Source organism: Notolabrus celidotus, chromosome 2 (assembly GCF_009762535.1).
Source record: "Notolabrus celidotus isolate fNotCel1 chromosome 2, fNotCel1.pri, whole genome shotgun sequence".
Classification (NCBI taxonomy): Eukaryota; Metazoa; Chordata; class Actinopteri; order Labriformes; family Labridae; genus Notolabrus; species Notolabrus celidotus.
Window position 1 is genome coordinate 23,133,475 of NC_048273.1, and position 128,594 is coordinate 23,262,068.

General features: G+C 41.3%; 4 protein-coding genes across 6 annotated transcripts; 3 read left to right on the forward strand and 1 right to left on the reverse strand.

Moving 5' to 3' along the window:
- The first annotated feature begins 441 nt into the window (after window positions 1–441).
- On the forward strand, window positions 442–19,061 carry niban1a (niban apoptosis regulator 1a). Its single transcript, XM_034706335.1, has 14 exons — window positions 442–451; window positions 987–1,117; window positions 3,361–3,489; window positions 3,621–3,735; window positions 4,457–4,621; window positions 5,395–5,510; window positions 11,544–11,648; window positions 11,864–12,026; window positions 12,184–12,365; window positions 12,709–12,855; window positions 14,507–14,617; window positions 15,378–15,485; window positions 15,570–15,681; window positions 15,771–19,061. Exons 1-14 carry the CDS (start codon window positions 442–444, stop codon window positions 17,069–17,071), a joined length of 2,895 nt encoding a protein of 964 aa, XP_034562226.1. The 3' UTR covers window positions 17,072–19,061.
- A 72-nt stretch (window positions 19,062–19,133) lies between these two features.
- Window positions 19,134–55,468, reverse strand: kifap3a (kinesin-associated protein 3a). 2 transcript variants are annotated; one of them, XM_034700383.1, is made up of 20 exons: window positions 55,286–55,464; window positions 53,588–53,719; window positions 52,163–52,308; window positions 52,000–52,058; window positions 51,761–51,902; window positions 50,292–50,391; window positions 48,448–48,572; window positions 48,188–48,286; window positions 47,657–47,835; window positions 44,512–44,674; window positions 39,578–39,678; window positions 34,707–34,812; window positions 34,504–34,616; window positions 34,102–34,267; window positions 32,573–32,698; window positions 31,287–31,385; window positions 31,056–31,141; window positions 28,533–28,722; window positions 28,314–28,404; window positions 19,134–21,001 (listed from the first exon to the last, which is right to left on the reverse strand). In XM_034700383.1, the coding sequence occupies exons 1-20, from the start codon at window positions 55,324–55,326 to the stop codon at window positions 20,902–20,904; spliced, it is 2,364 nt and encodes a 787-aa protein (XP_034556274.1). In that variant the 5' UTR covers window positions 55,327–55,464; the 3' UTR covers window positions 19,134–20,901. The 2 variants fall into 2 exon arrangements, with proteins under 2 accessions (XP_034556274.1, XP_034556284.1); XM_034700393.1 differs by lacking the exons at window positions 19,134–21,001; window positions 28,314–28,404; window positions 28,533–28,722; window positions 31,056–31,141; window positions 31,287–31,385 and adding an exon at window positions 31,606–31,775 and having other exon boundaries at window positions 55,286–55,468.
- Window positions 55,469–61,946: 6,478 nt separating this feature from the next.
- mettl11b (methyltransferase like 11B) lies at window positions 61,947–75,771 on the forward strand. Its single transcript, XM_034700403.1, has 4 exons — window positions 61,947–62,550; window positions 68,143–68,315; window positions 72,446–72,698; window positions 73,289–75,771. The coding sequence occupies exons 1-4, from the start codon at window positions 62,352–62,354 to the stop codon at window positions 73,543–73,545; spliced, it is 882 nt and encodes a 293-aa protein (XP_034556294.1). The 5' UTR covers window positions 61,947–62,351; the 3' UTR covers window positions 73,546–75,771.
- Window positions 75,772–114,520: 38,749 nt separating this feature from the next.
- Window positions 114,521–124,440, forward strand: gorab (golgin, rab6-interacting). 2 transcript variants are annotated; one of them, XM_034712033.1, is made up of 6 exons: window positions 114,521–114,582; window positions 114,669–114,746; window positions 114,894–115,218; window positions 116,795–116,896; window positions 117,018–117,158; window positions 121,619–124,440. In XM_034712033.1, the coding sequence occupies exons 2-6, from the start codon at window positions 114,692–114,694 to the stop codon at window positions 122,046–122,048; spliced, it is 1,053 nt and encodes a 350-aa protein (XP_034567924.1). In that variant the 5' UTR covers window positions 114,521–114,582; window positions 114,669–114,691; the 3' UTR covers window positions 122,049–124,440. The 2 variants fall into 2 exon arrangements, with proteins under 2 accessions (XP_034567924.1, XP_034567919.1); XM_034712028.1 differs by having other exon boundaries at window positions 114,543–114,746.
- The last annotated feature ends 4,154 nt before the right edge of the window (window positions 124,441–128,594 follow it).

Here is a 128,594-nt window from a genome sequence, read left to right on the forward strand (position 1 = left end):
GACAGAGTGAGCACGAGGAGAGACAGGCTGCAGCAGTATAGGGCTAACTTCCTCTGTCTTCCATAACAACGTGTCATTTTTGGTTGTCTTCTTGGCACCTTGACTTAGATATCCTAACATCAGACCTTCAGATCTGCAAAAGCACAAAAGAAAGAGAAACAGGCTCGACAGGAAATGTAACGGGAAAACCAGATTAGTGGGATTAAGTAAGATGTCTGGGCAGGGTGTAAAATGAACTTTTTACCTCACCTGCCATTGGCTAGTGACCTCCAAAAATATTTTTCACCGGCCGAATAATGGCACTGTGGCATTTGACTTTTCATGGTCGCTAATACTTTCCAATTTAATTTTGTTGTGCAAACAACAAATGTGTTTTGCTTGTGTTTATCCTTCGTGTGTTTGCGTCAAAGGCTGCAGCTCATGGCCTGAAAGTTGGCAGAAATGGGGGAAAGTATGAAAACAAAACCTCACATGCAATCCAAAATTTTCCATCGGCCACTGGCAGGTGTGTGTTTTCATTTTACATGCCAAACAAATTTTTTATCCGCCATTGGCGCTTGGCGGGTGTTAATTACGCCCTGTGTCTGGGTGCATGTCTGCTTAGAGTTTTTAAACAAGATAAATGCTGTATGAACTATTTTTTTAATGGAGTGAAATAAATGAGCATACATGCAGACTAGGCCTCATTTTGGGTCAGTCACACCTACATTCTCCACACTGGTGCATGTAACTAAGAGTATATTTGTCCAGGTATATGTGCTATTGTGCTGAAGAACCTTCAAACTGAGCTTCCTGGCTCATATTTCAGGCTGTACCTGTAACAACACGCTCCTACAGCAGAGCAGCTTCTCTCTCATTGTCTGACTGAAATCTGACCATGAGACCCAACCTGAATGCACACACCAGGACTCACTAATCAACACCCATCCTCCAGTGTGATCGTAAAACCAGCTTGTGTGACTCTTTTCCTCTGTGTGTTTCTGCAGGTCAGGCCGAGGCCGAGCTGAAGGAGTTCAGTCCATACTACAGGAAGCAGTTCTCGTTGGCTCGATTCTCTCAGGTGGAAGATGATCTGGAGCAGCAGAAAGAGAAGATCACACAGCTGCTCAAACACAGGGTGAGGATGTTTAGTCTGGCTCCAGCATCTCTTTAAAAACGGGTAAAATAAACAAGAGGTTTGGTCACAGGTTGGCAGTATAATGGCACCCATCAGCACATTTTGCAGGTGTGTTAAAAACCTGTAACACTACCCAGCCATTTCAGAGTGAGGCAAAGAAGCTTTAGTTGTCAGTTTTTCTAATTATTTATAAAGGCTGTATCAGGACAACAGGTGACAGCTGCAGTCAGGTTTGTTATTTTTAGTGGGTTTTGTCGTGTCATAAAAGGGATAAAAGACTAGATCCAGTATTTTGGGGTCAAGTGACTTATAGGTGCAAAAACTGCCTCAGGAGATTGATTCAGCTGGCAGCCAACAGGCTGTAATGAGTGCAACGTAATCCTTGGAGGCAGATACCTGGTTATCGTCCGTCCACTAAAAGTTCTATTTTTTGTCCCTGACAGGCTCAGGTTGTTATACTAAGTGTCTGACAACATTATAGAAAGGATCCTACAGAAAGAGAGTTTTCAGTTAAAGAGGAAGATGCTTTTTCTAAATCCAGATATGAAGTGTTCTTCGAAGACACCAGACTCCATTGACAAAGTAGTAATTTTTGCTCGTAGCACAAAGAAATAGGTTGTTTGCATATGACGTCATTTCCGTTGCGTGGCAGTGGCGCGAAATGCAGATGGGGGTCAGGAAGTGATTTGCAGCAGTCTGCGCAGACCCATAAACACAAGAAAAATGCCTCTGGTTTGCAGTTTTTTAAGGTTTCCCTAACCGATAAAAACAGAGAGAAGTCGGCAAGTGTTTATCGTGTCCTAAAGGTCGTGGTTCTCAAGGGGGAAAATGCAAAAAATGAGGAAACGGTGGATAGCAAACCTTTGTTTATGGTCAGGAGTAGCGGAGTTGGATCATGCCCGTGTGTGCGGTGACCACTGTGTCCATGGTAAGTTAAAGTAATGTATGTATGCTGTATATATGTCTATGTTTAAGTAGCGTACTCCTTCCATACTTTGTAATGTTACATTTTTCCGATCTTTGCTCTGCTGGAGTTTTTAACCATTAACCACAAACAATAGGTTGTGATTGGTAATGCTAGCCAGCTAGCTGATTTAAGTTATTATTTTACTTGCTGCAAACTCCCGTTGACTGGAGCGTTTAGAGTGGTTAACCTGCGGTAAGTAAACTAACCTTTGTGTTTGATAGCATTGTGGCGAGGAGCACAATTCACATGGAAATTAATTAAAAAATACTCACCATTCCAAAAACCTAACGACAATCGTTGTTGAGCACCTTGATACCCAGGTCGTGGACCCAACCACTCAAGAAGATGTGAGCCTGGAGGCTTTTGAATGCCTTCAATTGCTCAGTGGTGTAAAATGAAGTCTGGTGGACGAGGTAGTTAGTGATGTCAATGGCAGACACATTCAGAAATAAGCTCCGGTCAGTTAAAAAATCAGAAGTCCTCATAAGAGGAGGATCTCTTCCAAAATAATCCAGAATTTTTTCCGGTGTCGCTGTCTTATTACGGTGTCTAGAGCAGCACAGTACTGGCTTTCCTCGGTTGCGGCCATTCTGAAATTTACTTCCTGACCCCCATTTGAATCCCACATGTCACTGGCATGACATTATTGCAAACAACTTATTGCCGGCCTATGACTATCTGGATTCTTCATTAAATGGTGGATTTTGTTGATTCAAATGGTTAGTTTGGCTCCCAACCAATATTTGTGTGACACACAAAAACACTGACACAAACTCATTGGTCAAGGAAACTGTAGACCAGAACCTGCAAAGTTCTGCAAAGTAAAACGATGATTTTTGGGAATGGAGTTTGGTCGCTTTAAAAAGAGACAGGTATTCACTGTTTCTGGCTCCTTAAGAGGTCACTCTCCGTAGGGATCCATTCTGTAATGTTGTGAGACACTTAGCATAACAACCTGAGCCTGTCAGGGAAAAAAACAAGAACTTTTTGTGTGTATTTTGATTGAACATTTTTTACATTGCATCCATTCTAACCTGTTTCACTGCTGCAGGCTGAAGGAATCAAGGAGAGCAACTCCAGAATGTTTTGAACCTGTTTGCCATTTAGACATAAAATATATTTGAAAATAAATAGTCCGTCTAAAAGTATCTGATGTAACACTTTTTTTAAAGGAAAGAGACTCTCTCTGCAGAGTCATTCCAGATGACTTAATCAAATACATGTCATAGTTTTACCGTGAGTTCATGAAGGGTGTGTTTGTGTGTGTGTCGACCAGGACGTCCCTGAGGCGGGCGCTGTGCTGTATGAAGAACTCATCCTTTTCTTTGACGAAACCAGAAAGTGGAAGGAGAGGTACGTTGTGGTGAGAGCCAACTACTGCCTGGAATGTCACGACAGCCTGGAGGTGAGCAAGAAAACCCTCGCTGCAAGCTGATTTGATAAACTATCCCAAACAAAAAGATCATTTCAATCACATCGTTTTTTTGTTGTTGTTCTTCACTAAGTATCTTTTTCTGTTCTGTCGTCTTTCATCAGAATTTTGTCAAAGGTGTTCCTCCGCGGCAGACGCTGCTGCCTACAGGGGGCACTGTTCTGACCACAGAGGAGAAGTACATGGCCATGGTGGACAAGTGCTTTCCTGATGACACCAGTGAGTAAACCCTCTCTCACATTCGCACTCGATTGAAAATGTAAGGACCTGCTGCCCCTGTTTTCACGTCTCCCAAAGTTCCCTGACAGAAACCAGGCAGGTGGAAAGGAGAGTGAACACGCTGTGTAAAGCGGAAATCATGATGTCATGCTTAAAACATTGACTCATGCACCTTTTACACAAACTTTATGATAACTGCCCCTACAGAGATGATTTCAGCTTCAGTCTCGGATGTTTTGGAAACATTGATGTGTCCCCTGATGAGACAGTGACCTCTGCAAACAACAAGCTCTTTACATAACGCTTTCTTTGTCTGTTTGCAGACAAACATGAAGAGATGATTGTATAAACTTCCTCTCATAAATCTAATGCATTCATATAATTTGTGTGGATTACCCTGCATTGGTTCTGAATCCTGTCACATACATTGTTTGCAAAGAAATCCAGGTCTTGTTTGTTTACACCTTCATGAATCTTTAATCCAAGAGAGGAGAAACTTCAAATGTTTCCCACTGTGATTATGAACCTCCACCCACAGGTGTTAAATGAAGCTAAAAGCAGCTCAGGTGGGAGTTTTTGTGACAACGAGGACTTAAGAACGAACACACACACATGGCAGGATTTTCTTACTCACCGCCCCACACTACTGATACTTTTAAAACATGTATACACCCACACTGCAGAACTTTATCAAACAGAAAATGTCTTTTTCATGTTTCAGATGTGAAGGAGGACTTCGCTCCTCCTCTGACGGGGATGCCGGGTCAGTTTCCGGTCTACCTGCGTCTGCCCTACAGGAGAGACTCGTACTTCTGCTTCAGGCAGCAGGCCAAACAGGCGACCTTCCTCGCTATCCTGTCCGACTGCATCAGACACCAGAACCAAGGTAGGACCCAAACACAGAGGGGAAGAAACAGTAGACGTGAATACAGCAGGGTTCTCTTCTTTTGAAAAACTGAGTCTCTAAAATATACAACCCCCTTTTTTTGTTCCAGGACTCTTCATTATTCGATCTAAAATATATTCTTCTACCTAGTCCTTATAGATGAAATGCCTCCTGTGAAGAAAAGCAGCCGTGTTCCATCTTTATTGCTTAAAAAAAGTCTAAAAAAGTCTGATATTAGTCAACAATAAGGATAATTTGACCACAAAGTCAGCAGTATCTGTCAGTGCTGTACACTTTTTGAAACTTAATCAATCAAACTAATAAAAAAAGGCTCAGCATCCAGTCATTTCCTTTTTGCTTTGAGTCATTATTGTAAACAATGAATACGACTCCTCCATCACTGAGGCTTCAAACTTTAAAGACTGCTGCATGGGAGCTTGCGTTTGATCCTCAAAGGAAATATTTTAGTTCATGTGGCATCAATTGATTCACCTTTTTCCGTTTCCATGGCAACAGCATCACCACACCAGCTCTGAGAAGCAGTGAAGACGTTTAATCGTGTTAAAGCAGAACACTGGCTGGAGGTTCAGAGGGATCTCATTCAGCTCAGAGCAGCAGATACCTGACTTATGATCAGTGAACACACACTGCAGGTTGACGAGGCATGACGAGGGTAGTTTACACACAGTTAGTTTAGTTATTTCGTCGTTTACGCATGGTTAACCTGGTTTATTTTGATGTTTACACACTTTTGTCTGTGTCTCATGTCTCAGACTTCCTGAAGAAGAAGACGTGTGAGGTGCAGGCGTTCCTCAAAGCCATCCAGCATTACAGGCAGGACAAAGGACGATTCGAGGCCTGGGACATGCTGATAGGAAGTGATGTCAGGGTGCGTCTCTCTCTCTATCTCTTGATGTGCATTTTTTTTACCCCTGTTAGATGTTGATACTTTTGAATGCAATTTAAATAGCTTAAATCAGTTCAGCCGCTGCAGAGATATCACTGTTTAAAGTGGAGAAATCTGCCTCACCACTAATTCAAGGCCAGTTTACAAAGAGTCCCACATCAGTGGGCTGTAAGACGTTGGTGAGAACACAACACTCTCGGAAATGTCTGCTGAGTGGGTAATAACAGGAAGACGTAGAGCTTCAGGCCCTAAATGAATCGTTAACATTAACCACTGAGTGCTAAAAATCATTTATTCCCCCTGACGTTTCATCTTCAACATGGTTCATAATTTCATTTATTAGTAACTGAGAGAGGAAAAAAGCTCATTACTTCTCTCATATCAGCTCTCATCTGTGTGCTGTCTGTGGATCAGTCCTCTTTAGTGAAGCTGAATCAAACAAGGCCTGATTATGGTCCAAAAATCTGCTTATCTCTACAAAATGACGACATCACCCCTCAACTCCCTGAAACAGACCCAACACAGTGAGGGAAATGCTGTCACTGATATTTCAGTCGTCGCTAGGATCGATCTATATGACAGACGAGGTTCATCAGTGCAGAGAGGACACAAAGCAGATGAAAATTTAAACTGGGAGTAAGGACTAGGTAACATTTCCAGTTTTTAATAATGTCCTCATTAATATTTCAACAAAAAACCTGTCTAAAGATCTTTTGTTACTGTTGAGTTGTTTGGACTGGATGTTATTTTGTCTGGTTATAGTTGGAGCGCAATACATTTAGGGTTTTAAGATGAAGAAGTTTTTAGAGTGAAAAATTCACAGAATACACCCCAAAAAAAGGATGAATTTTTCTCCATGATCTCCATAAAAAATAAACAAATAACTTAATTAACGATTAAAATAGTTAAATAGAAGAGAAAGCATTTAAAAATGTTACTCAAGTGTAGTGTCAGCAGTGCAAATAGGGAATGCTTATATTTTGGAGTGAAAGGCTGTCAGAGTTAGACACAGTCAGCTGGGACATTATACCAGGTATGTGCTGCATTATAATAAAAGGTTATCATGCAGAACTCAAGAGGTCAAGACCTCTCAATGTCTGTCTTTGACATCATACCTCTGACTCCAGCAATATTTTTTTAAACAGTAAAAACCAGAAGAAGTGACTGATTTGATGTGGCTTTGGAAATGTAATGTCCAGGATGGGTCCAAGATTTCTCACTTGGCTCTGAGAGCATTTTCACACCTGTTCCAAAACAACCATTGGGCTCAGGTCATGTGCACATATGTAAAAGCATATGTAAACGCAGCAAACGCTCTCTGCAGCAGAACGAAACAAGCAAGCGATAGGTGTGAAACCAGCCTTCAGATACAAGAGAGAGAGAGAGAGATCAGAGACAACAACGTTGGTTTTATCTCTTATGTTTGTTGCATACAGTCCAAGCGGCATCCTCCGGTCTAAAAATATGAGTCAATGCGGAAGTGTTAAAAGCTGCAGTTCATCGAGGATCCGCTTGAGGCTGGCTCCGGAAGTACCGGAAATCACATACACATGAATGGGGAAAAGACGATCTTTGCAGCATTAATAAACATGTTTACAGCCTGGTACAAAAGATGAGTGTAGTCTGAATAGCTCATTTCTGGATGTGCTCTCACTGTGAGGGGGGTGAATTTTTTTCTAATTCGGCAATTTCAAAGATATTGAGATTACCAGTCTTCCAATGAGAGGCACAGCTGCCTGCAGGAACACTGCAGCTGTTGGCTAGGAGGCTCAAAGCCCACCTCTTTACGTCACACTGGCTCGACAGAAGCAATATGGCTGCCGCAGCCGATTGGTCTCAAAACAGCTCTTCAGAAACAGATGGGTGACGTCACGGATACTACGTCCATATTTTTACAGTCTATGATCCAGACACTGATTTGCTGACTGGCGTGACGCAGAGATTTGACATAATGTTTCTTTGTGTATAATCTTCATAACTATGATAGGCTACTTTATTATTTTTTTCCGATTTGGCCCAGTGAAAGAATAAACAGTAGTGGTCCCAAACTGCTCAGACATCTTCAACTACTGTTATCCATTTTGCACCCTCTGCTCTGATCTACTGTTTCTTCTATTGTAAACTGTGGAGTCAGATTATGCTCTCCTCCTTCCCCACAAGCAGATCTGAAGTTATGTCCCTCGTATTTAGCTTGAAAACCAACAAATATAAGTTAATACCTTCTGCTGAAATAAGAAAGTCTCCTAAATGTAGCAGTAGTTTGATTTCTTTGCATCTTTAAACTAAAACATGGTTGTTTTATTCTGAATCTTTTCTCTGCCGGTGTTAAGAGACGAAAGAACAAGAAGAGCTCTCCCTCCGGTTCACAGCCTGCACTGTATTTGCATGAAGGGTGTGTGTGTGTGTGTGTGTGTGTGTGTGTGTGTGTGTGTGTGTGTGTGTGTGTGTGTGTGTGTGTGTGTGTGTGTGTGTGTGTGTGTTTGAGTCACAGCTCGTTGGCATCCTCTCTCTCTGTTTGCTCTGATCTCTGGTTTCCAGCAGCAGCACAGGAACACTCTGAGCATGCTCACAGAGGAGAGGACTGTCCTCTTTACTCTCTACCTTCATCATGACGTTTCCCTCTCTGCCCTCTCGCTGTGCTTCCTGCTCTCTTCCTCTCTGCTCTCTTTAAAGCGCCTCATTGTGTTGTTGTTCGCTCACATTGTGTTTGCTCAGAGTTGGTCGGAGGTGAAAGGAAGTTTGAGTCGCTGCAGGAAAAGCACACACACACAATTTAGAGCATTCTGGTTTAGTAACAGGTCGGACATTTCCTGTTTTTTTTTCTGCCGTTCACACGCGCAGTAAAAAAAAAAAAAAAGCCACCAGGGCAACACACTCACACTCACCAACCTGCTTTTTTTTCTTCTTGCACATAGCTCTCTTGTGACACACACACTCAAACATACACACACACCCACGAGTCAGAGCTGAGAAATGAGAGGAATGAATGAAATGCGGGCTGCAGGAACAACACAGAGAGTTTCACGACTTTTAGAGCCACGGCTGCAAAACTATAAATCTGTCAGGTTGTGAGGATGTTAGAAGAAAATGTGTGTGTGGCTCTGTGTGCAGAGTGTTAAAAGGCTTAAACGGTAACTTAAAAAAGGAACTCCAGTGTTTTTTTTAAAGGGGCAACAACTTCAAAGTGAGGACCACCCCCCTCTTTTATTCGTTGTTGGATAAGAGCTGTTGGATTATTTGATTTTCAGACACATTCTCATTGGAGAAAGGACTTAGACTGTTATATTTATTTGATGTTATTAAAAATCTGAGGATGAATAAACATACATGTATTAACCCTCCTGTTATGTTGCAGGTCAAAGTGACCCTTTAAAAGTCTATTTTAGGAAATATATGCCGTCCAAACCAGTTAAATTCAGCATAAAAATCTGGGCAGCATGTGACAGAAGAGGTGTCGAGTTAATTTATCAACATCACTTCATAAGAAATTCAATATGTAAAAAAAAATAAACAAAAAAATCTGTCATGTAAAACTATTGTATTTATATTTAGGGATTTCCAATGTACATTAAAACAAGTTTTAACATTACTTTTAATGAAAAATGAGTTATCCTCATTAAACCATGATCTGTGAGAATTAAAGAACACCAATGGACTAAATCTTGATTTAAATGGTTAGTAATGGAGTTAGAAATTAGATTAGAAAAAAATTGTATTGGGATTTTTTGGGGCTCTGACACTTTTGGATAATTGAATATGCCCTGGTTCAAATTGACCGAGGAACATTATTGCTGTTCCAGAGAACTGAATATAACAGGAGGGTTAACAAGCAGGCCACAACCTTAAAATAACAGGTATAACTCTCTATGAGATTAAACGCAAAAGCAAGGAGTTACCTTTATTTTCAGTCCAGCCCGATGGCAGAAGGAATGAGAGATTTAGGGAAGTGGTTAGTCTTCTGCAAAGCGGCGGTCTGAGTGCATTAGTGTGACCTCACAGAGCAGGATGTGGTCATGTTGGGAAATGATTCCTTCAGCTCTTTGGACCACCTGCCTCTTCAGCAAAGAGCACAAGCGTCTCTGCTGGACTTCACTTATTTCTGAGCCGATCTTGTTTTTTTTTTTACAGACAGAGCATCAAACAATTAAAATAAATAGTTGCGTCATGAGTTATCTTGTTTGGTTTTGGACTTTTTCCTCATGTTTTATCTGTTTTTGTTTCCTGTTTCGTTTTGTAGATTTCTCTGGTGTTTCATGCTTTGGTTCCTCCCTGTGTGTCTTCTGTGTTACAAGTTATCCTATGTCTTCCTCTTGTGTTATTAGTGATCAATGTCTCGTGTTGTAGTCCTTTGTGTATTTTAATGTGTTTCTTAGTGTATTGTATTTTTATTTTGTAGTTCTTTATCCCTGTGGTTCCAGTTTAGTTTTACTTCCTGCCCTTGTGTGTTTCCCTCCTTTTTTGATCAACCTAATTAGTTGCAGCTGTGTCCTACCCTGTGCACACCTGTGTTAATTACTGTGTATTTAGTTCCTCTGTCTCCCCTGTCCTGTGTTGGATCATTCAAAATCTTCCTTGTGTTCACTGTGCGTTTCTTTTATCCCAGTGTCTTTTTTAGAATTTAGTTTCCTCAACATTTTAGTACGTTTTCTTTCGTACCTTGTAGCGTGACATAAATCCTGTGTGTATATTGTCACTTGAAATTGTCTGGGGAGTTTAATTGGACGCCAGACTGTCCAACATGTTCGTCTTTGGAGAAAACCTCAGGTAAGGACAGTCAATAAAACAGGACAAAAACCATGCTACAAAAGGAAGTTAATTTATAATTAATCAGTATTAACTTAAATTCAGGACAAAAAAAGTCAAATCAGGATTTCAATGTCCCACAACAGTCATAAATCAAAATGAAACCAGCTGAAAATCACTGTTATGTAAGCTTGTTGGTGTATTGGTGTAGGGGTTTGAAAAGAGAGAGCAGAGGGAGCAAGTGAGCAGGACTTGTGGTTTCAGAAGAAGTAGTGAAAACCTCCAGGAGGTGGACCACCTGTTCCTTTGGTGAGAGTATGGAGTTTGAGTTCAGGAGGATTGTTGCTGATGAAAGGGATGAATGGGGATGGTAGTGCCAGAAATCAAAAAGTGTTCTTCTAAGTGAAGTCCCAAATCAGGTGAGGAGTTTTCCAGAACAAAAGAAGGCAGCCTTAATATCAGCCCGCTCCAGTTGAATTCTCCAAACTTCCTTATTTCTTTCTTTTTATCCACACACAGACCACAGGTGTCAATAATCATCTGATCACCTTTTTTTTCACTCCCCCCCCCCCCCCCCCTCACCTCCAAAAAAACAGCACTACTCTGCTGCAGAGAAAGGAGCATTCAGCCTCTCCTCTGGCGGATCTTTATGTTTTCTGCACATTGGTCCTTCAATGAGAGTTATGGAATTTCCTGTCTTCATTAAATGTGTGTATTCGTTTATGTCTGTGCGTGCATCACTTGATTTGAGTGTCAATGTTAATTTTGTTTTAGCAGTACAATAACAATAAAGGCTTCTGATTCTGATTCTGAGTAATCAGATCTAAAAGCTGACGTAAAATCACTTCAAATACTTTTATTTTGTAACACTTAACTCTTAATTCACCTGGCTTTAAAAGATCTTAGCCAGGATTAAAGTTTGGAAATTGAGTGTTAGTCATTTATGTAACTTTCTCTAAGTTGCTGCACGTTTGAATTAGGACAGTCTGGAACATAAATCCAGTCACTGTCAGTTATTACTAGTTTCTGTCATTTGGCCAAATCAAGCAGCAACATGATTTCAACAACTCAGTGTTAAAAGTGGAGAGAGAGTCTGGTTCAGATTCAGCAGTCACAGAGGTGTCCTCAGAGTGAAGATCATGCCAAGCTTTCGTGCAGGAAATATTATACATTTTAATGTATTTTTTAGCACACAGGTTTTTGATTGTCGCCAGGATAGAGAGCAGGGTTTAAGGTACAATCAGTGACTGAGTCGTGTTTGTGTGTTTTTAGGTGATGGCCAACTTGGTGATGGAGAAGCTGCTGCCGTCTCTTGAGAAAGACATGCTGCCTCGACTCAAAGCCAAGAAGACAGAGAAGAAGAGAGTTTGGTTTGCTGTGAGTCCACATAAGAGGTTTTATCTTTTGCAGAACAGCTTCCTAATTCACATGCTGACTGGTGATCTGATGAGTGCTAGGGTCATAAATTGTACACATTTAAATCAGTAATAAAAGATGATGCATGCGCTTTGTCAGCTCAAACTCTGCGTGTGAATCTGTATTTCTCATATGTAAAGATTTCATAATAAACTTACTTCAATGATTGCACCCAGACGTTGGAAGCAGCCTACATCTTGATCCAGGAGCATCTTCTCGAGGGACTTACTGCACTGAAGGAGGAGTGTCGAAAGTCGGTCCGGCAGCAGGAGGTCCTGATCCACTCCGACATGGACCAGATCCTGGAGTCCAGGCGGCAGCTGGAGGAAAAAGTCCGAGGTAACATTTTTCATTCTTTTGACTCAGTCAAACACAGGAGGAGCAGCATTCCTCTGTTTAAAACGATACTGGGTGTGCAGATGAAAGTGCAGGATCATGTCACTTTTACCCAATCTTTTGAGTTTGTTTCCCTGAATCTTTTCATTCCTTTCTTCAGCCAAAGTATCAGAGCCAGCAGAGAAACTGAGCTTGGAGTCAGTGCAGCCATACCTGGGCTCTGTCCTGGAGGAGCTGATGGAGCCGATCAGCTCCGGTTTCCAGGAGGGACGTCAACTGAGTGAGAACATGATGAACCAGGTGTGTCAGGAGGTGGATGGAGACAGCGAGCAGCTGAAAAAGGTTTGTCCCCAAAAAACGTCCTCATTTGTGCTTAGTCTCTGCACTTGAGTCATTAGAATACAGCCTGAAAAGTTTGCTTACACTCTCAAATGTTGGGAATTAGAACACATCAAACATTCAGATAAAAAAATCTGAACTATCTCCGTCTAAAAACAGAGATGCAGAGCCTTGAGTGTGTTCCCATTTTTTTCGCTCCATGAACAGAACATTGATTAGCAACTGTTTTTAGCAACATGTTTTAAAGAATAAGTTAATTGTTGTCTGGCTTATGATGCACTTATCACCTTTGTTCTGTCTCACAGTGAATTAGATAACAGTGAAATATTTCCTTCTCCTGTCACAGTCTCTGGCCGTCATGGCGAGACCGAACCTGCTGAGCTGCTACCAGAAGATCGGCTCCCTGCAGGAGAAACTGAAGCACCTGCAGGAGAGATTTGGTTTCCAAAACATCACCGGAGTGATCCACAGCGCTCAGATCGACCTGCAACAGGTACAGCTGCACACATTCTTGTCTATGATGTCAACCGGGCACTAGCACTCTAAATGGACCAAATGGCGACCTCTGTTTTTTTTTTTTTAATCTTTATTAGATACACAACTTGCACAAAAATACATTTTAACAAAGATTGTTAACAAAAATGTATTTTAAAAGTCTCAGCAAAAACATTCTTCAACTTCCAAAGGGGGACTTCAATCTGTGAGGAAGGATGTGAAGATACTCTCAACTTATGTGATGAAAACTTATGTGATGGATGGATCGTGATGCTGGGTTCATGTTAGGATATTTTAATGGTTTCAATAACCCATATTATTTTCAAACTTTAGAGAAGAGACTTCTCCTACAGCTGTTATTTGTTTTTTGTAAAGACTGCTCCCAACATGTATTTGAGGATTAAAGAACTCCTACGCTTGATAAAATCCCAAGTGATAAGTTAAAAAAACAACAAACAATCCGTTAAGTATGTAAAAAAAAACTGTTTTTGTAAGCTGTAACCATTTTTAATTTTCATGTAAAAATTAGCGTTTTAATACGTGACCTTAAAGCTAGGGTTGGTAGTCACTGAAAACTAGCATGAATTTCAATGTAGCATTTCCTCAGGACACCGTCTAACCCCCTCCCCCTCTCCCCTCAGAGCTCCAAAACGACGCCCCCGCTGACATGCATGAGTCCTGCTGATTCGCGACCATATGATCGTGACTGATACAATACCAGTCCTCATTATATCGTTTGTGTTTTGCACTACGTCAACTCATGTCTCACTCAGCACTAAGAAAAGACCAAAACATTATCATAGTGAAAGTTAAAAACACAAACAAACATGAAATGTATGCGCAGGAGGTGGGCAGAACAGCAGGACAGGATTTGATTGGTTTCATAATTTGGCTCCTGATGGCAGGGATTGGTTGGTGTTTTCCCAGGTTTACTCTGGCTGTAGATAGCAGATTTTTTTCGGTCTTTTTTAAGAACACATTATGTATTGATTGCCATCGGGACAGAAAGATCATTATAACCAGTATGACAAAAAGTGTATCTAAATCTGACTACCAACCCCAGCTTTAAGGCCTATCCTTAGCTTTTGCAGACAGCCTCAACTGGACACTGTATGAACTGCAGCTTTATGCACTTCTGCATTGGCTTCATTCTTCCGGACTGTAGGTTGCTACTTGTCCTCTATTCATTCAGCTACAGATTTTTAATTGTACAACATACACATACACATACACACACACACACACACACACACACACACACACACACACACACACACACACACACACACACACACACACACACACACACACACACACACACACACACACACACACACACACACAGGGTGCAGGTGTTTTTTATTCAGTTGCTCCCTCAGACGGTGGGCGGAGGATGTTTCTGACTGACTTGTTTTACTACCCGACATTTATGACACACTTGTGATTGTAACGTATGTTCCTATAATATATCGACTCAGCGTTTCAGAGCTGAAACAAAGGCAGACTCAGCTCAGATGTGGGCTGCTGCTGATTTTATTTCACACTGACACGATTTCCAGATGTTTGCTCCATGCTATTTTTCTGCTCTGAATTTGGAGCAGCTGTCTTATGTGATCTCATCCTGTGTGTGTGTTTGTGTGTTTTTTTAGCTAATGGAGAATGCAGCATGTACATTTGAGCAGCTGTTCCACAAAGCTGTCCAGGACAACCCCGACAACGCCGGCTCTGCCATCGAAAAGGCCAAACACAGAGTGCTGAAGGTCAGATTGTCATTACAGCTAGGAACATGAGAACATGTCAATGTTAAACTTCATCAACAGTGGTTTAAATGGTTTTAAAAGTTCCTTAAATGAGGCAGATGCTTCATTGAAAAGGTATTCATTTTAACATGATTTTGGATCTTAAGGACCGAAAGGTGAAGACATCTTTGGAACAAATTCAGGAGATTCTTATTGTAACACCTGCAATTAAATCTTTGGGGGAAATGTACTTCCACTGAAACACTCATGTTGTTAATCTAAATCTCTGACGTGAAAGAAAGGATCCCTACAGACTGACACACATTGTTTTAAGAGAGTTGTATTTTTCTATAAAACCTAAAACAGGGTGCATTGCTTTCATCAATGCCACCAGACTCCATTGACAAAAACAGTGAATTTACACAAGACTGGGAGTTGCTGGTCTACTGCTGCTTTGAATCAGTTGTTAAAATGCTCACTTTGTATCAAACACAATATTTGTGTCATGCATAATAACACAGAAGCACTTGCTTATCAAGGCAGTGGTAGATCAGCGACTCCCAGGGTCTGCAGCTTTAAACCATTGTTCTTCTGAATGGGGTTTACTGACTCTTAAAAGATCGTGTACGAGGTGATAGTAGTTGATGCAAGAAATACTTTTACACTACATGGATTATTTCAATGTACAATCTTCTCTTGAAACTGGTGTTAAAGTTTGATCACACCTGAGTCCAATAATGGACAAAGATAAAAAAGTATACCTCCTCTGTGTCTCCTGCAGCAATATGATTACGACAGCAGCACAGTGAGGAAGAGGATCTCCAGAGAGGCTCTCGTCTCCATCACTCTGCCCTTCCTCAAGAAGAACCTGGCCCCCAACTGCAAAGCTGTAAGCCAGCTTGATTTTAAGCTTCATTTGAGGATTTTTGAATAACAGCAGACAAAAAAGAATGACATATCTGTCTTTTCTCAGGAGCTTAAGGGTCTCGAACAGACCGTCTACATGGACTTCTCCAACTTCATCCATGTAGAGAACGTGTACGAGGGCTTCCTCCTGCAGATCCTGGACAAAGAGGTCACCAAAGGTATGAAAAAACTGGGAATACACTCTGATACTCCTCCTTAGTCACAGACACAGCCCTCTAACCTTTACTCTTCTCTCCTCCTCCTGTAGTGGTGAAGGAGGCAGCCAGTCTAAAGAAGTACAACCTGTTCAATGACAGCAGAGACCTGCTGAGTCAGTCGAGCCGCTCCAGCCTCTCCTCCCAGTCCACCTCCACTCCGGGCAGCCCTTCAATGTCTCTCGCCTCCCCTGCTAAAACCTCCTCAGAGCCCCTGCCCCCATCTCCTCTGGCCGTTAACGGAGTGTCCTCCAGCCCTGAGAAGGAGAAGGAGGAGCAGGAAGTGGAAGACGTGCTGCGACAGAACGAAGCCTCTTCTGCAGACGTGACGGTCATTGAGACACCTTTGGGGAAGGTAGAACAGAAAGAAGAGGCTCCGAGTGTCCCTGTCAGCCAGGTAGAGGCTGTAGTAATCGCACCTGAAGTAGACGATGTCTTCAAAAAAGAAAAAGAGGAAGCAGACATCCCATCTTTACCAGACGCAAACAAGCAGAGTGAGACAAATGAAGAAAACACAGCAGCAGCTCCAGAGACTGTCATACAAGAGGTGATTTCTGTCATCGCAGAGAATGCTGAGGTGGCTGCTGAGCCTCTAACACAGAGCACAGATGCTCCAGCAGAAGCAGAAACTACTCTGTCAGAAATCCCTGTGGTCATAGAAAGTATAAAAACAGATGTAGAAGTAGCAGAAGCACAGGTAGAAGCTCCTGCAACAAGTCCCGATCCTACGAATGAACCAGCAAACACTCCAGAAGAAAGTTCTGGTACACACACTGCAACTGGTGAGGAGGAGAGTCAATGTGCAAGCTCAGACATCAAGTTAGAGGCTCCCTCTAGTGGTGAAACACCTGCAATCACACCTAAAGACATCAGCAAGGACCTGGAGAAACAGGAGGCAGAACCAGCTGCTGTGTCAGACCCAAAGTCTGTGGAAGTGTCTGTGGGAGCTGAGTCGTCTCCGTCAGATATGGAGTCGACAGAGGAGATGAAAGTGACGCAGAGCAGCGAGGACGAAGTGTCGACAACGTCTGACATCCTGGACGACGAGGCCAACCTGAGTAAATCACCTGTGAGCTCAGACGAGCCCACTGAGGAGAAATCCACAAGCGCTGAGCTATCTCCTCAGGCGCAGACAGAAACTGTGAGCGTCAATGTCGGTGGGGACATCGAGGCAGGAGCGAGCGTTAGCGTGGAGCCATCTGTGGAGGCTGAAGGTGTGAAAGAGGAGGCACCCTCCAGCCTTGACGCCCCGCCCCCAGACTCAATCAAGGCGATCCGGGACCTGGTTGTGGAGGTGATCGAGGTAGAGGAGCTGTTGCAGCGTTACCCAAGTGGAGTGCCAATGGATGAATGAAGACGAGGGACAAAATAATTCAGGATGTTTTATTGTTGAAGGGGACTAGAATTTCTTTTTTATCAGAATCTGACAGTAGCTGTAATTTCAGCCTCAAGTCATCCTCCAGTTCAGGCGCAAACATGAACCAAAAACTCCTGAGAGGCTTCCATGAACTTTAAAACACATATGCATGAATTTGTGGTAAAATATTTATATTAATTATTGACAGAATCAATATATCAGCTGTGTCAGGTGCTTTAAATCAACAGGTCGGTATCATCAGGAGCTTTTGAACACTAAAATTATTTTAAATCCAAATTGTTTTAGAAAATCTAGATTAGGACACTATTTTATTAAGACTTTAAAGAAGTGTCATTATTCTTTAGCAGAATATTAAATATACTATTATAGAAAATTATCCTTTTGGAGATTATTTCTGAGAGTGGGATGTGAAGCTTGGATCAGGGTGTGGTGAGACTGGCTCGGTAGAGGGAAGTCACTTGCCTGCTTCGTGATTTTCTTAATCTGCACACAAACAGAATTTAAAAACATTAAATTATACAGTTTAAAGGGAATAAATGAGTCATAGCTTTGAACATTGTTGTTTTTATCACTCTCTCTTATGGTTTAAGTGACTTAGGAGAGATCAGCGGTTCAGAGATGCTCTCCCCAGCTCTTCAATCTGCCTGGATTGAAGGGCAGGATGTTGTGCTCCACTTTCCCCTATCAGATGGCAGTAGCTCTTTAGGCTGCTCTCACATCTGTGCCTGCTAACTGTTATTATTTCCCCGATCTCAAGACCAGCCTGAGACGACACTAATGAATACATATTCAACTATAACCAGCAGGTTTGATCTATTAGATTATAAATTGTTAGTCGTCTTTAACAGAGAAAACAAATTGATGCTGTCCTAAACTGATCTGAGTGCATCATCTTTTATAAACTTAAAGGTGCACTGTGCTGTATGTAGCAGTATTTGGCAGAACAGACTTAGTAGTGAGTGGCTGCACAAAATGTTAGAAGAAGAAGAGAGTTATTGTTGTGCATAAAATTTGCATTGATAGACGTTTTTATTGGTGAAAAGTTGACAATTAGAGCATCATATTTATCAGGCATCACAGGAGGCCACCATCGCCACACCTTTAATATCTGACAAATTAATCATAACCTTAAGTCTGATCTCCAAACTGTGATTTTGATAACCTGGGAAGTAGCCAAAATAGTTAACACACTTTATCTACTAGTTACATTTATCACTAGTTCAATGTGTTTAACCTTTTCTAGTTGCAGCCCATGACTCTCCCTGAAACCATACCTCCTGTTTTCACATCTTTGTTTGTGTGCAGATGAAAAGAATCAAACTGAAGATGTTAATAAGTTGGTTTAAGAGGCTCTGGAAGGTGTACTTCTTATTGAGCCATGCCAGCTGCTTCCTCCTGCTTCCAGTCTTAAAGCTAAGCTAAGCTAAGCTAACTGTGTCCTGACAGAGATCGGATCTTCACCCATCAGATCATCAAAAGTGTGATGATGAATTTATCCTCCATGCTAAATCATTCTTATGAACAGGTGACGTGAGGTTGCCTCTTTGTTCGTGTCAGTTATCATATTTGTATTATTGATTGATCAGTAAGCTCCTCCAGCAGATGATTAGATAAATCACAGCATGCATGACTAAAACTGAAGTTTGGATATATTTCCTCTTGAATGTGATTTTTTTTGACCTACTGAAGGATTTATTTTTTGAACTGAAGACGTAGCTCATCATCGGAGTGCCTTTGAAGTACCTCCTTGTTCCCTCCTCGTGCCTTAGACGTCATAGTGATGAAAACAGACCTCTGTGAAGGTCGTCACACCCGCACTCCAGCATCAAACGTGCCTTTCACCTGTGCAGAGCATCTCATTTAGACGTGGTTAGTAACACAGATATATATTTGACCATAAACTGTCTAACAGCTGATGGAAACAAAGTGTGGAAAAATTAAAAATAAATAAGAGTCTATAAACAAACTGTTTCTGTGACTCTGTGGGAGAACAACAAACGATAAAGGGTTTTTCTTCGCCAATAAAACAAACACAGCGTGACTCTTTGATTATTTATTCATGGTGCACAACATTTTCATAAATAAAGACACAGACACACTGTACTGAGAAATATCAAAAACCTGCAGTGAAGCCAACATCTGCGTCTGATTGAACACAGTCAGACTACAGTGACATCCTTTAGTGTGTGTGAGGCATCGCACCACAGAGAGGGAGCTTACATGTCAGCGGGCGAGCAGCGCAGCAGGCACATCAGACGAGATCCAGTTCAGATTAAAAAACAAGAGTCTTCAAACACATTTCACAACAAAGGCCGTCAACATTTCTTCTTAAGTTACATTCACACCAAGAAAGATGGATGACAGTTTAATCTAGACTACTGCAGTGCTTCCAGTGACTGTGAGAGAGAGAGAGAGAGAGAGTGTGTGTGTGTGTGTGTGTGTGTGTGTGTGTGTGTGTGTGTGTGTGTGTGTGTGTGTGTGTGTGTTTGTGTTAAGGCAAAACAAGAAAATAAAAAGCACTGTGGTCCTGAATTTTCAGATACGTTTTCTGGAAAGAGCGTAGTGATGTGTTTAAAGAGAGTTTTAAACCTCAACCCTTTTTACTTATTTCAGGGTGTAAATGTTTTAACGGTAAAAAGAGTCTGGGAACTTCTGCAGTAGACACGCCCAGCCTGCAGCAGGGAAACACAGTAACGACTGAAAACAATCTTCGGGTAAAAAACTAGTGATGGGTGGATGAAGCCTCATGAAGCTTTTTTTTTGTCAGTGAAGAAAAATATCTGTATTTTAACATCAAACACAACAAACAGCGACACCTAGTGGCTTTATAACTTACCACTTGTAACAACTGCCTGAGGCATCACTGCAGCTTCATTACTACTCACATTATTCATAGTGTCATGTTATTCATATCTCATATCTAAATCTGCATCCTTTATTCTGATGCAATTGTCATCAAAATGCTGTAATATTTAGTATTTTTGGCCAACATTATATATCCATGAATCTTTTCAGAGTACTTTTTGAGGCTTACCTTCGAGTTTTATGATAAATATATGTGTGTAACAGCTCACAGTCACAGTCGTTACTAAAGACTGAGTCTATTCTTCAGCTGATTACGTCCGTGACATTCTTACTGGTATCAGGTTAAGTCAAGTAACACAAGCTTCAGTGTTTCAGCATCATCCACCCATCTCTAGTAAAAATGTCTCTGATCAAAGTGTGTCCAATAACAGTTCTTAGTTTTTATCCCTCACAGGCTCAGGTTGTTAATCTGATATTCTGGTGTCTGACAACATCACAGAGAGGTCCCTACAGATATCAAGCTTTATATTCAAGAGGAAGATTTTTTTAACCACAAAGAGCTTATTTTGTTGTCTTATTTTGTTGAAATAATCTTCAAAAGTCACAAAAGAGGATAAAAAGAAACATTCGATGTCAAACAGGAAGAGTGAAATCAGAAAACTGAGTTCAGTCCAGAGTAAAATCAACAGCTGCCGAGTTTATCACGATAAGACACTGTAATGCAGTCCTCTCTTCAATCACTTAAAATGAGTCCATGTGTATATATTACATTAATAAAAGTTGAATGAGATAAGACTATAAAAAGAGCTGGAATGTCATATCATTCAAATAAAGACATCTGTGACATGAGTTTTAGACTCAGCAAGAGACGAGTAAATGGTACATTCAGTGCAGTGAAGACTTGTACAGATGTATAAATAAAGACACGTCGTAGATATCAGCACTGAGTGAACGTTTGTACAGTGTTTGATGTGTGATGCAGAGTGTGAGACGCTCCAGGTTTACCGAGAGGAGTTGTTGTAGTTTAAGAAAAACTGTTCATCAGGGCGGAAGCCGTAAGCACTGACGGGTCGATCTGCAGGGACGAACTGCTCCCCGACACTGAGGAGAGGAGACAAGGAGAGAGGGAGAGTTAATACAGACGGAAAGACCTGGAGGAGGAACATAAGTCGACACGTAAGGTGTGCAATCACAACAAAGACATGAAACAGGAAAACAAAGGTGCCTCCGAACTGGACTTCAGGTTGTTAAACTATAAATAAAATGACACTCCTTTGAAGTGGCTTTTCGTCAACGAAAGTTTCCCCAGAACTTTGAAGTCTGACGTAACAGTCTGTATATCTCTCTTTATTGCTTCGTCAGAATTTCTGCAGAATTTCCTCCAGGGTCAAAATAAGTTATCGTCTCGTGTATCTTAATGGGAGCAATTCCCTGCAGCAGGTCCAACATGTGGATGAAAGACTTGAACCAGCAGAGTGAAGGCTTTTAGAGAAGCACGATTCTATAGAAGTAAAGAGATGTACCAATGTTTAGGTTTAAACGAGCCTTGATGCATGTAAATTCTTGCTCTCAGTCACTGCTCTTGAATCTCAATCTGGAACATGTCTCACAAACTGCATGTGGACCTGACCATGAAAGCCAAGCAGAGTTTGTGCAACACAGAAAACATCAGATACTAACAACAGCAGATACCGACGCTCAACTGTTGGATCGATGCATAATCTCGCTGCATCCTGTTTTAACAGATTTAATAAAAACTAGTTATATATATATGCAGAATACATCCATGTACCACTTCAGCGACTTGGTGTGATCTTCCAGAGAAAGCTCACATTTAGGCACAGTTTAACAGTTTGACACCAATCCACCAGGCGGAGCTCTAACACCAGTCAACTCTGAGAACCCCCCCCCCCCCCCCCCCCCATCCCGAGCCAGACCATCAGTGAGTCAGAGAGCTGCGTGAAAAAGAAATCCCCTCATAAAAAGTTAATGTAATTTTCATCTGCCCTGCTGCAGGTGTTGGACATCCACAAAGAGTGTGTGAGTTACAGACAGCTCATGGCTGGAGGGGTAAACAGCGGAGCGGCCAACCTATAAAAACCAGAGAGATGTCAAAACACGACGGCGTGACGAGGACTGGGGGGGGGGGGGGGGGGGGGGGGGGGGTGACTGCCAAACCTGGAGGACCTGGCTGCCCTCAGCCCGGCAAACAGGGGCCTGTTGAAGGGGGACTGATAAAAGGCCTGTATCTACAGGGTATAAATCAGTTACTATGGGGATGTGGATTCAGAAGTGGAGGCTGATTTCACGCTCCATCTTCTGACCAGCTGCTGGGAGTCGGAGTTTGATGCTGGGGTCACAGCAATGGGCAGAGCCGCCTTGTCAGGACGGAGCAGATGATGGGTAAACTGGGCTCTGATGGATGACAACATATCTCACACGGATCTGAACTTTCTTTTAGGGGGCGTTCACTGCCTGATCCCCTCCCCGCCCCAAACCTCCTAAAATACGAGCTGTTTGCTTTGCCCCTGCAAGCGCCTATAATGACGTGTTGTTTTTAGCCAAATCACTTCCAGCGATCAGTTACACAGCTTGCAGCATACCCCCCTCCACCACCCATCTCTTCCTCTGTTTTGCCTTTGCCCCCCCCCCCCAAAAAAAACCCCACCATTCCCCCCCTCCTCCTCCTCCCTGGGCAGAAATATGTCTTTTCCCTCTCCGCACGCTACGGCTGTCAGGGGGGATTTGAGAGCCGGGCTAAAGGAGGCTGGAGGAACACTGGAGCTCTGAGTCACACCGTCCACCCCCTGCCTGCCTGCCTGTTTGCCTTTTTCTGTGGCTGGCTGACTGGTTACACCCAGCCTGCAGTGCCAGGATCTGTACCAGACCTGATGCTCAGTCACTGTCCTGAGACACAAACCTCAGAAAACACAGCCCTGAAGGTAAACACTTGAAACACTGGAGTCTAATAAACATCTGCTCACTGCTGTGTCTCTATTTGAGCTCTCACATACGTGCACTTTCTATATACAGTGTTTAAATGTGATCAATCAAATGGCCCAGAAGATATCTTAGCCCCCCCCCACAAAAAAAAACGTTATGGGTGTACAGTCTGATTCTTAGTTATTGGCTGACAGAAGAAGTGGACATGTTTGCATAGATTGAGGACGAACGTCCCCAACAGATATCAAGTTGGCAGACGATCATCTCAGCCAAATGTTGACTATAACCTGCTTTAGGTTGGAGGATGAGGTCACTGCCGTCTCTCTGGTCATTTGCTATCACTGGCTTGTAACTCAGCATGAGACTGATGGAGATTCGGAAATGTTCCTGTGGCACCTGTCCATCTAGTCCCTCAATCACAAACAGCGGGCTTCAGCATGATGCTCTGGTTCAAGAACGGGGGCAATGCTACATCGCTTCCATCGCTTCCATCTACACATTTTAGTTGATTCTCGTACAACTTTTAATGCTTTTAAGGATCATGTAACCTCTGTAATTTTTATGTTGCCTCTCGGTTTTATCTTTCTTCCTGCATGTCTTGTCGTTGTAAAGCATTTTGTGACTTTGTTGTCTGTGAAAAGCGCTATATAAATAAAGTTTATTTACTTACTTACTTACATTGAGGCATCGTATTATTTGTGAAATTCACATTAGAATAAAAAACAGGTTAGACCATACCCTACATTTAACTGAAGGACTCCAGAGATACCACCCACCGGTCAATCAGGAGGCGTCACCAAGCCCAATGATAGCAGTCGCCGTATTAGAAATACTGACTCAACCTTTGCCTTAATATATAAAATGAGATATAAAACCAATCAGCTCGTGCTGTTGTCATGAATAGAGCAATGATCTACAGAGACCCAAGCTGTTTTTGTACCAGGCTGTAAACATGTTTATTTCTGCTGTAACATTTTTACATGGCACTCTATTGGGACTGACTCACTGCATGAGACACACTCTAGTGGAATTGCATGGAACTGCAGTTTTTTTTCACTCCATCATTGGCTTCATCTTTTCTTGCTGTTTGATGATGGACCACTAAAATAAGCACCCCAATGTAAATCTTATCTTTGTGGTCAAACAAAAAGCTCTTGTCACATCATAACAGGATGTTTAAATACTGTATTGTTTGAGATAAAATCCATCTGATCCCAGCAGGCAAGGTTTTCTTTGGACACGTTTTGAGCCCAGCAGGTCTGGGTCCAGGTAGAGATGCCTGACACAGTCAGCTGTGATGGTTCTCATTATGAAACATGCAAATCGACCTGTCTGCCACCTTTTTCTCCTCACGTGTGTGTCAGTGAGTGTTGTGACATGCCAACAAAACGAGCAGAGGGTGGTTCAGGGCCACTGAGACAAGGGGCCCAGTGTTCCCATGAATGCCAGTTTGGCCCCAGAGAAGCTGCTGCAGGAGGCGGCTGGCCGAACAGCGGGGACACGTCCCGTCCCGCAGAGAACATTCCTCGGTTCTGAACAGGAAAAGGAATCAGGCTCCCTTCCTCCTTTGGCGTGACCCTTCGCCCCGTCTGCGTCTGACTCTTAGAGGGCCCCACTTTGATCTCTCCCCGCTGTCACTGCTCAGGTTACAACACGCAGGCCCCGGTAAGGAGCCAGGTCTCGCCCTCGCCATCCCTCCCTTTCTCTCCTCATATCTCCATGTCTCACCTGATCGTGACTTCTCTTCCTTTATTTTCAACTCACATCACTCCTGACGCCTCAGCACATCCTGACAACCTCTTAAAGCATTCATTGATTCTCCTGCTGGCGTGTTCACAGTCCTGCAGCCACACACTGACTCTGCACACCTCTTTCTGTTACACACCTCTCTTAACCTGACAAAAGCACCTTCACCTCCTCTGAAATGTCTACTTCTATCCTCACAGCACATAACTCTGTACCTTTGATGAGAGCAGGGCTTAATGGTTTACAGAACAAAAACAAGGCAAAAACAGACATTTGGGATAAGGTCACGTGAAATTCGTCTGATTAATTATCTTATTATTTTACAGATTTAAAAAAATGAATCACTTCTACTACAAACACTGTAAGTACTTTAGATACATAAGCAGCAGGAAAGTGGGTTTCTTCATGATGTTTTAAGGGTGTAAGTAGCTCAGTTTTAAGTTTTAACATTGCAGGCCCCGCCCCCCACAGTTCCTGGACCTTTGGAGAGTACTACCCTTGAGCACGGGTATTTCAGGAAGAGATTAACTACGCAGGAACTAAATTTAGACTCGGGTTCCTGCTGTTCAAATAGGCAGAGTTCCTCGAAAGGTGCATTTCGACCCAGAGTTCTGGGGTGTTTTAGCCCTCAGAACTACTTTTCTTGGAACTAAAAGGTTCCTGTGCCCCCATTGTCTATCTGTGTTTCGACCACGGGCTGAAGTCCCGGGTAGATTGTGCCAATCAGGCCAGTGATGTATGGAGAATAAAAAATTATGTTAAATAATATTTTGAAATCTTAATAAAAAAAAAACTAGTGTGCATTCCCAGGAGCTCCCTCTGTGTTTCAACAACTGTGTAAACTCCACAAACACTGTTTCGTTCAACCGAAAGACCCAGGATCTTTTAAAAAGTACTACCCCCCGAGCAGGGGCTCTTCAGGGGAAATTATCTACCCCTAAACTAAATTTAGACCCTGGTTCCTCCGGTCGAAACGTACGTAGTTCAGGGGTAAAGTTCCTGCAGTTGAAAACGCCTAAAGGGTCCCTAGTTCCTGGAGAAAGTTCCTGCAGTTGAAAAGTACCTTAAAGTTCTCTCAGCTGTCTTGTTCTAAGTTTTGCAGAAAAGATGAAAAATGCCCTCCAAAAAATAGAGAAATGAAAACAGAGCAGAGCTTTTTCTATCAAATAAATCTGAGAGTCTGTGTCTATTTTTATATTTTTATTAAATCTTTCTCTTATTTTTTCAGAGTTCTCTGTTTAATAATTCCTGCTCTTTTACTGATTTCACACCTCATGATTGTGATTTATTTGGTGTTTCATTTTACTCTCTGTGAAGCCCTGGGTGCTCTGGTTTAAAATATACTCAATAAATAAAGTTTAAGTATTATTATAATGTATCATCCAGGCTATTTATTCTCCATAGCTTGTATATATGCCCATTCAGCTTTTTATACATTGAGTGTGCAGTGTAAAGCGTGTTTTCAAAGGCCCCATTCACACCATGTTTCACACATGGTTTAAAATAAGCTCTGGAGCTGGCTTTGATTATTATGTTAACCTGGATCACTCAGAGTAAAGCGGCCAAATTAAAACAGTCTCACAGACGCCGATTCCCCCAGCGCTCTCCATATATTCAGACGCTATCGGTTACAAAGCTGAGAGAGAGGAGAGAGAGAGACAATAAAGAAATGAAAGAAGGGACACAGATTGAGATTTTTCTCCTGTTGTTCAATTTAGACGGTAAAAATGGGCCTTTAAACTTCAGCCAAACTAAACTCAACAAGCGGGGGTCCATCACCAGGAGCTTTATCTCATGCAAGTAAGAGACTGATCATAAATAAGACATACTGTCCTCAATAAAATTTCTATTTCCTCCACTATTCATCATCTCAGCAGCGTATCCAATGAGCTGCTGCTGAGGAAACTTGCAGGATTGATCTTTAATTCCCTGGGTTCGGTTTCATATTACTCTGAGGAATGTCGGCGGTATATCGGGACTCGAATAGTTGATATACCAGAGCCATTGAGGAATGAGAGTGAGAGAAACATGGAGGACAGAGAGACAGCAGCCGAGTGTTTGTTCTCAAGGCTGGAGTATTGCTGTTGAGGGTGGGGCGATGCCTTCTGGGATCAGCGAGGCCTTGTTGACTCAGAGCTGGTCTGGTTCAAATACACACATCAGCGAATAGTGATTAGGAAAAACAATACGAGAGGGCAGATTGAACGAGCCGAAGGTAAACACTCACAGGTTAGTGTTTCCTCTCTGACACAGCCGCAGTTTGTGGACGAGGACAACCTGCCCTGCTGACTGCCTCCTTCAAACACTCACATCCACGACTATGCCGCATACACACTGATTTTCAGGGGGATTATGTGTGTGAGTGTGGGTGCAGGGTTAGGCTAGGGTCATTCACATAACTCTAATTCTGGACATTTATCCAAGGTCAGGTCTAGGTGGCATCAGGCTGAACTGAGTCTACCCAGCAGTGTTTTCAGACTCTCCCTGATAGAGCCACATGCCTTCTCGAGCCAGATTAAATACAGTATGTAATTGCTCTGTGAGTTCTGGGTCACTTCTTCCAGTCAGACATCCCTGGAAAACCTCCACAAGAGCTAAGCAGGCATCCTCCTCAGATGTCAAAACCACCCCCAATGGCAACTTTACTTTGAGAAGTTCCCTCTTATCTGTGGGAAGGCGGAAAAAAAAGGCCTTGCATTTCTCTTTCCAAGACAATCTGATCCAGATATTGATACAAAGGCTACAAAAAGACTTGATTCAAGAAGGATTAAGAAACAGGGTTTGGACATGCTGCCGCTTACCAAGCATAGCATCGTAGCACAAGATTCACCCAAGTGGTGACCTCTGATGTTGACAAATGAAGCCAATGTGGAAGTGCAAAAAACTGCTGTTCCTCTTTGGCTTCAAAAGCCAAAGAGGTCCCATAAATACTCAGAGCATAATATGCTTTTGCACCAGGTTTTAAACATGTTGAATTTTTTGTATGAGTAATTAATTTCTTCTCTTGTACACACTGTGCAGGTAGTGTTGTTAATTTGCATAAATCGGGGCGTGGTTGAGTTGACTGGCAGGTGGGTGTGTTGTAGTTATTTGCCAGGCAGACTGTTTTCAGGTTGACTGAGTGCCAGGTTGAGACAATGTTTCAATATGGCGTCTGCTCCAGCACCCTAAAATGTCCTTTAAGACCAATAAGACTCCTCCCATGTTCGATACAATCTATAGATTTACCTTTCCTCTTCGTATTAAGTCCACATGACTTTATTTATTATTTATATATTTTTATTTTATTGATAGGACAGCTGACAAGAGACAGGACGAGAGACAGGACACGTAGGAGTAGAGAGCAAACGGCTGAGGCCTGGACTCAAACCAGTGCCTGCTGGGACGAGGACCATGCCTTCTGTACATGGGACCCACGCTTTAACCACCAAGCCAAACAGAAACTTCATTACTTGATTTGTGAGACGGAGACTGAACATTGTTTGGCCATTTCAGACATTTTTTCTCCTTGAAAGTGATCTAAAGCTGACAGGGAATGAACCTTGAGATAACATTACTCTCATAAAAGTAAAGGGGTCAAACTCAGAGTCTTGTACGTAGCAAAACCTCAGCCATCTGATTAATAACTCAGCCAGCTCATACTTCATTTCTACTGATCCAGGCCTCTGTAAGATAAAGCATGATGGGATACCTGGTGACTCACAGTGCAACTACAGCTCCATACCTGCTCATGTACCCGGTCTGTCCCAGCTCCCCGCTCTGGAAGTTGCGGTAAAACTCAGGACTCATGGCCCCGTCTGCTGAGATGATCCCATCTGCATTACACAATAAGGTCAAGATCAAGGTGAATCTACATGTTTAGGTTAAACTCTCCAACTCTAAGATATAAAAGGCAAAGAAGCTAGTGATAAAACAGTGAACTATCCCTTTAAACCATCAGTACCAGCACTATAGAAGAGGTCAGGTCTCTCCAGGATGTCTTCGTTCCCGATGAAGGATTCTCCATCGTCTCCGTACATGAAGGGCTCTCCTACTTCATCCATCTGACGGTTCTCCACCATCTCCAGCCACTGACCGTTATACCAGCGGAACTTCTCCGTCTGGATCTTCTTCCCCCAGTCCTCGTCATACTCCTGGAGGGATTAGAGGGAATGAGGGAGAGAGAAAATCAGGGAAGTCTTTACACCAATCAAGATCTGCAGAGTCTAGTCTCAGTTTAAACTCCTGGAATTTCCTTTTAAAAGAGAAGGAAGTGTGTGTGCAGTTCATCTTCACAACAGCTAATAAACTCCTCCATCCATCCGGCCGGCTGGCTCAGCTGTTTGCCTCGTGTGTTCCTCTGCAGAGGGCGACCGCAGAGCTCTGTTTTCTTTTCTCTGCAGGCGCTGAAGGGTGAGCGATAAAGGCGGCCTTTGAGACCGGCGATGCCCCGGCCTGAAAGATTAATCATCCAGACGCAGAGCAGAGCGCAGCGGGCACTGACAGCTGGCCGGAACCCAGGACTCAAACGGGCCTTTTGACCGTCAGCGCAGAGACATGAGCGCTATCTGCTGATTCATCAAAGAGCTTCATGAGTCAGGTTTTGACTCAGCCATTATCTTCTTGCAACTTATTAAATAAGACTCCAAGTTATTAGCAGCTGAGCTCAGGCGGGATGAGCTCATCACAGCAGGGGGAGGAACTGCAGAACACTTTTTCATCCTATTCCTGTGGAAATATATCCACGCTAAAAATATCACCATGAATCAGGCCTCTGTCCCAGTTGGAAGATCTACAAAGCTTCTTGTGAGGCTGTACGTGTGTGTGTGTGTTTGTACATGAGCAGGACCACGGTGATCAAAGGCAGAGGTTTTTAGGACTGCATAGCTATAGTGTTTGCTGCCAAAGGACTGCACACCACCAAGCAGTAATGATCCTGTGTGTGTGTGTGTGTGTGTGTGTGTGTGTGTGTGTGTGTGTGTGTGTGTGTGTGTGTGTGTGTGTGTGTGTGTGTGTGTGTATGTGTGTGTGTGTGTGTGTGTGTGTCCCTAGCTCTGTTTTCTCTCTCACCTCTGCTGTCCAGCCGCTGACACACTCCAGAGCCTCCCTGCCCGCCTTTCATGTGGTTCACAGTTTAATAGGTCTCACTGATAATTTCAATGAAACACTTCCTCTGCCCCGGCTCGCTGCCTGGCTGTAATCTACAGCTAATTATGCTGATCTGAGGCCTGGCAGCAATCACACACCGTCCGGGAGCTGACCACGCCTGTCAGTCACGAGCTGATTCAGGAATCCATCGGTTAGTTAATCGCTGATGTCAAATGTGTCTCTGGGACGTCAAACAAAGCTGAAAATGCTGCTGAGGAGTTTTATGTTTGTGTTAAATAGAAATGAGCAGCAGGAATCTTTAAAAATCTGTCAAAAGGTTGTATGTCGTTTGAACTCAATATTTATCTCATGAGATTTTACATCTTGACCTTGCAGGCTGTGTGCAAACAAACACCGTCCTGTTAAGGGTTTCAGAGCCACCTTAAACAGTGCCGGAAAACCGAGCAACAAATAATTGACTCAGTTTGTGTCTGAATATCCATGACCAACACTGACCATAATTCTTTTATATTTCATCATAAAGATCTCCATTTTTTAAGATGAAGATAGAGAAGATAAACTGTTATGATCCCTTAAGAGAAATTCAGTTTCTTCACTCTGATGCTGAATCATGCTGCTCAAACATGGGCTGAAATTAAAAAAAACATACCCCCCCACACACACACACACACACACACACACACACACACACACACACACACACACACACACACACACACACACACACACACACACACACACACACACACACACACACACATGCACAAACAGGATCCTGTGTGCATGCATTAAAGAGAGGTGTCATAGTGACAGAGCTGCACACATACTGGCCAATTGGGGGTTCTGTGCCTTGCTCAAAGGCACCAGGAAGGGATTTGGCACCTCTCCAGCTTCCAGCTCAAACTTCAGACTTGGTCCATAATGAGACTTGAACCAGAGTCCCTCCAGTTCCCAAGCAATGTCTCTACTCGATCAAATACCTACACAACAGCCTGGGTTATGCAATCCTGCACCCAGAGGAAGGAATAAGCCCATAAAATGCCCTTAAAGTCCCACAGGAGCCAAACCGTTGCACGTCTAGCATACAGTCCTTATTTTAACATGCTGTCCTCTGTTTTTTGCATGTCATTTTTATTTCCTCTTTAATTGCACAACTTTGAAGATTTAAAACTGAGGTTATATATAAACAGTCTGTTTGTTGTAAAGTCCAAGATGAAGGAGGAGCATGTGGGGGTGGAAGGACACAGGAGTCTTGCAGACCCTTGGCGAGTAAATCCATGCTTTAGTTGTTATACAAAGCTAAAAGTACCCCTGTGTCAGAAACTCCAACAGGTGAGTCAGTGTTGAAGCTGTGCTTTAGAGGCATTTAGATACTCACAGCAATGATATCCAGCGTGTTGTTGCACACTTTGCGGATCTCTGCGTTGTTATCGTGCATCAGGTCGATGAGGTACGCCGGGGCCTCTGAGATCAGGGCTTAAGGAAAGAAAACATCAAAGTGTCTCTGGGACATTAGCTACACTGAGAGATGTGAAGGAACCCGAGAAAAAGAACAACTGATCTAAAAGTTTGATCTAAGGAGACAGAATTTTCAGAAGTTTGAGGATACGAGTGTCTTTGACGATGACGTCCCTGGTCGCTTTGTGAAAGACCATCTGATAAAAGACGTAGACAATCTGACACACAAACTCGTCATCCTCTTGTTGGGCTACAAAAGAAACAAGCAGAGAGAAAAAAAACATCAAAAAGTCATCCTCAAAGTGAGTTATGATGATTTGAATTCAATTCTACTTCTTCACCCTGTGCTGTTTCATGGGTTTTGTCATTCACTGTCATTAACGGCAGCAGTCTCGTAGTCAGTGATTTTATAACTCTCTGTGGAAGGTTTGGCCTGATAGAAATGCACCCACTTAAATCGGTCAGTCAGTCAACTCACGCTGTATTCAGCAGCAGACAGTGTTTGACGTCGAGGCTCCGAACCTCATCACTCCTTGCAGATTCACTGTGCATGCAGAGATTAAGGAGTGATGACGTGATACCTTAAACGCCCTACAGTCGATGTTGGGATGTAGATGGGCTTGCAGCTTAAATAGGCCGCCTGATTGGGAGGATCATTTGTGAAGTGATTGTTAGAATGACACTCTGCAAATGTGAAAAGTTATGCATTTTGAGTTGACTGCCTGAACTCGCTCGCAGGCGTCACTGCCGCTGAAATGCTTAAATTGTTAATGCAAGTGTCTGATGATATAAATAAAACATTACCAGTCCCATTGTTGTAGTCATTTAGACCTCAAAATATAACAACAGCAGGGCTCTCCTGTTAAAATGAGCAAAACAGGGTCAAATACCCTGACTTCACTCCCTGATATGGTTCAAATAAAAAGATCAAATTTATTATGGTGCTCATTGGTTCTTAAATTGTTGGAATTTGAAATTAAACTGAAACACATGATGCAAAAGCTGCTCTAGAACCATAAAAAAAGGTCAACACTACTCCTTTAAGGTTTTTACTTAATCTATCTAGAACTACTAAACACATCAGACTTCAGGCTCCGTACGAGGGCGAACAAAGACAATGTATGTGTGAAAAAAAGAGCGCTTTGGTTTAAGAAATACAACAGCTCCCCTTCAATAGGTCAAAGGTTAGTGTGTTAGAATAAAAAGTGCGAGTAGGTGTTTTCTACCTTTCTAGCATCATTCAGTTTATCATAAAGACAGACAACCAGAAGAAGACCGTGATCACTACTGCTGACATGCTCCTGAAATGTGTACATGTATTGTCTATCAATAATAAAACATAAAAAAGAAACAGCCAAAATCCCTTCTTCGTATCTATCTTCATGTTTCTTCCTGGAATCACTGTTGTCACAGAGATGAGTGTTTTTGGTACTTTACCGTTGAGCAGCTCGATGAGAGCAGGAATGATGCCGGACTTGGCCAACATGGCTGCACAGGAGTCATCCATGGACACGGTGCCGATCATGATCACCACCTCCAGGATGAGGTCGTCCTCAGCAGCGCCTGGCATCAGAGAGATGGATGATTGGCACAGAAACCTCAGTGGTCCTTTAAAAGATGCGTCCGTCAAACATGAGCCGAACCACACAGCTGAAAGAGTTCAGACTTCTGACAGAAAAGTATGAAGGGGTTTGTCCTTTTGGGTCTAAAGGATTTTATTTAGTATTATTCTTTCTTTTTGTGGCTCTTTTTAAGATTGTTGACTGACTTATCAACTCATTTTATGAGGAGCCGGTCTTGATGGAAGCAGAAGTGGAGGATGACATTTGGCCGGGAGAAGAACTGTTCAGATATCTGTTTGGACCAAATGTAGACAGGTGGGAATTTTGCTTGGACAACAATAATCATTTAAGTACCATGGATTGTTTTGTAAAAGATAAAAAGGTTCACTGGTCTTCTCCTCTCCTAAAATTTTAAATTCTGATTTAATAAAGATAAAAGAGGGAAACTGAGGGTCAGGGGTCAGAGGTCATGAAACATAAAGACAGATCCAGACTCTAATGAGCGTTCTGTGTCCTCATATCATCATCGACTGACTCACCTCACTGATAGTGTGATTTAGGGAGAGTGGTCAGAGGTTAAGACAGGGCACAAGAGAGACCTGACCTCTGCTTTAAAAGGGAGATACATGAGAGAACTGCAGCAGAATCACCCTCAATATGCATGGACATATTACTTTGGGTTTTTCTGTAGATTTTAAACATAATGTAAAAATGCATTGATAGAATAAGAACAAATTTAGATGTTGCAGCAGATTAGGACTATAAAAGCTCTAAATCTATATTTTACTGTGGCCCTGAAGGATAAAACAAATTTACAAAAGATGAAACACTTTTACAAAGTTGGAGACAAATTTTACATTTTGGAAAACATTTTTACATTTTATAAAACAAAATCAGCAAAAAACTTTAACCAAGGCCAAAACAAATTTACGTTTAAGAAAGCAAATTTACAAACCATTAAACACTTTAACAAAGCTTGAGACAATTTTACAAATGACGGAACACTTTTACTGTTTAGCCTGACTCCTTTTAGCCTGACTCCGTTTATCCTTTTTGGTACATTCCCTTTCCGTAAAAATGAAATGTTAATTGGTTTCAGAAATGGTAAAAGTGTTCCGTCGTTTGTAAAATTGTCTCCAACTTTGTAAAAGTGTTTCATCTTTTGTAAATTTGTTTCCTTAAATTTAAATCTGTTTTCTTAAATGTAAATCTGTTTCCTTAAATGTAAATTTGTTTTGGCCTTGGTAAAAATGTTTTGCTAATGTAATTTTGTTTTATAAAATGTAAAAATGTTTTCCAAAATGTAAATTTGTCTCCAACTTTGTAGAAGTGTTTCATCTTTTGTAAATTAGTTTTGTCCTTCCGGTCCACCGTAATATTTAGTTTTGGTTTTATTTCATCCACCTGGTTTGAGTCTGTCCTTCAGGTAGGGCACCATGTTGTACTCCTTGAGGACAAGAGCCCAGTCCAGGTCTGGGATGGTCAGATTGGCCAGTGTGCCAAGACACTCGATGACAAACTCCTCTGCTTCCTCCTCACTGATCAGAGCGGCGAGGTCCCCCACATGGTCCTACAGACAGAGGAGCATGACTAGTATCATATATTACTGAGAACAGTTTTCATTACACAGTACACCTTTCTGCACGAACACACAGCAGGTAGTGTCATTAAACCCTGGATGTAAAAAACAAGGTAGCTGGACTTTCTGATTGTTAGCGCAGTCAAAAGATGAACTTTCCATCACAACAGTTTTCCTTCAGTTGCTTTAAATGATGCAACTTTAAATTTAAAAGACCATGTGCTGACCAGGAAGAGGCTCTTTGTGGGTCCGCTGTGCTGAGAAAGGTTCCTGATCATCTTCATCACTAGAACGTCCTTCATCTTCACAGCACGCTTCATCAGCATCTTCAGGCCGTTACCTGAGGCCACAGGGACACAGGAAGTTAACGACACAGAGAGGGATTACATGTCTCCCTGTGCAGTGTTCATTGCTTCTGAGGAGCTCAGACCTTCACAGATGAGCTGGGCGTTACTCTTGTTGGCCGCCAGGTTGATGCAGAGTGAGATGAGCTCCACATCCATCTTCTCTCCACAGTCAAACACCATCTTCATCAGCTGTGAAACACGGGTTTGTAATGTGAGTTAAACACAGAATTCATCACTGAGATGTCAACTGAACCAACAATCCACAGTCCCAAGTATCCTGAAAACCAAACCATGTCATGTCTGGGTCACAACATCACCCAGAGGTAGTGTTGTAGAACTGGTCTCAAGACCAGTCTTGAGAACACTTATTTAAGGTCTCCGTCTCGTCTCGGAATCGAAAGCATTTTTACTCGGTCTTGTCTCGGATTGGGGAACTCCGTATTTTATATCAAGACCGGTCGAGACCACCACTGATGCACTCCGTGTCAACACCTATAACCCATCAGATAAAAACACTACATATATTATCTAAAGAAAATAAAAAATGCACACAACTAATAGAACGGAAAGGCTTAACAAAACAATCCTGCACATTTTCACTCTCATCAATAGTGAAAGTTTAACTAACGATGACAAAAACAAAGCTTATGGAGTCAAAAGACTCTCAGCGCGTCAAAAGAAAGGCAGCAAAGACAAAACCAAACCTTGTTCATTGCTTACAATTGTATTCAAAGCAAACTTAAATGAAATAAACAGAAGTCTTTTATTATGATAACTCTTATGATGATTTTTCATTGATATATATGGTCTTTGTCTTGACTTGGTCTCGATCCCTAAATTTCTTGGTCTTGTCTTAGTCTCGAAGCACTCTGGTCTCTGACATGTCTTGGTCTCGGTTGATGTGGTCTTGACTACAACACTACCCAGAGGCACTCTCAGCTGGGTGAATCTCCCCTCCCCTTCTCCTCCTCCTCCGTCAAATGTAGGCTGAACTAGACAACTTTTAAATTCTTGTATTTTTAAAAGAGTTTTGACCAAACATATTGAATGCAAACCCCAGGACATCAGGAGAATGTCAACCCTGGAAAGTTTTTAAAGCTAAAAGCCTGCTTGCTCAGCATTGTGCTAGTTTCTCTTGAGAGCTGAAATATTCATCTTTTACAAATAACGCACATTTAAGTCTACTTGGGTCTCTTTGTTTTCCTGTATTGTTTTGGCGAAAGAGGGGAACACTTCTTCTTCACTAAAAAACTCTATTAAAACTTTATTTCCAAAAAATGGAGTGTCAGAGATTAAGGGAAAGCAAGCATCATTCCCACATATCCCACCGTCCTCCCCCTCACCCCTCCTCTGCGTGTTCATCCCTCTCTCCTGCACTGATTTAACATTAAACAGGAAAAGCTTGGAGCTGAGTGGGGTGATGGGGGGCCAGAGGTGCACTGCTTCCCTGTGAGGAATCAGAGGGAGAGGAGGAGGAGGAGGAGGAGGAGGAGGAGGAGGAGGAGGAGGAGGAGGAGGAGGAGGAGGAGGAGGAGGAGGAGGGGGAAGAGGCTGGACCATGCCTGGGTAAGGTATCACATACCAGGGGCCCTGGACCCCAAAATCAGCCCCGTCTAGACTCTCTGGCACCTGACTCTGCTTATTTACCACAGACAGCCACCGGGGGCCTCCGCACTGCAGCCCAACCAACACAGCCACCTCCACCCCTTACCCCACACCTCCACCTCTGTTCCTCTCTCTCTCACTCCTGACATCCACATCCAGCAGCAAACCCTGACCCCATTAAAGCAGGAGAAGGGGAGAGGGCAGGTCAGTCCCTGGCCTGGGAAAGTGATAAAAGAGAGAGGGAGGTCTTAAAAGTGTAGAATAGGTGAGAGAGGATGAAAGGTGGGGGTGAGGGGTGAAGCAGTTCGTTAAAGATGTTTCTTTTTACAGAACTTAAACTAATAGAGGTCAATTTAGATATTACATGAGGCTGGAATAAGCCTTCAGGTAACATATATGGGACAAGAATCAGCACCAGTGGACTTAAGTGTCTCAAAATAACATCTACTTGTTTGTCTAGAAACACTTAAGTTTGGTCTAACATGATCACACCAGCCATAATAACATATTCAGTGTGTGTAAGATCATACATGTAGCTTATTTCTGCAAATATTCAAGAGTAACTAAATGGATTAGGGGTTTCAATCACGCACAAGCAGAAAGTCGCCTCCCTGGTTTCACACAAATCCTCCGAGCATCATTAAGCATCTACAATAACTCTCTGAAGGCTTCCTCTTCCTTAGCAACCCCCAAACACAACACCAGCACCCGGATTCTTTCAGTTTAGTTCAAACGAACTTCACATTCATCTTAGTGTGGACAAACTCAGAGTGAGAGACAGATGGACATGGTAAGAGAAATGAAGGTAGAAGAGAGGAGTGAGTGGGAGAGTAAGCAAGCCTCAGGGCAGGGTCAGAGGTCACATCCTGGTCATGCTGCTAGCCAGCCTCCTTTCCACCGCTCAGAGGAGGGGGGACCCCAGGGTTCAAATCTGCTGCTGACGTGACCTTCTGAACAAACAGTCAACTCTCCCAGCCACATCTGGCCGGCATTTACACCCAATCTCAACAAACAAACACAACGCACATTTGGCTAATCGCCAGTGATGAGAGGAGCGACTGACCGGGTCAACTCAATCAGGAGGGAGCGATGCTCACCAAAAATGTTACGATCGAAAGTTGAAAGAAATCAGCCTGAGGGGCTTTGAGCTTTCGCAATAATCTTCAAGGATATTTCAGTTTTTATAAACCTGGGCCATATTTGTACATATTTCTGGGTCTGTATGAATAACAGGTACCAAACGTTTGGACATGCTCCAGGACATCACTCCAGCTTGCAGCTTTTAAACAGCTTGTAATGTCTGCAACTACATATTGGGAACAACACACTACGTCCTCTCAAAGTTCTTGTTTTTGTCCCTGACAGGCTCAAATTCTTATTCTGAGAGTCTGACAACGTTACAGAAGGGATCCCTGCAGAGAAAGCATTTTGTCCAGATAAAAACTGAGTTTTAACTTGCTGGATTCAAGAGTTGCTCTGGATTGTTTGTTTTTGTGTTACTCTGGTGTTTTATATAGTTCGGTTAGATCAACAAAATATTAGTGCAGTACTTCAAACACAAAAAGCAACCTGAACAAGGAGGCAGGAGACCAGCACCAAGAGAAAGACCTTTTTTTTATCCATAAACAGGCGTTAGGTCGCTCTCCTCAAAGCCACCAGGCTCCATTACTAAAATCATTTATTTCACATGGGCGTTGCTGCTCTTCTGTTTCTTTTTTTTACACTGTGTGTATCTTAAAATGGTTTACAAATACTTTGTCTACTCTGACCTAACTCCAAACACCAAAGTCACAATAACCAATTAAAACACAAGGCTGCAGCAGACACAGAGTTCAGTATTCTGTTGTACAAAAATGTAGCTTTTTTTATCAGTGTAGTCTGGTGGCTTTCAAAAAGGACCCCTACAGAGATGGTTTTTTGAATCCAGAAATAGCTTTGACATCATTCTCTTTAAAGCAACCAGACTTTGAATTTAATTTCACCACACACATAATTGAAAGGTCTGCCACTGCCTTATTCATTGAGTTTGTTAGTGTTGTGTTGAAACATTGGTGAGTTTGAACCATAGACTGTATAAATAATGGACGTAGTACCCGTGACATCACCCATCTGTTCCTGAGCGCTGTGTGAAGCCAATCGGCGGTGGCAGCCATATTTGAAATCAGGCATAGTGTGACGTAAAGAGGCGGGCTTTGAGCCTCCTAGCCAACAGCTATGTGTTCCCGTCCGGGAGTCAAGTCAGTCATGTCCTTATATGGGAAAAAAAATGCAATCTTAATATCTGCTGGGCTGTCGCGTTAGAAAAAAAGTTCACCCCCGTGCAGTGTGTGCCGATAGAGAAATGAGCTACGTAGAGCCAAGCCGTTTTTTGAACCAGGCTGTAAACATGTTTATTAATGCTGCAAAGATCGTCTTTTTTTAATTGGCGTCTATGTGGTGTCCGGTGTTTCTGCAGCCAGCCTCAAACGGATTATCGATGAACTGCAGTTTAAAACACTTCCGCATGGGCTTCATATTTTTCAGGCCTGAGGTTGCCGCTTGGTTTGATCCAACTTCATAAATGTGTGACACAAACTTAAAAAACTTACTGACCAAGGTAGTAGTAGAGCAGCAACTCCACTAATCCCTCCACTAATGTTTCTGTTAATTGAGTCTGGTGGTTTTTAAGAAAGAGTCAAAGTGAAATAACCTTTAAGACAGAAGCTCTCTCTCTGGAGGGATACGTTCTGTAAAGTTGTCAGACACCTAGAGTAACAATCTGAGCCTGTCAGGGACAAAGAAAGAAGAACTTTTAGTGGACACTCTTTGAAAACATTGCAGCCTGTTTTGTTGCTGCAGGTTGAAGCAATGTTCTGAAGCAATTGCAGAACTTCTTTTACTTTTTATTCATTTGAAATCCCCCCAAAAGTAAAAACAGGGATTTTGGATTACAAAAACTACCCAGTGCTGAAGATAAAACTCCTTCAAGTTGATGTCTTTCAATCATAATTTGTTTTGTTGAGCATCGTTCCCTCCTTATTGAGTTTATTTCTAATCAATAATTGGTAATAAAGTTGACATTGTGATTTAGTAACAGCATTTCAGAGTCTTCTCTGCAAGAAGAAAAGGATGAAATGGCTGAGCGATCCTTCAGGACTCAGTGGAGAGAGAACAGGGAAAAAACCGAGTTGTCATCACAGTGGGAGTGAAGACTGAGCAGCAGTCCTCTGGTGGTTTTTGGCTCCAGATGTGGCGTGCGTCCCCTCCCTCTCTCTCTGTTTCTCATGCACTAATTCCCCCGGTGCCGTTAGCTGCTGATGCTAATGTGTCTGTCTTGGTCTGCTGGATTTTGTACATTAGCCAGTCTTACCTGCGGTATGCAGTCTGTGTCGGCAAACATGGACTTGAATCTGTCGTCCATGCTGATGTGGTACAGAATGCACATGCTGAGCTGTCTCTGGCCCTCGTCAGCTGCAACATAAACAGAGGAGGAGGAGGAAAGTCAATGCATGAATGAGTGGTTGTGCCGTAGCGCTCTGCGGGATGCCAATGACCACATCTAGGAGGGCTATGTGTTTTCTGAAAGTATTAATGGGCTGAATGGCCTTTTTAACAGCGATTCCTGTTGGAGGTCAGGAGGCATTCAGAGCAGAATCAGAACCAGGCGGCTGCTGTGTCTCAGTTTGTCATCTCTCACAGGCAGCTTACCAGAGGAAAAACAAGGCTGCTGAATGAAGAAGAAGATCTTTTCATGCTGCTTCAAAAGGCACCAAATTACAAAAACATATCTCACTATTTGCCAAAGTGCTGAGATATAATGGAAGTAAGTGTAGATGAATATGAATACAGGAATAAATCTGCCAGGGGAAACAGTCCCAAATAAATTCAGCCAACAGACAACAATACATCTGAAAGGATCCTGTGGCTTTGCAGCAGGGCGTCATGGTGTTAGGATCTGCATGAAGGCTTTGTTGACAGTAAGAAACATTAGATACAGCAGCTTTATGATATTAACAAACTTATTTTCTTCTGCCAGGAACAGTGATACAGTCACTCTTGGGGGAAAACCCCACTCTGTGGGGTTTTCAGACCGTTTCTCCAGCAGTAAACAGGTCCAATGAAAACTGGGACAGTGAGTTCTGAGGGAGCGGGACACTGTTTGTTTGTGGAAAGACACACTCACTTTGAACGTTTCAGAGCTGCATTAATTCTCTTCTTCCTGCTAAACTGTAGGACAACTTCATGTTTGGGCAAAGCTGTAAGAAATCAACAGACAAGCTGATGATGGGGAACACAATCAGACATATAATAATATAGGTAAAACAGTTATGAGATATTCCCATTCAGCTGATGGGAAATGTGCAGTAGAACCAAAACTGGGTGCTCAAACTCTCCTGAAAGCCCTCTACACTGCAAACAAGGAGATTTAAGGGAGACATACACTCAATCATGTCAATATTTGATGTAATTTTAGTCAGAGTACAAAAGATTTAGGATTTAATTGCATCAATATATATATCAACTTCAGGGGAAGTGATAGTTTCTCATTTTAAAAAATTATAATTTTGCTTCTTTTCAGTAATAATTCTCTTTGTTGGGTTTATCTTGCTTTTGAGAAACTATTCTTTGCAGGGAGCTGAGATAGAGAGCCTTTGGTGGTAAGAGACTGAATTTGTCACTCGAAATGACACATTTTGCACTCTATAGAAAGATCAATTGATTAATACGTTGGTGGTAATTGCACCGCAAACTAAACCCTATTAACCTGAGTGTGGCGTGACAATAAAAGGCAACTTTCTGCATGGTGAGAAACAGAGAGAGAGGAAAGAAAAATAATCCCTGTTTTGATATTTGGGTGAACCGACCCTCTAATATTTCTCCATAAAATGCATAAATTTACACTCCACTTCTGCTAGCTTATCAGGTCTCTTCAGCAGCTCGGCGGAGATAAAGATAAAATGGATTGAGTGTTAGACTGTCAGGGAGACCAGGACCTTTATGAGTTTGACCTCTAACAGGAGCATGGGGGGGGGGGGGGGGGGGGGGGGGTCCAGAGCCAGCCTCTGAGAACTAATAGAGTTCAGTCCAGAGTTTGACCCGGGAACTTTTCATTAAGAAAAGTGTTAAGAGAGAGGCTCTTCACTGGACCAGAACAACTGACAGACCTCCAGTGACGCCCCAACCAGGTCCAGTTAAATCTGGTCCCAGCCGTGTTCGGTCACTGGCCATACAGGGAGCCTTATCGCGGAGTATTGGATCCAGATGTGCTCAGTGAACCCCTGGAATCACAGGCTGGAGAGCGGGTCGACGAGAGACGGCTTCTAGCTTTAATTGGGAAAACAGGAGGAAGCATCAATTTTACTGCCTTTAATAAGTTTAAGCTCCGCTGCTCGCTGCTCTGGCCCTTCCAGCACAGCCAGCGATTGGTTGCAACATGTGCTTCTCATTAGCGATCCTTTACCTCAACCAATACCTTTGAATGCTCATGAAAACAACCCTGCACACGCACGCACACGCACACGCACACACACACACACACACACACACACACACACACACACACACACACACACACACACACACACACACACACTGAGGCAATAAGCTCCTCCAGGCTGGGCGGACTCCCTTATTCTGCTGGTAGGAACATGGAGGATCCTTTACGAGCGAAGAGAGAAATCCCATTAAATGTTCAAAACACTGGTAGGGTTGGGGAAAAATAGGGAGAAAAAAAGGTGAAGGGGGAGCTGTTAAGAATTAACTAGACTGTTCATGGGCAGTTAGTGGGAGAGCTAAACTCCAATTACACCCCAGCCTGATTTAAAACCGCCTAACCTTCGTAAAATTACAGCCGCACACATTAGGAGGCGTCTGGGGCTGGGTCTGCGGACAGCAGCGCTCACTTGTTATTGTTATTTTCTGGATAAATAAGCAAGCTAGGCTTGGCCTTCTGAGACGTCACAGACCACATAACAGAGAGAAATGCTCGTAAAGACGTCCCCACCCCCACCTAGAGTCTCCTAATTTGTTTATGCAACGTAATGACAGGCAACATGCTGCATTACAGAAAAATGAAGACGGGCTGAGGCGCAATGAGGGAAATAAAACTGAACATAATAAATGTTATCCCTCACTTCTTAATCTGGGAGTTATTTTTGGACTGTGTGTGTGTTAATAAAACATCAGGAAACATTTTATACATTGATCATGACTTCTAAAGTCACATGATAGTTGGTTTTGTTGCACCAGCAGTCCAAACCCAAAGAGTTTATAGAGGTAAGAAACAGACAAGCAGTCATCTGATTGTTCAGCTAGAGCTGAGACAAAGATTCAACACTAATATACAAACAATTCCCTAATAAATGCTTTTTATATTTGTTTTGTTTTATGTGTAACGGGACTATTTGCAATATTGAAGATACGTGTTACCAAGGTTTGCATTGTACCAAAGCCACCAGACTCCATCAACATAAACAAAACTTTTACCTCACAGAGCACAGAGGCTGCTGATCGGACCAAACACATAACTGAGCAGCAGAAATAATTATATTGATACAAGAATAAATACGAAAAAAGGGTTTCAGTTTTGAATACTGATTTACAAAGGAAGCAATGTGAAGCTGCTGTTTCAGGCATAATTGGAAAATAGTTACTGCTCATTTTTAAATGCATTTATATTGAATAAATGTATCATCATATTTTATGCGACAAAAAACAACCACAGATATCTGAGGACACTGCAAAAAGTGCAGATCAGGATTGTAGTTTTGGTTACATTATTTACAGAGACGACAAAAATCCACCTTAACATCCAAAAAAACCTCAACATTAATCTTAAAACAAATCTGCATATTTATAGATAGCAAAATAGTTTTTAGTTGAGGTCCTGTATTTGTCTGACACATAACAACACAATCAAAACAGCAGAGCAGTAACTTGTGTGTACTTTGAGGTTAAATTAATGCTTTTGTCAAAAGAGCTGCTTTGAAAGAGACACATCACACCTCTTTCTGGTTTGAAAAGACATCTTCCTCTTGAACATAAAGCTCTCTCTCTGTTGGGATCCTTTCTGTAATGTTGCCAGACACTTAGAATAACAACCTGAGCCTGTCAGGGACAAAAACAAGAACTTTGAGAGGACACAATTTGATCCATTAAGAATTATGTTGCAGACATTACAGCCGTCTTACGGCTGCAGGATAAGGAAAGCTCCCAGAGCAAATGTATAATATTAATATAATATTGTTCATTTAGACCCAGAAGTATGTAAAAAATACGAGATTAACCTTTAAACTAGGATAAGATTTATTTTCTGCTGATTTTAAACTCGACCAACGTTCCGCACCAGCTGCAGGATGTAACTTAAAAACTGCGGATGAGCTGGCAGAGAGGAATCTGTTTCTATCTCTGAGTTCAGGTGGTGTTGGCATGGATCAAGTGGGAGGTGATGATGACAAGTGAGACTGTCTCTCTACCTTCATCTTATCATCAGGGGTCATGACCTCGGGTCAGGTCTGGATGGAGAGAGTAGAGGCTGACAGACACCTCTCCTCCCGCTCTGTCTCTTTTCTCTTTGGAGATAAGGCTTTGGTCCTCATGCAGAGTGTGTCAGTTAAAAGAAGACAGTCGGCAGTGAAAGCCCATGATTAATGACACCGCAGCAAACTACACACACGTACAATTCCACAAACACACACAACCTCAGCAGTGTCAGAGCTGTGAGGGGGCGTAATATTTCAGTGTTAAGTTATATTATGTGTGTGCCACGCTTCCTGAACGAGACCCCCACCCTCCACTTCCCAAAAAAACAGCCCTCCCTAAATCTCTGCAGACCTCTCCACCTCTCTGGCCCGCTCCTGCAAAAACAACATTTGTGCAGAGGCTCTGGCATGTTATTCTAACAAATATATTATATTAATTATGCGCCGTTACCCGAGCCTCCCCCTGAGAGGCTTCAAAAGGTCTGTCAGAGATGCTTCTGACCGTGTCACATGCCCCACGGATGAGTCAGCGCACCAATCGCACGCTCCGGAGCTTCCAGGAGCTCACTGCTCTAATGGTCAACAGAGACAGAGTGCTGTGTAAAAGCTGCACCTGCACATACGCCTCAGTAAAAACAAATTAGAGGCACTGCTACCAGCTCAGGTTAGATGAGTGTTTCTAAAGATGTGAAGACCTGACGTAGAAAGGCACATAAATACAGACCAGGCACACACATAAAAATATAAGTACAAACACAAAGAACCAGGACAGAAATTAGATTTACACAAACACATAAAAACAGTAAAAATTAAGCCTGGTTACCGAGCAGGGAGGACAGTTTGGGGATGAGTCCTGCCTGCACCATCTGGCTGCGCAGCGTTGTGTCAAAGGAGAGATTGAGCAGGAGGCGTACGGAGGCGCTCAGGAGCTCCTCGTGTTTGCAGGGGACAAGTCGAGCCAGCCTCTCGACTGCAGATGTTTCAGCCTGCAGACAACGGAACGAAGAAGTTAAATCAAAACTGACATCGGCTATACCACAGATGACTTAAAACCCAGCTTTGAATTTTAAGCATAAACAGTATGCTCTTTCTGTACTTTAATACACACTGCAGGGACGGTGCTTTTCAATTTTAACTGATTGTTGTTGTTTTAGGGTTTATATCTAGGTTTACAGCAGCCTGTTTGAAAAACAATTGTATATAACTTGTAATGAAGGTGCTGTTTTAGATTGATTTGACTTGTTATAAATCAAAATAGAACAGACTCTGGGTGCTCTTTAGGCTCAAGCCTCGGCCCTACGTGCCTCAGCAGACGCTGGTTCGACTCCCAACCCCCTCTCCTCCTCACGTTTCCTCTCTCTCCTCAGACGTCCCTTCATCATTGTTTTGTATTTTTTCCAAAGTCAACCATAAGCACACTTTTTCACAGCTGGCTCTAAGTTCAGAACGTGAAACGGATAATCTGGGAGGTCTAGTAGTTTTACAATTCATAACCAAAAAATCTTTGAATACACATATTTTACAATCTTAGTAGAAGAATACAGTAGAAATAAATACATTCAATGTGTAATGCTATTTGTAAAGGTACATGTAGACTTTAGTTTGTATGTGTTGCTGCTAGAGTGAGCTTTATAACGTATCACATATAGAAGACAGACAATTCTCCAGTAGTCAAATAAATTAACACTGTACAAAAACACCTATACACAGTGACAGCAACGTATAAATATGCACAAATCAAATCCCCTCATCTATTTCTATTTTCTCTAATGTGAAGTTGCTTTCTTCTCTTTTTATTGTCCTTAAATGTTATTTTTGACTTCTACATTAAAAATGATTTCTCGCCCTACTGCTGTTGAAAAACCTTCAGTTTCATCTCTTTATTCTGTTTATTTTTATTTATTCTACTTGACCTTTAACGTTGCATTTTTCTTCTTGCATTGTTTGAATTTGAACATGTCTTCTCTGCATGGTTCAGTGTTTATTTTGCTATCCTCCCGAGTTTCTGGCAAGCTCTGTCAAAGCAGTCGGTAATCTTTTTTTTTTTATTATTGCAATACAGCTATCATTATTATTTTTTAATTATTGTTATAATTATTATTTTTAATGATTGTTACTATTATCTTACTTTTATTGTTATTATAACAGAAAAAAATAAGTTAAAGGAATAATTTTCAAACACTTTTTTATGATATCATTGTTTTCTCAATTTTAAACTTGAACACTGAGGTTTTAAAAAAAGATTTCAAATGAAAACAAACCTTAAATTCTTACCCAGCTTTTATTGTTAGTTTCAATGCTTCTACTTTTAAGCAAATTCTTTATTTCTACACATCTATTATCATCATCTCATATTTTGTATATTCTGATTCTGATCTTTGATCTTGCTTGTATTATACTTTCTGAGGATGTAGCGGTTTTATTGTTTCTTAAAATAGTCTTGTTATCCATCCTGTTACTGCTGAGTTTATTTTTCTTTGTTTTTATCCTCTCTACTTTAGTTTATTTAAACTAACAGTGTGAACTGATGACGTTCCAGTCCCTTTTTTTAAACCTGGTGTCCTGTTGGGGAAGGTTCACATGACTTGCAGACAGGTGGAGGTGTTGAGCTTCAGACATCGCAGACACAGACTCTTTCAGGATCACAGCTGAGTAGAAACATGTTCAGCCTCCATCCACACGCCGTCTGTGTGACAGTCAGTGTGACACGGCCGTGCTCGTGTCGGTCCTGAGCTGCTTGTTAACGTGTCTGCCTCCCTCTCCTGTGGTCTCCCCACACAGCCAGATATCGCAGTGACACAACCTGCTCCCAGTTAAAACGCACTCACTGCTACTGTGTGCAAAACCAGCTCCAGTCGCACCATCACAAACCAGACCTCGAGCTGCATAATCAACTACAGCCTGTGTCAATTACATCTGACATCCCCCGTCCATTAGTGATAGCAGCAGGAAAATAACTGATCAGATTGAGTTATCTGATTAGGAGAAAGTCACAGCATGAGTCAATAAAAACTGATGGCACACATTACTGAATAATCTCTGTCTTTGAGTCAATTAAATAACCATGTCCTTATAAGGAAACCTTTTCCCTTGTGTAAACTGATTTACCCTGCGTCCAAGTCTTGAAAATACACTGGACACATGCTGGAGTGAGTCCACACCCCCTGAAGGGTCCTTTAATCTGAATCAAAGATACACTGAGGGGGAAACACGGAGATAAAACCAGTTCCTAACCAGGTCTGGCTTTGATAAAGACCCACAAACTGAGCCAGATTGGAACCAGGTGGAGCTGGATTAGAGAGAGTCGGAGCGGAGAGATTCCTGAACGAGCACTGAGGGACACGTGGCCAAAAGTGGACCATCTGAGTATTTATTAGACTGAAATCTGATCACCGTGGTTTCAACTGGCGGTTCTACAGGGAAACAGCTATTTGTCAAAATGACCTTGAGAGTTTTACAGAACAAACAGAGACAGATGGTTTAATCTACATTTGAGTAATTGAGTTTAAATGTGACAAAACAAAGTCATCAAAGAACACATTCATTAGGGTTTTTTAAAACCTGTCCTCAACTGTTATGTGGTTTGATTACTACTTGATACAGTCTTTTACAGCTAATGCTCAGGGTGCACATTCCAACTTACAGTAGCTCAACACTTTCAAACAATGTCAACACAACCTGAACATCATGAGCTTTGTAGAGATTGATGTTGTGCCAGGAACACTGGATTTGGATTAAGTTGATTGTAAATGTGTGACACACAAATGACTGATGAGTGTGTGATAGTGCTCTAAACTTGGAAATGCAGGAGAGTGAATAAGAATCAAATCATGTTCATTCAAAAGTTTGGTCATTTCATATTTTGGTGAACATTGAACGAAAAAGAATGTGAATTAGTTAATTTTTTTTAGCCAACTAGTTCTCTAACCCCACATGGTTCTCCCCGTCCCGCTCACTTCCCCTCTCACCATATCGTTTTTGTTCTCCAGGAAGATGGAGAGCTTCTTGAGGAAGGAGACCACCACCAGCAGCAACTCCTGGTCTTCGCGGTCCAGGATCTTCACCAGCATATGGACAATGTTTTTGTTCCTCATCTTCAGCTCAGTGCGGGTGTCTTCAGCCAGGTTCAGGAGCAGACACAGAGCGACTACAGAATCACATACAAGAGGGATAGCGAGGTCAATGCTGGACACAGAGTCAGAGCTTCTTGTCTTTTAGCGTCCTCTTACTTTTGCTTTAGCATCTTTGTGTTAATGGGATTTAACACTGATTTATTCTGCCTAATTCTTTATAAACACTTGTAGTTCTTAAACTCTTTAGAAATACTTTTAACATCCATCACCCTGTCCATGAATCAGATAATCTGAGACTGATAACTCATTCTGCACACACCTGTGGCATCAGAGCTTTAAAGAAGTTTCTCTATTGCATCCAAAAGAAATGAAAGTTTCTAAGTGTTGCTTTGACGGTGATATAAAGTAAAAATGTTGGACATGTACCTCTGAGAAGCTGCTCCTGCTTGTTCAGAAGGCTCTGATACTTCCTGAAAGACTTCTCGTGCTCTTTCTTCAGATTCTGGTTTTCGGGGGATTCCTCATGTGAAGTTAGTCAAGGAGCTCAGACCAACCCAGGAAACATTAAACACAGTAGAGATGTTACTTGTATGACACTCATAGAGTCGAGGACAAACATTATATCCTGAAAAATCTGTCCCTCAGTTTAAAGGTTCATCAAATGAATGACTCTTAGGAAAGGATATAGGCCTTCTTCTTCTTCTGCAGTTCATCCTGCCAGAGGTCATACCTCTTCAGCTCATGCTCGATTATGTTCATACACAGGGCCCCGATCTTGAAGTGTGTGACCATGCCGTGGAACTGGGAGAAACTGAAGGAGAGGGAAGAGAAAAATGCTTCCATTTATCCAAAAGTGGATTTCAAAACAGAGGAACCACTTTTTTTTTTTTACAGATGGGATTCCAGCTGTCAGTATATGACCCCGCCTGTCACCCCTGAAGTAGTTTACAAAGTAAACTGTCAAACTCAAAACACATTCAGTCAAACAGTATGTCCTGGTCCGACTTATAATCAGGCTGTGTTGAACCGTTTCGCAATCCAAACAGCATAACACGGAGATGGACCCAAGCCAAGAGTGACGATCAGTTTTCAGACGTCGGCTCGCAGCCTTAATCAGCTCTGACAGACGTTTATGTATTATTGTAGCCACGGCTAATTTTAGTGTTTCCTAACCCCATGATGGAGAGAGAAACTTCAGGGCTAGATCTACTGCCAGAGGTAGAGGACTACTGGAGGAGAGCAGGGAGGACAGGAGAAGCAGCTGATGAATAGGGTCAGTGCTTTGTCTGAACTTTTGAGGAACACGCTGTGTTTCAACAGTAAGAACCAGGGTCTAAATTTAGTTCCAGGGTTAATCTCTCCCTGAAAAGCCCCTGTTTGGGGGGTATAAATAGCAACCCTGGTAGCTTTCAGCCGGATTCATCCACAGGTCCAGGAACTTTCTGGGTTGGGGCCTGCAATGCTGAACGTACAACATCACACACGCCTATAATTCACTTGGTTTATAATAACGCCTTAACAGTCATCTTCTCTGAGCCTGATAGTGTGGTTGCGTCACTGTGAGCTCCTGGTGTTACAGTTTAAAGAGTGTCCCAGCAAACTGGAGACCCTCGGCTGAATGTATCAGTGTTTGTGAAGTGTGTCAAAACCTCCTCATCAGATAAGTATTTAATGATCATCTAAAGACGTTTGTGAGGGATGCATCCAGTTGGTGGTCCATACTCATTGCATATTTCTTGACCTGATCTGTTTTTCCCAACACATCAAACTTCAGAGCAAAAGAGACCTAAAGACTTGCTGTTTCAGCCCTGGACGTGAGTTCATGTGCGATAACAAGAAAATGTTAGGTTATCACCCAATGGGACATCTGCTAATTGTAGTTTTATTGTTTGATGTTCTGATAACCCAGCAAAATGTTATTAAACTAACATTAGCTTGAAACCTGCGATGCAAAAATGTCAGCCCACCCTTTCCAACATCAGCCTGCCACTTGGGACCGCTGGATCAGTATCAGTTAACTTTAAGAGGACAGGGATTCACTTTTTGCATCTGGACTAAAAAGTGGTGTTTGTCTTCTGTCCTGGTTTGGTTTATGTGAAGAGAAATCTTAATCTCACTGCGATATATTTTACTTTCACATCCTGGACGAAAGTAATCCTCCAGCTTTGTCCAAAACTTGTGTTCATATCTTACCAATTTTTAAGTATCTCTCTAGTTATAGATATTAAAAACCATCTCATATGTCAACCAGTTACAATGTTACAATGTTACAATGTCATTTAGCAGACGCTTTTATTCAAAGCGACGGTACAGACAGGTGCTTCAGCTGGAGTTTGACCAGGAGTAAGGAGCAGCACTCTTCCCTGCAGACCATAACACACCATTCTAAACTGGAGTTCACAAAGTCTGCTACAAGCAAGGGTTCCAAGAAGCACCTGATAAAAACTAAACAATAATCGATCTTCTGAAACAACAGAATCCCAGGTGAATACTCTAGACACATGTTTGAACCAGGGGTCATTGGGTTCACCTGGAGAAGCAGAAGAAGATGTAGGTGATGGTTGTTGCCAGGTCCACACTCTGCTTCCAGTCCTCCCTCAAAACTCGGGCCAGGGCTCCGATGGCCGTCTCTGAGACACAGACACAGCAGATACAGAAGAGGTCAGAAAGAAGGAGGTAAGAAGGGAGGAATAAAACTTGGAGCAGAGTGTGTGTGTTTGGAATTCAATCAGAGTCAGACAGAGTAGAAAGAAGTGCAGCTGGAGGTCGATTTAAAGAAACGCGGGGGAATGCGTTGAGGTTGGAGGCTCCTGAGAATTTTGAGCCATGGGTGCTTCTCAGCGTAAAGACATGCGTCCCAGGGTTCCTCTCCTCTTTCCAGAATGACCCAGGCCTCCGGGTTCACACGAACACTCGGCTCTTATCAACACCGGAGGGGCTGATGCGGCACGGCAGACAGAGCGAGCCGAGGACGCGTTATGACAGATACAAATGGAGCCATGCCATCTGAGTGCGGCTGCAGAGGATGACGGCTCCGTGCTGTTGTGGTAGAAACAGCCCGGTTGTCACGAAGGGGAGCAGAAATCTACTCTGAGCTGTGTTTACTTTAAATGTAGAGCAGACAAGTTGATAAAATTCAACAGATTCAAGAAGAACTCTGAACAAAAAAACTCTTCATCCAAGTATGCTTTGACTTTGAGATTTTAGAACGTGGCTGGGGTTTGCACTTTTGAACTTCAGCAAAGATTAAAACACATTTTGAATAATTGAGCATGAAAGCTCATCACTGACCTTTCCAGAGCTGTCAGCCACGTCTCAAGGTCTTCCTCTGTTTTCATTTGTCACAGACAGATAGCTTTCATACCAACAGTCACTGCACGGCCAAAAAAAGATCACATACGCTATTCACATTCCCTCCATGTTTGACTACCTGAGCAGACTCCAGCCGCTGTGTGAGAGCATGAGTTAGTTAGAGCATTCAAGGCTCCAAAAACAAAGCTGCTGCTACACGCCACTGGTCTCCCTCCCGATGAGGCAGATTTTCATCCAACCAGAATTCAGGTGAGCTGACCTCAAACAAATATCTGATACATGTCAAGTTTAATCCATAAATCAACAGAGGAGAGCTGCTATAACATCTTTGTAACTGACCAACGTGGCTGTCGCTTTCTGAATCCCTTCTGTTTGAGAGGATTAAAAGAGTGAAACTTCAAAGGTGAGTCAAACAGCTCCTGAATGATTTCACACCAAACATCTGCTTATCATGTTACACTTGAAGCCATAAAATGATCATGTGACGTCAGTGAATTGAGTTTTAATGTTTGGACAGGCATGTATTTGTCGATGAATGCATGGAAAGTCAACAGTTTGAGATGTCTCTCTGCATCTTCTTGGTTTTCTACAATGTTCTTGCATTTCAGCTTAATAAAGAAACACTCTGTAATTCGGATGAAGTAACTATTTAAGTTGGAAAAAGTATTCACTAAACAAAAAAGGTACCGTTCTGCATGAGCTCCTCCAGGTTATCAGGAGTCCGGGCCAGCTGGAAGATGAGTGTAGCTCCTCTGATCTTCTCCTGGATGTCTTCATACAGCAGCTCCACGTACTCATCGATGCTGTTGATGCTCGCCACCTCGTCCAGCTGCAGGGAGATAAAAGCCTTGTCAGCCCTGACAGACAGTTCCTCCAACATACATTGTATAGTACTGTAATGTTAACTGTCACCTTGAAACTCTTACCTCCACTCCTCCATAAGGTGTGAAGTCTCGAGGTGTGATGCGTTTCTTCTCCTGGTTGTCTGTGAAAAGGAAGAAGTCAGCTTTACAAAGAGGTCCTTTAAGACATATAACAGATACTTGTATACATTTATTTATGTATATATGTATATATAACAGATAATACCGTTTGATTGTTTGCGCTTTTGCAAATAGAAGAGCAGCTGCTCCACCTCGCTGACTTTGGACGGGTGAATCAGGCGACATTCCTCCACCACCTTCCGGGCCAGAGATGATGTGTCTGTGTGGGCGTTCAGGCTCTTCAGGCGAATACTGGAGGATGCACAAGCACACACAGAAATGAAAGTTACACTTTCAAGAGAAAAAGAGAGAGAGCAGGGTTTTCAGATGCATGATATGAGATTAAGTCGTATTAAAACAATAGATAATAGATAGACTGGGCTGTGCCAAAATGAAACTTGGAAAGGCTTCTTTCTTTTTACACTCTGAATTGGATACTTGACAAATTGTGGACGAAGCCCCTCTTTGAGGTTAAACTCTCCTAGTTGTTTTGACTGTCTTGATTCCTCTCCTCTTTTAAAACACCCTGTTTTGTGTCATCTTTACTCTCCACCATATTTGTCTGCATTGCTTCAAAGCAGATGACCTGCCACCATTTGGGCACCGCAAAAATGCAGAACTTTATCCAGTTGGTGAAACTTACTGCCATGAAGAGAGCAAGAGATATTTTTGTGTTTAAGAGTAAGATGCCTTTTTTGTAAGACATAAACAGCATTTATTTCTTCAAAGCCATCAGACTCCTTACACATAAACCGAAATTTCATTTTGCAGAACACAGGAGTTGCTTGTCTGCTGCTTCATGAGTATGTTACATCTTTGAGTTAATATCAGTGTCACAATAATTAAATTTGAATTAACCAATTCTAATAACTAGATTTGCAGTTTGTTTTTTTTGCTGTACAGTAAAATAAATGGTTGGGGGTGCTTTTGGCTTAGCGGTTTAATTGCGCCCCATACACTGAGGCTACAGTTCTTGTCGCAATGGTAGCAGGTTTGACTCCCAGCCTCGACCATTTGCTGCCTGTCTTCCCCTGCTCTCTGCTTCCAACATTTCCTGTCTCCCTTCAACTGTCCTATCGATTAAAGGCAAAAATGCCCAAAATATAAGTGATTGGAGTCTGGTGGCTCTTCAGAAGGTGATGTAACAGCTGTTATGCATTTTTAAAAAAGGTATCTTCCTTTTTACCAAGAAGGCAAGTCAAGGTAATTAGGATCTTTATACATTCAAAGTGAATCAAAATGTTTTGCAAAGTTATAACCAAACATCAAAACTGTTTGTGGGGATGCATTCTGTCATGTGTTCAGACTCTTTGAATAAGAATCTCAATCTGTCAGGGACAAAAAAAATAACTTGGTTCTCCACATGACCTCCTAGGATTAAATTGCAGTTATTACAGCCTTTCTGCAGCTGCTGGCAGGAGGACATCTTAAAGTGTAAATATGTCAAAACTAGTTTCCAGGTGTTAAAATATCACTGTTCCTTTAATTTGGTGTATTTTGAAGGCTGAATTTAGTGAAAGATAGTTCATACATCTTCTGACACTCTTTGCGTTCCCCAACCATCGGGTCCCCGAGCTCTCCCAGGATGGTCGCCTCCACCTCGTACTGAACGACCAGGGCTCTCTCAGTCGGGTGGACATCAAGAGAACAGCCTTTCACTCTCCTGTGGGTCACACAGAAACAACATAAACATGGCTTAAAAGCATTCAATCAGACAACAAACATGGACGCTTTTTGGAAAAAAGACTGATGAACATTGTCGAGCTTAGGAGTCCACTTCTGCCAATGTACTGCCAATAACACGATGACTTACCCAAAGTCAAACTACACAAGTCTGACTGTAGTCACTAAATAGTAAGTCGTTATTTCAACACGCATCACAATTATCAGATGCTACAAAATCATTTGCCAGGTATGCCATTATTTCAAGCACAAGGGGATTTTTCTGAGAAATTTGATAATTATTACTCAATAATTTGAGGTTCTGGTGATTTTACAGAACTCTGCCACCAGAATATTAGGGTTTAGGGCAGGGGTGTCAGACATGCGGCCCGTGGGCCAAAACCGGCTAGCAAGAGGTTCCTATCCGGCCTGCGGAAGGGCTTTGCAAAGTGAAAAAACTACATAGAAGACATTGACTGCAATTTTTAAGAAAAGTAACTACTATTTTAAATATGTCATCTGGGGGTCGCATCAAATCATAGTGCTGACTGAGCGCACCTGAACAGTGCTTTTTTTCCAAGACTTTTTTTCTCAAAGTTAGAAAATAATATAACTTACTGTTTGCATAATCCGGTTGAGATTCATTAAGACTTTTTAGAGCACTATGAGATGATCCACTAACTACTAAAACTAGCACTACACCCCTGCATACAACACTATCCAGCAAGCAAACTGTTCCTGCTGGAGCTGAGGGGTCCATAATGATCAACTTTACCTTCTTCATTGTTATAATCTATCTGTTCTTTTGCTGTTAACATTACACACTGTGTATCAGGTGAATGGGTGGGCTGTGTGTTTGGTGTTTTCACAGCAGGTTTCAGTGCTTAAAGAATATCATATTCGGCCCCACTATATGAGACTCATCATGGCGAAAAATACAACACCTGTTTTTGTAGAAAGATGCTTCATTAGATGTGAGCTTTTTCAGAATGTACTTGTACTTTTTTTTACACTAAAACAAAGAGAAAAATTTAGAGTTGTGGTTTTTTATAGGTTATTATGTTGTGATTTTACTGGTCCGGCCCACTTCAGATTAACTCAGGCTGTATATGGACCCTGAACTGATACCAGTTTGACGCCCCTGGTTTAAGGCAAATTTGGTATACTTAGTCATTATTCCATTACATACGTCGTTATATATTAATTATCTGATGTATTTAAGACGCACTTCGCATTCTTAGACACTGTCTATAAATAGTATTTATTTTTTCCCCATTTACATAAACATCAAAATGACTGAGTATTTGTTTTTCTCATTAAGCGTAAAGATGCTTCAATAACAGACAGTTACAGATAGACCAACACAAGGCTAACGCTAAACGGCCACATTAGGCTTCTCGTATATCATAATAATTTTCGTGGGTCTCAAGAGGACAGCTCATATCGTTGAAGTCTTAAAGGTAAATGGCCTGTGATGCTCTCCATGAACCTCTGAGCATCCTGAGAGTCTCTGCTTCACCGAGCTGCTCTCTAACGGTACAAACACAGCTAAACCTGCTAACGTTACCTCTTCAGATACCGAGCGTCGACTGCTTGCTGGTTGTCCATGTTTGATCAGAAATTAAGCACGCATTAGATGTTCTTCTTCCCAGGGACCAGCTGATGCTGAAACAGACAGGGCGGATGTTATTGATCTCCTCAGCTTGTTGCCAGGGAGGCGACACAGTTCCCAGCATGCAACGCGGGGCAAGCCAGCACTGCTGCCATCTGCAGCAACGGAGGTTTCTGTGGACTGACACTGGTATGGTACATATTTTATACAGTCTATGGTACATAACTGATAATAATAATAATAATAATAATAATAATAATAATAATAATAATAATAATAATAATAATAATAATACATTTATCAATCAAGTCCCAAGAACAATCTGTATTTTTAGGGCCACTAAAACAATTTGGAGGGCGGATGAGCAAAAAACATTTATACCATGTAATCCTTTTTGATTCTTAGATTAAAGTCACTATTCAGACTTTAGTATAAGAAGTACGAGATTAAATTCATAATTACGACTTTTTTTCTCTGAATTATGAGTTTAATTCGAATTATGAGGAAAAAAACGAATTCTGAGTTTAGCTGCTGTTGTTAGTGTAAGATGAGATTTTATTTTGGTCTAAGTGTTTATATCATTAAGTCTTTAATGAAGTTTGAAAGACTACTGTTTCATATATTGCACTGCTTCTTTAAGGTTGCTCAGGGTGATATTGTCTGAGGTTAAGTAAATGTGTCACGAGTTTGATGGGCAGTTGTCCAACGTTGTTGAAGGGTCATTAAAGGCATCACGACGCAGAGCAGAAGTTGTCCCGTGCTATTTCTTCCCCACAGCCCTGAAATATATTTAATTAAGTTTTAAGTTAACGCAGTAACAGTTTAACAGATCTGAAGAGATTAAACAAGGTACGGCGTTACATTAGGAATGATGTAAAAAACGTTGCTTTGGAGAAAAGGTCATAACACCCATCAGTACATCGGTAAGTGGAGTAATTTGAGACTATTCCGAAATCTCTGCGTTTTCCAATGCCTTTGTATTAAGCAATGTTATTATTACCCTCGTCCCCGTTATGATGGACCAATCAGAGCTACTCTCCAATCCTCTGTCCTGATTGGTTAAGGGGCGCCCACTACTACGTCCTCCGATTAGTAATGAGTCCGGCACTATCATAACAAGGGAGAAGTTCCCTCGGCTGGTGGTGAGGCTTTCAGCGGAGTGTCTGCCCCCTGGTGGCTGGCTGCAGTATAGGTAAAAAAATCCGTCTTCCCCATTCATTTGAATGGGGGAGCAGTCAAACTTTAAAAAATAAATACACGTCATACGAATGTTTCTCACATCCGTATGCTGTGGTGATATGTAGTTATTATTTGACTGTTTTGTGTCCAAGGCCTTTTTTCCTGAAAAGTTTCTTTTTCGTTAGTTATTAGAGTTTAAAAAACGGGGTTTCACTTCCGGGTTTGCTTTGATTCACAGCCGCCATAGAGGGAAACTTCAAAGGACACACAGCGTCTTGTGACCATAGACTGTAAAAAATATGGACGTAGTATCCGTGACGTCACCCATCTGTTCCTGAGAGCTGTTTTGAAGCAAATCGACGGCGGCAGCCATATTGGTAATGCGGAATTCAACTAGGCAGAGTGTGACGTAGTGTGAGTCTCTTAGCCAATGGCTGTGTGTTCCCGACCGGGAGTCACGTCAGTCATGTCCTTATTTGGGCAAAACTCATAATCTTAATATCTTCTTAACCGTCACGTTAGAAAAAAATTCACCCCCCGTACAGTGTATGCCATTAGAGAGATTAGCGTTGTAGGGCCAAGCCGTTTTTTGAACCAGGCTGTAAACATGTTTATTAATGCTGCAAAGATCGTCTTTTTCCCATTCATATCTATGTGGTTTCCGGTGTTTCTGCAGCCAGCCTCAAGCGGATTTTCGATGTATTGCAGTTTATATCACTTCCGCATTGGCTTCATCGTTTGAGACCGGAGTTTGCCGCTTGCTTGTGACGCTTCGCTGTAGGGCGGAGCTTATTACAGTGGCTTCACAGGCTCTGGCTGCACAATGGCTGTGCCCAGGAGCGGGATTTTTTGGCTTCAGAACCGTACAATGGAAAGAGGCGGAGCAACGCTGTCCATTTTTATTTTCAGTCTATGTATCATAACTGCACACACCGATCTGTGTTGGGGGCTAAGTGGAAATCTGGTTGGGAGGGATAGTGTTGACATTAAAAGTCTCTCTCTTTGAACAGATGTTTACTCTGTGACTACCAACAGCAGCTTTAATAATGGAATAATAAAATAGTTACACTTTGAACAAATTGTTTTTGCTTGCATGCCCTTAATCATATTCTGCTCTCAAGTATTTATTTCTATAAGGTATTTTACTTGACCTCTCCTTTCATATAGCTGTACTACCATACTGCACTCATTGTCTACTGGTAATCTGCTGTGGTTATTTCCCTTTTATTATGACATATCCTTTTACACATTCTACTCAAGGTTTGGAATGATTGCTGATTTCTTGGGTTACAATATTGTTTAAATTCAACATTTAAAATATTAATCATTTTGTAAAATAGGCTACAATGAATTATCACCTCACCAAAGAAGCATGCTTTATGAATTCATATATTTATGATCTTTTAATAGTTTCACCAGGGATTAGTTCTATTTTAAACTTTGCATACATTTTCATTTAAATAACTGTTTGACATATAAGGTCAATATACTGAGTTGTTCAGGAAAAACATTGGTTGTAGAATTCATCTTTGTCATACATTATACACTTTTAATGATCTTTAATGATCATAATTGATTTACTTAGAAACTAAAATTCCTGCTGCAAATTTTGAGATATTTGGTAGACAAGACATGATGTCTGGTGCAATGCCTGGTGAATTTAATTTATATCACAATGACATTAAATGAAAATATGAGGCAGATATGTGCCTCGGATAAAATGTTACATGAAAACCCACTTTGTTAATTTGCAACATCTACTTGTGCCTTAATAGCACAGCTTTACATTTAGATAAAATGCAAAACACATCTATGTGCAGCTGTAATACGAAGATGGTAAAACCACAGATAACTGCAGGACACTTAAGATATTTTTACAGCACTTCGATACTTTCACTGGTCATGCTTTGAGCACAAATATTTTTGCTATTTTTCCAATTGTGAAACCAAAATGATCTGTAAGGTATAAAAATGATCTTGTAGTTATAAAAAACAGAAACCTGATCGAAACACTTGTTCCTCTTTTAGAAAGGAATGTTTCTGCAGAGATGATTGATGGTCTGGGAGTCTCAGAGGCCTCCTGGAAGAGTCAGGATTAGATAACTTTGAACATGACCTGATGGGAGGTGAAAAAGGAACTGTGAACCTGGGGTTGTTTCACTGCAGATCATACAAACTGAAACTGGCCTTAACTTACTTTACTTTGTATTATTTGTGTGCATACTCTCTTCAAAAAGGTATCTTTTTAAGATCTAAACCTTCCATGACTTTGGTTCAAAGACTGTTTAAAACATAGACTTAGTTTCAGATACAGATTCAGATTCACTGACTTTGGTTCAAAGACTGTATAAAACATAGACTTAGTCTCCGTGATGTCACCCATTTGTTTCTGAAGAAGAGTCTTGAAGCCTAACCTCATGTTGAGTTGAGTCTTAAGCCTCCTTGCTAACTGTTACAGGGTGACTGCCTGTCAATCAAGTCAGCCATGCTGTTATTCAGGTAAAACTGGTAAGTTTAATATTTCCTAAAATAATGAGTTATACAAAAATCCCCCTGCCCCATACAGCGTGTGTCAACAGAGAAATAAGCAATATTGTGTTTTTTTGTCTTTTGTCTTGTAAATATATATATATTTAAATAGAAAAGAGAAAGAAGCTATTCAGATCAAAACCGTTTTTTCTCTCAGGCTGTAGACATGTTTATTTTTTCTGTAATAATCTGCTTTTTTGAATGGGTGTGTATGTGGTTTCCAGTGTTTCTGCAGCCACCTTCAAGTGGATGCTTGATGAACTGCAGTTTACTAAGGAAAGAGGTTACTGAAATGTACAAGTGTACAACATTTGAAAAAGCTTAATCTTCTCACTATTTTTTCTGATACATTAGTCCTTAATGTTTTATTTCACAGACAAAATGGTGTTTTTATAAATACAATGAAATATTGTTTTGCATTGTTCTTGAACTGTTTCAAGAAAGAATTGGTATCAGTATGTTGAATAAAGAATCTCACAGTACTTCTTTAGTCTGTTTTAATAAAATAAGATTTTTTTTTGTAAAAGCATTTCATGTGATTTTTTTAAATGCATTAATCTTTAAACTTCACAGGCCATGTAAAAAGCAGTGTAATCAGTACTGTAACATGGTAGGAGGTATTCGCTTGCCTCAGCTCCAGTCAGGAGCATCCACATCTGTGACAGCTGATGTCACCACACTAAATTTAGCCGAGGCTCGTGATGGACACATCAGAATATAATTTATGTTAGGTGTTAGAAATATACAGTGTTCCCCAGAGACTGAGAGTACGACTACAGGTTCTACAAGATTACACGTGGATTGCCTCTGTTTGACAATAACAGGATTTCAGCATGCACTTCAGCGTCTCCATCTGAAGCTATAGCAGTATTAACATATCATCAGCAAAACTTTCCTCTAATGTGTTAGTTCAAGAATGGACTCTTCTAAGGGATATTTGAATCCCAAGTAGTCTGTAGCTCATCCTGGGGTCAAAGAGGTCAAAGAGGTCAGTAAGAGAGACACAAATAGCGGGTAAGAAGTGCAGAGATGACATAGGTGGGGCACTCAGGAGAAGTTTCTCTGCAGGCTGAGGCAACACTCAAAACTGATTCAGCAATGAGGTAGAATCATTTCACTTTCAGCATTGCATCCCTCTCACAGACAGATCCATTCCTGATGATCCTTGAAAAAACAGAGCTTAGTTTAAAGTGTGGTCTAGAACTTAGTCATGCTCATAGTAAAACATTGAAGTAGTGTCAGAGACGTCTCCTCAGCCACACCCATAATTATATCTAATCATGCAGAACTCGGAGTTCAGACTTGGTGACCTTAACTTAGAGCTTGCCTTGATTTGGAAACTTATTTTGATTTGGAAGTTTCTGGCCTTGAGCTAAAACCAAGTGGCAAAATGAAGTCAATACTTAAACAAAAAGGATGGCAGTTCCTTGAGTGTCCACTTCAGGCTGTCTGCAAAAGCCAAAGAATCTCCATTAGGTCCCATGTTAAAATGTCCATCTTGAAAGCAAAACCAAACATGTTTATAGTCTGGCTACACAAACAGTTTAAGTGTAAATAGTTAATGTCTTTGTTCATGCACACTGTACAGGTTCGTAAATTCTTTAAGACTAAGAGTTATTTATAGATTTGTATAATTAGGGGCTGATTTTAATGACAGCTGGGCGTGATGTAGCTGTAAGCTTGGAGGCTTCAGGCCCTGCGCTTTTGTCTGCTTTAAAATTGACCAAAAGTTAGGTAGGGTCAGCATTTCCACAAGGCCATTGCTGGCTTGACTACATCCATGTTTTTTAAAGTCTACAAGCCTGGGACTTTTTGGTCTTGACTTGCACCTTATGGTCTTCACTGAAGAACTGACTGAATTATACCTTGTCTGACTTCAGTTTCAGATTATGTTTCAGACTCAAATCTTTAGTCCTCTGCAAAAATAGATTTGTTTTATTGCAGGAGCTCACAGAATGACACAAGGACATATACATAAAGGCATAACTAAAAATGGACACAACAACATCAACACCTCAATCAGTAAAATGAGAGGTTAAGTGCAATATGGTAATGTGCCAATGCGCAACAGTGGTGCAATTCAATCAACTTAAGTGCTTTTTGCTAATAATTGCTGTAATAATAATCTGAGTTGTGACTTGCAGTCCTTGACTTGAGACTTGTTGTCCTCAGTTTGTATTTGTTATCCTTGATTCAGTATTTGCCTTGAATCCTCAAATTTTCTTTTTGACCTCAAGTTCAGATGTATTCATCTGGATTTAGTTGGCACTTGTTTATGCTTCTCGAGACAACTTTGACTTGACTGTACTTCATGAATTTTAAGATATAGACATGAAACCTATATTTTTTGCCTCTTAAAAATGTTGTATGCTCGTGTTTAAAACCCTCACACCCTTACGGCTGATTTATACTTATGCGTCTCCCTTAGCAGCAGGGACAGACCATAGACTGTACAGTCTATGGGGCTGACTCAGACATGGGCATTACATACTTCTGCGTCGATGTGTCCATGTCACGCAGCAATTCCCCGCCAAAATGCTTGAGGGCAGTGTGGTCTCTCTGATAGCTGGTCACCTGCTTTCGGCCCCGCTACGATGTCTGTTTACTTTTCCACAGCGATTCAGAGCGTGTTATGTTAATCTAAAGCTGATACATGTTGCTGTTTATCATACAGATAAAGAATAGAGAGGAGGGGATGTAATACACGGCCGATGTGCGGCCGATGAGCGAGGATGGCGGAAGTGCTGTAAATGTGGGAAATACAAGCTGCCAAGTGGACCAATTACAGGGCTTGTATAAATCAGCCTTTACTGTTCTCATTTCAGTTACTTTACAAGAGTAAAGGAGAGCACATAGTCAAAGACAGTAAAGGGACTTTTTGCCTAGATTGCAGCTCTGTATAGTCAATGGAAGTGTGCCAGAACAAAACAGGAGCCATGTATACAAACATGAGAAGGCGTGACTATTTTAGGACCCCATGATATAGCAACAAGGACGTGTGGACTCTCATGTTCTGCTGGAATTCAAAGCCTGAAATTCAGCCACTTCTGTTCGTCCTGAGACAGCAGGCGTCTCCCTCCATACCCCCCCTCCCCTCCTCCCCCCGGAGTCCCTAGCAGGTGATCTTAGACGATCACTTGAAGGCTGGCAGGAACGTGTTGAACACTCAGCCGGACAGATATAGCCACAGCTACAGAAACAGTGTGCAAAGAGGGAGCTAGTGAGCATAACTCTCCTCTGCCACTGCTACTTTAAACACTTTCAGGATAACAGCAGTGCTCTGTAAGTTGCTACAAACCAACGTAAATCCAACATGGAGATAACAGTTGACGATGAAAGCAGCTGCTCATCAGCCAACGTCGAGTACAAAGCGGCTCACCAGGCGTTGAGGGATCGCTGGAAGAATACCGATGACACCATGTGTCGCCACAGCATGTCCTTCCACCTGCACCACACGCTGAGGAGCGAGTTCTTCGCCAGCTACCTGTACCTGGTGGAGAAGATTCCTCTGGGTAAGAGGGCCACACAAAGCTCCAACTTTACAGCAGTCTCATAGTCAAGAGGTCAAGATTTACAAGGCTGTGTTGACCTTTGACCCCATTAATGAGGCTGAAGAGGCATGCTGATGGTTTTTGCATGTTTTGTTTGAGTTTTGATCAGTTTACACTGACAGTGATTTGTGTCCAAGTGTTATTTATGCAATAAAAACAGATTTTGGTGCAGACAGCTATTAATTTCCCCTCTCAAGAAATAAGTAATGAGAGCTTTAAACATGCAGCTAAGCAAACATCATGGTCTCAGTTATTTAAAGTCATATATTCACCTTGAAGTCATGCATTTGATAGTTAATACTGATCTGAAAAGTCTGCCCTGTAAATCCCAAAACAGTGCCCGAATAAATGTCAAAAATCACATCACAGTTTAGAATGATGATTAGTTATCTGTTGTAGTGAAAGAAGTAGAAACTGATGACTACGTCAAGGTAGGAAACACTTTTAAAAACTAAAAACAACACTTTAGAAAGTGCCAGCATGAAGAATAAAGTCCACCTGCAGAAATCCAAGGTGCAGGAGACAATTTTATGCTTTTGGGTTTTGCTTAAGGTCAGAACCCTGACATGATCTGCTTACATGATCAAATATCATCCCTTAATATCATAAATAAAAGTATTTTTGGATACTACATGTTGTTGCAGACATCTGATCCAATGCTATGTGGAGTTTTCTCGCTGCTGTTTTCCGTCCCCTTTGGAGTTTGTGTGTATCTTTATTATCATGTCCAAATAATGTGCATGCATATCTGTATCTTTAAAATGTGAATACATAAACAATCGCAATTGCATTTTATAAATGAAATTAAAAACATGTTCATTTTTGTCTGCATGTAGCCACATCAGCATCATAAATACTGTAATAATGGATTAATGAAGGCACTTTCTTTCACACTTTAGAGCCTCTTTTTCTGGACTGCATCGTATCTACAAATAATTTAAATGCAAGAACAATTTGAGCACATTGTCTCTATAAAAAACAGAAAATTTAAACCTTCTGTTATGCATGCTCTAATACATTACTTGAATAAATCAATCCACTCAGAGGTTTGATGCTTGGACCTCATTTGGACTTATAAGACCAGCTGCTTACTGCGAGAAATGTAAGAAAACTTTAGATAGATACTTTGTGCTGCATGTGGACACCCAGATGCATGCTTAATACATCTAATATGTGGACTGTATATGTAGTCCATATCATCTATCTGCACATGTGAACATATCAACATAAGAGCACACCTCTAAAACAAATGCGCTCTTGGCTGCAAATTACACACAACTGGTGACTTGTGTTTCTTCCTGTGTAAAGAAGAGAAACCAAAAGATCTAATCCTAGAAAGAACCTGGTTGTTTTAATTGTATTTCAAAATACTATACATGTAGAAGAAATAAGTCTTCTAAAAAATGAAACACTTCACATGGGGCAATACCAGGACCTTTTATAACGCAGAAGATTTTAGTTCCACTTGATTTCCAAGGTTGTGTTGGCTAAAATTGTAGACCAAAATCCAACCGGAAACTACAGCCAATCACGAGAGGAGCAGTATGATTTTGCTTCTTGTGACTTAGGGGTCCTGACTTTCTCTAGCAAAAGATTCAGCATACGAATGAAGAATCTGGCATGGAAGCAGATTTGGGCATCAGAAGTGATCTGCTCTCCGCTTGCGCTTTGGGTGTATGCATGAAAAAGCCCTCTGTAATAAAAATGGAGAGCAGGCTGCTAAAACTCAAACTAAGCAAGTGTTTTTTTCTCATTTTTAGGAGAAAGGTTCATATCAGACTTTATATGAGCCACATACACCTGACAAGTCCACAGAGACGTCTTATTTCAAGATATTACAAGTCAAAAATAAGACCTGAACTGCTTGTAATTTGTGAAAAATCTGCCAATGGTGGAAGCAAAACTTTCTTGTTAAGTTTCTTGAATTTAGACCTTTATCTTCTTTCAAGAAACTTTAGTCTCATGTCAGATTATTACTCTTTACAAGCAATGAAGGCCAAATTTCTGACTTTGATACCTCGAAATAAGCTTGTCTAGACTTGTCACATAAATACTGCTCATATTTAGTAAAATAAGATTTTTATTCTTACTATAAATAAGTCAAAAACACTTGCTATATTCTTTATTATTATTGCTTTAGTCTGCAATACAGAAATACAGGATCCCATTGGCTATCATTTGGTGAATATTTATCCATGTCCATGAACAGACAACTACATTCAAGTTCAGCTAATAACCTGCTCTTAGATGTTGTATTTTCAGCTGCATTCTGGCTTTTCATGCTGCCAGCAGGACTGTAAACAAAGATAGCAGCTGTTAAGGATAAGGGACGTTTTGGCCAGAGGCGTCCCTAACCCCACTGTACCACAAGAAGCTCTGACTTTTTAGGGCTAAACTGGGGCTTCAATTTTGTTGAATGATAGCTGTTCAGAGATCGTGTTAGTCTTCATTAGGGACTAGTCAAGATAAGGGACTTAGAAGTTTTTCATCTTGGCTCTCGAGCTGCTAAACCTGACTTTAAACTTTGGATTCCACATAGACTCCAAAATACGAAGACATAGACCCAAGGTGTAAAATGACCATAAGCTTTGGTCTTACATAACTCCTGTCAAGCTGTGCTTCAGTCCATCATGAGACCAAATCCTGCAGAAACAGGAGATCCTGACCTGTTGGCCATTCTGGCTCTAAGACGCCTTATTTTCTTACGGCTAACTTGATACGAGGCCCATTAATGGCATGACACGACAGGCATGGAGGCACTTACTCATGTCAGTCAGTGCTTACATGACAGTGAGAGAGCTGCGGTCGGATTATTTACCTACAGCTCTGACAGCTTTAGACATAAGGAATGAAGTCTATACCTCTCTTGTGATATCTTTATATAGTAAACAGAGTAAACCTAGAATAAATATACTGTACACTGTTTGGAGGGAAATCACTGAGTTTGAATCCAGGTTTAGAGTATCAGAAATAAACTGTAAGCTTCAGATCATGTATCTTCTAATTGCAAGTCTTACACAGTTACACCAAAGGTCAATGGTCAGTCTAGCCTCTGGATGTCTAATGAGCTCCTTCACTTTGAAGGTGTGAGATAAAGAACATGGTGGCACTGCACTGATGCTTCCTTGGCAGTCGTCTTCGTCGTCACGCTGTCTTCCACTCGTCCATGTTTCCATACTTACCCCAAGGGATCCCATGAGATGTAACTGCCAACTCTGGGCACTCCAGTTGAACCTGATGCCAGGATGAAATCCTCAAACATTTCATCACAGAGTGGGAACCTGCCAGGAGAATCACATCCTGTTTTGCTTGTTTCTACACCTTGTTTTCAGTGTGACTTCCAGATGCTGATGGATTCAGTCTCTTTCTTGGCTTTCCGTCCTCCGTCCTGAAGTTGCAAGAACTTGGGAAGGAGTCCAGCTGGAAATAAAACCACCATCTTCGTGTTTCACTTTGGTGTCATGAATTCTGCCCCTAGAGATCCTTGACAAACGTACGGACATCCCCCCTCATGCCAAAGCCCCTCACCTTCATCCCTTCCAGGCCAGGGAACGTGTCATCAAAGCTTTCGGATATGTCGCGTTCATTCTACAGGACTTATTTGAGCTCAGCAGATCGGAGGCAGGGAGAGGCTGGGATAGTTCAAGAAGCCTGTAGCTAAGTTTGTTAATGCCACAGTATGTCATTGACACCGTTATGTTAAAAGAACCACAAGGCAGTACAACATGTTGTTTTAAAAAGTCTGATAACTGTTGTGTGTCCGGCTGCAGATCGATACAAGTTTCCTGTTAGTGGAAGCCTAAAAAGTTAGATCTATAACACTGGAGATGAATGAAGCAGCATGTGATCTTATATCACATAACAGCTGAGCAGAGTGTAAGAGAAGCACAGCACGTCTTTATTTATAGTCTTCTGGTAATCAAATTATCATTCTACGTTTCCTTAGAGATGATGAGCAGTGTTCCTCTTCATACGGAGCAGTCGGTGTTGTGTTGTATCCACAGTTCCTTATAATCTGTTTGTGATTGCTTTGTGTAAGTTGGGTTGTAATTCTGTTCAGCTCCAAAATATCGAATGCAGTTCCACCCAACACTAATTTTTACTTACTCGAACACAGATTCTTGCACAACATCCCAATTCTTAAAAAATAGGATTCTCTGGGTAACCCTCAAGGATCAATCTTATAGACTTTCCACCAAAGGGTTGTTTGCAAAGTGCAAATGAAGTTGAGTGACATAGATTGTGTCCCAGTCCAGGACCCAGACTACATGGACCGCCATCATTCATAGAACTGAATGATGGCGGTCTGGTCTACGGTAGATTCCCTGTTTATCTCACCAACCGCTCCCGCCCTTTATAACATTTGTATAGCTTGCTATCAGTTCAAATCCTAAAACAATTGTTTTCAAGGTGTGTTACCCAGCTGTGTGAGGGTCCTTCATCTCATTTGAATTGGCAGCAAAGATTCATGGGATATGTTGGGCCGAGTCACCCTCCGCAGCCCATGAAAAGTAGGACAGATTTGTTGGCTGCATTTGGAGAAGGTTTCTAAATGGGACAGCCTTCAACGCAACCTAGTGACACGTTTGGTCTTCTGCAGCCCCTGAGTTGGGACAAAGGGCTTTTCAGGAGGAGATTAATCACCCCAGAGGTTAATTTGGACCCTGGTTCCCGCTGTCAAAATGTGCATAGTTCCTCAAAAGTTCCCTAGTTCCTGGGGAAAGTTTCTGCGTCAAAAAGCACCTATAAGTACTTTTTTAAAGTTCATTTTTGGGCCTTTATGCCTATATTGAGAGAGAGATAGGACAGTAGAGAGAGAAGGACACTGGGAAAAGAGAGTGGAAAATGATATGCTGCAAAGAATTGCGGGCTGGACTCAAACTCGCTTGCTTTAAGGATTGCAGCCTTTTGACATGGGGCACATGATTCAACCGCTAAGCCAAATCAGGCCACTGTACATAAGCACTTTTTAAAACTAGCATTACCTTTTAGGATTGGTGTTGCATAGAAGCAGTGTCTAAAGAGGATACTGTTTCAAGTCAGATTAATGTCCACAAGCTAATTCACTGAGGTTGACATCATCCGGGACTGAATGCAAAAATGATCAATTAGTGTAAATTTGGACATAATAACAAGCTTACCAGACGTCCATTTTCACCTGCTGCCATTAGTAGTACATCCTCTGGAATCAGCATCCAAACTGAAAACAGCTGAGTTGCATAGTTGCACAAGGTTCTGAGAAAATATGAACTTTTATTAAAAAAATGTCACAATGATTACAACTGCCTGTGATGAGACAAACAGTGTTATACGATGGCAATTGAACACTTAATGCTCACCTCCTGAGGTCAGATGTCTCACTTTGGTGCAGTGATATACAGGTGCACCCAAGGACACTATGACACCACTGTTTAGAGCAGTTACAGGTGCAGTGAAGCTTATGTCTGCACCCCTACAGTAAATCAATGATGCTGGATCATTACTGATGTGGGTGTTAACACATAACAAAATCTGGCATGACTGAACCTTCCTGTTCTCTTTCCGTCTGTACAGTAAAGCTGTTTCCAGTCACCTGTGAGTACATCAAGGGAGAGAAACAGTTCTACTACAGAGCCCAGCAATTCTACGAGGACGTCCCTGCCTCAGAGGAGGGCATGATGGGAGATTTTGTGGAGATATCCAACGTTGATCTAGAAGGTTCCAGGCAGTTCCTGAAGAGGTTTGTGGTGAGTCGTGACAAACAATCCCACATTTCTTCTTTTCTTAAAGCTTCAAAACGATCTTATTGACATTTGAGAAGCTTCATCTCACACTCTGCAGGCCTCTGACTTCTGTCTACTAATATATCCATTTACACTGCTGCAGCTTTCTCTATGTAAACATGTCAGGATCTATTTCGAGTGAAGAATTCATCATCCTGACTGTAAAAAGAAACCATCTCTTTCTAAAGTGGGAGGAGGCCTTGGTGCAGTTTCTAATATTAGCACATACATGATGCCAGCTCCATAAACACCACAAACAGCACAAGCTGAGCCAACTGATGTCACTGACTTAGTACTATAGTAATGAACTACAAGCTCCAGTTTGATTAAATTGGAGTCTTTTTGACAGAGAGATACCTGGTTGTGTAAGCATGGCGCGTAATTCACTTCAGAGGATGCATTTTGAGGGAAAGTATGATGATTAGAGATTAGATTTTTCAGATTTTTGCAGTGTTAAAGCTAAAAGACTGGTTTAACGCTGTAACTATACCTCATAAAATCTAATCCAACCTTCTCACTCACTTTCCTCCAAGCAAGCTCCTTTTCATTTCTGCTTGATTAAAAAACAAAACACTGATAGTGTACCGTTCTCGGTAGCTGCACACAGACACTATACATTTTTCCTCCATTTTCCAGATGATTTAACCTCTGCTGGTCTGTTCCTCCCATTATAAGTCACCAGAGGGTCTCGATACTGGTTGGCCATTGTGGCGTGAATGTTTTGCTGATGATCAGATTTTTTAACTCTCCAGAATAAGCAAGAAGAGCATTGAATGCATCATGAATTTGTGCCATTTGTGTGTATAACTCGCCTCATTAACACAGTTTAAGTCATCCAACAAGAAATTGCGTCTAATCATATCTCCACATTGACTTTACATGTATTCACTACCGAGAATTATTTTAATCATATCATGCGTGAACACATTACTACCTACAGCTCTAATGCTCTCTAATTAGCTCAACATGAGAAATTGAAAATTACATCTGAATCTGTGACACCCTTGAGTCTGTATGGACAAGAAGTAACAACCCACATACGATTCAGTGCCACATTGTTGTTTAATTAATGATGACAAGCAAGCAAGATTGGATGCACATACACAGTTTTTAGAGCTTTATCCATAATTTGTTCCCTGGTTAGTCTGTTCAATGGAAGTGTTTGCCTCAAGACTAAAGATGAATCTAGCTTCAGTGCTAATTCTGACCCATTGATGCATACTGCTGAAATGATGATTCATGTGCATCGCCCTAAATCAATGAGCTAAAAAAAAGGTGTGAATTTTTTTTTTTTTTTTTACCTTTGAAGAAGGAAAGCTTCTAGTTTCACCCATTTCTACTCTTTATACTAAGCTAAGTTAGCCTGCCAGTGTCCACCAACGAGTTTGGTTCTGCTGGAGGTTTCTACCTTTTTTGATTATAGTGCGTTAATGTTGGAGGTCTGTAAATAATTTAACAAAGATAATCAATAAAAATAATGTATTTTATGTAAAGGCCCCTTTCTCAGCACTCAAGGTCACTGTACAGGGCAGAGTTTAAAAAAGAGAACAATATAAAAATTAGGCAGATAAAATTAACAAGGCATCATACAGAGTAATTAATAATTACAAATAAAATGAACAGGATCAGATACAGCACAGTGAAGAGGTGTAATCAGAGTGAATATGACAGTTTAAAGAGATGTGTTTTGAGATGTGATGAAAATGGAAAAGAGTGTCGATGTTACGGATGTCTGGTGGGAGGGATTTCCAGAGGTGCCGGGCAGACCGTCTGAAGGCTCTGGACCCTATAGTAGTTAAGTGGGCGGGTGTTGTAGTGAGGTGAATTGAAGAAGACCTGAGAGTGAGGCTGGGTGTGTTGATATCTTTGAGACCTGCCCACATTTACATTTGATTTAGATTATAACACAGTAATTATTTTGTTTTCATTTATAAAGCTACTGTGAGGAATGCTCAGTTTGTGTTGAGACGTTCCTGACGTAGGATTCTAAATCTTTCTACACACACACGTATCTTTGTGTGATCATGCGAGTGTCAGAGAGGACTCAGAGTGTTTTTAGATGTGAGGAGAGTGCATGCGCTATTTCGAGGGGATTGCTCTGGCTCAGAGACCGGGTTATTTAGAGGATCAGTTTTACAGGAGCTCTAATTATAAACCGCTAAGATCAGAGGCTTTAAAGAAACTGCAGACGGCTAAGTGGCTACTTTTGCATTAGTGCTAATGGAAATACAACAAGGGCTGTTTAAACATAGATTAGTACCTTAACTGGCTTACGCAATTTAAAACAATGCAACAATTCTAGCTGTGTCACTTCACCGTTCGAGACTCTCAAGTTCTGTTTGTGTTGTTGTGTTGTAGTGCAAAAATAGTGAGTTGGGTTTATTGAGTTATCAATGAGGAAAACACTATCATAGCTCCAACTACAGATCATTTCCATTAGTCATTAAACTGTTGATACATTTTGTTTAAATCAATAAGTCTGTACAAGTCAGAGCAAAAGTTATGAAGCATCAAATGTGTGATAGCATTGGATTATTTAAGGCAGAATCATGGCCAGTTTTCTTTGATACTTTTAGAAACTGACATTGGACTTTAAAGAGTTTTAAATGTTAAGAAAATACTTAGGATTTCAAGATGAGAGTTGTACATTTTTCAGAACAAAGTTGTAGATTTACGAGAATGAAGTCTTAAATTTACAAGATTACAGCTCTTCCTTTGGCGCCCCCTGTGGACAAAGTGAGACCTCTTATGTGATGCTGCTCTTCTATACAATTGTCACATGATTACCAACAAAGAACTTTTCTGAAGAAGGGCAGGTTGACAGGCAGCCTTGTGCACGATTCTGTAACTGCTGTTTGTCCTCAGCTGTTGAGTTTAACTTCACAAGATGATCTAGGTTCCTGTTTGAAGTGCAGGTAGCTGGATGCTTTTGATATCCCTCATGTTATTTAAGCCGACATATATAGTCTTTAATTCCGACTTTTTTCTCATAAAACTACACCTTTATTCTCCTTATTCCAAACCTGCCCACACTGCTGCAGAGGTCTTGAACATACTTGACATATATGATGACAGATTTTAATAGTAACAGTGGTTGACCAATGACTACCTTAAAAATACTTCACATCAATGCGAAAATAAAGGTATAAGCTCCTAACAACTCCTTTGGTTTCATGTTTACTGGGTGAGGGCTGAAAGACTTTAAGAGCTGCATTATATGCTCAAAGAACAATTGCGCTCAGAGTTTCAGTCAGTGTTTGCTTCAGTTTGTTGTGCTTCTGTTTGCGTGCATCTAATGTCCAGGAGTTTACTTACAGTGCCTTATTTTTATGCAGCTTCCCTAAATATAAACCAAAGGATTCTAAAGATGTCCTCCCTGGTTGTGAGCGGCCCCTGTTTAAACCTGACATTCCCATTAAAGACACGTTCGGAAAGAAAAGATTTAGGCTACATCTAGATTAAACAGAGCTACATATGTACCAAGAAATATGGCAGTAATTCAACAAACCCAGGAAGCCTCCTGTAACAAGCACAGCACTCCTCGGGGCCCCATCTTTCATACAATCACACTCTGGGGCCCCTGATGCCGAGGGGTTAGAGTGAGGTCAGAATACCAAATGAGAAGGAAGAAAAACCGGCATGATTCAAGCGAGGTGACTTCTTGTTCCCTGGTGGTAAAGTTCAGAGTTTCTCTGCCCTGAGGAACTGGGGTCTGCTTGTTCTGTTGGTTGGTGCTTTGTGGTTGAGAGGACTGACATCTGGAAACACAGAAACGAAAGAATACTCTCCTCTATGACTTATAAGTATGGAAATACCATGCTGCAGGGAAACTGACATTTGTTTCTCTGTCAAACAGAATCCCAGCTTTTCTTTGAATGGTTACCACACTGCAAATACAAACTATCTTTAACTGATCAATGATTACTTACAGAGGGACTTGCACTGTTGATGTACTCCAAACATGATGGATAAGCTCAACTAACATAAGCAGAAATTATCCTATGACTGTGCCGGTTTGGATATGGATGAACCTTTGAATGAGGTCTAATCCTGCTTCAGTTCTGAACAGTGTGTTTTTTTTGTTTCCCCCTCAGGGTCCTGGTAAGGCAGGGACACACTGCGCCCTGGACTGTGGCTGTGGGATTGGCCGAGTGACCAAAGGTGTCCTCCTACCTGTGTTTGAGAAAATGGAGATGGCGGACATGATGGAGCACTTCCTACTCCATGCCCATGAGGAGTACCTCGGTGACGATGCTGACCGCATTGAGACGTACTACTGCTACAACCTACAAGAGTTCACTCCGCCCAAAACCAAGTACGACGTCATCTGGATGCAGTGGGTGGCGTGTAAGTACGAAAGGGATTTCAGTTATTGCCTGTCATTACTGAGTTTCTGATCTAAATTGCCATGCATATTCATAACTACAAAAGACAGTGCTTACAAAAAATATGTGATACATTTGGTACGAGCAGTTTATAAATCAGAAGTCCAGTTTTGGATTCAGAATCAAGAACTCTAAGAAAGTTCAAGTTTATATTGAGATCTATTCCAACACTGACGGTAAGGCTGTGCTCTGACTGCAGAAGCTTGGGCTGATCGATATCTGAATGGACAATCTTAGGAGAAATTATGCTTGGGTCTATGATTTGCAACAATGTCCTGATAATGAGGGGTGTTGAAACCAAAACTGAAACCTTGAAATTGCTGTCAGAGTTGGTAGGGCCAACCAGATATAAACAATTATGTTGAATATTCAAGATTTATTTCTTAATGATTATTCAAGTAGTCTGGAGTCTGAGCAACTTGACTCAGACATCCGTATAACGTGTACCCTGTCCTTGGCGTAAGTCATGCAGAAGTAGGGTGAATAAAATAAATAGTGTATGTTAAAATGAATGTCACCTTACTTCAAGGACTCATCTGCCTTTGTCTTCAGGCCATCTCACGGACAAGGACCTGACAAACTTCTTGTTTCGCTGTAAGAAAAGTCTGCGTCCAAACGGGGTCATCATAATGAAAGACAACATGGCGAGGCAGGGCTGCAAGCTGGACCCCATCGACAGCAGCATCAGCCGTCACCTGGACATCATGAAGGTCATCATCGCCAAGGCCGGCCTGGAGATCCTGGCTATTGAGAAGCAGGAAGGGATGCCAGAGGTCATAATGCCCGTCTGGATGATTGCGATGAAATAAGCTGTGACATTACGTTGATGAGGTTCAGATTGATGAGGTTCAGATTGATAAGGTTCAGATTGATGAGGTTTAGATTGATGTTCCTCCATCTGATGAAACCTGAGAGTTAGACAGGAGTTATTTTTCTGTGCAACAGAGAAACAATGCAACCTTTTATAACAGACACTAAACTACAGAAGGACTTTGTGCATCCATTTAACCAGACTGTGATTTATTGTTAACTGTCCATCTTCAGGGGTTCTTATCTTAAAACAGATTCTCAGTTACAGTCACAACCCTGAAGATCATTGGAATAACAGATGGATTCAGATTTACTGTTTGGTTTCTCCTCTGAATGATTTATATCAACATATTCCAGCAAATGTATAACATATCCAGAAAAATACTGTATAATGTTACATTGATTTTAAAACCTAAATGGCTTTATGTTTCAGAATATGATTAACATGAAATCTGTATCTGGATATGTTTTTCAAACCTGTAATGTGTAGTTTCAGGGTTGCATGCATACATGATATAAAACATAGATGTTCTCTCTTTCTGAAGAGACGTGCTGTCACCTTACAGAAAATTATATAATGATTTTGCAAATCTGTCCATAACTCTTAGCCAAAAATCTAAAAAAGAAATGGTACCAGGCTGTAAACATTTAACTCATCTGCAAAAATGGGCATATTTACATGTATGTTAATGGGAAACCCTTGGCTTTTGCAGCCAGCCTCAAGTGGACACTCGTGGAACTACAGGTTTTTGCTCATGTGGAATTTGCTGGTTGTTTGACTTTAAACCTGCAAGAGCAAATGTTAGCACAAGATGAAGCAACACTCAAGCATTCAAAAGCAGCTACCTGGGGTGCTACCAAGGCTAAATTGGTAAAGGTGTATAAAAGGTACAGCATGTTGGGATTTAATAGAAAGTCAATGCCAAGTCTGAATATGTGCAGGTTTGCTTTTGGCCATGCCAATCAAGCAGATATCAGCCTATCAGTGTTGACGTAAATAATTGTAACAGTTGTTTGCATGTAATGTCAAACAGGTAAACCTTACAAAGAATGAATATTTGCAATTTGACTTCATGATTTAGTTTTTCAGCATCCCTCCACTTTTAATTTCCATTAGTCAGAAGCTGGTGTTGGTTTTAAAAATCCTTGTGATGAGCCGAGCTCCAGCTTCTGTTTCTCCAGAGGGTGCTTAGGGTTTTGTTTTTAACATTTATTTTTGGGTGTTTATGGCTTTGTTGAAAGGATGGGACAGCGGATGGAGTGGGAAACTTGGGAGAGGGAGTGGAGAATGACATGCAGCAAAGGCTCATGGATGAAATTGAACACGGGCGCCCACTTCAGGGACTTATATCATGGATTCAAGAGATGGGTCAAATCTAAAGTGTTGAAGACTAAAAGTTCTAAATTGATCAAAATTGGGATAAACAAGAAAAAACAACAACTGGCAGGCTCTTCAGTTTGATGCAGCGTTGTATGGCAAAACAAATTAAATGTTGTTCGATCCTTAGAAGGAAGGATTAAATACAAGAAATCTACCAAACGGTTATTTAGTCAAATAATCACAAATAACTTTAACCAAGGTGAATTTTAAAAGTTTTTGAATGCCACTTATAGAAAAGCATTTAAAGCAGAAATGCTGTTGGTTTTTATTTGAATACAGGGAGTGTTCACTGGGACAAACTGGCTGTATTTGGGTCTGTTACATAAATACAGCCAGTTGCAAATGGGCTCAACCAATCTGTGTCGAGGAAGAGCTCATCGGGTGCTGCAGGAAAGACCTTTTGATTTATGGACAGTTTGACCTCCAAAGGCCAATCCCAGATCAGTTTAACACCAGACCATGCAGGGTAAATGTATTAATCTGTTTTAACTTGATATCCAGATACAGATCACATGTTAACACCAGTAGGAGGTGAGTCAGTCTGTGCAGTGAGCGTCTCTTTCTGTCACTTTATATGGACACAAAGTTCATTCAGTGCTCTTACTTCAGGATGTTGTAAATATGAACTCTGTCTTTATGTACGTATGTGTTTTATACTCTTGCTTGTAATATTGCAGGTTAATAGAAATGTAGTTTTTATATTGATTTCTTTTGTGTATTTTTTCTCTCTCTGTGCTCAAATTTAGGCTGTAACCGTTAAAGTGTTTAAAACATTTTGATGCTTCATACTGTATATTTGCTTAAACTTAGCTGAGGTCAGGCTGCACTGCTTTACAGAAATAAAAATGCCAAACTCAAAAACACATGGATGTAGTTTTATGATATATTGAATGCTCTTTCATATTTAACAATTTTCATTCCAACAAAGGCTAACAGGATTAGCGGTGGGTAATCACTGATGGTGATTATAATCAAGGCTAAGTCACAAACGTGAATGATTATTGCCCCAGTACAGCTCGTCCACGCCCTGCACAGGGACTGTGCTGCACACCACATCACTTAGATGCTCTGAAATCATTATGGTAATCTCCTAAGTATTATTACTGTTATTATTTTTTAGACTAACAGTAGAAGCAGCACATTGTTTGGGTTAATGACTTTCAGCTGCGCCCCTGAGGTGGACGGTTGGCTTGATTACTTCCTGGTTTTGACAGACAGTGCCTGCTTTCATATCTGCCCTGGCTTCATTTCAAGCCTGTCAGATGTTGTCTGCATAAAACACATCCAGGAGTCGCCTCAAATACTCACCATTTGCGTGCGTAAGAGCTCGACAGGAGTGGTTCGGGGTTGTTCCTCACTGAGCGTTTTATGAAAGGATAGTTTGTCAATGAGCAGACTGGCACTGAGAGAGTACAAAATCATCAAAGTGTGGACGGCGCGATGGCGTGAGATGATCTCCACGGCGTGTTTCCCTCGTCAGAATGACTCTTTTGAGACGTGAAAATACCAAACACATTTTCCACATCCCGTATGAATTAAAGATCAGAATGCCCCAAAGTTAAACTTGTAGCTATTTTTTTCTCTCCACCGGCAAATAGCAGCCAAATGTGCTGTCACCTTTTCAGGAGTGGTTAACGTCGCTGACAGTCAAAGCTATCATTTCTAATACTTCTCAATGTCTTATGCAGCCGCTCAGCAGCAGTTTGAATATATTAGCAGGGGTAACACTAATTTGTCCCGTCACGTCAGCAGAGCAAAGGTTTGGGCCTGAGTCCAGACTGAGTACAAGTCAGACAGCTCACAGAGACAGGACGAGAAAGTGTGAACACCTCTACGAACAAAACTATGCTCACTGCCACATTTCTGACTCGAGAGTTAATTATCAAAACAAATACTTCAGATGATTTTTTTTCCAGACTCGTCACAAACTTGCTGCATGCTCCTTTATCCTTATCAACACCTCATGTTAACATGATGGCAGCTTTACAACAGCGTTGCACTGCAGAGCAACTCAAACTTCTGTGAGTTTAGGAAGCCAAGACACTGTCAGAGAGGTCTGTAACTCATCTGAGGGTTACTGAATAGTAATCTGACTCATAAAGTGATGTGTGCTTATCACCCCGCCGCTGGGAGCTGTTTCAGACGGAAAAATGTCTGCACAATCGGCTACCATCTGACAGTTACACATGCGCGCAAAGGCTTGCTGTCCGCTGAAACCGCAGTGGACGATACTTCTCTTCCTGCAAATAGATGTCTGAGCACTGCCAGCACAAAAATCAGTGATCACCTCTTATATGCGATCTCCGCACGCTTGTTTTTTTCTGCACAAGAGTAGAATTGCTGTGTTTTTAAAACTTCTACAAACAATCAAGGTGTGAAAACAGGCCTAAATGAACCAAAGAAAAGTATAATCCTGTGAGATACTGAAAAAGGATGGTTACCAAAGCTTGCACGATTGCAATCAATGCACCAAACCAAGAAAAGCTTGCAAGGGTGTGTTGCTGCATGCTTGGCAGCTTCCAAGATTATTGGTTTGGAAAAATAACATAAAATCCTAAAGCAACTTTTCTAGTAAGTTCGGATTCATGATCAGACCAGACACGTGTTCTAAACAAAGTGTATGAAAAAAGTTCAGGCTGCCCGAAACAGAGTTGAAAAACATGATTCCCTTGAACGCTACTTGAATCAGCTTCTGTATTTTAGATTATTTAAGATATTCTTGTTCATGGGATTATTTAAGATATTCTTGTGCAAGGGATTATGCATCATGAAGTATTCATTCAGTATTTGGTAGTACTTACTCTACAATCATCTAAAACCTAACCAGAACTAACACCCGTCCCTGAGTTGGTAGGTGGGAATTTTGCCTGTGCTGAATTTGTATAAATTAACACTTTAAGAAAAACCAATCACATTTCAAAGTTTCTCTGAAGAGTGTTTATGGTTATGAAACAAAATGAATTTAGTATGCATGTCTCTTTGTGACATATAGGAGCTAACAAGACTGTAGGGACTACAAAGAGCCAAAAGCCGCTGAGAGGCTGAGGTTGGGCCTAGTAAAGTGTTGGACGTGCTAAAAGCAAAAAAAAACAATAATGTACAAAAAAGTAAGTTTAACCTTTTATTAACGAAAAAGGATAATCAATCCATGAGAAAGTTCCCAAACAGATAATTAAAGAGATCAAAAGAAAATAGCAAAAAACAGTGAAAATAAGCGGTCAGCAGAAAGTACTTAGACCCAATTCATCCCCTCTCTCTACCTCCAAACAAAAGAAAACATGTGGCCTAAATTAACTGAATATCCTCGCCCCTAACACATGACCCGTAAATAACCAAATTCAGTGATTTCCACCACTGTGCCGTGAAACACTAGTGTTCCGTGACAGATCGTCAGGTGTACCATGGGACTTTTTCAAATTTCACTTAATTAGTCCCAAAAAACGTTATTCATTCACTGCGAATAATTTGCCATGTAGTGCATCTGTGCCTGCAGTGTTGTGACTGGGGGAGTAATTCAATACTCGTCATACTGATCTGCGCTACCCATCCACTGGGTGGCAATAAAGAGCACCAATGACCTTGTTAATTTAACACAATAGAACTAATGATGCGCGTGAGATGTGTATGTGACAAGACGTAGGCGTACAACAGCGATGGATAAATATTCAAAAAGAAAAAATGAAAACTCCAAACTGGGCTCTGGACAAAATTCTAACCTTGATGAAGAGCGTAATATGGGAGGTGGAAAAGGCAACTTTTATGAGAAAAACTACAACGGGTCTGCGAGAGCTCTCAAAACTAGCTACTTAGTATCTAAACTTGTAGCCAAATAAAAAAAGCCACACACTGGCAGAGACAATAATACTACCTGCAAAAGCCATTGTAAATGAGATGCTTCGCCCTGACACAGTTAAAGAACTGGCCAAAGTCCCTCTCTCAGATAAATAGATTCATAAATGGAGAGACTAAATGTGTCATTTTGTAATACTTTTGGTTGGTGGTGTGACTCCGGATTTTTTTAATGTAAGAAATGTGCCTTGGCTCAAAAAAGGTTGAGAAACACTGGCCTAATTAACTGACCCCGCAATAAACCATATAATAAACAAACAACAAAAATAACACCACAAAAAATATTTAAACAATAAACTATCCTAACCCCCAAAATAAGATACAATAAACATTCAAATCCTGCATGGCTCCTGCAAAGACCATCAGCATGAAGAGTAACTCTTCTGATTTATTTTTTTCAATGTTTAAACTGTCAGCAGAGGGTGTCAGACAAACTGATTAGCAGCATGTTGTAACACCTTTCATGGCAAAGATTCTCGATAAGTGACACATTTAGCTGGTAAAAGAAAGCAGGATATGATTTTTTTGTGGAAATGATGTTTATGATTGTGTAAGATAAAATCAGCAAATGCAAATTATGCTCTGCTTTGTCCACAGGGGGCGCCAAAACCAATACAAGTTAAAAGTTCCTCACAGGAGCTTTGATAAACCGCTGCCTCTGTGCCACACAAAGTGCTCTCCGTTTAGCAACACAACCAAAACCTGCTGCTTTTGAAGCTCTAGTTTCTTAGTGTTTGGTGTATTACAAACTGCAGCCTCAAGGGGGTGCCAAAAAAACTCTATCTTTCTTTCTCTCGGCTCCCATGTGAGACACACTACAGCCTCAGTGCTCATGTGGGGATGGTAAACCCCCCCCCAGGATGCAGCAGAGGGGTCACTCTCCACAGCGGAGCCATCAGCTCAGACAGCCAAAACGTTTGTCCCAAACAGGCTGAGTCTTTGTGGAAACCTCAGTCTGTCTCTGGAGCCTCGGTAGTTTAAAGGAGACAGAGAGCGGAGTAAACTAACCTCCGCTCCCTGAGAGAATATTCAGCAGAGGAATGTGCCTCCTCTTCATCTCCAGTTCTCATGGTAAATCATATCACAGAAAAAACGAGACCTGATGATGTTTGGGCTGCTTTTCTTCTGGCTGCCTGTGCCGGGTTTTTAACCATCACAGTGTGTTGTGAAGGGTCTAAGGGTGCTTTTTCTTCTTTTGCCCCACTCAGCTCAGAGGGCAGGGATTAGTTACACAGACTTTTATAGGCCTGGGTCTGAGAGTGCAATAATTCATCAGGCAATATGGGTTTGGATCAGGTGCTGCTGACTGTGAGGGTTTAATTGCTGAGCCAAACAAAGGATGACAAATGATGACATCCTGGCTGCTCAGAGCACGCAGAAGGTCCTACCTTCAGGTTAATGTGCCCTAAGATCTCTGGAGCTGTGTTTGCAGGGAAAGAAACCATGCCAAAGAGAGAGTAGGGATCATTTCTCTTCCCAAAAATGAGCTTCCTGCTGAGCAGTTTGACAGAAAGCATTGCTCACAACAACAGAAAGGAATTTCTTCCCATCTGTAGCTGGTGATAAATACATGTGTGCTTTTGTGTGACTGTCTTAGTGTGTGATTCACTGGCTTCACAACTTGTCAAGCTAAAAGTATTTAATGCAAATAGTGGGACACAGCCCAAGCTTTGGTCAAATCACTGCCAGAGAGAATGAGACAGTGCCAATGTGAGACTGAATAGAACAAGAGCACCCCGGTGTTACACCCTAAAAAACAGGAGCAAGATTATTTCACTGCTGTATTCAATAAGAAAGTAGGGACTAAGTAAACAATTACTTCATGTAATCTACTTGTTATGGGGAAGCAGCAAGTTGATGTTAGGGCCGTTAAATGTTTGATTCTTTGATACTTTTTAAAACCATGTACTTAAAATTTATATCAGCTTTCATGGTAACTTCAGATTGGTGCTCATATTTTCAATCTAAAGCTGCTGTGAACAAAAGAGAGACAGCAAGGGTGGTGAAGTGATCAATGCGAATAAAATCAAAGCAGTGAAACACGGATATATGACTTTTATTCTGATTGTTTTACATCAGATACTCTCTAAAATACAAACTAACAGACCTACACCTTTGTAAGCATTTCATCCTGCCCACTGTGTTCATCCTGCACACTGTGTTCATCCTGTCCACTGTGTTCATCACTGCGATTCCTCCATCACACCTCCAGCTCTCATACAGCACCATCAGCAGTTCTGCATCACTGACGTTGTAAAGTTCTTCTTGTGTTTCCTCATGAAAGTATTCACCAACCAGGCTTTACTACAACCTATATTAACCAATCATCCTGCTGCTGCTTATCTAAGATCTGTTCTCCTCTCTGCACTGTTAATTTGCTGTTTCAGTGTTGATCATTGCAACCCACCAGAAGAGCGCCCGATCATCTGTTTGAGGTGAGTCTCAGTTTCACTGTAAACTGTAAGTTCCCTGAAACAGAGACTGATTTTCTTGTGATTTTCTTGTAATTAAGGGGTCTTAAGTTTGCTGTAATAACAACATCATGATGCAGATTTGTCAAAAGTCAAAAGTCAAGCTTTGTCAGGTCTATCCTCAAGAGGGGAGGAAAACAACTTTTCAAATGTTTGTTTGTTGAATGGACGTGGGATCCATCATTTCTGATGCATTCCAGGAAGTCAGGAAATCTAAATGCTGATAATCTTAGTGACTAGTTTCATCTAGAACAGACTGTTAGCTGCTCTTCATGTAGATATCTGTTTATAGAGAGGAAAACACCGTCCTCAGATAGCCAATGATGGGAGCTGGGATGTCATTACACTGGATTGTGTTCCTTTTGCTCTTGCTCTCATACAGACTGTTTTTCCTGCAGATACCAAAGCCTGTTGATATCTCATTGGTCAATACTATTCAGACTACAAATTTACTAACAGAAACATTGAACACTTCACTTCATAATAGATCAGACATTTAAAAAAAATCAAGACATAAATATTTAATATTTGGAGTGTGATCAAAATGTCTAGGTCCGGCTCCTTGAAGAAAGCATTGTGAATATTCCTATTTTGTTCAGGCATTGAGCTGTGCCTTCATATAATCTCTTCTGGTGCGGTGTTTAGGGGCAAACATAAGGTGTAACAAAGAAAGGACTCGTACATTCCTTTCTCGAGTGTTTTGGTTCTCCTGTAAACTGATACGTTTTGTACCTTGAAAACAAACAACATGCATGTTTGAAAACACACAGCCCATCACAGCTGGAAACAAACCACAGATGACGTGTGTGTTTGTGCGGTAAGTGCAAGTGTATACATCAATTCAGCGTAATTTGGAACAACAAACACCTCTTTTCATAGCTGTAAGTGAGGTTTGAGAGCAGAGCCACCCAATTAGATCTACCCACAATTCATGCCCTTGCCCCCAAACCCCCTACCCCACCTTGGCGTTGCTGTGGTAGCGTGTTGTCTGACAACATGTGGAGCCGCTCTCGGGGCCTCCGCGCTCTCGGTGCCCTTGGAAGCTCCGACCCTCGTGCTGGTTTCAATTCCATAACCTTTCAGATCACTGCGTAATGAGTCCAAATGGCTCGCACATGCACATTATGCCCCGACGAATCACTTTTCCACCACGCCAATTTACTCCTATGATTAAATCTTTTTTTCCAAAGTGAGTCAGAGCAGGGCAGAGGTTTGGAGCGTGTTGTGTGTCTTTAGGGAGTCAAGTGTGTGTGTGGAGTCAAGTGTTTGTGTGTAGTGAAGGAGAGAGCATCAGAGGTGGAGAATAACTCAGTGAACTTCAGTTCTGTCTTACAATACAGTTTGAGGTTCAATACTTCTCTTCAATATTTTGAAATATCACTCTTGTGTACTGTGAAAGTGGGAAACTTAGTGATAGAGTGTTCCTAAAATAAAACATCTCTGTTATCATAGTCTGTTTTTCACTTTCTCTCATTTCCTCTCCTGTATTCGTTAGTTTTCATTATTCCTCTTTCTTTTTCCGATTCACCAAATCTAATCAGGTTCTATTAGTGCTCAAATCTAAACAAAATGCAATAATTTCTACAATTTCTTGCACTTTTGAAAGGTTTTCTGACTGAGAGAAGTAAGGTGCTGATGCTTAAGGGTTGGTACATATTTGTGGGACGTGAGGGACACAAAAAGGCGATGAAATATGATGACTTGCAGATGACAAGTAGTATGCCTGGAGACATCTTGGCGTCTAAATAAAAAATACCACTGATCCAGTTTCACTGTCAGTTGTTAAGGAAACAGACTTGCACTAGTTAGCCAAACTTTTTGGTCCAAACACCAGGTGATTAGTTTGTTGTACATTTGTTTTTTTGTTATTGTTTGTGTCAAAACTGAAAGTAAAAGTATCTCAACTCAGTGTAAACATGTGTGTGTTCGGTGTGTGGTGTGATGTATTCATGAGAGGGGGCAGAGGAACAGGCCTCGCTGCAGGAGCCATTAGCTGCTCCAGTAAATCTGCAGGGACCTGAGCAAGTCGGCAGGTATTTCCTGTCTCTTGATCTCGGGAGGCAGAGCTCGTTTCTGCTGGCGGGGGTTCACTTTCAGAATAAGTACAGGTTTGATGCCAAGAGTTTATTATTCAATTTTATTTTGTGGAGCCTGCATGGTGTGGATTTTTGTAAGTGTGTGCCTGTATGTGTGTATTTATACGTGAAGCCATTTACAGTGCCAGTGCTCTGCCAACTTGCAAAATTGCCCAATTAGAACATTTGTAATTGGACAATTCTGTAAAAACTCAGTCCTGTAATCAGTAAACACGCAAAGTCTTTGCATGTTTATTGCCAGCTTTCCAACAGCACTTGTTATTTGGTAAATATGTGGTTATCATAAAGCACAACACTTCATTAATGCTCCAATTATCAAATTTTATTATATTAATAAGTGAAAAGACTGCTTGAATATAAAGAGCACACACTCTCGCAAACTTTTGTTTTCATCAAAACAGCTCTGATACATTCACTGCACTCCCTGCAGCCCACAGCAGCCAAAGTTTGAGGCTAGCTGGTGAACCAAGTGAGGCATTGAAAAGTTTCAGATAATCTCCAACAGAAGGTGGTGGAGAACAAATAAAGAGCTATAGATTGTTAATATTTGAATCACGTTCAAAAAATGAATCCCTCCATAAATGCTTGCAAAGTAAATGTCATAATTTCTTTGTTCATTGCATCCCTTGAGGGAGCGTTTATTTATATCTCAAGAGTCTCATTTTCACTGTAAACAGTAAGTTGCACAGAGATACACTTCAGCAATATGAGCATGAAGCATAAACTGCTGTTCTTACCATTAATAGGTCTTAGGTTTGTTGAAACAGCAATGTCCTGATGCTGATTGGTCAAAAATCAAAAGTCAAGTTTTCCAGGTCTGTCCTCAAGAGGAGAAGAAAACAACTTATTCTGCATGTGTCAATTATTGAACATGTAGTAGGCGTCTTTATGCGCAACAGTCATTTAAAACAAAATTATGCAAGCAAGGATGAAGCCCTAGCCTCTTGGCATTTTGAAAACAAATGTAAAAGTATCACTCCTAGACTTTAGTTGTTCATAAACACAAGTTTGTTTTATTTATGATCACAACTTCTTTTCACACTAATACATATTGAGGGGGAAGAGTTTGTCTCCAAGTTTAACTTCAACTCTGACGATTCTTTCCCTTCACCTTACAAAGTAGTTTTGGTACTTGAACCTGACCAAACATTTCTGAAGGGTTCCCCTTGTGAAATAGCTGCAGTTTTGTCAGAAGCATCACGGCTATTTGGGTCAAAACTCATATTTAATAAATCCACATGAGGTTGCATGCCAGGGAATCATAAATGAAAGTTGTTTTAGGCTTTTAAACAAAAACAACCAGTGCTGTCTTTTTCCTGCTGAGGACACTCATGGTGTTTCTAAAGCATCAATTACACAGGCAGTGAAAACAGGGACAGTGAATGCCTCTTCAGTCTGAACTTACTCTTTATTCTCTTCATGCCCAGACTCCCACGCAGGAAAGAGCTGCAGCATCTTTCAGTCTCTGTTTGAGCTCCTTATTTTCCTCTCCTGGTTTAAAGCCGCTCAGAGATCCTCAACCTCAAACAGGGTGTTTGCATGTGGAGGAAAACAGGAAGTGAACTTTTAACAGACCACACTAAAGGAGTTTATGATGGAGGGAGACATTGTTCAGTCGTGTTCTGGGCTTGTATACAAGGGGAACATTGAAACACTCCAGCGGCTAAGATGTCAGTGTGTGGGGGGAATTTATTGGACTCATATGGCTGACATTTTTAGTCAAACTTTATAGTAATTTGCTTTTCAAATGGGCTGAATGTTCCTGAAAAAGAAGGGTAGTTTGGGAATAACTAAGATGAGAAATGTTGAAGTTACTAAAGAAGGAAAAACTTCAACTGGTTGTTTGAGAGTTTTTTAAGAGTAATGACGGAAACTAACAACCCAGATTCCTAAAAAGTTGAGGTGCTGTGTTAAATGTTCGGAATAACAGATTTTAATAGTTTGCAATTAATTAAAACCCTTTAATAAATTGAAACAGTGCATAAACAATGTTGGTGGTATGGGTAGGTTACACACCTGTGAAGGCTCCTTTAATGCTGAACAATATATACAGGTTTTGGACAACATATGCTGCCATCAAGAGAATGCCTTACATTTTTCAGCAAGACAACGTCAAACCACATTCTGCATGAATTACAACAGCATGGCTTTGTAGTAGAAGAGTCCAGGTGCTAAACTGGCCTGTCTATAGTCCTGACTGGTCACCCATTGAAAATATTTGGAGTATAATAAAAAGGAAAATACAACAAAGTAGGCCCTGAGCTCTTTAGCAGCTGAAATCCTACATCAGGCAAGAATGGGACATCATTTCACTCTCAACTCCAGAAAATGGTCTCCTGGATTAACAAATATTTACAGTGTTGGAGAAAAAAAAAAAAAGAAGACTGTTCATTACAATGATAAACATGTCCCTGTACCAACAGTTTGAAACGTATTGCTGGCATCAGATTTAGCATGAGCATATATTTTTCATAAAATAATAAATTTTTTTACATAGACTGTATAAAATATGGACGTAGTATCCGTGACGTCACCCATCTGTTTCTGAAGAGCTGCTTTGAGGCCTATCGGCGGCGGCAGCCATATTGCTGCTTTCGAGTGATTGTGCCGAAAAGAGGCGGGCTTTGAACCTCCTAGCCAACAGCTACAGTGTTCCCGCCTGTCAATTAAGTCAACTGTGCCTCTCATTTGAAGACTTGTAATCTCAATATCTTCGAAATTGCCGTGTTAGAAAAAAATGAACCCCCCCCGTCAGTGAGAGCCGATTGAGAAATGAGCTATCCAGGCTACACTCATCTTTTGTTCCAGGCTGTAAACATGTTTATTTCTGCTGTAAAGATCGGCTCTTTTGAATTGGTGTGTGTGTGGTTTCCTGTACTTCAGGAGCTAGCCTCAAGCGGATCCTCGATGAACTGCAGTTTTTAGCACTTCTGCATTAGACTCATATTTTCAGACCGGAGGTTGCCACTTGATTTTTTCCCATAGAGTGTTTTCTTTGGGATATTCTTAATTAAGGAAAAAAATTAAATGATTTGCAAACCATCACATTCTGTTTTTATTAACACTTATTATCAACACCTTCCTCTAGTCTCTCACAAACTTCACCTTTCAGGGCCTTTGTGACTTCAAATTAAAGTGCGAGAGACACTCAGACCTGCAGCAGGTGAGTGAAAAACTCTTTACTGTGTATGTGTGCAGGCAAAGCCTGTGTCACACTCACAGTCTCAATCATCACAGTATTTATGGTGTGAGGAAATTTGCTGCCATGTGTTCAGGAGCCAAGACTCAAACCTGAACCTGATGTGAGCCGAGTGATCCTGACCCGGGGTGGCAGCTCGCAGAAACTGTGTGAAACCCAGCGCTAACCCATCACTCTCTGAGATGCTTAACAGGGGGAGCAGGAACAGAAGGGAGGGAGAGAGCAGAGGCAATCCTACTAATTTGAAGCAAGTTGAGCAATTTTATGAACTAAGCTGTGAAATATGACTTTAATAATGGTTACAAATGGTAGCGCCAGCGTCTCGGAGCACAGGGAGGGAGAAGAATATGGCGGGAATAAAAGTGTGGAAAGTGAAGAAGTCAAAATTCCAGTGCTGGGATCAACACAAGCTCACCGCCGCCTCCCTCTGCTTTCACCGCCGCCCTGGCAAAACCCACAAGCTAATGAAATGTGAAAATACTTGTGGGCGCGGCGACTATAGGCTCAGCGAAAATCCTGCTCCATAAACTGATGATTAAACTGATGTCTCTGCGGCGGGGGCTTAATTCTGTAGAGACGCTCTGCTTGGCTTCAGCGGCTGCAGGGTGAAGTTTGGGCCTGATGAAGAGGAGCAGACGGAGACAAACGACGTCTGACGAGAGGTTTAATGGGTGACGAAGCTCAGTTTAATGAGGGAAATGAGGCACCACCCTGGCTTCACCCCTGCCCCGTGGTTGGACTTTTAAGACCATGATGCTGATGTTTGGATTGCTCTTTTAATAGCCTTTTCCCTAAATTTAGACACATAATGAATCTGCAGAGTTGTCTAACAAGCATTTAATCAACTCAGACAGTTTTCTTGTTATGACACCGTTGTAATGTGGGGCATTTATCAGCATTAGAACACAGACACCTCCTCATCCAGCACAGCCTCAACACGCTTTTTAATCCTGTCTGTGTTTTCAAAAACGCATGATGCCCATCATATTTGACAGAAACACATACCCCTGAGAGAAATGCTTATTTAACAACTCAGCTTTAACAAGGTGCTTCAGATCCACATAGCCATTCTCAGAAAGAGTTAAAGGATGTTGTTCATTGTCACATGACATAAGAAGCACTGACAGATACTCTCCACCTCCTCCTCTGACTCGCCCTTCCCTCCTCCCTCCACCCGAGCCCCCCTCCCCTGTATGCACATCTTGCCTGCAGATGTGGTGAAACCGCAAACACTTCAAAGTGCCTCTCCACAGACCAACAGCGTACCCTGACGCCAACTGTAAATGTCCTGGACACAGTGCACGGAAAATATGAAACCCCCCTGACTCGCAGTGAACAGCCGGGCAGAACCAGGCAGGACAAGGAAAGGAGGAAAGAGGGGGAAGAGAGGGAAGGAGGGAAGAGAAGGAAGAGAGGGATAGAGGGGAGAGAAGGAAGTGAGGGAAGGATGGAGTGGGGCAGACATCTAAAAGGCCTCCTAAAAACACGTAATGACTCATCATTCTTCAACGAAACAACAAGGGAGTCATCAGAGCTGTCTGTCTGTGCAGCAGAAACAGATAAACACTGCGGCCACTGTGCTCACTCACTCTGCATCAGACGCTTACCTGGCATTATGTGGAGGTGTGTCATCAAAACATCTTTCCTCTGAGTCACGGGAAAAAGCATAGCGCTACAAACATGCTTCATAACGGAAACAGTGACTTCATGGTCCACTTTATAAACCGGTTGTGTCCTGGTTTCAACCACATGTCCCTTTAGTAAGCTGTTTTTTTCACAGGAGTAATCATGTGACAATAGCTGACTGCATATAAAGATGGACGTCTGTCTATTTCCTTTCATTGTGCAAAAGTGAAGCCTACATTTCCCTAGTTAACGTCTAGCATATTAGGGAGCCAGAACTGTGCTTATGAGCTTGTCTGATGGAGTTGTGGTATTGACATCCCACCCCTTTGGAGGAGGCTGCTTCATGTCCTATACCTCTGTCAGTCAGGAGCAGGAGCTCCAAATGTTTCAGCTTCACAGATGTCATGCCGTCCATCACTTTATACAGTCTATGTTACTTACATACACGTTTTTATTGCCATAACCGAAATAATGGTGTACAAATATACTAGAAATGTATCTATTTATGTTAAAGTCAACCAATAATGCCTTTTGAGGTCCATAACTATCATTTGATTCACAAGAGAGAGTCAGAAACTCTGCTGTCCGCATCTATTTCTGTCAAACCTGTCAGTGTAACGGTTAAATGTCATGCTGAAGAGAAGAGCTGCACATGAACTGATATCATGTTTTTGTGTTTTACATGAAAATATCTTATCCTAATTTCGGAAACAAGGAAAGCGCTTACCCTGGTTTTGAGAAACCTGGTTTTGCTATCTGGAGAACTCTGAAAGAAAACAGGATACTGCGGCATGTGTACGCCTTACCCCAGTTTCTGGCAGCAGCCGACTACACAGGAGCCACCTCAGCTGAGTGACATATCACTCCACAATGATGACCCTGTCTTAGCAGTGACGGCTGCCTATCTTCACCCATTGCTCCCTTGTCTCATGCAGAGGCAGCGACAGGCTGACAGCAGGCAAAGTTGAGGACATGTTTGATATTTGCTGTTGCTCTCTTAACCATGTTGTTAGAAATGAGGTGGATACTCCATATCTGCAGCACGATGTGGGCATTAAATAGTGCTAAGCTCGCAATAAGCCAAAGTGGTGTCATTTTTCTTTCAGATTTGTATCGTGCAAGTAAGATGCAGAATTCAGAAAGAACTCATTATGCACAGAGGGGTGTGAATAACCAGGTTTCTCGGTGTGCATGTAAACACTATATAACAGCAGTAAGGCTCTTAACTGTAACATTTAAGTCCATGTAAACACACTCAGTGTTTATGTTGCTTTCTTGTTGATAAAGTGCTTTAGAAATAAAGTTTTACTACTCTAAAAATGTGCGTTTACAAACATGTTGTTCACCTCAGGGTTCCAGATTGGATGATTCTTGTCCTGCTGTGAAGGGAGGACAGAAACAGGCCTGTACAGAGATGAATGTTCCTCTGATTTTGTTTAAAAAGGTCTCAAGGCCCCTCTCAGTCTGCTTGGTTAAGATAATGATGTAATTATTCAGGGCCCCTAAAGAGCTCCATCACCTCCACCCTCAGACTTAAAGAAAACGCTGGTGTTTTAGTAGTTGTTGTCATTATTATTATTGGTTAAGATAACATTTTACTCAGCGGCATTATTACAGAGACATCAGACATGTCCTGCTTCAACATACAATAAGAAGTCTTATTAAACACAATTATATCAACCACCAAAATCAAAGCCTAGACCTAGTTATCCTTTTTGGATAGACCCTGACCGGCTGGGGGACCCTTCATAGCTTGCTACAAGAGGTACAGTGTTTGAAATCTTAACCTTGGAAATTGGACACCACTTGTTGCATCATACCTTTAAGGCTTCAAACACAAGAGGTAAAGATACCTCGACTCAAAAACCTTAATTTAGAACAAGTTCTGATTTCCTAAACAACAAATTATCAAAGCTTCTTGTTCCAGACACACAATTCAAAACTTTTGCATGACTTTTAAGCAAAAGTTGGCTTGTCCCTCTTCTTTGGTTGTTGTATTCCATTTTGTAGTGACTCAATTTGCAAAGCACTTGGTGATTTTTGCTGTACCTCTCTCTTTTAAGGAGTAGACAACAACTCTCCCTAGATTCCATGAACAATTGCGACCCTCTACTCCAAGCAAGCACATGAAACTGAAGAGTGAAGTGAAGGGCAGGGATCTTGGGTTAGGTTGAAGAAGTTCAGAGTTCCATCGGAGCAGATCTTAAAGTTTTAATCGAAAAAAAGTCTGATATAACGTCTATTAATGGTCAGAGCAATGGTGCAACAGTAATCAACTTACATTTTGCAACAGGGGACGCCATGATGGGTAAAATGTTTCCACAAATGATAAAAATTATGGCTTAGACTACACAAACATCTCCCAGGTTATAAAACAATCAACAAACAGTGAGTATTGAGCAACTTCGAAGTGTCTGGGTGTGTGTGTGAAACCATCTGCAGCAGCACATGTGCTCCCTCGCATGCCTGCATCATACATGGGATTGCGTGCCTGCACAGACCCTCTGTGTGATCACACGGCTCTGTGCCGCCGCTGCTCGCTGCCGTTTCTCATGGAAGATGAAATGTGCTGCTCGCTCTCCCCGGAGGGACTGCTGGGAAGGGTTGAAAAATGAGGGAGGGGAAACATGGCAACGTCTCCTCTGATTCCACATCCCAGGGAACTTTGACCTCCAGCAGAGAAACCAAAATAAAAATCCCCTTCTCGCCGCCAAGCCAGCACAACAGGAAGATGGGGTCGTGGAGGAGAGGTGGAGGGAGCGAGAACAATGAAGCTTCTCTCTCTGGCTCCAGATGGGAGCTTTTTGACAGCTCACAGCTTTTGTTCTGTTAAAATAAGAGGGCACTGCCGAGCTTTGGTTGCCAGACATTGTAGGTTTCTCATGATGATGCACTGAGCCGAGGTTTAATATCACAGAGTGGAGGATCCTCCAGCCGAGGAGATGTGGTGAGGAATAAACTCCTGCTGGTGTGATGTATTACCCCTTGGCTGGGTTTTTAGTCTAGTAACACGCAACACACACAGACAGCTACATGCATACACACACAACAATACATTTAGTTCTGGCCCATGGTAGCACATCAAATCAATAATGCTACAGGGGATTTCTCTCCTGTTTACTGTTCATTCAGGGTCTATAAATTGATATATTTTAATCCTGTTTGAAACTATCAGGGGAGTGGTTTGTTGTTACAACTTATCTGTAGAAAACAGATCCTGGACTACTGTACAACACCGAAGCAACTGCAAGTGTCCTCTATTTGTGTTTATTGGCACAACTATAACACATTCAAGAACAGCAATTTACAACTTTAAGGTGTGTGATGATTTGTTTGAGTTGTTATAACAGACGACAAGTTGTACTTTTTGGGCTGGAAGTTTTTGGTTTCAGGTTTGCATTAAAAATGAGATTTGTGGGAGACATCACAAAAGAGGGCAGTGTAAAAGACTTGGGATTACAGAGACTTTATACAAAATAACCAAGCGGCAACCTCCTGTCTCAAACTATGAAGCCCATGTGGATGTGTTCGAAACTGCAATTCATCGAGAATCCGCTTGAGGCTGGCTGCAGAAACATCGGAAACCACATAAACACCAATTCAAAAAAGACGATCTTTGCAGCATTAATAAACATGTTTACAGCCTGGTTCAAAAAACAGCTTGGCTCTACATAGTTAATTTCTCTATCGGCACACACTATACGGGGGGTGAATTTTTTTCTTAGCCACGGTTCAGAAGATATTAAGATTACGAGTTTTTACCCAAATAAGGACATGACTGAATTGACTCCTGGACGGGAACACATAGCTGTTGGCTAAGAGGCTCAAACTCCGCCTCTTTACTACGTCCATATTTTATACAGTCTATGAAAATAACACATTTTGAGGTTTTGAAATCCCAACAGGGACATTTAAGAGCAAATAAATAAATCCCTCTCTCCTTCTATCTCTCTGTCTCTATATGCAAGGATGGAAAAAAAACGAAATGTGAAAATAAATGAAATGTCGTAAGTGCTTTGTGTAAGATGTTGTTAAAGTACTGAATATTTACTTTTAAATCAGGGAGAGGCGAGTGAAGAGGATTAGGTATGAGACTCCCAAATTAAATCAAAGCAAATCATCCTCTGCTAATTATAGAAGAATAACTAACAGGAGACCGTTAATTTGAGAAGAGATTTACTTATTTTTGCAGCATCCTTTTTTCTTTTTTTTTGTCCGGCATCTTGAAGACGGTCCCCTGCATCAAGTCACGGCCTGCTGTGCAAAGAGTTAAATATGAGCTGTCCAGTTTGCAGGTGTCAGTTTTGTAAAAGCAATGTTTTGCTGACGAGTTGCATGAACTGAATGCATTACGGACACAAGCCGAAGCAGAGCTCAATGATGACACAAGTAATGCAGACTTTTTGACTTTGTGACACTCTGAAGTCGTTTTTTCGGTAAAAGTATGCTGTGAAAATCATTTTATTAAAAGAAGAAATTTATAGCGTAATATGAATGATTTACTGATGTTGGCTGCACTATGCATACGCCAACAAGTGAGGAGGAGTACTGGCACTCATTTTTTCCTCTTTAAGCGATTTTATTCCTGGGCCCTAAAGGCCGGTGTGAGTGAGTCCTCCCGGGACTAAATCGAAGGTGCATGTGTGTATTTATGTGTGTGTGTGTGTGTGTGTGTGTGTGTGTGTGTGTGTGTGTGTGTGTGTGGCAATTGTCCAGCAGCTGGATGGATGAGGTGTGATGCTGGCTTTATTCTCCCATGACAGAGGAGCAGCCAAGGAGCAGTGCAGTGGCTCGCACGTCTGTGTCTCACATGATTCCTCACTCTGACTGACGGAGCGTAAGAGGCAAACGGTGACTTAACCTCATTAAAGCTCAGAGAAAACTACTATGTGGATTTGTTTTCAATTACAGTCTAATTTAAAACCACCCCCCACTCCACAAAACGCACACACACGCACACACACACTCTCATACACTAATACAACTGCACTTCTCTCATACTGAATAAGAAAAGTCTGTGTACAGTCATAAATATTTTGTGGCATAAAAGGGAATCAGATCTGATTATGGTTCAGAGAGTGTGTATACATTTGTGTGTGTTTGTGGATGTGCGTGTCACGACCTCGGACACCGTTAAGCCAACAGATCCTCCATTTATAAAATCAAAGTGGATCCATGTGTCTTTGCTTTCCCTCGTCCTCATAAAGCACATCACACGTTTGACTCATGGAGGATGCTGTAATCTCCGCTGCAAGTCATTCTTCCTGTGACGGCTTAATGTGTGTGTGTGTGTGTGTGTGTGTGTGTCTGTTTTCATTAAGTTAAATTCTTGTTATAATCTGCCTTCTGGAGGCCAGAGGTTAGTCAACTTGTTGTACAAAGCTCGGCGGCTGGGGCGGAGGCGGGGGCAATGTGAAATAATTTCTTCCCACCATAATTCAGGCCATGCTCATGCTTAGTAACAGACGTGAATGTTAACAGGTGTCATAGTTTGGTGTAGTCATTACTCCAGTCATGGAAGACCTCGTGCATACCTTCGATGTGTATTTTTGTTTGTTTAGAGCAATCAGAGCAAAGCTTACATGAAAGACATATTGTATATAAAACACTGTCTGTATATCTTTTCTCCTGCAGAATCTTTCTTAATATAAGAGCAACAGTGGCATTAATGTTCCTCAAAGTGTCCAACCAGATCTAACTGACAAACTGACCTTCCTGGTGGCTATGGTGCCTCACGTTTTCCTCTCAAATACCTTCCTCTTCTCGGTTAAAGTGATTGAAGTGTCTCTCTTGGTTGTTAAAGTGCTCAAATGCTGTACCAAGGTGTCTTTGTTGCTTTGGCATTTGCACCTTAAAAGTTGGATTACAAGGCCAAAGCAGATGGGCCAAGTCGCTGAATATCTTTCTGGATTGCTCAGGTTCCATTGCTCTGCCTGAATGTCCCTCTGATTGTTGTATGATCTCCAGTTATCCTGCATGAAAGCCCTTTGGTCATTTTGTGCCCCTATTGTGCCTATTTTTGTCAACCTAGGTGAGTCTTTTTTTGAAAGTGCCCTTCCAAGTGGCCCTAGTAGCGCTCTAGTCATGTTTCCGGCCTCAATGATGGACCCAGTTACAAATTACCCATCTGTCTGGCCCAGGTACCAAACCCCTCTCTATTAGTTGTACCCTTGCCCTCATTTAGTTTGCTCATGATGCCCACCTGGCGCAAGTGCTACTTTGGTTCAGCCAAGTGCCCTTTAGTTTGGCCTATATACCTTTAATATTTACTGATGAGCCCCCTTGTTTTGACGTGGTCAATAGGTGCCATTCTTGTCCACATGAATTTCCCCTTTTATGGCCTTGGTGGTCTCTTAGTCACTGTTGTCATCCCCAGTGCCCCTCTGATATGTCCAGGTCACTAGAGATGGACTTAGGCCCAAATTGTCCCTGTAGTTGACCTTTTAAGGGCATTGTTGCTCCTTTGGTGCCAATATGTTCACTTCTGGTGGAGACCCTTGTTGCCCACTTCATGTTAAAGTACTCCTTTAGTGCCATTTATGTCTGGGTTTGCCTCTTGACCCCAACCTGCTTGAATTAATAGAACCTTGGTCCACCTGAGGCCTTTCTGTTTGGCCCTTGTTATTGGCCTATACAATCAACTTGGATGGACTTTGACTCTAGTGATGATCTGAACCCAGGCAGGTTTGCCATTTTGCCATTTGAGGGTCTTACTACCCTTGATGCACATAAGAGCTACCCCTTAGTGCCCCACAATCAGTCCAAGAGACATCTTGTCCAAGAGAAATCTTGTCCAAGAGACATCTTGTCCCAGTACCACCTAGGTCTTACCAAGTGCACCCTAAGTACCATCTCGAGACTCAAGAGCTTGTACGGTCAGCCCAAGAGCCTCTCTGTTTGCCCAATTGGATCAGCCAGGTCACAAAGTGACCTTTGATGGCCTATTTGCCCCTATGGTCCACCTGAGTGTAACTTTGTTTCCACAAAATGCCTCTCTGATAGGCTCAAGTAGCTTTCTGGATGACATAAGAGCCTCTCTTTCTTACCCATGGTCCCCTCTGACAGGCCTAAGTGCTCCTTTGGTCTGCTGCATTCCCTAAGAGTGGCCAAAGTGCCCGTCTGGCCAACTCAAGGTACTCAAGTATTTCTCTGATCAGCCTGAGTACTCCTCAGAGCTTCCCCTCTGGTGAGACGGGGTAGAAATGAACCCCTACCCCACATGTAACAGTGACCCTGTGAATAAGAAGTGCCTCTTCTTGAATTCTGCCCCTGGCCGTTGCAGAATCTGTACACCCCTCTGCAGACACACACCCAAACACACACACTGATTGTCAGCCATATCTATTACCATTTCCACAACCATGGATTTGATTTGCAGCAATAAGACAGTACGTGTAATGACAGCATTAGGGCTTGTTCTGCATATATAGAGTTTCAAGGAAAACGAAGACAGATGCTTCTCCCTCGCTGCTCTTACACGTCAACAGAAATAAGGCAAAAACACATTCCTGGTGGCTACGCTGGCTGTGTTTAGCCCTGTCTGTGTGTGTTCTGCCCCGGCACTTGAAGGGCCCAAATAGCAGGCGATGCTGGATGTCTTGACTTGAAGCCGAGGCTCCTTGCCATCGTCAGACGGTAACGTGAGTAATGAGCTCTGTCAGACGCTGGCGGCTGACTGATGTTTTCCACCGCAGACGAACCTCCCTGAGAGCTGACGGCCACATGCTAACGACAGATCCATGCTTGGAAATGGCAGTATATCTGACCAGCCCCTATAGAGGGGAGTGATAAGATGATTGCTCTGATATACGCCCACTAACTTCTCAGCTAAAGGTCACGAGCCTCCGGAGTACTGAGATCTGGTACTCTATGTTCTTTGGTTGGGATTGCAACACAAGGGAGAGTTTGCCTTCAGGACACACAGTGCACACCACAAGTTCACAAACACTTTTTTTGTGTCTGAACTCCAACAATTTAAACTTTTAACTGTCAAACCCTGTTATAATGTCATGTGTTAATGTGACTTAAGTGGATTGGAAAGACAAATTAAAGGGAATGAGGAAAAAGTTGAGAGCTCTGAGGGAGTACAGTAGGAATGGGGGGAAAAAAATAAACTTGTTTTTCAGATTATTTGACAAGAGCTGGATCTTAATTTAAATTTAATTTGTAAATCTGTTATCAGAATCTAAGTCAGCTATAAAACCATTTTTGTCAGCATATACTGTAAGTATATAATATAATAATATAAGTAGCTTTCATTCAACATTTTACATTTAAAATTACAATTATTTTATGTCTTGGACCTGTTTTCATATATATTCTGGGGTCTGATTTTGTCATTTTAGCTTCAGACAGTCTCAGACAAGTATTTGACAATATTACAGTCTTGTCAGGAAAGTTCAAAATTTCAAATTGTGATTAAAATGTACATAGAGACTGCCACTGACAGGTTGAAACCCCTCTACTGCAATTATCTAACGGCTGACCAGGTACCAGTGATGTATTTGATACACGCGTTTGTCATCGGACTCTATAAAAACACTTCACCTGTAGTAATTGGGAGGAGTGAAGTGGACTAGGAAAGTCGCACTGCCTGATATTGACTGTGACTTTAGTACGTACTCAAAGTGTAACCAGTGTGGTTCAGCTGGGTTACTTCCTCGGCTGCTATAGCACTTTATCCCTGTGAAAGACTCTGGGTGCAGCTCTCGCCCTCTTGGGATCTTAAAATAGTCTGTGTCGCTCTAAAAATAGCTTAGTGGACAGACGGAGCGGGCAAGCGAGCCACTGTTAGCATTAGCGGACAGGCTAACTGCGGCTAGCGTTAGTGGGCTAGTCACTTCAGTCACTCTCTGCTACAAGCATGTTCACTAACCTGAAGCTAATATTGCTCCCATTAATAAACTTTCTCTATTGATTTGTCTGTGGACTTGAAGGGATTGACTCAGAGTTATATCAAAAGTAAAACAAATGTATGGCATTTGGAAACATTCTGTGCTTGAGCTCTTATCTCCAGTCTACTGATATCTTTGTGTCACTGAATGCTGATGCAAGCAGCTGATAGTAAGGCATGAAAGAGTGAGTGGGCGTGGCTTCACCCCCACCCTAACAGTAGAGGCGGATGTACATAGGGAGTTCTGGGACATTTCCCAACAGAGGGTCTATTTGGTCTGCCTTGGGCAGTCTGTGTGAACAACAAGAATGAGTGAACAGATATCTCTGAATGCCCACATCATCATATGCGACTGCGACACCTGCGGTTGGTGTATTGCCCAACCAGTTGCCGTAGTGTCCTGTCTGCTGTTTGCAAAATATGGCGTCATAGCATCCCTCTTGACACACACAGCAACTGTCTTCTCAGTGCTTCTCAATTGACTCAAGAAAGCATCATCAGCAGGTGAAATGTAAAGGTAGAAAAAGAAATGTGGAGCGGAGAGGGAGATAATTAGAAAGAAGGTGGCCCTTGCTGCAGGCGCAGTAAAATGTATCAGTAATAAGTAGCTAAGTAGCCATGCTAATAACAGTGTGACAAAATGGCCTGTAGGCTACACAGTGAGCATTAATAATTAAATAATAGCAATAATGAGTGCAACAGAGCGATCATATAACCCTACATTCTACAGCTAATGAGTGACAGTAGCTTTATCATAACGTTACTGAGATCAGTGGCCAGGGTCAATAGTGCCAATTTACAGTATATATGATAAGTTTGATAAAAGGGACACAATTAGTGTTTCGTGTGGACAGGGCAGCGGGGGGTGGAGTCTAACTCCCAGCCTGTCCGCCCCTACTGTTGGACTTTTACTAACAATCAAAGCAACAATGATATCCAATAACCCAAACAAACTAACATGTTGCAGTTGTAGAGTTGAAGTCGCCTTCATTTTTAAGGAAGTGCACAGATGACATGACGATCTGATGCAGGAAAAGTGTTGAAGACATGCACTTGCGGAGTTAAAAACAATTTTTCCTCTGGACTTCAAATAACAATCCATAACAGCCTGTTGGTGACAAAAAAACAAGAACTTTGACTTTACGTACTCTGATAAGGTGCATTTGACCCCAAAGATTATGCATGACCGCCCATTCAGCTACTGGCTGAAGTAATCTACGGGAGAAATTTCGAAATCCTTTTTTTTTGTTTAGTCATTAAGATCCCAAGACACTTTAAAAGACAGAAACATAATATCAGTCACAGGTTTACTAATCCTGGAGTTCCCCCTCTAATTGTTTCATTAGAGGGGGAACTCCAGGATTAGTAAACATCAGAAACAGTTCTATTCTAAGCGGTGCATAAATCTCAGAAAGTTAGTAGAAATCCTGAGCAGCAGTGGTTCCACTTGCAAACAGCGTTCCTGTGTTTCTGTGTTATTCATGGTTTGTCTTGAAGTTCTCATCCTGGTGTAATAAAAATATTGTGACAGGATTTTTCCCCTTCAGAAATGAAACATGCATATTTCATCTCTCGTTTCTCTCTCTGTGACTCAAACCGACAACAGCTCAGCTTTCTTCTTGTCATGTGGGAAGCTGTCTGACACAGACTAATGGCCCATTTTGACTTGCTGTTAGAGAAATAATGACAGTGGAACAAAGCGTCCTCAATTTGAAGGCTTGACATTGTCTCCATTTCTATTTGACGGACAGTTTGAGTTTAGAGAGTTAAATAGAAAAATTGCTTCCCTGTTTGTTTTATGGTGAGTGATTGTTTCCCTCATCGGACTGGTGGGAATTTAAAGAGAAGAAACCAAACAAATAAAAAGAGAGCATTAAAGACCTTTACTTTACAGGACACACCCTTTGTGTTTCTAACACATTAAGGAAACCTTGAGGCCACTCATAAAATAAAACTACATCTTTCTCTCTCTGCCATTAAATAAAACAAGGCTTGGCTGCCTCCACAAAAACACACAGGCAGCACTTTTCTCCCTGTTTTCCTGAGAAGAATGATTGTAAATGTGTAATTAAATTAATAAAATAGTCCCTGGTAGTAAATCACTGCCCCGAGGTTGCCTGATTACGCAGTATGTGCCCGTGTTCGTGCATGGCTACGCTTTGTGCATGCATAGGTAGGTGCGTGCAGGCAGGACTGTGTGGTTAAGGGTTAGCTTATTAAAAAAAAAAATAGCAACAAAGCCTTTAAATGTTCCCTGATCCTGAGGGCTCGCTGTATTACCTCTGGCGGTTAGTTAGCAGGCTGAGGTGGGGGCGTCGTGGCATTAGGCTAAGGTACATGTTGCCAGTTTCTGCTATAATAAAAGCATTAAAAAGCTCCTCATTAAACTATTTTGGGCACAGGGGTTGGCGTGGTGGGCTGCCGAGGGCTGTGAGGGGGCGCACATATTACGGCTGCCAGTGTTTCTGTGCCAGGGCACCTCTATGTCACTGGTGGCTGCAGGGATGTAACTACAAACACATGCTTATTAATGGGGCTCCAGAGGACCTGTGTGATGAGAGCAAGACGCTGAGAGAGTAATGTTAAAAGGTGTGAGAAAAAAATGGTGCAACAGTACACAAATCAGGCTGCAAAACAAGTCCCAGGCTGAAACAGGTAAACATGCATCTTCGCCCTGCTGATCTCCTTAAACCAATGTAAAGACTCCTCTTGTAGTCCATGAAAAGACTGCCATCATCAGAAAAAGAGCTGCAGTATTATTTGTTCAATTAGATTGAACAATCATAATGTTAAATATGCTACTAAAGGTCTCTCATTCAAAACAATGAGGGGATATGTAGCTTGATAAAGTTATGATGGAGCATTTGATGAAGGGAGCTGGGTTTTGAATGTTAAACAACAATTCCTGCAGATTTCAATTTATATTAAAAAGCTCAGGAACATATCAAATTCAGTAATACACAAGTAAAGTAAGCTAAAGTAAACAGTTGCCCACCTCTGATGTATCATCTGGTTTTACTCTTTTATTCCATGAATTCAGGCAACAAAATGAACTGCACAACCTGTGCTGGGCATATCTGAAACATACTTGCTCACTACCTGTCACCGCCTCCTTAGCTTGAAAAATTAAGGCTCAAAAAAAGGGGACCTCAACATTCAAAAAAGGGATGCCACACAAGGTGTAGAGGTTTAACCCCGAAGCTTTGATTACTGAATAGACGGACAAAATATTCAAGGATCAAGAAAACAAAACAAAGGGACACAAGATAGGACAGCGCTGGGCCGGACGGGCAATGGACCATCACTTCCAACACTCCAAACTAAGAACCAAAACTACAACTAAGAAAGTAACAGACTGAGAATTAGACTACTGGAAGTCTGCAGACCAAACTAACACTACAAACAAAAATAACAACCAAACAATCTAAAGCATATTCAGGAAAAGATAGGGAAGGATGGAAAATGAAACAACACTCCTCAGAGCGTGTGTGTATGTGTGTGAGAGGGAGAGAGCCTCAGCCCTCTCTGCAACTCCAAATCACCCCCTCCTACCTGGGCGCTGATGGCAATCAGGTGTGCAGCAGGCAGAGGGAGGAGGGACCAGAGAAGCAAAGAGAGAGAGACATGTGCTGCATTTAACACTACCTTTAAACAAACTGTCTACATGTAAGTATGATTATATTGTGACATCCTCATGCAACAGTGAAAGGTCTAACAGAGACACAAAAACAAAGCTTGGACACCAGACACCAAAGTTTGGTGGAGCTTATGCTCACTCTAGGTTTGACTAAGAAGATCAAAGGCCAGAAAGTCAATATTTACTACTTCCAAGACTTTGAAAATTCACCACACAAACAAATGAATAGTTTTTTATGATGCTATGAAGTAACAATGATTCAGTCATCAGGCTCAATGATTGCTGGATAAACAGAAAGATTAAGGCAATCATGTATTAAGGTAATCCAGGTCTTGTGCACAGCTTCACCGGCTGAACTCTCACTAGCTTTGCTTACATGGAGGCCTATAGTCAGTATATAATTGTTTAAAATTTCGAACGGATTAAAAACGCTATATAAACACCTCAAGCAAAATAAACAGGCCCGACCTCGTTGAAGAGAAAGTTGTTGGATGTATTTTTATCTGTGCCCTCAGTCTTAGGACAAACATTCTTTGAAGAGTTGAAATGTCAGTTTGCAAATCAGCCCACAGGTCCTACACCCTCTTTAGTGGAATCACATATCTGTCATGACATTTGTTGCAAGCTGGTGTTTGATTAACAGCAAGAGAGTAAGAACAAAAACAACCCCTGTGCAGCACAGATAACCATCTACAAGAAGCTAATCAAACTCATTTGCAGGACTTACGGCTGAAAGTTTTGGTGCCACAGAACAAATGCATGATGTATTAACTGCTTTGCACATGCAGCACAGCTGTTCCAGTTACACATGTCACCACATTTTAACAACACAATATTACATTACATCCAATCAAAACACTCAACTCCAAATCTTCAACTGTAATGATCTAAAACTGAACTTGAGGAAGTTTGTGTTTAAATGCAGCAGCTGGGTAGCAGTGAAACTTTAGCTGGATGCATCTCTTGTGCAAACAAACCTGATGTTCTCTGTTCTAGTATGTGCAGACATGCAGTGATGACCCTTCTGTACCAGGAACAACTCTCTTTTATGTTAACACGCAGGGAGGAGTGAAAAGACCTACTGTCATGCTGATTCTGGCTCTGGTGGAACTATTACATACAAATGTTGTGGTAATGCACAACACTTGTTTTTATCTCCCCAACAGAAAGCAAAGAAAGGATTTGTAAAAGTTGTCAGCTTCAGCGTTTGGACTCAAGGTTTTGAAAGCTTCTGTACTTGTAGTGTGGATGAGAAAAACTGACGTGTAATGGTACACCACACAGATATTAGACATAATTGATAACACCTTTATTTTGTTATGGGATGTATTGGCTGTAAAAAAGAATTAAAAGTTGTCAGAGAGAGACAGAGGAGACAGAACAAAGCTTCATCTCACTGTGAGAGTATAAAGAAGAACACACCATGTTTAGTCCAGATGCTGGTGGAGGCAGAGGAGATTTGGCTGTTTTTAAGTCGTTAGGGACTGCTACAAAAACAATCCAAAATGCTAATGTGGAAAAGTTTAAGACAAATAAAAGACATCTTTAAACGTATCAGGATTTAGGGGGGAGAGGTTCTAATGAGTAAAAAGCATGCAATGGAGTCAGCTCAGGTCACATTCACAGAAGTCACACAGCAGTCATTTTCCCTCTGCTGTCACACAGAGTGTAAACCCTGTTTATATGCTTTACTGCTGGGTACCTGATTCCAAACCACATGAACACAGATAATCTCACAAATTATTACCATGTCATTACTTTGCAGCTGAGGGGCAATAAAAAAGACAATGTATGTTAAAAATCTAGCTTGTTATTCAGGTTAAAACAAGCCTGAGATGTTTTGGCGTCTATGTTACTACTCTTGTGTTCGTCAGTGTATGCCAGAGCTGTTCCACTGGAAACCCTGGATAGTTAATCCAGGAAAACATCCTGCACCTGAATGTATAAGAGGCTGCTAACGGAGAACTTCCACCAGATTCGTGTTCTGTCTGTTGCCACGGCTGTGGAGCTGATAGGTTTCAATTTTAGACTATGTGTGTGTGTGTCATCTCAGTCTTGGCTCCGGCAATCCGATAACCTTTGCAGCAGATACGCAAGACTTCTACTTTTGCCGGATGTTTCAAATAGCACAGGGCAGATTGAGCAGGACAGGAAGTGAAGTACCGAAACAGCTTTAGGGCATCTGTTAATTTTCAGAATAAAACACTCTGTTGATGCTAGATCATATTTCACATAACTACAGCAACAAGAGCTAGGCCTAATGTCAACAGGTCAGAGATTTAGTCCAATAAAGACAACATGGATGAAGGGAGACTCATCAGGGAGTCTGAAAATCACTCATTCAGTAATTACTGTGGTCTTGTCACTCCAGCTGTCCGGCGTTGCTGCTCTGTGCTTCAGCCGGTAAGTGTTTAAGGAAGAAAGATCACGGACCCAAAATGCAACAGATGGTTACTGGTTTCAGCTGAGAAGAACCCATTCAATTCTTACCAATGAGTCTCATTTTCACTGTAAAATCAGTCACACAGAAGCTACACTCTGCCTAACTACTCTACAATGACAATTTCCTTTTGATTTTATAGGGATTAACAAAACTTTGCTGAAATAACAACATCATGACGCTGATTTATAGAAAGTAAACAGTAAAGCTTTGTCATATCTGTCCTCAAGAGGAGAAGAAAACAACTTTTCAAATGTTTGATTGTTGAATGGAGGTCTATAAAAAAGGGTCAGGGCCACTGATGTCAGAATTTTCTTTTTTTCTCAGAATTCTGGAATTCTGGCTTTGATCTCAGAACTCTAGAACACTTGCTTTTGCTCTCCATACAGAGTGTTGTCCTGTAGACACCAAAGCCTGCTGATACCTGATTGCAAAATACTACTTGGACTTTAGACAGAGACCAGAACACTTCTCAGACTAAAGATACTCTGAGATACAAATTCAGCAATTTTATGCTGTAATTATAGGTTAGTTGTAAATGAAAGTTAAAAGCTTTCTCAGGTCTGTCCTCAAGAGGAAAATAAAACAACTTTTTGATGTTTGTTTGTTGAATGGCGCTGGGATCCATCATTTCTGATGCATTCCAGGATGTCAGGAAATCTGAACACGGATTTTCTTTAATGACACAGCATCAGGCAGATTTGTTGCTTGAGTTAACAACTTTTAAGTCAAGCAAATTTCGCACTCACCATGTCTTCATGTTGCATCATTTACTACAAAAACCCATCTTGTTTAGTTTCGGCACTTGTCAAAATCAATTAGTAGTTGGCTGAAACAGACCTGTAGGGGTTGCTAATGAGTTATCAAATATGTTGCTGTGGCTCAAAACATGGCCCAATATCCCTCCAGATTTCCACCAGTCATTGTTTTCAAGATGCTGATTAATCAATGAGATGAGAAATGATAACATTTATCAGCATTCTTGTTCACAATATTTGTAACTTTTCTAAAAGAACAAGATACTAAAACAGACATGGCAGAAGCAAAACTGTCTGGACATTTGGGAACAGATTGGAGGAATGTTTTATCAGGAGGACTTGACTGACAGGAATATTAATTGCAGGTTGTGCAGCTCTGGCTGTCTGTGGTGGAGAGCAGAGTGTTGTGTAACATTTGAGGTCTCTGATAATGATGATGATGGGAAAAAGAAAGTGGGCATAAGCTGGCAGCCCTGCCAGCCTCCCATGGAAACCCCTCATGTTTACGTTAAATGTGAGATATTTAGCAGCTTCGGGGTTGTGATGTGGTGCGGTGGTAATCATGTCACCAACAGAGACAGAGAGAGGAGAAATGATCAACACCAACAAACGCACTGATGAAAGAGCTCAGCCGCAGATTCAAACGCCTCATTTCACGAGTAAATTTAGATGGGCGTGAAGAGAAACGGCTGCGGTGGCGACAGCAGATACATTTATGAGGCTGTAACTCAAATTAGATAAACAATTGGCAGCAATCAAACCACTCGACTCGACTGTCTGTTGTGTTTACAGCTGCTCGCCGTGGACTTTAAAGCTGTTAACACATCACAATCAGTGCTGACTTATGCCCGGGTTCAGGGCACCACTCGATGGGGTTGTCGGCTTCAGCTTGATTGACTCCTTTCCTTAAAAGCTGATCCAGTCCTGGCTTGGGTAGTTTTGTGTGTTAACAATTGGCTTCAGTACCTCATGGTGATGTTGTAGCAGTTGATTCTGTTCTTATAATAATTCTAATATTATTGTTTGCCTTCGTTTTACCAGCGACATCCAAGCTGATTCATGCTGTTCTTCTTGCGTGTGTGTAAGTTTCTCTGCACTTTGATTACATTCATATGTTTCACCTGTGTCTCTTAGACTTATGTAAGGACAAAATAAACAGACCATAAAAGCATAAAAAAAATGTCACCTGGTAGGAAAATTTTAAAATTCTCATTTATTTTAATTCATCTCCGATTCTGTCGTACGAACTTTGCCGTAACAACTTCAGAATCACATTCATTTAACAAAGACCAGATATTCCTATGTACAGTAAACAAATATCTGTCAAATAGAATGAATATATGCAGACATCCTGTAGACATCCTGGCTGTGTCATGAGATACTGCTTAGTTTTCTTCCTTGTTTTTGTTTTCTTGTTGTTTCCTGTTTTACTTTGTAGTTCTGACCCTGCAAGTGTTTTGTGCCTTGTTTCTCTCCTGTCAGTCAGTTTGTGTCTTTACTTCAGTGTGTTAAATTGATCCCTGTTTATTATCCCCCGTGTCTCCATGTGTGCCCTCCAGGGATCTCCTTGTGCTTCTAGTGCAAACTTTCTTATGCTTAACCGTCACTTTTTGATAACAATTACCCATTTAGACAACTCCAGAGCTGATTATTCATAATAACAGTTATGTGTGTTCTGATATGTCCTGGGTTTTGCTCAGCAGTGTACAATAAGTGTCTCTCTGTGATAGCCTCACAAAGATGAACCCGGCCCCTGCTCCTGTTTGTTGTTGTTGTTGTTTGTGTGGTGAACACTCGGTGTACCAACATGAATGTCTGTGAGTTTGGTGATCTCTGGAACTAGTTCCCATGGTATCGGACCACCATGTTCCCAATGTCCATATCAGCTGGCCTGTTGTGGTTCGATGCCTCTGCTCAGGAATGTGTCACCCGGAGCAGAAATCCTCGTGTGTTTAGAAACAGACCCACAAATATGGGGGCGGTTTGTGAGGGGAAAGACTCGACGACACAGACCCTGGATCTGATTAAATGTGTGATTGTGGGAGGATATCTAGATCTGTGTGTGTGTGTGTGTGTGTGTGTGTGTGTGTGTGTGTGTGTGTGTGTGTGTGTGTGTGTGTGTGTGTGTGTGTATGTGTGTGTGTGTGTGTGAATTACAGCTTACATTCAGTCTCATCTCCTCAAATACCCTTTTCTTTTCTCTAGAACCAGAAGTAGCTTCCGCTATTAGACTGTGTAAAGATACTTCAACAGCATTCAGTATTCTTTATCTTTACAGCAAAAATAAACATGGTTAAAGCCTGGTACAAAGAAAAATTTTGGTCTGAGTGGCTCGTTTTTAACCGAAACGCACTTTTGGGGCGTGAATTTTTTTATAATTTAGTAATTTAGAAGATATTAAAGTTACAAGTTTTGCATAATTTGAGGAAACAGCCAACTTGATTGACAGGCGAGCACACTAGCTTTTAGCAAGGAGGCTAAAGGCCTGCCTCTGTGCCTCTTTCATGACAATGGATGATAGGCTTCAAAACTCTGCTTCAAATGGGTAATGTCACGAAGATTACGTCCATGTATTATACAGTCTATGGGACGAACACAGTTTGATGAGTTCGGCTTTGAAGGACCCAGCCTTTGTAGCCTGCATAGACCAGCCAGGCCTGACTGAATTGAGACAGTTTAGTCACACACTGTCACCAATTTTTCAAAGATAATCTCAAGTTTCAATTTGTGGGTCTTTTATAACATTTGTACGGCTCACTGTAAAGGTCGTGAATCATCCTCTGCGGCATGGGTAAAGTTGGACACATTTGAAGGAACCTTTGAAACAGTACAGTCTTTGACACAAAGTGATACATTAGTCGTCAAACATGGCCTTCGAAGGCTGCAGCCCCTGAATTGGGACCCAGCTGTTGTGAGGACCTCTATGGAAAAATGGAACGTGGACATGTGTGGTGAAGTTGGGACATTAGGAACGTTCTTGAAAAGTGATGTGTTAAAAAATAAGGGTCATTTTTCATTCTCAAGTTTAAGGTTTTTGGAAGCGGGGACTGACTCGGTATGTAAGGGAAAAACTGAGTCTGATTTTAAAGCAATTGAGGACACTTGTGAAAGCGTAGACAGGTTATAAAATGTGCGTATTTTTGATAAAGAGAACATTTTAGTCCACTCCTCATGTCAAAGGGTTAGATAATGAATCATGGGTGTGTTCTGGTGGTTCTTGTTTTGGTTACGGTGGTGTTAAAGGTTGAAAGTTCATCACCATCATAACTTGCGTTCTTCTGATTCAGCTCATCATGTTTCTCATTTTCTTGTTTCTTATTCAGAAATATTCCCGCCTGCTGGTTCTCTGTGCAAGAACTCAAAACAAGTTCAGACACTTTGAAATCACAGCAGATGTTTCTAAGACACAACAACAGCACAGATCTTTGACCAACTGGCTGCTACTTTGAGTTAAAGCCTGTTTACAGGAATGCTTTCTAGTTGTCTCTCTGACCTCCAGTTTCAACCCATATTCGTGATGTTTTACATCTCGGATCCACAGACGCTAATAAAATCTGATTTTGAATGTAATCAAATAAGTTTAATGTAATTGATTATAAAGAGCATAAAAAGGCATAACAAGGGGAGGTAATAAATTAGAGTGATTATCACAGCTTTATGTTGGAACAATGACTCGTTATTGCTTTGCATATACACAAACAGACACGTACTTGGATTTCATGTGATTAACTCCACTGAGGCTTGGTGTGTTGCTGCATAAATCTATACTGTTCTCCCAGCAAGGGGTCTCTACCTCCAGCACTGCCAGAAAACAGCCTTAAAGCATGGCTCCTGTGTATGTTGTTCCCCTCTTTATGAAATCAGGTAATGAGGGTGTGGCGAACGAGCTGAGTGAGAGCTTGTATACAGCAAAAGACTACCAGAAACTCCAGGGGAGATGGGGCACCGCTGTTCACAGTGAACCTCTGCCAGAAACTGCTAATAGGCATTCTCTCCCCCTGCCTCTCGTGATTGGGACCAGATGTGTGTGTGTGTGTTACACTCTGGGAAATGACCGAGATGAGAGACAGCGAGGCCGCCAGAGCCACAATAAATTCGTGGAACGGCTAATGAATAAAACAACAGCGGATTAAATGTGCCATAGCTAAAAATAATTTGATTAAGAATCTGATTCGGCAGCCAAATTGTTGGAGGCCATGCTGGAGACATCTGCATCTTTATTTGAGCTCTGCTGTGAGAGACCACATTTCCCTCCTAATGAGCTCAAACAGACTCCGATCGAGGGCTTTTTATGGGGGTTTCTGGGCACAGCTCGAGGACTAATGAATCAGTTGTCATCACGTGTGATTGCCTGGTTAAAAAGTCCCAAACTTTCTGACTCTAGTTCATAAGGTTCAGCCGGGGTCAGTCCACAAAATAACCTGCTGGAACCAACAAGTGTCCACAGCCTCCACTTGATTTGATTATATCTCAGAGAAGATACAAGAATATCTGGAGTCCTATTTTTTACCGCACCAAGCTCAATCTCACCACCTTGGTCAGAAAATGTCTCTGAATAGGCAGCCTCTTTAGAGTCATTCTGGATGTTCCTGTCCTGATGATTCTTGTCCTTTAGAGTCAGGTCATGTTGCATAAGCAGGTGCAATCTGCTCACAGTGGTGGTGTGAGGTAAAAGAAAAAGTGGACGTCATCCAGAAACCAGGGTTTAATTAGCATGTGAAGCTAACAGAGAACACTACATTTTAAAGACAGCCCTTTTTGTAGTCACGTTATCAGCATAGGTTTTGTAACTATTGATGGATAGGTCACTTAGGTTCTTCAGGATTTATCTACTGAAACTCTAACTAAAGGGATTGTTGCCAATATATAATCAAACTTCAACTATTTCTCACACCATGCACCTTATTAAGTTCCTAAGCATGTTGAATTTTAGAAGTCTCAGTGAACATTTCATATTTGCATGGTGGATAAGCCCAAATAAAAAGACTGCACAAACACAACTAAGCTTTCAAGACAGCAAGACTCTTGATTTTGGAGCCCGGCACAGATATGATGCTGGAGAGTTTCTACATCTCATCCCCTGCCCCTGCTTGCTTGGTGGTTGTGTGGAGCCTGCCCGCTTCAATAGGTGAAAAGAGGAGCGCCAATTGCTTGTCGTTAACAAAGATGGAAGAGGGGTTAATAAACGGGATGATGACAAGGTTACATGACAAAACTCATTACACATGGAAAGCATCAGTAGCATTTAAAGTGAACAGAAATGATACAAAAAAGAGGACGGGAGAAGTTATTGAACAGGGCACAGAAAACGGTGCAACAATGTGGGCAAAGTGAAGATCAAAGGTATCAGAGATGTGCTTGAGCACTTCCTACCTACGCCATCTGCAAGAATGACCTGCCGATCAAACTCCAACCAGCAGATTTAAACTTTGGTCTGACATTCAACAGCAATCGTGATAATTAACTGTTCCACGAATAAGGGAGTTAATTAGGATAATACACGTATTGGCTTTACTGTGTTGGAGAGAGTTGCATTATTGTTGTCAAGCCAACCAGAATTCCTCCAAGACAGGAAAATACACCTACTAACTTCAAAATCCCCTTATTGTGTATTTATCCTATCCCAGGAGTCTATGACATAATTCAAACAAGATAGACTGGGTTTGGGTTTTGAATGTTTTTTTCAAATGCAGTCAGGACTTCAGAATCCTAAACATAAAAACATTGCTTTCATTCTACGTCCTACTTGTGGACCTATATTCATCAAAAACACTCGCTTTAGCAGCATTTAATCAAAGTCATGCTACGGCACAGACAGCGGTCAGAGTTTGAGCATCTGAAACAAGACTTTTGAAATCTTTTTTTATGAGAACTGGTACAAGTCAGCTGTAAACAAGATGTAATTGGAATAAGGGGAACAATGCGTTTGATTAATCTGGGATCTGGCTTCCCTTAATCCCACAAAGAAAAAAGTAAATGTCCATCTTCTGATCTGGCTCAGTAAGAAAAAAACTAAGCAAGCATATTTCCCAAGATATCAGAGACTTTTCATTAAATGTATTCCACATGATAAAAACTGAGGGTAAAGAAAGTTCACATTTGCAGCTTGTTTGAGATCGAGGGTCAGTAAGCTTCGGGCCAGCTCCTTGTTTCTGCTTGTACTTACCAAATGTCCTTTTGTTCTTTTCCTTTCCTCGTGTCCTTTTGTCCTCAAATCTCTGTTTCTGAGTGTGTCTTTTCTTACTGTAGCATTCTGTACATCAACACAAACTGACAGCATGACTCCACCTAACTTTCAACCATCTACCCTGCTCACTGTTGAGGCTGCAGCTCCGGGGACGAGGCTGAACGTCGGGATGTCAGACTGTGGAAGGACCCATTGAAAACTTCTGAAAGCCTAAACTCGGTCCAGATAGCTCACTGGTGCAAAGAAAAACACACACTCGCCTCAGATTGACTGTCAGGGGAAGAGACCAGGAGCGCAGGTGGGACAGGGAGGCATTGTCAGGTTGGACTTTCAAGAGAAAAACATGCAGGGTTGGGAAATTGGAGGGAAATTGGGAGACAGACGCTGAGGGTGAGGAGAACTAGAGATGAAGGAGAACAGGGTGCGTGATGCCGGGACGTTATTTAGAGCTGCAAACTGGCTGCAGATGGTGGGATGAAAGGTCAGGGATGGAAATTAAAGAACAAATTCAGAGCAGCAGCTCTGGACGAAAGGAGGAGGCGCTCTGACAGGGACGGAAGAGGAAGACTGAGGGGTCAGTGTGGAACAGGCACACAGAACTTTTTTTTAGAAGTTTCTCCTGCTTCCAGCTCAGAGTCTGACCCCCAATCACCCCCGATTTCAGGCTCCGACTCTCCAACACACATGTCCTCTGATTGGTTGTTTGGATTTGTGTCTTCATGGATCTCTCAGGGCAGAGGTGATTAGCACACTTGCTATATGTGTTGACGTATCCACTGCCATGAGCAGTGTGTGCTCTACTCTCACTAATTGGACATATCACACCATCAATGAATGAGTGAAAAAGAACTAGCTGGGAGAAAAGAGGATGAAGCAGCTACATTGCATGCACAATGTTCTCACCAGTCACAAGATGTAAACATAATTACCCAGCCTGCTTGCTCCTGGTGTATATTTCTGACTTTTACCTGCTGTGTTCACATCACCACAACACAACTTCTGGAAGAAGTGTTCACAACCCATGCATGCATTTGGTGGTGGGGTACCTGATTTGTCAACTTTTTAATTGTTTGGCAAACAACCCAGCTGCCAAGTTTGACAATGAGGAGTGACAACATATCTGCAAAAAACATACTTTAGCACTTGATGACAAGGGTTGACACAGTGAAAGAGACTTTCTATATTTCTTCGACAACCTGCCTGGACACATGTGGACGTCACATCCGACATGTTGAACTTCTGAACCGAGTGCAGTCATCGAGGTAGCCTCCTCCTCTCTGATCAGTACCACTCTTTCGTACTGGAGGTTTACATGCTCCCCCAACCCCTAACCCTGTTGTGCCTCCACAGGTCATCTCAGTAATGAGCCATGTGGTCCCCTCTGGCTCTCTGTAATCAGGGATCCAAGGCCGTCCCATCCTCGGCCCGACGCCGGGGCAGCTGAACACGCTCTGAACCCGGAGCGGTTGTCTCTGTGCCATCTGGCCTCCATGCCTGGCCCTGTCTCCACTCTGCCGGCGATTTATGCCCTCCTGAGGTGTTTTGCCTTTTAACTTGCACATAATTGGCCCCCAGATGCAAAAAAGATGTGGGGGACAGTTTTATTAGTTGCCAAGCAGAGGTCATTGTTTTTGCATCGCTCTGGCTCCTCTGCACTACCAAGGTTAAAAAGACAGGCTTTATGTCTTTACCTTGACCAATTACTGAGGGAAATAAGGAGTCCGCTCAAAGACTGACATAAGTGAAGGTAATGATGGAATACAGAGCAGTGCTTGTGATGGTGCCCGTGAATGACACTGAGAAAGAAAGCAATGAAAAGCAAATCATACAGAATCCAATCTTTCCTGAAAGAGTCTACAGATACCTTCTGTCTTGTTTCCTGTGCACAGACCTCACCTCCACCTCAATGACTGACTCAACAGACATGACATGCCTGCTGTCAATTTGTTTGAGTTAATAGGAGATATTCACAAGAAAAGCACATGGCATTATTTGCATAAGACACTATATGGCTGGGGAAGTCTGATGGAAAGGCAGAGGGGATTTAAAAAAGTCAACCTTTTGAAAGACCATGCTCAAACAAACAATAGCACTGTACTGATCCACTTTTAGACTCAATGAGATCTCTGCATTTGTGCAGGAAAGTCCAGAGGCCGCAAAACAGTGGAGATAGTATGAGTAACAGTGAAAGAATGCTTACTGAATACTGAATAAGATAGATACAACTCAATATCTGTGCATCCTTGCTCAAAACTTATATGAGTCCTTTGACATTGAAGTCAACATCTTTTCAAATCCTTTAAGAATCAGGCTTAATTCAATGTATTCATCACTGCAAGTAAAAACATATATAAAGCAGAATAAACCATCTGTTTGATACTTTATTGTTTGTAGTCAAGTTGCTATGATTGTTGGAGACAGAAAGGGTAAATTAATTACATTCATATTTGTGTGTGCACATATCATTCCACCCCTGCATAAGTCAGTCCCACTGGTTTTTAGTTATTCCAATATCTGTGTAACAACTGGCCTGTCACAAATGGAGGTCATAATTAAATTAGCCACACTCCTCAAACATGGTGTGTCTGACCCTCCTCTCTGAGCGGTACAGCCACTAAAATTTCATGCTGCATTCACAGGAAGGAGCCCTTTAATTAACCTCTCACCTCTCTGACCCACAGGCAGACATTCAGTGGGAAAAAGATCAGAATGAGGAACTTAAGGAACAAGTAGCATGAAAACGAAACTTAACACCATGGTCCTGACAAAAAATTGCATTAATCAGTTATTTAAAAATAATGTTTGTTGGGGTTATGATGACCTTTACTGCAGCCAGTCAATACGGGCACCTCTAAATGTTTCGGTTTCACAGTCAGTGAATAATTATGTCTTCCATTTGACATACAGCATATGGGCTACACAAAATGAATAAATTCAACTTTGAAAAGGGACAGCGCAGGTATGTAGCATCCCATAATTATGCTATCTTTAATACAAACTAAAACAGGGGTTCCCAAAGTATGGGTCGGGACCCCCTGGCGGGTCGCGAGAGACACGAATGGGGGGTCGTGAGATTTCTTCCAGAATGTTTTTTTTTTTGAAGTTATGTAAAAATATTTATTATCATTTATTTTTGTTTATTTAGCTTGTTTTCTTATGTTAATCGTCATTTTCGGTTGTACTGTTAATTATGATTATTCCTTTATTATTATTATTATGTTTGTATTTTATTTATTTATTTATCTTTTCTTCTCTTTGTTGGTTTTGTATTACTTATATTTAATAATTTAACTTGTGGTGAACAAAGAAATACTGAAAAAATGCAATAAAAAAAGTTGAATGACAAAAGTTATTAAAAGATAGTGAATATCACCCATTTATTGTAAAAAAAATATTGATAAAAATAGTGGCTAAACTTGAAATAAAACCTTGAAAAAAGAAAATGTAATGAGTTTTCTGCCTTTCTTTTTGTCAGATGACTCCTAAGTTTAGGGTTAGTGAACAGTTAATTATCAAAAGCATCAGTAGCAGCAGGTTAATTCATAACGGCACAGGAAACACAGACATGCTCATATAGGTAGGGTCATTTTCTGCAGACCAGCTAAACGAATATGGAGCCACATTAAATCACTTTGAGGGAGAGTGGGGGTCACGAGTCTTTGGCACCTATATTTTGGTGGTCGCGGGCTGAAAAGTTTGGGAGCCCCTGAACTAAAACTAACATGGTTAGTTAGAGTGCTACCGCAGGTCCACTACATGGAAGTTACTATGTGACTTGGCACATTCAAAAATTACTACTGTATCCATCTGAATCGCACTGTTTATCATACTGTGTATGTTTGTTTAAATAACCATGTTTGTTTAAATAACCTGGTGCAATTTTTATCGTGCAATAACTTACCTTATCTATTTATCAGATAGAATTGTACATAGTGTGTATATATCTGTAATAGTTGCCATATTTTATTTTATTTTATTTTATTTTATTTTATTTTATTTTATTATGTTTAATTATATTTTATTATATTTTATTATATTTTACCCCTGTCATTGCTATTATCATTGTTATTATATTTTTTTAACTATGTTAGTACATTGTTGTATTCCCCTGTCCCGTGTTGTAAGCTGCTATAACAAAAGAATTTCCCCCAACGGGAGCAAATAAAGTATATCTTATCTTAAATAAAAGTATATCTTATGGTTATCATTTGCAAAATTGCTTGAAATAACTAACAAAATGACAATAAAGAAATCAATAAATATATCAAACGATGGAAATAGCTCCAACAATTACGACAGTTATAATTTATGAAAAACGAATGAATTTATTGTTTGAAAGTTTGGCTTTATTTAGTCTCTAATTTCGAGTTTTTCTCGGTATTTGAATTTTTACTCAGGCGATATCTGCATCTTCTAGTTCACGGGTCTTTCAGGGGTCCTTGACGTGGCAGGTATAAACAAACATGGCGGCTCCGTTTGAAGCTTCATAGAGTTGTTCTGTATGTTTCGAACTTTCAGAATGATTCCCATTGCACATTAATCATATTATTTCATATTTACACAGTTTCTATTGTCTTCCTTGAAGTGCTTTACGGGTGGAGGCGGAAAATGAGCGGCTGGGCTGGTTTTTCTGATGACGAGCTCCGGAAGATGCAGCAGAAAGGTAACATTCCTCACTGCTAACTATCGCCTGACAACTAAGCCTCTCTGTCTGCTGCTGCTTTACGTGCATTTTATCAAACTTTGCATTCAGTCTTAACAAGTTTCAGTGTAAATCTCCACATGAAAACTTGACAGCGTGTGTTTTCAGACTCAGCAATGCCTGCAGCGGCAGCCCGCGGTCGGAAGCCGGCTCCAGCTAACCGGAGTCGGCAGCAGATACAGCGAGAAAGGGCCCTCCAGCTCGCCGCAGAGAAGACCGCTGGATCCGTACCTCCTGGACTCCCACCGGAGCAACAACTCACCAAACCGACACTGAAGGAAGAGCCCAAGTCCACTGCACCTCCAGTACCAGCCCCGACCCCGGCTGTTAAACAGGAGGTGCAGCAGAAACCTGAGGAGGTGAAGCATACTGGAGACCACCATGGGGAGGAGACCACTGTCATCAAAGAGCTGGAGACACAGGAGGTGGTACTGTGAGTGGATTTTTATCTTATGTACATAAGCAATAGTTGTTACTTTCCGTAAAGAAGTTGTTGCAACAGAACATGGAGCTATAAATAAATGTAAAATAAAAAACATGTAGGGATGAAATCGATTCAGAAGGTACAGGCTGAAGCATGGGTGTATTATATCTACCCTTGTTGAAATAACATGCTCTTGAATGCATCCCTTCTTCACCTGATTTGTAGTTACACCATGACAAAGCAGAACAAACTTGGGGAGTGATTCTGTATATTAATTTTCCCCATTATCATGATTAACATGGTGTACAGATCCAAAAGTGTCTAGAATACCACGTACAACAAAAAATCAAAGTGTTATTCCAGTTTAATTGCAGATAACCTGCTGTCAGCACTTTGAAATACATCAGAACACTGTTTCAGTTTGCTACCTGTGCAAACAAAAAGAGAAAAGGTTACACGTCTGCATTTACCTGTTCTCCAGGTAGAGGGTGTTGTGTTTGCTTCTGTCGTCACTGTTATCCCTGACGCTTTACCCCTCAAAAGACTGTGCCTTTTATAATAATAATATTTATAATAAAACATTTTCTTTAAAAGCACCTTCCTCAACACTTTACAGAAAGATTAAAACACAATAAATAAAACAATGCAATAAAATCAACAAGCAGAGTAACACCAAGTTAAAATGAAGCAGAGAAATTAGACAGAGGATGCAGTTTGAAACAGATTTTAGGTTTTGATTTGAAAAGGGGTAGTGAGTCAGAGTTTCAGATGTCTGGTGGGAGTGAGTTCCAGAGTTGGGGAGTAGAGCTTTCATGGTGCTGAGATGGGCAGAGGGCACAGAGAGGTGGAGGGAGGAGGAAGACCTGAGGGAGCAAGAGGGGGTGGCAATGTGGAGGAGATCAGACAGATACAGGGGGATGAGGTTTTGCCAGGTCATCACTGTAAATAAGAATTTGTTCTTAATGACTTACCTGGTTAAATAAAGGTTAAATAAAATAAAATAAAAAGGTTGCATGTCCAAATGTGTTTGTGTTATCTCAGAGATGTCTACAGTGTGCAGTGTCGTGCCAGTACACACTAGAAATGAACTAGTTCATGTTCATTTTTTTAGCTGAACCTATATTCTTTTTCAGTAGAGCCTCCTGTACTTCAGTCCCTAGCTTTCAATCACTGACATGTCCTAAACTACATGAATTACTATACTCTACAATAGAATCATAGACAGATATTAAGTGTAAAAGCCAAGAAAATTCCAATTAAATTGGAAAAATCTGCAGCTTTGAAAATGTAGAAACACACGTATAGCTCTTCAGTATGTCGGCTGAATATTTGGCTTAAGGCTCTCGTTTTAACACTCCTCACAGTGTCAAAATATGAACAGAACTTCCAATTCAGGTTACACTTTGCTTTTACACAGCAAGTGATCATTGGATCAATGATCAGAGCTATCATATGACTTCTTAATCTTTTAATTCAGCTCTCTTCAAAGGTGTTATCTGATTTGATGTCTCTGTAAGGATCTGAAGGATATCAGTATTTTTACTTTGGTCTTAATGTGTTTACATATCTCTGGTTTTGATCACAGACGAGAAAAGACACGATTGGAGCAACTACAGCAAGAGCAAAGAGTGATCGAAGAGAGGAACAAGCGCAAGAAAGCTCTGCTGGCAAAAACTATTGCTGAGAAGTAAGTATGGCTGTCCTAATACTGCAATAAGCACCGTGTCATTAAGGCAGGGAACTAACGAAAAACGTCAACCAAAGAGATGTAGAAATGAGTTGTTAAAGGTTCATCTCGTTATTTACAGGTCAAAACAGACCCAGGCCGAGGCTGTGAAGCTGAAGAGAATCCAGAAGGAGCTCCAGGCTCTCGATGACATGGTGTCCAATGATATCGGCATCCTAAGGAGCAGGATTGAACAATCCAGCTGGGACTACTCCACTGCAAGGTACCGCAACAACACAAAAAGTAAACATAAAGATGTAATGTGTGCTGTCAGCCGTCTGGTCTGACACCAACCCTCTCGTAGTGTTTTTAGCCATCAAGGAATTGTAAGTCCTGTTGCTGATGGCATCGCTTGCTTTAGCATCAGTTTCACCACCATGAAAAATAATTCCTTACAGGTGCTTTAACTGTTATATCTGGTCCTTAAGGCAGCAGTTGCGGGTGCTATAGTGGTCAATGAGTTCAACCAATTACCGAACACTGCATGGAACGGTCATAGACCAGCATCACTCAGACTCTTAAGTAGATCAGCTGACTCCAAATACCTGTCCCCTCAGGCTGAAAGCTTCTAAAATGATACGCTGGTGACTCTGGTTGTTTTTTAAATTCCTTTTTAAGGAAGTGTCAAAATCTGAGAAAGAGGCAGAAGGAGTGTCACATTTTGAATCATTAAACACACAGGTCAGTATGTCATTATATACATATACACCTTGTTACTTTCTTCATATCACTGACTTTCACATGTGACTTCGGTGAGAGGTTAAGAAATGAGTTGGTTCGATTTCACGTTTTTGGATCCATCCCACAGAATCTTAAGTCGTGTTCATGGTGGCAGACCGATGATTATCTCAGTGTTGCTGTTTCTGTGGGGAGGAGCCGAGTCCCATTTTTATCAGAAGCACTTAATGAACTGAAGTTAAAGCCACCAGTTGAACATCAGCAGCAGTTTGAAGCAGAGTGTCAGGCCTGAGGACACTTTCACCTGTGACCAGGTGAACCTTTAAACAGAATAAGCCAGCCTTGACTTGTAACTAAGGAGTTCAGAAAATGATCAAAGCTATTAAGTGAGTTGATCTGATCCAGATAAGAACTTATAACCAATCAGAGACGTGCAGTAATCTATAAGTGTGCAGGTAATGTACTGTACATCCACTGTAAATGCTGCCCCCTGCAGCTTGTTTCCAGTACTCAAGTCATCATTACCCCCCAACATGTGTGCTTTTAAGCACTTAGTTTCTGCAGACTCAGCCCTGCTCAGATCTTCAAAATGTGAAGATAAAAGGAGCTAACATTTGAACTAAAAGTCTGAGCACTTTGCTGAAAACACAGAAACTTTAGCTCCATCTTAAAACGTAATCACTGGTCATGTTCTACACTTCTTTAAAAGTTCAGGGCAACGCAGAGAGAACACAGAGCATAGAGAGTTTAGTTTTTACAGTATTGAGTCAGTAATTGTGTGTGTGACCTCGTACTTTCTCTGTGCGGAGTCATGAGCTCTCATTAGAGATGTTTGTATAACGGGAAGAGGAGCTGACCTTCACACACTCCTCACACCGGACTCTGTTATGATTATGTTGATTAAATCGATGGTTGGGATTTAGCGGAGCTTCAACATAAAACCCTGAAGACTAAATGTTTGACATCGTGTGTTTAGTTAGCGCAGAGTTCCCAAACAGGATCTGATGTTCTGTTGTTCATTTTTAAAACAAGGGTTCTGAATTCAGACATTTGTGGGGGATGTGTGTTTATTCTTCGTTAGGGTTAGAAACGTTCTGTTGCCAGTGCGAGACTTTGGTTTTAATACTTAACGATTTGAGAATCATGAAGACATCTCTCTATAACATCATGTTTCACATTTACAAATGGAACTAGTTAGACGTAAGGCTTTGTTTTCTCGTACAGTCACTTACGTTTAAAGTTGTAGGGTCTTGTATCTAAAAATGTATTCTTTATTGAGTCCGGCCCCGTTTGTCTCCTGTCTTTATTTATAACATTCGTCTAATGAGGTGAAGATTCCTTCATTTATCCAAAAAAGGAAACTTATAAATGATCTTGTTCTGATTGACTCTTACATCATCCCTCCTCTTCCTCTCACACAAGTGACAAGTCAGCAACTTGGCAACTTCCTTGATAGATTTCATTTAAAAAAGTGACAAGTGAAAATCCAAAAGGACAATTTTTTTTATTATTTTTTTTTAATTTAGCTTTTCCAATATACATATGTACACCATAACAAACGAACAAATGAAACCAAAAAGACAAATAGATAAATAAATAAACATTTAAACAAAAGAAAACAGGACAAGCAACCCATATAAACAAGCACTCTTTAAATAAAAGTAAGCTGATAGAAAATAAAAATAACACACATTGTTCATTCACAACTCAAATGATGCCTCACTACAACAACAGCAATAATTTCATCAACATATATGTGTATTTTAATATTTTAATATTTTTTAGTCATTTTTCAAGAAGAACTGCATCTACTGCCCCTTTTAATACAAATATTTTCGTTTTTCCTTCTTTCCTTATTTTTTCTAAAGTGAAGCAGCACATGTACAGACCTTCACAAGAACATTTGACAAGACAAAGACTGCAACATAGCACTATAAGTCCACAGACCAATGTTTATCTACATACCACCATATCCATATCCACCACTATATGTTTCCTCTCGAAACCTTCCCCAAGGCTGGAGACGAGCTAACACCAGAGTGTCTTGAAAGATGTGTCCTCTGTTTTGTCTTTCTGTAGTCAGTTTCTCTAGGGGTAAAAATGGACAAATTCTATCAAATTTTGAATAAGTGGATTCAATTTATAACCCCAGTGCGAGCAGATTTTGTACGACTCCACTGACAAGGTATTAACCCTCCCCCTCCTTAGAGAATAAAACTTACATGTAAGCTCCCCCAGGTCTTGTGTAAATAGTTATATATCTGATGGTTTGTTGAAAGGATGTATGCAGGAAAATGAGTGTCGATTACTGACTGAAGAGGTGAAGATTAATGTATATGTACAGTGGGCAAAAAAGTATTTAGTCAGCCACTGATTTTGCAAGTTCTCCCACTTAGAAAGATGAGAGAGGTCTGTAATTTTCATCAGAGGTACACTTCAACTATGAGAGACAAAATGAGAAAAAAAATCCAGGAAATCACATTGTAGGATTTTTAAAGAATTTATTTGTAAATTATGGTGGAAAATAAGTATTTGGTCACCCACAAACAAGCAAGATTTCTGGCTCTCACAGACCTGTAACCTCTAGTAAAAGATGATAGAGTACAGAAACATTTCAGGACTGAGTGGCTATCTGGCCATACTGCTTCTTTCTATACATACGCATATAAAAGACCGGAAAAAGGATACCTATAAATATCTAAGTGTTGTAAATATTGTGATGTTACCCTTTCCAGATTAAAAAAATAAATAAATAAATGACAAGTGGAAAATGTAGTGGCTTATTCAGCTCGCTCTTTCATCTCAGTTTCTCTCCTAAAATCTGGGAACAGTTTCTGAAATCCTCAAATGTTTCGATCAAACTTTCATAAGCTGGAGTCTCATTCTGATCAGGCCTTCATGTCAACTTTACTAGAGTTGTCTGTAGTCAGTGTTTTAGACACGTTGCCCAACAGTTCATCAGTGCAGAAAGGGCTTATCACATCCTCTTCATGGGACAGGTGCGTAGGAGAGCAGCGAGAAGCTCATAAAATCACAAGAATCAGGCACACAATCCAACGTGCAAAAAATATTTCTTGGCAATGTTTTTGTTCCATTTCAGGGTTTTTTGTCTGATGAAGGTCTTGGACCGAAGCGTTGCCAATAAATTTTGCAAGTTGGACAGTGTGTGGGATTCTTGTAACTTTATGAGCCCAACAGTTCATCAACAAATACTGATTCCAATCCTTCGCAGGCTCTCGTAAGCAACAGCAACGGCATCAATAAATGGTCTTTGTCCAACCAGAAGTCCAGATGTTGAGAGATTAACTTCAAAAGTAAAAATAATCAAAAACCATAAAAAAGGGGACGTCTTTTGCTGAATGAGGATTTTAATCATTAACTTTATCAGAGGTGTTCATGGCTCATTTTCTGGTGAATAAATGTATCACTTCAATGGTACAATCACTCTTATACCTTAATGTCCAAAATTCTAATGAGTGTGTCTGAAGTTGACTTAAATCTTAACATATCTTTGGGGCACTAGTGGCCTAGCGGTATTAGTGCCCCACATACAGAGGCTACAGTCCTCATCGCAGAGGTCGCTGGTTTGACTCACGGTCGCAAGCTTTTCCTGCATGTCTTTCCCCACTCTCCACTCCCCACATTTCCTGTCTCTCTTCAGCTATCCTATCAAATAAAGGCAAAAAAGCCCCCAAAATATAACTTTGAAAAATCAAATAAATAAAAAACCTCAAAACTTCTTTGCAGAGATATTCATCTCCAAGTAGGGAAGCTTTGCTTCCTCATCTCTGTCTTCATTTAAACTCTGCTGCATCAGTTGACAGAAAGCAGGTGTTGCATGATGTGTGTTTTGATTGTAGTTGATTTTACATGCAGTTGAGGAAGGTATTTTCTGCAGCCAGAATGAAAAATGAAATAAAGTACGCCTGCTGTTACAGTTGTGTGTAATACAGGGCTTTAGTGAGATGCTCTGCAGTCTTTGTTAATCTTCACACGTCTCCTCAGGAAGCGTTACGAGAAGGCCGAGGTGGAGTACGTGATGGCCAAGCTGGATCTGCACAAGAAGACTGAGGTGAAGGAGCAGCTGACGGAGCACCTCTGTGCCATCATCCAGCAGAACGAGCTGCGTAAAGCTCACAAGCTGGAGGAGCTGATGCAGCAGCTGCAGCTTCAGGCCACGGAGGAGGAGCTGGAGAGGCAGAAAGGGGAGGAGGAGGACGAGAAGAAGAAAAGCTGTGTGGAGACGCAGGGTAATGGCTCAGTGGAGAATCAGGAGGGAACAGTGCAATCAACCAAAGACTGTGGAGTAGCAGAGGAAGAGACTGCGAAGGAGGAGAGGGGAGGTGACGATCAGTCGACGACTGAACCAAAGAAGACAGAACAACAGTGTAAAACACTAGCAAACTGTGTTCAGACTGAGATCATAGCCTCCTGATGCTCCGAGAACAGACACACAACACATACATCCGCTCTGGTGAAAATATCTGGACATCAACAAACATGTTAGACTGTAGAGATCAATCTAAAATACTAACATTAACGGTTCATCTGAAACTGTCAGTTGGGGCGAATGTCTCTGCAGTGATGCTGCAACTTTCAGGGCTGAGTACCAGACGAAAATAAGTCAGTCCAACTGCTGAACCTCAAAGTGTACCACCTTAAACTCCAGATTTTTTTATAATATGCTCTGAAGGAAACATAATCACTGCCTGGATTATGTTCAGGGAGGGGTCTGGGTTTGAGTCGTGCTCTCCTATGTGCTGCCAGGGAAATTCCAATATGTCTACACCTGAAATAGCTCGAACATCTCTTCAGCAAGCAGCAGCTAAACGTCCTGTCATGGCAGCAACAGAACCTTCTCTCTGTGAAAATGTGCCTGATGATCAGTTTGCATCCTCTACGAGTTCTTTTTTGTTCTCAAAGACGGAGATAGTTTTTCTTGAAGAGGAAGATGCGTCTATTTTTTCAGCTAGAAACAACTGTTACATCTCTTTCATCAGTGCTACCAGACACTGACAAAAACAGTCTTTTAACGTGCCAAAAAAAAGAAGCTGCAGGTATGCAACTGCCTGTATTAGTTAGGCTAGGTGTTCAAAGCACTGCATTGAATCCAAACTAACAATGTAAAGGTGCATTTGGATCAAGAGTTCCGGGGTCTTTTAGCCCCCAGAACTACTTTCCCCGGAACTAAAAGGTTCCTGTGCCCCCATTGTTGTTGTCTGCGTTTCGACCGCGGGCTGAAGTCCCGGGTGGATTGTGCAAATCAGGCCAGTGACGTATGGAGAAAAATAAAATGAAATTAAATAATATTTTGAAAACTTAATCAAAAACTAAACTAGTGTGCATTCCCAGGATCTCCCTCTGTGTTTCAACAACTGTGTAAACTCCACAAACACCGTTGAGTTCAACCGAAATACCCAGGACCTTTGAAAAGTTATACCCCTCAAGCAGGGGCTTTTCAACGGGGAGATTATCTACTCCTGAACTAAATTAAGACCCTGGTTCCTTCGGTCGAAACGCACGTAGTTCAGGGGTGAAGTCCCTAGTTCGGGGGAAAGTTCCTGCAGTGGAAAAACACCTTAAAACACTACAGTCACGCAACAACACTAGCAAACTAAAACAACAACACTGAGCTGTCAGTTGCAGTCGTTACAGCTCGTTTCACTGCTGTTGGCTGAAGCAAAACAAACTGAGTAATTACTAAACTTTCGCACAAATTAGCCGTCCGGACGTCAGAGTATTTCAGTGCATGCTTAGGATACAAAGTACAGGATTTCCTTTTTACTCTGAGGCCCCCTGGATTTGGTTAAGATGACCAAAACCACAGACGAGAATCTTCAAGGAAAACCAAAGTCTTTTGAGTTGCTGAAACAGAAGGATAAAATCACTACAGAGTGTTTTGATTTTTTAAAAAGTATACTATATTCAAATGTTCCGGGGACAAGGTCGCTCTCTTTCACCAAATACCAGGAGTCATCAAGTTTCACATATTTCAAATGAGGACTAATGTGATTACAGTTTTTTCCTCTTATCAGTCCAGATTTATCAATTTAAAAGAACAGTTAGACTAAATTCTGAAGAAATAACTTCAGCCTCGAAATCCGAAAAGTGTTGTTTTGGTTGTGGATCCTGCAGGATCGTACAGTATCGGTACTCAGCCCTCGGTGTGAGTGTACCTGCAGGATCAGACACAATCATACTCAGCTACAGTCATTCAGAAGAATTCCTTACAACTATTATCCTCAATCGCTGGTGTTTTACGTGCGCTTCCAAAAAAAGCTCTTCTTCCAAACATGTGTTTGTGAATCATGGAAGCAGAAATTCAAACACTGACTGTTTTTCATTGTCTTCTCTCTGTGGCGACAAACAAAAGATGGGTCCTGTTTACTTCCCGGAACGCAGCGAAGCATGAATCCATCTCTATCCAGCACATAAACCCTGCTGTCTCATGTGTTGTAGATGAACATGTTAGCCGGCGCTGGGCTCGTGTTTCACAAAGCTAATTCTAGTGTTGTCAGTGCAGTGCGGAGCAGCGGGCCTCCTTGACGGTAAGACGATATCTGCTGATGTATGTACAGATGCTTTCAGCTGCATGTGTCTCTGCAGACTCTCTGCACATGAAGCAATGTGTTGAAAATAATATATAACAATAATCTAATGCTACACTTTGTCTGTGGGCCTGACCAAAGTCTGTGTTCTCTGTTCAATGATTGTGAAGCAAAAGTCTGATGCTTATATAAAGTTATTTAAAAGGGGATTGTATTTAAAAAGGTGATATTTAGATTTACAGTATGATATTTTACTAAAATAAACTGCAAAAGAGTGTATTTTCCTCTGCTGTGTTTCTTCCTCATGTTTGTCATTTCAGCATTTTAATACAGATGTATCCGCAGGACTGACGCTCGTGGTCCTGTGCAGGAATTTACACACACAGGGGAGCGCTCTGGGACCCTCATCTCTTTCTGCGACTCGTTTTTTAAAGCGCAGTAAGTGTTTCTGTAAAGTGCTTTGAGATTTTACAGCACTCCGGTCACATCTGGCCGTCTGAAGGAGAGGGTCGTAAAAGCAGCTTTTTTAATTAGTTGGGAGGTAGAAGCAGAGAGGAAGAGTGACCACCGTCCTCTCTGTCCCCCACGGAAACTCCAAGGTCAACGTTTGAAGTCCCACAGAGCAGATTACAGAGATGATTACACAGAATGACTGAAATGTTAACTCAAGTGACAAAGACCTAACTCAAAGTAGATTTATTCAATGAAAGCAAGTGTTTTCACTTTAATGTATTTTATACTCGAATTGCACTTAATTAGTATTAGAAACTTAAGACTTTACTGCATCATGCTGACATCAGGATTAGGTTAATTTCCAATTTTATGCACTGAATGAATTTACCTAGGGTGAGTTTTTTGTAGTAATTTCAGTAAGATGTTTAAAAACTCAGCACTCCTTTTGTAATGTGAGTAAAATAAAATTTAAAAAACAGTGAAACATAAATTTAAAATCTGTTATGATGCACACAGGAAGCTTTTAAAAAATGTAATACAGCTGAAAAAACACTCCAGGTTTTTTGCAGGGATGTCAAGACGTCCCTGTACTGTGGTACATACACTCACAAGTTTGATGTACTTTTGCACTGATGCATGATGCTGAGTTGTTTGGCCAGTGTTGTCCATGTACAGTGGCATGTTAATAAGGCAATTTTCAATTCCTCTTTATCTTTGACAATACGCACATGAGAACTCTGCGCTGAGACATATTTGTAGGATTACCTCGTGCTATGTCCGTTTAGATGTTGGAGAAGAAGGGACTACGATGCTCATGCCGCCTTGAATCTGTTGCAGAATAGTTTTGGGCTGCAGGAGCTGCACGGTTTGGTGAGTTTTTAAAAAATAGATTGAATAAGTTGGGAGTAGAGATACCAGGCTGTGGAGGAAAAATATAAAATAATGAGAGTTGCATCGAAGAAATGTTACAGAAATATTCCAGTTTGTTTTGAACGCAGATCAATTTATTCAGGTATTTTCTGAAAGCAAGTTTTTGTAATAGTTGTGCAGCAGCATGCACATAAACACTGTCTTGTTACACGCTTGTTTATAAAACCAGTTTATCTGGGTTGAAGAAATATAAGTTGAGCTGTTGTAGACTTACTTTGAGAATCTTGATTTTGAGGACATATAAGCATGCTCTTTGAGAAAACAAAAAATCCCATGTCTGTAGTCTTAAGAAGCTATTTTTTACAAAGCAAGTCAAACAAATGTGCTTGAATTAAGATTAAGTTAAACAACACTACACAAATAAGATAGCCTATTATAATACATCAAAATTTGATTCCTCTTTATCTTTGCAAATAGACATGAAAACTCTGCTTGGAGTTATACTGTTACCCCACATTATAATAGTATAAAAGTGATCAAATAGAGTAATAGAAAATATTTAAGGATGTGTATATAGTCATCTTTTGGTTCATTAATATGTTATGGACTATATTTAACATTATGGTTCTTATAATGTGAAGTCAAAAAGGATCTGAATAGCTCTTATTCCCCTTCTGACAAAAACATTTATTTTTCTTGATCTGATACCAAAACCAATTCATCTTTAAACCGAGACGTTATTTAGAAAGCTAGATTCTGCAACTAAAGATCTGTGAGCTGATCTGAAGATGATAAGCCTCCGACATGTCCACATGATCCCCCTCACTGCTTCACTTTAAACAGGAATAATAATCATTACTGTCAGAAACAGTCCTGGGGAGGGGGCCGGGGGGAGTCTGCTGAGGAGAAATGTGCTCTGGATTATGACAAAGAAAAACGAGAAGATTTAGAGTGCGTAGATTAAGGCATCCAGCCGGGCTTCACACTGCACAAATCGTTTCTGCATTACAAATACATTTCCATCAGGGAGTGGTGCATTGTGTGTGAGTGTGTGTTTCGGTGTGTGTTTTGCGCTCGGCCGGACTTCAGAGAGCGGAGGGTTTATAAAGTAAAGTGTGATTTATGTGGCGCTGGCGTCGCTCGACAGGTCGAGAAAGACCCTGAAACCGGAGAAGACCGAGAAAAAAAACAGAAACAGGAAAAAACTCCAAATCCAGGTTTTTGTGCAGAAAGTCTGAGTAGCACATGCACGAGCCGAGCTACAGCTCCGGAGCAGCTGAACCCTGAACCCTCTGTCAGCCCGACTGAAGGCCGACAGGACGGAGGAGATGGAAGAAGTCACAATCAGATCCGAACCGTCGATGTGGACCTGATTTCATCAAGTCTTGTTTTCATTCTATTCATTACAAATCTCGCCCGGATTAGTCTCGATTTTTGATGAGCCCAGTCTTCACTTACTGTCGCAGCAGCATAAACATTAAAACCGGTAGACCCCTTTACGGTAGAGGATGAGGGGTCATTTGAAAAACTGATTTGAGAACAGAGTTTGAACTCTGTAGTGGGGACGTAGCCCTAAATGTAGAATCAATTAATAAAGCCAGATTTAACGCAGAACTAGGGGAGACTGGGGCAAATGCAACATTCTGACGTCTTCCACTAAAGTGATGTAAAACAAAGCTTTGTCCTTGTTCTTTAGAGTAGAACAATAGTTTTATTAATTAGAGCACATAAATATGTTTATAATCTAAAAAATATGAATACTGTATTTTAGATTATGTGGTATGAAGGAAATTGTAAATAATGTTAAATTTGACCCAGTCTCCCATAAAAAGCAGGGTGTCTTTTTTTATTATATTATATACTAATTAATAGACAGTCCTTCATTAGTAGACAAACAAAAATTTGATTGTAAATAGAATCTAAGAACAACAAATGAATTCAAAACTATGAGATTTAAGCTAAAATCTTGAATTTAGACACACACGTGAGATTAAAGTCAAACTATAGCAACTTGACTAAAGCCAAAGGCAAAGTTTAAGGAATCTTAATTTTAAGGAATTTTAGATATAAAGTCACTAATCTGATATTTTTAAAGTTCATGTTTCAAGAGTTGAAATTCTGATGCATGATATCAAGGTAAAATCAAATGTTATCAGAATAAGGAAAGAGCAAAAAAAATACATTTAAATCACGTTATCGTAAAAAAATATCTGTATCATTAAATTAATGTTAACATACAAAGTCAAACATTTTTCAATTTGGACCCAATCCCCTCCAGAAAGATATATGGGTATGAACAATAAACAGCATTTTTTTCAATTAAAGAAACATCACTGTGATTTGGCCTCATGACGTGAAGCTGCTCAAATGTTCATTTTAACAGAATAATCAGTTCAACTGAAATTGAGCACAGATGTGTCTTAGTGGTAAAATAAAAATGGTAAGAATGTATTCAACAATGCTACATTAAATATTATTCATCATAAGTTAGAATATAAAATGAGCCAAACCTTCCGACTGAACCGAAGCCCAACAACGTCAGACCACTAACCGATTAATCGATTGATTGACTGGTGTATGTCACGTGTCCAAACTTTGAGCTTTAGCCTCCTCTCGCGGTTTTTGGGGGTTTGTAATGATGTGCATTAATTTCACACGGCCTCTCACTCTCTCTGTCACGCGCGCGCGCGTGTGTGTATGTGCGTGCGTGCACGTGTGTGTGTGTATAAACTGCAGTGTTTTAATCAGGAGCAGATTGGTGTTTTATGTCTGAACAGCACGAGCGTTTACAGTCAGAGCAGTGGATACACTGACGACAAATTATCTTATACTTAAATTGTTTATTATTGGTCCCAAAAAAATATTTGTCAAGACAGATCTATAAAAATGTTACAATATTGTGCAATAAATAAGTTGAGATTTAGCTCAGTGAATAACAGCGCAACATTTACACGTGCCATGTGTGCATGGGAGATTCACTCTCTTTTTTACTAATACATTTTTAAAAGTATGATGATGTTCCTTATCAAACAAATGTGTTTGGATAATTTTCTTTAATATATTTCATGTAAGAAAAGACACTTAAAGCAGCATAAATGAAGGATGAAATA

Bases quoted from the DNA above. Each gene is read 5' to 3' on its own strand.
- niban1a (XM_034706335.1), top strand. The intron at 1,118-3,360 runs GTGAGGATGTTT...TGTGTCGACCAG, and splicing joins CACAGCTGCTCAAACACAGG to GACGTCCCTGAGGCGGGCGC. The intron at 3,736-4,456 runs GTGAGTAAACCC...TTCATGTTTCAG, and splicing joins GTGCTTTCCTGATGACACCA to ATGTGAAGGAGGACTTCGCT.
- kifap3a (XM_034700383.1), bottom strand. From the start codon at position 55,326: ATGGACAACCAGCAAGCAGTCGACGCTCGGTATCTGAAGAG. The intron at 52,309-53,587 runs GTATGAACTATC...TGCATCCTCCAG, and splicing joins CGCAAAGAGTGTCAGAAGAT to TATTCGCCTGAAGAGCCTGA. The intron at 31,142-31,286 runs GTATCCTCAAAC...CCCTGATCTCAG, and splicing joins CGTCATCGTCAAAGACACTC to AGGCCCCGGCGTACCTCATC.
- mettl11b (XM_034700403.1), top strand. From the start codon at position 62,352: ATGGAGATAACAGTTGACGATGAAAGCAGCTGCTCATCAGCCAACGTC. The intron at 62,551-68,142 runs GTAAGAGGGCCA...CCGTCTGTACAG, and splicing joins GGTGGAGAAGATTCCTCTGG to TAAAGCTGTTTCCAGTCACC. The intron at 72,699-73,288 runs GTAAGTACGAAA...CTTTGTCTTCAG, and splicing joins CTGGATGCAGTGGGTGGCGT to GCCATCTCACGGACAAGGAC.
- gorab (XM_034712033.1), top strand. From the start codon at position 114,692: ATGAGCGGCTGGGCTGGTTTTTCTGATGACGAGCTCCGGAAGATGCAG. The intron at 114,747-114,893 runs GTAACATTCCTC...GTGTGTTTTCAG, and splicing joins CCGGAAGATGCAGCAGAAAG to ACTCAGCAATGCCTGCAGCG. The intron at 116,897-117,017 runs GTAAGTATGGCT...CGTTATTTACAG, and splicing joins GCAAAAACTATTGCTGAGAA to GTCAAAACAGACCCAGGCCG.